We start from the raw sequence: 144,179 nt of genomic DNA on the forward strand, positions 1-144,179 counted from the left end.
CATATTTAGAGATAGAGAGATATAGCAATGTAACAGGACAATTTGACATGTACCTGGGAAAAAAAAAAAATCTAGGCAATAGAAATTGCCCAGTGAGAGTGAATGGGTGTCAGATTTAACAAAGACTTCAAAATAGCCATTATAAATATATACAAAGAACTAAAGAAAACCATGCTCAAAGATATAAAATAATACTTTCTGATGACAATGTTACAACAGTTAAGGAATCTCAATGAAGAGATTGTATTATTTTTAAAATAGAAATCTTGGAGCTGAAAAGTACAATAACTGAAAAGAAAAATCCAATAGAGGGGCTCAGCAGTAGATTTGAACTAGCAGAAGAAAGAATTATTTAACTTGAAGATAGATCAGTATAGATTATGCAATCTGAGAACAGAAAGAAAAAATAATAATAAAGAGTAATAAAGCAATTTTTAAATTTTAATAAAGTAAAACATAATTTTTTCTTACATGAATTGTGCTTTTAGTGTTGCATCCAGAATCCTGTTACTAAATCCAAAGTCATTAAGATTTTCTCCTGTGTTTTATTCTAGAAGTTTTGTCATTTTTAGCTCTTACATTTAGTTCTTTGTTCCATTTTGAGTTCATTTTTCCACATGCCATTAGGAAAGGGTTTAAATTCATCCAGATATATATCATTATCCAATTGTACCAACATTATTTGTTGAAAATATATGCTTCCCTGTTGAACTGCCTTGACATTGCTGTCAGAAACCATTTGATCATATATGTAAAGGTAAATATTTAGACTCTCAGTTCTGTCACATTGGTCTATATTTATATACTTATTCTAGTACCACAGTGTTAGTTATTGTAGCTTTGTAATAAGTTTAGAGGTTAGAAAGTAAAAGTCCTCCAATTTTGTTCATTTTAGCTGAAACATTTTGTTTATTCTAGGACTTTTACACTTTTATATGTGTTTTCGGAATGCCTTGTCAATTTTTACTAGATACTTTCTGGAATGTTTATACGGATAATATTGAATTTATAGATCAGTTTTGAGAAAATTGTAATTTTAATAAATTTGAGCCCTCCAATCCATGAATATTGAACTCCATTCTATTTGATATGTTGGTGCTACTTTGAATTTTTTAAAATGCCACTATTGCTACTATGCAGAAAGACTATTGATTTTTATATATTAACATTGCATCCTGTGACATTCGTGAGCTTATTATTTTTGTCAAAATATTACCTTTGCCAGTGTTCTTCACTTCTTCTTGTGGTTTCCAGTTATTCTCTCGGTATCATAACCTTTTATTCTAAACAATTCTGTAGAATTTGTTATAAGGCTATTTTGTTAGAATTATTTTCTACCTTTGTTGTTTAGAAATTATTTTATTTTATTTTATTTTATTTTATTTATTTTTTGAGCCAGGGTCTTACCCTGTCACCCAGGCAAGCTGGAGTGCAGTGGTGCAATAGTGACTTACCACAGCCTCTGCCTCCTAGACTCAAGTGATCCTTCCACCTCAGCCTCCTAAGCAACTGAGATTACAGGTTTATGCCACGATGCCCAGCTAATTTTTTGGTTTTTTGTAGGGTTGAGGTCTCACTTTGTTGCCTAGGCTGTTTTTGAATTCTTGGGCTAAACAATCCTCCTGCCTTAGCCTCCCAAAGTGTTGGGATTACAGGCATGAGCCACAATGCCCTGCTGGAAATGTTTTTATTTCACCTTAATTTTTGTAATATATTTTCTCTAATAAAAAATTATTGATTGATGGATTAGAAATTTTTTTCAAGCACTTTGAGCACATCACTTCGTTGCCATTTTGCCTACATTTCTCCGATGTAAGCTTAGCTACTAATCCCATACTCCTTTTTTCTCATTAAACACTGTCCTGAGAGACAAAATATTTACTACTGGGTATTTTAGGAAAAAGCTTACTTATTCATTTCCAAATGGTGCTAGGCAGCCTGATTCCTGGAGTGAGGAATACATGGAGTAGAACCCCCAATAACCAAAATGGATATGTAAGGTGAGAAAAAAATTAATGTTTGATGATTTAAGTCATTAAGATTTTTAAGTTATATATGATAAATACACGCAATTTTATCTATAATTTTAAAAGTTTATTAAAAATATTTTAAAATGTGTACTAAAATTTTTAAAAGGAAAAAAGATTTTGGAGTTGTTTTTTTACCATAACGTAACATAGCCTTTGCAGACTAGTGCAGAAATTGATACCTAGAAGGCGAATGCTTCCACTGCAAAAATAATAAGTGTTATTTTATTGGGGCTTTTATAGATTATACTAAAACTGGTACCTAGAAGGAAGGTTCTTTCACAGCAAAAATAATAAAAATAAATGTTATTGTATTGGGAACAGATATTAAGGAAGCTTTTCTGAAAGGCTGGGAAAAAATCAATCCCTATAAACAGTGGTAAACAATTGTAAAAAAAAAAAAGTTATATGAGATAATTTTGAAAGCAGTAATACACCTAAAATGTATAGCTTTAAGGTTACAATTTGAAATTAAAAGTTAGTGTAGTGTTTATTAGGGACCACTGGCTGCATTTGAAAAGGTATTTTAAGAGAGAGATGAATTCATTAAATAGCTCACCAGCTGAAATGAAAGAGAATAGAGTCTAGAAATTTGAAGATTTTCATGGTTAATAAAATGAAAATCTCCTCAACAAATACCCATAAAGAAAAACACTGATAAATATTTTGAGTAAAAAGATGAATTATCTCAGTGTTGCCTGGAGAACCAAAATTACTAGAATGACTGACACACTTATTGTTAAAACTTCCCAATGGTATAATTTATTTCAGAATAAAGATCAAAATAAGGTTGTCGAGACCAGTAAAGCCTTTCAATTAGACAAAATGTTCAAGGAAAGTGAAAATGTGGCCAAGCCTGATTAGGTCAAGATACCCCAAATTAGAACGTCTTCAGTTTGGCTTCTTTCACTTAGTAACATACATTTAAAGTTTCTCCATGTCTTTCAATGGCTTCATAGCTACTTTTTTTTTTAACACTGAATAACATTCCATTGCTTGGATGTAACACAATTTATTAATTCACCTACTGAAGAACATCCCAGTTCACTATCAATTTGGGTGATAATGAGTAAAGTGCCAAAAAGATCCAAGTGAAAGTTTTTGGGTGGACAGAAAGACAATTCCTTTGGGTAAATACCAAGAAGCATGATTACTGGATTGTATACGAAGATGTTCAGTTTTGATAAGAAACTGCCAAACTGTCTTCCAAAATGGCTGTACCATTTTGCCATCCCATCAGTAATAAATGAGAGTTTCTTTTACTCCACATCCTTGCTAGAATTTAGTGTTGCCAGTGTTTTGGATTTTCACCATTTTAATAGGCGTGTAGTGGCAATTCATTGTTGACTTAATTTTTATTTTAAGTTGCAATTCTTTAATGGTATATGATATTGAACACCTTTTTATATGCCTAAATGCCATTTGTATATCTTCTTTGGTGAAGTGTCTTTTCAGGTCTTTTGCCCATATCTCAAATCAAGTTTTCTTTCTGCTGTTACTGAGTTTTAAGGTTTTGTTTTTTCTATAATTTGAATAACAGTCTTTTATTAGCATGTCTTTTGAAATTTTTTTTTTTTTTTTTTTTTTTTTGGTCTGTGGCTAGTCTTCTCATTCTCTTGACATGGTTTTTCACAGAACAGAAATTCCGGATTTAAAAAAAGTCCTTAATTGTTTCTTTTTTGTATCATGCCTAAAATATCACAATATCCAAGGTGATCTAGATTTTCTGCTGTTATCTTCTGAAAGTTTTATAATTTTATATTTTACATTTAGATCTAGGATCCGTTTTGAGGTAATTTTGTAAAGTGTGTCAGGTCTGTGTCTAAAAGTTTTTAATATAGATGTGCAGTTGTTTCAGTACCATTTGTTGATAAGATTATCATTGCACTATTATATTGCCTTTGCTACTTCGTCAAAGATCAATTAATAATATATATGTGGGTGTATTTCTGATCTCTCACTTCTGTTCCTTTAATCTATGTGTCTATTATTTCACCAATGCCACACTTTCTTAATTATTCTAGCTTTATAGTTAAGTCTGGAAGTTACATAGTTGCAGTCCACGCTGACTTTGTTCTTCACCTTCAATATTGAGTTGGTTATTTGGGGTCTTTTGCTTCTCCATATAAACTTTGGACTCAGTTTAACAATATCCACAAAATAACTCCCTGGAATTTTTGTTGGGACTACATTGAAACTACAGATCAGTTGGGAATAACTGAGATCTTGACATTATTTAGGCTTTCTATCCATGAACACAGATTATCTCCTCATTTTTGTTTTGTAAATTTCTTTTTTCAGGGTTTTATGAGATTTTTAAAATATACATCATCCGCATGTATTTTTTAGATTTTTACTTTATTACTAGTAAAATTCATTTTTAAGTACATATTTCATTTTCAGAGCTCATGTAAATGGTATTGTGTTTTTAGTGTTTTTAAAATTAAACTTTTATTTTAGATACAGGGCATACTGTTGTATGGGCATATTTCTTTCAGGTAGTGAGCATAGTACCCAAAAGGTAGTTTTTCAACCCATTCCTCCCTTGCACCCCCCACCTCTCAGTCCACAGTGTCTGTGGTTCCCACATTTATGCCCTTGTGTGCTCAATGTTTAGCTCCTACTTATAAGTGAGAATATGTGGCACTTGGTTTTCCATTTCTGCATTAATTCTCATTATGGCCTCCAGCTTCATTCATGGTGCTGCAAAGAATGTAATTTTATTCTTTTCTGTGGTTATATAGTACTCCATGGTGTATATGTACCACATTTTCTTTATCCAGTGAACTATTGATTGGTTCCCAGGTATATTCCAAATCTTTGCTATTGTGAATAGTGCAGTGATGAACATGCAAGTGTATACATCTTTTTGATAAAATGATCTATTTTCTTTTTGATATATACCCAGTAATGGGATTGCTGCGTCAAATGTAGCTCTGTTTTAAGTTCTTTGAGAACTCTCCAAATTGCTTTACACAGTGGCTGATCTAATTTACATTCTCACCAACAGTGTATAAGCATTCCCTTTTCTCTGCACCCTCACTAGCATTTGTTGTTTTTTGACTTTTTAATAATAGCCATTCTGACTGGGTGTGAGATGGAATCTCGTTATGGTTTTCATTTGCAGTTCTCTGATGCTTAGTGATGATGAGCATTTTTTAAATACATTTGTGGCCACCTGTGTGTCTTATTTTGAGAAATGTATGTTCATGTCCTTAGCCCATATTTATAAAATTGGGTTATTTGTTTTGGGCTTGTTAATTTGTTTAAGTTTCTTATAGATTATGAATGTTAGACCTTTGTTGGATGCGTAGTTTGTGAATATTTTTCTCTTATTCTGTGGGTTGTCTGTTTATGAATAGTTCTCTTTACTATGGAAAGCTCTTTAATTAGCTCTCACTGTTTAATTTTTGTTGTTGTTGAAATTGTTTTGGGGGACTTGGCCAAAAATTCTTTGCTGAGGTTGATGTCAAGAAGGGTGTTTCCTAGTTTTTCATCTAGGTTATTTATAATTTGAGGTCTTACATTTAAATATTTCATCCACCTCGAGTTAATTCTTGTCTATGGTAAATGTAAGGGTTGAGTTTTATTCTTCTGCATATGGCCAGCATCATTTATTTAATAGGGAGTCCTTTCCCTATTACTTGTTTTTGTTGGCCTTGTTGAGGGTCAGATGGTTGTAAGTGTGCAGCTTTATTTCTGAGTTTTCTACTCTGTTCCATTGGTCTGTGTGTTGGCTTTTGTAATAATACTGTGCTGTTTTGGTCCTAATAGTATAGTTTGAAGTTGGGTAGTGTGATGACTCCAGCTTTGTTCCTTTTGCTTAGGACTGGTGTGGCTATCGAGCTCTTTTTGGGTTCCATATGAATTTCAGAATTTTTTTTTCTAATTATGTGAAGAATGACATTGGTAGTTTGATAGGAGTAGCATTGAATCTGGAAAATTGCTTTGGGCAGGATAGCCATTTTAATGATATTTATTCTTCCAATCCATGAGCATGGAGTGTTTTTAGTTTTAAATCCACTTGTTCATTGCTGGTATGTAGTATAGCGACTGACTTTTGTATGCTAACCTTATATCCTGAAATCTTCCTATAATCACTTATTAGTTCCAAGTGGGATTTTTTGTGTGGATTTAAACTTATTCTTAGGTATTCTTTTCGATACCATTTTCTGCTGTTGGATGAAATGTTCTGTAAATGTTATTTGGGTCCATGTTGTTGCTTAAGCCTCCTGCTTCCTGATTGATTTTCTGTCTGGGTCATCCATCCATTATTGAAAGTGGGTTATTGAAGCCTCCAGTTCTCTATTGTATTGCTGTATAGTTCTTCCTTCAGTTCTGTTAGTATTTGCTTCATATATTTTGGTACCCTGATGATGAATGCTTATATATTTACAGTTGCTATATCCTCTTGATAAATTGACCACTTTATTGTTACATAATTACCTCCTTTTTCTCTTTTGATAGTTTTTTTTACTTAAAATCTATTTTGTCTGATATAACTATAGCCATTTCTGCTGCACCTGGTTATCATTTACATGCAATATCTTTGTCCCTTGACTGTCAGCCTATGTGTGTCCTTAAAGCTAAAGTGAGTCTCTTGTATACACCATATAGTTGGATCTTTTTTTTTCTTATCCATTGAGTCACTGGATTTCTTTTTATTGAAGAATTTAATCCATTTACATTTATAGTAATTAATGATAGTAAGGACTTATTACTGCTATTTTGTTAATTGTTTTCTGGCTGTTTGTAGCACCTTCATTCCATTGTTCTTTTCTTGCTGTCTTTCTCTGTAATTTGATGATTTTTTTTTTGTATGGTGTGCTTTGATTTCTTTCTCTTTCTCTTTTGTGTATCTACTACTGTTCTTTTTTTGTGGTTACCATGAGGTTTACATAAAACATCTTAAAATTATCCTGTTTTATGTCAAAGATGTCACAAATTGCATCTTTTATACATTGTATATCATTAATAAATTATTGTAGCTATAGTTACTTCTACTTTTTTGGAAATAACAAATATTATTTCTCATGATTCTATGTGGCAGTTGGCAGTTATTTTTCTCTGGTCAAGTTCTGCTATGGAGACTGAATGGTCCAGGATGCCTTCACTTACTGATAGTGGCCAGGCTGTTGGTCTCAAGTGGCCTCAGCTGGGTAAGCTTGCCTTGCTCCACTATGCATTATCTAATTAGCTCAAATTGTACTGGCTCTGCCATTTTATGTACAGCAAAGACCGCCAGCATCCTCCTAGACTCTTAAACACACACCCAGTTATTTATTTTTTGAGTCTTGGTTGGAGTCTCACATAAGCTCATCACTTGTCATCTGAAGTTCTTCCTCTTCAGTACTCTTGTGGAAATGTGTTTCCCACAAAGCCACCGCAGGTTGGTGTCTACACCCTACCACAGCTGGTGATGTTCCCACTCTGTGAGAATACTGCTGTTTGTGTCAAGGGAATACTCTTCCTAGGTTCCTAATGCTGAAAATCCTCAAGGTATCAATACATCACCTCATTCCCTAGAGTTCTTGAGATACCTACCAAAGCCAGGTCTTTTTTGTTTAAGTTCTGGGGTACATGTGCAGGATGTGCAGGTTTGTTACATAGGTAAATATGTGCCATTGTGGTTTGCTGCACCTATCAATCCATCACCTAAGTATTGAGCCCAGCATGCATTAGCTATTTTTCCTGATGCTCTCCCTCCACCACTTTTAATTTTTTTAACTTTTACACTACAGTTAAAAGTGGCTTACACACTACTATTCAGTATTAGAGTATTTTGTAGTTGATATTTTTACACTTCAGTGACTTTTATACTTTCATTTGTTTTTCTTTTTCTTTACTTTTTTTTTTTTTTTTTTTTTTGAGATAGAGTCTCGCTGTGTCACCAAGGCTGGAGTGCAGTGGCGCAATCTTGGCTCACCACCTCCCGGGTTCATGCCATTCTCCTGCCTCAGCCTCCGGAGTAGCTGGGACTACAGGCGCCCACCACCACGCCAGGCTAACTTTTTGTATTTTTACTAGAGACGGGGTTTCACCATATTAGCCAGGATGGTCTCGATCTCCTGACCTTGTGATCCGCCCGCCTCGGCCTCCCAAAGTGCTGGGATTACAGGCGTGAGCCACCGCGCCCGGCATTTGCTAGTGTTTTTATTTCAACTTGAAGAACTCCCTTTAGCATTTCTTGTAGGGCAAGTCTAGTGATAATGAACTCACATAGCTCTTGTTTGTCGGGGAAAGATTCTGGGTGAGCAGCTTTGCTGCAGAGTCCTCAAAAGGTCCAGCCTAATGCCTGGGTCAGTGGGTGGCAGAGCTGGAGCCTGGACTTCAGTGGCAGGTCTGGATCCTGGGTCTGTTGAGGCCATCCTAGACCTTGGTCTTCAGGGACTAGCCTGGCACTAGATGGGCCTGGACCCTGGGTCTGCTATTATAGGTCTGGTACCAGGTTTCACTGGGATGACCTGGAGCTGGGGTTTGTAGCAAAGTCAGGTGCTCACTTCATTCTCCTTCCCCCACATGGAGGATATCTCTTTCCATGCTGTACTGTGTAGGCTTGGGGCTCTTTAATGTATCTTTTTTTTTATTTTTATTTTTATTTTTATTATACTTTAGGTTTTAGGGTAAATGTGCACAATGTGCAGGTTTGTTACATATGTATCCATGTGCCATGTTGATTTCCTGCACCCATTAACTCGTCATTTAGCATTAGGTATATCTCCTAATGCTGTCCCTCCCCCCTCCCCCAACCCCACAACAGTCCCCGGAGTGTGACGTTCCCCTTCCTGTGTCCATGAGTTCTCATTGTTCAATTCCCACCTATGAGTGAGAACATGCAGTGTTTGGTTTTTTGTCCTTGCAATAGTTTACTGAGAATTATGTTTTCCAGTTTCATCCGTGTCCCTACAAAGGACATGAACTCATCATTTTTTATGGCTGCATAGTATTCCATGGTGTATATGTGCCACATTTTCTTAACCTAAAACCACTAAAATCCTACAAGAAAACCTAGGCAATACCATTCAGGACATAGGCGTGGGTAAGGACTTCATGTCTAAAACACCAAAAGCAATGGCAACACAAGCCAAAATTGACAAATGGGATCTAATTAAACTAAAGAGCTTCTGCACAGCAAAAGAAACTACCATCAGAGTGAACAGGCAACCTACAGAATGGGAGAAAATTTTTGCAACATACTCATCTGACAAAGGGCTAATATCCAGATCTACAATGAACTCAAACAAATTTACCAGAAAAAAACAAACAACCCCATCAAAAAGTGGGCAAAGGACATGAACAGACACTTCTCAAAAGAAGACATTTATGCAGCCAAAAAACACATGAAGAAATGCTCATCATCACTGGCCATCAGAGAAATGCAAATCAAAACCACAGTGAGATACCATCTCACACCAGTTAGAATGGCCATCATTAAAAAATCAGGAAACAACAGGTGCTGGAGAGGATGTGGAGAAATAGGAACACTTTTACACTGTTGGTGGGACTGTAAACTAGTTCAACCATTGTGGAAGTCAGTGTGGCGATTCCTCAGGGATCTAGAACTAGAAATACCATTTGACCCAGCCATCCCATTACTGGGTATATACCCAAAGGACTATAAATCATGCTGCTATAAAGACACATACACACGTATGTTTATTGCAGCACTATTCACAATAGCAAAGAGTTGGAACCAACCCAAATGTCCAACAACGATAGACTGGATCTTTAATTTATCTTTTCTTATTTCTATGCTATCCCCAGGTGCTATAATCTCTTACCTGGATTATTTAGCCCTTGTGAAAATACTGTCATGTGTGGATAGTTGTTCAAATTGATGTTTCTGGAAGGGGACAAGTATCACTCTCTCTGTATTACTTCATAGAGGTAAGTGCACACTTTATTTTGGCCCAAGATGTGGGAATGACTGATTCTACCTTGTAGTGGAGAAAGGGGAGGCAAGAGTCAGAGGAAACTTGCGTGAGTAATATTCAAGTCAGGCATTGAAAGATACATGGGAATTTAACAATAAGTAATGTGTGACAGAGGTAATTGTTTGGGGTTAGGGGAGGCAGAAATTATGGAAATGGACAAATCACAGAGGACTGTGTATGCCACGAAAAGGGGTTTGGACATTTAGTCATAAAGCACGAAAGAGCAATTGAAAGATGTCAAGACCCATGCTCAGATTTGGAAAATGAGCTAGAATGAAAATTCAATGTGCAGAGTGAAGAATGAATCAGTGGCAGAAAGGGGGAGAAAGCAAAAGAATAGAAAAGAGATACTGAAGAATATTCTATCAAATAAATAAACTTTCCTCACATGGCTCACTTCTTTGGAACTTATGGTGGGTCCATAATTATATGATCATTGCTTCTCATATAATAATTACTTCCAGAATTTTTCTGACCAGTGACATCATACTAACTTCTAAAATTTGCAGATCCTCCCTCTTTATATTTTTATTTTCACACACTGGGATCTCTGTTTATACCTAGTCTTTTAGCTCACTCCCCACTAGGGCCAGCATCTATCCAGCTTTCTTATTTCCATCAACCAGTTCTTTTAGCAGCCTTTTTTGTTATGTATTTCACAAGATATTTGAAATATAAATTTTAGAAAATTTGTTTTGTTTTACCAATGTTTGTTCCACTGTTATGATTAAACATTTTTTTCCTCCCCATAAAATCAAACCAAAGAAAGAAGATAAGATAGTAAACAGGATATTAAAGTGGGCCTTAATTTAAGTAAAGCTAAAGTAATACAGTTGTGATACTAAGTATGTTTGAATAATATGTTCGAATAATTGTGTTATTTTTTTGAGAAAAATAGTTTATTGGGGGAAAAAAATCTCATGACAACTTCTTTGCAATCTTGGTGTACTTTCATGGACCATTCAAATGATGTTTCCCAAATTGTATCTATTGAACATAGTAACTGTTTGAACAAGTTTGCATATGAACAATTGTTAAAATAAATCTACCTAAGCCAAAATGATTTTACTGTCTTCATATTCTCAAATTGTCTTTTCGACTCAGGTTTAGGTATCAAGGAGGACTGTATGGCATGTCTAATACCTTGGAAGAAAATTACCCTGTGTACTAAAAGAAAACAAAGATTCAGTTCCTGCTGTATCATAAAAGTCTAAAGATGCATCTTCTGCAGCCCTAGTATGTTTGCCTTTCTTCTCCTTAGTTGGAGTGGTCAAGTAGCTTTCTCAGTATAGGCTAGAAATAACTCCTGTTGGAATATCTTCAGAGAGGGGTGAACATATTGATAAATGCACTTGAGTATAGCTGAAGGTATTTGTGATTGAGGTAGTCTCAAAGGGAAATAAGGGGCCTGGAGACAGGTTCAAGCATATCAACATGTCAATCACAGCCAATGATGCAAAGGATGGTAAATGGGGATTACTCACACAGCAGTGGGATGTCTCAAGTTACCTAAGTGCCATAACTGGATACAGTAATCACACACTTGTCTCGGTGTGACACAATCTTAACAGGAGCATCCACTGTCCACTTAAAAAGGAGACAGTCTGGCAAACCTGATCAGATTATTGCTGTCATTATATCCAGCAAATTAACAGGTTACCACATTGTTCACCTTGCGTGACACCACTGTGGGGTTTGACAGCCTGGGCTCCAAGTGAGAAAATACACCAGGCTGATTTGCAGAGCGCCTACCTGAGATGACTCATCCAGTCCAAGAGGTTTCTACATTGGTGTATTGTAAGCAATGAGAAGTTTCCCTAGAACAGTTTAGCAGTGAAGCCCTCTGTTGCCACTTCTTCCAGAGATCTATGGAATAGTTAAATTCTAGAGCTGATGGCAGGCTGATCATTCAAACTCATTACAGGTATGCTTTGAGTATAGAGGCTGTCTCCCCAAAAGCCCCGGCCTTACAGATAAATCACAGATAGATTTAACAGGAAAAAAGTTTTGAGCGCCATTTGTTAGCATCGTCACAGCTTTAGCAAAGGGGAAAGTTCAGTCACTGAAGGTTGGGAGGGCAAGAACCCTCCTCAATACCCAGTCATTTCCTCCATGTCAAACCACAATTAGCAAAGCTGAACACTATTCTGGTTCCTCATCGACTTTTTACGGTGCTTCTGCTATATATTTAAGGATTTGGGGCATGGGTCTATGTATACACACGCGCCTCTGTGTGTGCAAGGAGCACTCGTGCCATGCTATCTGAAGCCTCCAGTTATTCATAGCATCTGTTTCCTGTCCATCCTTATCTCATAACCTGTTATGTCCCAGCTTAAATGCCATGTCATTCACGGTGCACAAAGGAGGAGTATATGACCCTAACTCCCCAGCCCCTGCTAAGTCTAGCATATTCCACTTTTTCTCCCACATTGTCCATAAGTGCTGAAAAGTTCTGCCTCCTCTTTAATTCCTTCTTTGTCAAAACTCCTGAATTTTTTTAAACCCCTAACACAAACTTTCTTCACCATTTGCTGAGTACTACATGTCAAAGCTGCTGAGTATGACATTTCTAATTCAGAAGCAAAAAAAAAAAAAAAAAATGTTATGCAGAAATTCCAAGGAATCACTCAAAATATTCATCACTTTGGCCTGGGAAACCTTAAATGAAAAACTTATTATTAAACGATTTTGGAGTTTCTCCATGGCCTGAACATTTGTTTGATTGCCTACATTAAATATTTCCATTCCTTGGACATTTGGAAATGGGCAATGTGTTTAAGGGATCACAGGCCTTTGGAGGCCTGTCCCAATGTGTATGGAACCTGTGTAGGCTATTTAATTGCTGTGTGACCATATGTCATCACATTAGCTGAATTGACGCCTGTATTGATACCTGTATTAATCAGGCTTCTAGAGGAAACATATTGTACATTTAGGTGAGGTAATTAGAAAACAGTTTAACGAAAGGACTATTTATGAAGATTTTTTGTGTGATTATTTTATAACTCACCACTTTACTAAATTCTCATTTTTTCATATGGTAGGTTTTCCTTTAATTTTTTTAAATTAAAAAATGACTATATGCTAGTTTTAATAGCATAAATAAAGTAATGTATTAACCAAAATAAAGCTAATATGTAAATGTTAAATAGACTTTAAGGCAAAAGTCGTCACTATTTATACATAGCATCATTAAATAGTGACAAAAGAACCAATTTTCTAGAATGTCGTAAGTAACTTGAGTCTTTGTGCATCCATAAAATTGGCATCAAAAATTATCAAAAATATTGACAAAATTTCAAGAAAAAATGGACAAAGATACAACCACGTTGCAATATTTTTAATACCTTCTTTTCGGAGCTAAAAATTGGGTGGACAGTTGAGAAATAAAATAAGCAAGAGTGGACTTGAAGCCGGACTTAACAAATACAAAAAAAGAAAGCCCTGTTAATAGAAGACTATATTCTGACACTACAATTATGGGGTCAGTCAAGAAATAATTATTAACATTGAAATCTATACAGGACTAAATGCACAATGAAAATTCCACTTATTAAAGTTTGTGTCATGATGCTAAAACTGGTATTTAGAGGAGAATATATAGTCTGAAATGCATATGTTAGAAACTAAGAAAGAATGTGAATTAAGCTAAATGCTTAATTCTTAGGAAAATCATAAAAATTAATAGTAAATAAAGAAACACTAAAAGGAAGGAAATAGAAGACAAAGACAAAATTAATAACATTTTAATAAAATATGCCTTCTAATTTGCTTTTACCAATTGTTATTACTGATATTAATACATCTTGATTTTTAAGTTTTATCTAATATTTTCTCTATATTTTAATGAATTATTTTCTTATTTTCCTTTTCTCCCTTCCTGCCTTCCATCAGATTAATTATTATTTATTACCATTTTTGTCCTTTATTGTTTTGGAAATTTTTCTCTACTTTTGGCTTGGACACAAGAATCAATTCATCAGCTGGGTGCGGTGGCTCACGCCTGTAATCCCAGCACTTTGGGAGGCCGAGGTGGGCAGATCACGAGGTCAGGAGATCGAGACCATCCTGGCTAACACAGTGAAACCCCATCTCTACTAAAAATACAAAAAATTAGCCTGGCGTGGTGGCGGGCACCTGTAGTCCCAGCTACTCCGGAGGCTGAGGCAGGGGAATGGTGTGAACCCGGGAGGAGGAGCTTGCTGTGAGCCGAGATTGCACCACTGCACTCCAGCCTGGGCAACAGAGCAAGACTCCATCTCAAAAAAATAAAAATAATCAATTCATCTATGATTTGATTCTTTGAAAAGAATAAACTCAGCTGGAGTTTTTAATAAATAAGAAAGTATACAAAAATAAAGGCTATTAAAGTGAAGAAGGGGACACATAGCCAAAGCCGCAGGAAAATGACCAGCAAAGCTGTGCCAGGAGCTAACTTAGTCTTTCAAAATGACCTTTGTACATTTGAAAATATGTTACTTCCGTAGTTTGAAATTGGAAACTGGAGGGACTTTGTAAATTACAGGAGACTTTCTGTCTTTCCGTATTGTTGCTTACCATTGCTACTCCTGTAGCTACTACACTTCTGCTGCTCTCAGACATTTATGAGGAACTCAACTGTATCGGGCCTGAGCTTTTTATTCTACATGTGTGCTTTTCAAGTAAAAGAAAATTGCCTTAGTTTTACAAATGCTGGCAAAAGACGTAAGACTTTATGACTTACAACCAAGCAGTCACTATGAAATTCTTGTTTATGTCAGTTTCAGTGGTCTCCCAAAATTCCCTGGTGATAATAGGAACGCAGGGCCAGAAGGATGCTATACACACAGTATTGTGCATCATGGCTGAGGAATTCTGAGTGAGCTTAGGAAATCCTAATAATTTAGAAGAGGGTGCTAAGTAAACCTGCCCAAAGTTTGATCCAGAAGGAGACTTTTTTTTTTTTTTGAGACGGAGTCTTGCTCTGTCGCCAAGGCTAGAGTGCAGGGGCACAATCTCGGCTCACTGCAACCTCCGCCTCTGGGGTTCAAGCGATTCTCCTGCCTCAGCCTTCCGAGTAGCTGGGATTACAGGCGCCTGCCACTGCGCCTGGCTAATTTTTGTATTTTTAGTAGAGACAGCGTTTCACCATCTTGGCCAGGCTGGTCTCAAACTCCTGACCTCATGATCCAACCACCTCAGCCTCCCAATGTGCTGGGATTACAGGCGTGAGCCATGGAGCCCAGCCAGGAAACCTCTTTAAAAAAAAAAATAATAATATTTTAAGTTCCAGGATACATGTGAAGAACATGCAGGTTTTTTACATAGGTATGTGTGTGCCATGGTGGTTTGCTGCAGCTATTGACCTGTACTTTAAGTTCCCTCCTCTCACCCCCAACCTCCCAACAGGTCCTGGTGTGTGATGTTCCCCTCCCTGTGTCCATGTGTTCTCATTGTTCAACTCCCACCTATGAGTGAGAACATGTGGAGTTTGGTTTTCTGTTAGTTTGCTGAGGATGATGGTTTCCAGCTTCATCCATGCCCCTGCAAAGGACATGATCTCATCTTTTTTATGGCAGCATAGTATTCCATAGTGTGTATTTACCACCTTTTCTTTATCCAGTCTACCATTGATTGGCATTTGGGTTGGTTCTATGTCTTTGCTATTGTATGTAGTGCTGCAATAAACATACATGTGCATGTGTCTTTATAGTAGAATAATTTATGTTTGTTTGGGTACATACCCAGTAATGGGATTGCTGGTTTAAATGGTATTTCTGGTTCTAGATCCTTGAGGAATCTCCATACTGTCTTCCACAATGGTTGAACTAATTTACATTCCCACCAACAGTAAAGTGGTCCCATTTCTCCAAAGCCTCGCCAGCAAGTATAGTTTCTTGACTTTTTAATAATTGCCATTCTGACTGGCATGAGATGGTATCTCACTGTGGTTTTGATTTGCATTTCTCTAATGATCAGTGATGTTGAGCTTTTTTTCATGTCTGTTGGTTGCATAAATGTCTTCTTTTGAGAAGTGTCTTTTCATATCCTTTGCCTACTTTTTGGTGTGGTTATTTTTTTCTTGTAAATTTGTTTAAGTTCCTTGTAAATTCTGGATGTTAGACCTTTGTCAGATGGGTAGATTGCAAAAATTTTCTCCTGTTCTGTAGGTTACCTGTTCACTTTCATGACAGTTTCTTTTGCTGTGCAGAGTCTCTTTAGTTTTATTAGATCCCATTTGTCTATTTTGGTTTTTCTTGCCATTGCTTTTGATGTTTTCATCATGCAGTCTTTGCCCATGTCTATGTCCTGAATGTTATAATTTTGGATTTTACATTTAAGTCTTTAATCCATTTTGAGTTAATTATTGTATAAGGTATAAGGAAGGGGTCCAGTTTCAGTTTTCTGCATATGGCTAGCCAGTTTTCCCAGCACCATTTATTGAATAAAAGATCCTTTCCCTATTGCTTATTTTTATCAGGTTTGTTGAAGATCAGGTGGTTGTGGATGTGTGGTGATATTTCTGAGGCCTCTGTTCTGTTCCATTGGTTTATATATCTGTTTTAGTACCAGTACCATGTTGTTTTGGTTACTGTAGCCTTGAAGTATAGTCTGAAGTCAGGTAGTACGATGTCTCCAGCTATGTTCTTTTTGCTTAGGATTGTCTTGTCTATACAGGGTCTTCTTTGATTCCATATGAAATTTAAAGTAGTTTTTTCAAATTTTATGAAGAATGTCAGTGGTAGTTTGACGAGAATAGCATTGAATCTATAAACTACTTTGGGCAGTATGACCATTTTCACAATATTGATTCTTCCTATCCATGAGGATGAAATGTTTTCCCATTTGTTTGTGTCCTCTCATTTCCTTGAGCAGTGGTTTGTAGTTCTCCTTGAAAAGGTCCTTCACATCTCTTGTTTGCTGTATTCCTAGGTATTTTATTCTCTTTGTAGCAATTGTGAATAGGAGTTCATTCATGATTTGGCTCTCCGCTTGTCTATTGTTGGTGTAAAAGAATGCTTGTGATTTTTACACATTATGTATGCTGAGACTTTGCTGAAGTTGCTTATCAACTTAAGGAATTTTGGGGCTGAGAGGATAGGGTTTTCGAAGTATACAATAATGTCATCTTCGAAAGAGATAATTTGACTTCCTCTCTTCTTATTTGAATATGATTTATTTCTTTCCCTTGCCTGATTGACCTGGCCAGAACTTCCAATACTATGTTGAATAGGAGTAGTAAGAGAGAGCACCCTTGTCTTGTGCTGGTTTTCAAAAGGAATGTTCCCAGCTTTTGCCCATTCAATACGATATTGGCTGTGGGTTTGTCATAAATAACTCTTATTATTTTGCGATATGTTCCATCAATGACTAGTTAATTGAGAGTTTTTAACACGAAGGGTTGTTGAATTATATCAAAGGCCTTTTCTGCATCTATTGAGATAATAATGTGGTTTTTGTCTTTGGTTCTGTTTATGTGATGGGTATGTTTACTGATTTGCGTATGTTGAACCAGCCTTGCATCCCAGGGATGAAGCCAGCTTGATCATGGTGGATAAGTTTTTTGATGTGCTGCTGGATTCGGTTTGCCAGTATTTTGTAGAGGATTTTCACATTGATGTTCATTAGGGATATTGGCCTGAAGTTTTCTCTTTTTGCTGTGTCTCTGCCAGGTTTTGGTATCAGGATGATGCTGCCTTCATAAAATGATTTAGGGAGGACTCCGTCCTTTTTACTTGTTTGAAATAGTTTCAGAAGGATTGGTACCAGGATCCTCTTTGTGCCTCCAGTAGAATTCAGCTGTGAATCTATCATCCTGGGCTTTTCTTGGTTGGTAGGCTGTTAATTACTACCTCAATTTCAGAGCTTGTTATTGGTCTATTCAGGGATTCGACTTCCTCCTGCTTTAGTCTTGGGAGAGTGTATGTGTTCAGGAATTTATCCATTTCTTCTAGATTTTCTAGTTTATTTGCATAGAGGTGTTCCTAGTAGTCTCTGATGGTAGTTTGTATTTCTGTAGGGTCAATGGTTGTATCCCCTTTATCATATTGGTCTATTTAATTCTTCTCTCTTTTCATCTTTATTAGTCTAGCTAGTAGTCTATCTATTTTGTTAATTTGAAACCAGCTGCTGGAATCATTGATTTTTTGAAGGGTTTTTTGTGTCTTTATCTCCTTCAATTCTGGTCTTAGTTATTTCTTGTCTTCTGCTAGCTCTTGGATTAGTTTGCTCTTGCTTCTCTAGCTCTTTTAATTGTGATGTTAGGATGTGTATTTGAGATTTTTTTAGCTGTCTGATGTGAGCATTTAGGGCTATAAATTTCCCTCTTACCACTGCTTTACCTGTGTCCCAGAGATTCTGGTACATGTTCTCTTGATTTCTCCCTTAGTTTCATTATTTACCCAAGAGTCATTCGGAAGTATGCTGTTCAATTTCCATATAATCATGTGGTTTTGAGTGAGTTTCTTAATCATGAGTTGTAATTTGATTACACTGAGGTCTAAGAGACTGATTATTATGAATTCAGTTTTTTGCATTTGCTGAGGAGCGTTTTACTTCCAATTATGTGGTTGCTCTTAGAATAAGTGCCATGTAGCACTGAGAAGAATGTATATTCTGTTGATTTGGGGTGGAGAGTTCTGTAGATGTCTATTAGGTCCACTTGATCCAGAGCAGAGTTCAAGTCCTGAATATCCTTGTTAATTTCCTGTCTTATTGATCTGTCTAATATTTAAAGTGGGGTGTTAAAACCTCCCACTATTATTGTGTGGAAGTCTAAGTCTCTGTAGGTTTCTAAGAACTTGTTTGATGAATCTGGGTGCTCCTGTATTAGGTGCATATATATTTAGGATACTTAGCTGTTCTTGTTGAATTGATCCCTTTACCATTTTGTAATGACTTTCTTTGTCTGTTTTCATCTTTGTTGGTTTGAAGCCTGTTTTGTTAGAGACTAGGGTTGCAACATCTGCTCTTTTTTGCTTTCTATTTGCTTGGTACATTTTCCTTCATTCCTTTATTTATTTATTTTATTTTATTTTATTTTTGAGACGGAGTCTTGCTCTGTTCGCCCAGGCTGGAGTGCAGTGGCGCAATCTTGACTCACTACAAGCTCCACCTCCCAGGTTTACACCATTCTCCTGCCTCAGCCTCCCAAGTAGCTGGGACTACAGGCGCCCTCCACCACGCCCGGCTAATTTTTTGTATTTTTTTTTTTTTTTTTAGTAGAGACAGGGTTTCACCATGTTATCCAGGATAGTCTCGATCTCCTGACCTCATGATCCGCCCGCCTTGGCCTCCCAAAGTGCTGGGATTACAGGCGTGAGCCACCCTTTATTTTAAGCCTATGTGTGTCTTTGCATGTGAGATGGGTCTCCTGAATACAGCACACTGATGGGTCTTGACTCTTTATCCAATTTGCCAGTCTGTGTCTTTTAATTGGGGCATTTAGCCCATTTACATTTAAGGTTAGTATTTTTATGTGTGAGTTTGATCTTGTCATCATTACACCATCTGGTTATTTTGCACACTAGTTGATGCAGTTCCTTCATAATGTCGTTAATCTTTATACTTCGGTGTGTTTTTGCAGTGGCTGGTACTGTTTTTCCTTTCCAAATTTAGTGATTCCTTCAGGAGCTGTTGCAAGGCAGGCCTGGTGGTGACAAAATCCCTCAGCATTTCCTTTTTGGGAAAGGATTTTATTCCTACTTTGCTTATGAAGCTTAGTTTGGCTGGATATGAAATTCTGGGTTGAAAATTCTTTTATTTAATAATGTTGAATATTGGCCCCACTCTCTTCTGGTTTGCGGGGTTTCTGCTGAGAGATTCACTGTTAGTCTAATGGGCTTCCCTTTGTAGGTGAACTGGCCTTTCTCTCTATTTGCCCTCAACATTTTTTCCTTCATTTAGACCTTGGTGAATCTGATCATTATTGTCTTGGGGTTGATCTTCTCATGGAGTATCTTAGTGGTGTTCTCTGTATTTCCTCAATTTGCATGCTGGTCTGTCTTGCTAAATTGGGGAATTTCTCCTGGATAATATACTGAAGTGTCTTTTCCAGCTTGTTTCCATTCTCCCATCTCCTTCAGGGACTCCAGTCAATTGTAGGTTTGGTCTTTTTATGTAGTCCCATATTTTCAGAGGCTTTATTCATTCCTTTTCATTCTTTTTTCTCTAATCTTGTCTGCATGCCTTATTGAAGCAATGTTGTCTTCAAACTCTGATATCCTTCCTTCTTGGTCAATTTGATATTGATACTTGTGTATGCTTCATGAGGTTTATGTGCTGTGTTTTTCAGCTCCAGCAGGTCATTTATGTTGAAGGAGACATTTTTATGATGCTGGATAGCAAACAGTTCTTCCCTTTGCTCTCCGGAAGGAGAAACTGTTTCTATCTTCCAAGGCTATTCTCTATACAAATATCTTTGAAAAGATAGTTTGGAACAAAAACTGTCAGTGACTCTACTTGTAAGATATGAAGAAACATGAGAAATACAACAGAAAGTTGTCCTCCGAAACGTATTTCTGCCACTAAAGCTGATATTGATGCTACTATATTGAAGTTAAAATATAATTTCTTTTTAAACTTTCTCTACATTCCTTGTGATACACTTAATATAAGGAATAGCATTTAAAAAACTTATGATTACTCTTCAAATCGTATCTCTTATTTTGAAAAAAAAAGAAAAAGAAAAACAATCTAACAAAAGCTTACTGATCCAAAGAGTTAATCACATGCAATACTGAAAATACAAATTTTCAGTATGTATTTTATCTGAAATCCCCATAATAGTTGAAATCTATACCTTTATTCACAGGCACGTTAAACACGTCAACTTTACCTACATGGCTAACATTTCTGGAGTAGGAAGACAGTCTGGGTATAGTCTCATTTTCACCTTTGCAAATCACCTTATAGCTCAGGAGCTGTGTAATAAAAGACATCAGTATAAACATATGAAGAATGCAAAATATTTGCATTCTTGATCTAAATGAGCTAATTATTGATCAATTAGATCAATAATCATCTATTATTGATCTAAGTGTACTCATACTTAATGGCAGAATTTCTGAAATGTTCCATACCTTTTACAAATGCTAATGTTGAACTTAGTTCTTTCTAGACTTTATAGGTATTCTCTTGAACAAACATTTTCTGCTATAAACTATTCATTTCACAACTCTGTATTTTCTATATATTTCCTGACACATAGAAGTCAAAGTTGGAAATTAAGCATGGGGAAAGATAATAATTGCTGTGACCTTTGCTTCGAGGGAGTATTAGACTCACCCATGTTTCTGAAAGTTTTATACAAAAGAATAAATTTGAGGAGTTAATCATTTCTTGTCTATGAAATCGCTAACCTGATTACATTATGAACTGAATGACCTTATGCTTTTTAAAATTTTCTTTTTACTAAAATTAGCAACCATTTCCTATATTTTAAATATATTGTCCATAGAAATTTTGCTCATATGCCTCACAGTCCCCTGAAGTGTTATCAATTCAAAAGCACTTATCTTTTCAAGAATTTTCTTTGTGATTATTTCAATTTCTGATTATTAAGTTGAGCTTTAGTAAACCAGTATCTAATAATTTGCAGTTTTATTCAAGATACATTTCATGCTAAAACTATTAACAGCCATGGTCATGATCAAGATGGTTGATGAGACTACCAGGTTAGCCAACATTTAAGCTGGTTAATTCTACTTCAAATCTGAATGCCAATGTGCAGTAACTGTTTTATTCATGATATAGATTATCTTCTGTACTTACCAGTGATATATTTTTCCCAATACTAGCTACAGAGTTTGTAATTTATAGGGAACATTCCAGCAAACCTGTCCAAAATTTGCACTAGAAGGAGACATTGTCTTAATTACACTTGATAATTTTAATATCAAAATTCAACCAAATAAAATACAGTAGTATGACAGGCAAGATGCAGTGTTATGGCAAAGCCTTGTAAACCAGGCAAGATAGAACCAACAAGTGGGGAATGAGACACAAAATTTTGTAGAGCACCCAATTCTGTCACTGTTCATGGCGCCACTTTGTAACACTCACGGACCTACGGGGACTGAACAAAGGCGGGTGAATGCGGGAATAAAAGACAAGAGACAAAAGAGTATATATGGAAGAAGGGGTCAGGGGACACCTTGCCTCTAGTGGACAAGGGTCCTGAGCTTTACACAGCCCTCCGTATTTATTAGACAAAAGAGATAGCGAGAAGGGGGATAGAAAAAGAGGTCAGCTGCTCCACCCAGAGTAGGGTTGCAAGACTGCATTCTCTAGATGTCCCAGTAGATAACCTTAAGGAGCTCGGCGCCAGGAAGTGATTGCCCTCAGCAAACCTCCTGGCAGTGGGAGCAGTCATGAGGTTGCCCACATCCTGCATTCATGATAAACAGTTAGCTGTTTGATCATGTAGCCTCCAGTGGAATGCTGAGAGGGTCATGTCCCACGGGCCTTCAGCTCCCCACAAAATTTTAAATGAGATCTTAAAGTCCAAACCCCTGAAATCCTTTCTGGGACCAAAGAATAAAGACTTAACATAAAATAAAGCAAAAATCCAGGAATATGGAAGGTATTGAATCAGTAGAGAAGTTGGGGATGGCAATCAGAGGGTCTTGGGCAGTTACTACAGGTGATGTTGCCATGTGCTTAGTCCACCTAATTGATTACCAGGTATATTGGTCAGGATCCTCTAGAGAAACTGAGTCAATCAGAGATAGATGATAGATAGATAGATTAGATTAGATAGATAGATAGATAGATAGACGTAAATAAGAGGGAATTTTTTAGGGAATTGATTTACACAATTAAGGAGGCTGAGAAGTCCCTTCACAGACCATCTGCAAGCTCAGAAACCAAGGAAGCCAATAGCATGGCTCCATCTAAATCCAAAGGTCTGAGAACCAAGGGAGCCACTGGTGTGACTCTCAGTAGGAAGCCAGAGCCCAATGAGGGGCCACTAGTGCAAGTTCCAGTGTACCAAGGCCAGAGAACCTAGAGTTCTGATGTCCAAGAGCAGGAAAGGAGTGTCACAGATCCAGAGAGAGAGACAGAGAGAGAGAATTCAGCTTTTCTTGACTTTTTTGTTCTATCTAGGCCTTCAGCCAACTAGATGGTGCCCAGTCCCACTGAGTAAGGGCAGATCTTCCTTACTCAGTCCACTGATACAAATGCCAATCTCTTCCAGAAATACCCTCACAGACATGCCCAGATATAATGCATTACTAGATATGTGGGTATCCTCTAATCCATTCAAGCTGACATTTAAAATTAACCCTTACTGCAGGTGTGTCAGATTGGCATAAAAGTATAGGTTGAGACAAATTGTCTTTACCTGTCAGCTACCCTTTTTAAAGGCCTCATCTGTACTTTTGGGTTGTAATGGTGAAAAGCTATTATTGAAAGACTTGAAATATAATCAAAATTGTAAAATGTTAACACAAAAGTAGATTAGTGTGCTAAGGCTGCCATAACAGAATACCAGAGACTGGGTGACTTATACAACACAACTTTATTTTGTCACAGTTCTGGAGGCTGCAAGTCTGAGATCAAGGTGCTGGCAGGGTTGGTTTCTGGTGAGGCCTCTCTCCTTGACTTGCAGATGGCTACCTTCTCCCTGTGTCCTCAGTCTTTTCTCTGTACTTTCACCTTCTTGTTCTCTCTCTCTTCTTACAAGGACACAAATCATATTGGATTGGGGCCCCACTCTTAAAATCTCACTTAACCTTAATTACCTCTTCAAAAGTCCTATCTGCAAGTATAGTCACACAGTGGGATGGCAGGTAGGGCTTCCACATATGAAGATGAGGGGTGTTCAATTCAATCCAAAACATAGAACTAACTTCTGGATTTTCAGAGGAATATCTAGTAAATATACCTGGGGTCTAAGATGAAGGATGATTTCCACCCATCTTCCCTCTACGTATAACCCCCACACAGAGTTGTGGCCCTTCCCACACGCCCATTATCTGAAGGGAAAGACATTGGCCCGCTATTTCACATCATTCTCTACATAGGTGGATTTCAGTTGTTTATTTGAAGAATATTACTGTAGACCAGAATTTTTGTTGCTTCAAACCACCTTTGAAGCAACATAGGTACTTACAATCACCCCCCTCTTCAGCGATAGTTACAACGTCCTCACTAGGACAGGGTCTGGTGCCTCCCACGGTTTATGGGCACATCCACGGCCATCATGCCCTTCACAACCAGGTGCCAGCTCAGTGCTCTGTTGCTGCTTGACGAGGAATACTTATTGCCCTAGTCATTATATTTTATATCCTCAGAAAATGAAGTTTTTTTTCCTGACCTATATACACAACTTTTCTTAGGTGACACGTCAGCCTCCCACTAACAGTAAGTATCCCCCTTGCACAGCATTCCCCCTTACACAGCATTAAAAAACTCAGCTAAATGTTGGGAAAACCTCACAGTGGTGCAAGGTTGCCTCAGAGCTGGCCCTCTCCTGACAGCTTGAGCACATTAAAGTCCCTTAGTAATCCACCCTAGACACCATTTCTGGCATGACAACATGGCCAGAGGCAAAATATTTATGATTTAAAAGAAAATTTTCTCAGGTAAGAAGTGGGAAGAGACGAGCCTGGAAAAACCACTTGAGGGGTAATCTCTGAAGTGTTTAGTAGTTCATCTGTTATTGCTGGTAAAAAGCAGGCAGGCAGGAAGAAATAAACTCCTGGTTGCTTTAAGTTACCACATAATAAATCTCAAATTTCAGAGCTGGACAACCATGCAGTTCCCTCCACTAACCAGTATATTCACATAAAATAAATGACTGCTAAACAACAAATCACAGGAGAGGGGATGTGTGCATTAGGCAAGTTGGAACTTCTGAATGAAGGAGAAAATTCTCAAAGGACTTAGGAGGTCAGTGAAGGACTGAGAAGCAATTCAGTCATTCTGTCAATAGGCACACCCTAACTCTTTGTAGCCTTTGCGTATTCAACAGAATGAACCTGCCCAGAGTCTACCAAAATATTTGACAGCAATAATAACAACCAAGGGAAGAAGATGCTAGTGAATATGTGGAGAAAGATCTTAATCTGGGGAAGGACTAACTAGATTACATACAAACACACATATCTATGTGTGAATATTCAGTCTATGTTTACAATAAAATGTAAGAAAAAGAAAAAGATGAACTCTTTGAGATTAGAGGTAATAATATCAAGAAATATGTGTTCTCATTTGAATGCATGTGTCTCTGCAAAATTCATATGTTGGAACTTAAAGCCCAGGGTGATGGTATTAAGAGGTGGTAGAAAGGCTTTTGGGAATTGATTATGTCATGAAGGCTCTACCCTGATTAATGGGATTATGGAACAGTCTTCAAAGAACTACCTGGAACTTCCATCACTTCTACCATGTGAAGATAAACATGAATCTCTTTTTTGCCTTATATTTCTTCTGCCATGTGAGGACACAGTATTTGTCTTTTCCATCTTTCCAGGATGTGAGGAAACCCCAAGAAGAATTTCCCCTAAAGGCAGGAAACCAGACATGGAATCTTCTGGCACCATGATCTTGGACTTCATAGCCTCCAAAACGGTGAGAAATAAATTTCTATTGTTTATAAATTACTCAGTCTTTGCTATTTTGTCATAGTATTACATACGGGTGAAGACAACGTTAACTTAGATTAAAGGAGCTGGTTGAAGCAGGGTGAGTGAGATAAGGAGGGATGATATGAAATAGAAAATTCTGAAAAGCAGAACCAATGCAGTAGAACACCATGATGTAACTGAATATTTTGAAAACTATCACATGCAAAAAAAAAATGCAAACACTTTATCCATGAAAATCTTTTCTATGCAATTAACAGAAGAAAGTACTTGACTGGTTTAACAATAAGAATAATCTGAAGTAGAGCACTTTCAAGATTATTAAATACAGTTGTTCAACAACATTCTCAAAGACCAAGATCCTTTCCATATGTCATTAGAAGTGTCATCATTATAATGACCTATTATGTAGGCCTATTATATAATGGCCTATATCTGACTTGAAATATTTACTTGTGTATTTTAATATGAAATTTGAATTTAGGGTTATAAGAATAGAGATAATATTACGCACGTTAGTCATGGAGTGCAACCTTAAAGATCTCTACTGGAAATTTTCTTAAATAATAAAATGATTTTTTATTTAAATAATAAAATTAGTATTTTATTGTCTTAATAAAATATGGAGAATAATGAGATCCTATTACAAAATATATTCTTTGTAAAAGTTACCAATGGCATGGCATTAGACACAGATGCTACTAAGAAACTCATTAAAGCAAATAATAATACCAAGAATAATCATTTTGCTTATATTATTTAATGTTCTGTTAATCAGTAGTTATATGCATATGAATTTGTTATGTTCACTTTTTAAGAAAACAATTTATTTTTGAAAATTTTTTGAATAGGACTATTTTATAAATTCATCTGTATATTAAAACCAATTTATGTATTTCTATAAATAAATATTTCAAAAATTACTTTTCATTATTTTAAGGCCCACTTTCACTCTCAAAAGTGTTTCAGTTTAAACGATAATTTGCATATTAGACCCATGATTAAAATTTTTAAATTAGAGTGAGAGAATATATAGTCCATGGTCTCCATAAAGTCTATACTCTATGAAGAATGAGTATAGATAAGAAAAAGTGGAGGTTCAATCAATTAGTCTAAAAAGAATCCAAGCCACAAGAAGTCAGGGAGTTAAGAGACAATCAATGAAGGAGACAGAAGAATTTCCTACTGAAGGTTAAAAACCAAACAAGCAAACAAATAGGTGAGTGTGATGATTTGGATGCCAAATGAAGCAACCATTTTAAGGAAAAGCAGTTGTCTGCCATGTCCAATGTTGCTTTTAGGTCAATTAGGATAAGGACTGAGAATTTTATAGTAGACTTGGCAACTTGGAGGTCACTGGTGACCTCAAAAAGAGCATTTCTGTTAGGTGCAGACTAAGGGGAGGGCAAAGCCATTGGAGTGAATTTCTTAGGAGAGAACAGGATGACTTGGGGAACAGTGAATGTAGACAACTCTTCCAACACAATCTTCTGTAATGGAGAGCAGAACCATGGTTCCTAGCTAGAGGGGAAAATTGATTCCAGAGAGACAGATTGTGAGCCTTTATTATCAATATAATAATTACTATTTTTTTCAAAAATGAAAGACATAACAGCATGTTTGAATCTTAATGAGAATGAATCAGCAGAACTGAAAAAAAAAAAATTGATAGTGCAGAAGGAAGAGGAGAAACCTGGAGCTGTGGGCTTGATTGGTGAGAGGGAATGGAACTTAGTGCCCAAGTGTAGGCACCAGACCATCACCAGGTTCAAGAGATAAAGCACACTATGTGGGCACAGGTGTAGTAAAGCTAATAGAGATTGTATCTGGAAGCTCTGGGTTGCTTCTAATTTTTCAGTAGAAGGACAAAGCCACATATTAAATGTGAGTGAGGGAGGAAATAGAGGTTCCAGGAAAAAGAAGCATGAAAGAGTAGCCTGGGATCTTGCTATTTAACGTATGGTCCATGGAGCAGCAACAGTAGCAGCACTTTGGGGCCCCTTCATAATGCAGAATTTCAGTCCCCTCTCCCGGATATACTGAACCAGGAACTGCATTTCAAGAAGATCCCCAGGTGACCCAATGTGTGCTAAAATTCAAGAAGCACCGGTCTCAGACTGAGAGAATAAATACAGTAAAATAGTTAGCATAAAGTTATATCACACTGACAGCTTGGTTGAAATACGTTTTCCAACTAATAAAATGAGTTGGTTAAATTAAAAGGAATAGTGGCTTAACTAAGGTAGGGGTTTTGCAGGTTAGCAAGCTGAAGCAAGGGAAGACAAGAGCAGTTTAATAATCAAAGAGCGTGATTATAATGATGCCCCCATGGAGCTGAAGGTCAATGGTCTGGGAAGTGAGAGCATGAGGAGATGAAGGAGAGTGAAAAGGAAGTAGGTTAGTTGATTTAATTTTCCAGCGGGGATGGAGGATTGTTGGATTTGGGGCATTAGGGCCAAGCTGGAGAACAAGAAGTGCTGGTCAGAAAGGGGCCTGTTTGAAGTTGAGGTAATGGTTGACGTATTGTATTGATAATGGCTTGACCTAACTTCTGGACATGGGGTGGCTGAAGTGGATTGGAGAGTAAGACTTTCTGGGGGAGAGGAGGTCAAGGGCATGAATAGCCAAGATAAGAATCACCTATGTGGATAATGAAATTATCAAGAACTATGACAATGATGCTGGAGAGAAGGACCATGAGACAGGAGCTAAAATCTCAACCGAAAAACATGGGACTCAGGTCCCATAGATAACTGCAAAAAGAAAGGTACTGGATGATACAGTGTGATGACATGAGACTCATATGAGGTGTGTTAACAGAAGTGGGAGGGAAGGAGTGAGGCAGAGAGAGAAAGACATCTATTCTACCCCCAAACCAAACAGGTGTGTGTGGAAGAGAAGATACCTGTCCCTCAAAAGGGTGAAGATGGAGTCAGAAAAGAAAATTACCACAAGCCAGAATAGTAAATTATCCCTGAGTGAGTCAAGAAAGATAATGATGTGAAGGTGTAGGATGCTTTTAGGGAGCTGCAAAAATAAACCACGTGGGTGCGTTCAGGAGACACCCCTGTCCACGGTGCTATGGAGGCTGAGGGGGAGAAATCTTATGCACACACAAAACTCTAGGGATCTGTTTTAGTTAGCTCAGGCTGCTCTAACAGATTGCCACAGAATGAGTGGCTTGAACAATAAACATTATTTCTCACAGTTCTGGAGGCTAAGAAGTTCAAGATCAAAGTGCCCACAGGCTTGGATCTGGCGAGAGATTCCTTCCTGGTTGGCAGATGGCTGTCTTCTCATTGTATCCTCACATAGGGGAAAGCAGAGAGACAGAGCAAGTTCTTTCATGTCTCTTCTTATAAGGACATTAATCCCATTCATGAAGGCCCCACCCTCATCATTTTTTTTAATTTTAATTTTTTATTTCAATAGGTTTTGGGGGAACAGGTGGTGTTTGGTTACATGAATAAGTTCTTTAGTGGTGATTTCTGAGATTTGGGTGCACCCATTACCAGAGCAGTGTACACTGTATGCACTGTGTAGTCTCTTATCCCTCACCACCCCCTACCCTTTTCCCTGAGCCCCCAAAGTCCAATGTCTTGTTCTTATGCCTTTGTGTCCTCATAGCTTAGCTCCCACATATGAGTGAGAACATATAATGTTTTGTTTTCCATTCCTGAGTTACTTCACTTAATAGTCTCCAGTTCCATCCAGGTTGCTGTGAATGCCATGATTTTATTCCTTTTTTGAAGTTGAGTAGTATTCCATGGTGTATATATATATGTGTCACATTTTCTTTACCCACTCGTTGATTGATGGGCATTTGGGCTGGTTCTATATTTTTGCAATTGCAAATTGTGCTGCTAAAGGCGTGTGATCCAAGTATCTTTTTTGTAAAATGACTTCTTTTCCTCTGGGTAGATACCTAATAGTGGGATTGCTGGACCAAATGGCATATCTGCTTTTAGTTCTTTAAGGAATCTCCACACTGTTTTCCATAGTGGTTGTACTAGTTTACATTCCCACCAACAGTGTAAAAGTGTTCCCTTTTCACCGCATCCATGCCAACATCTATTATTTTTTGATTTTTTGATTATGGCCATTCTTCCAGGAGTGAGGAGGTATCGCACTGTCCTTTTGATTTGTATTTCCCTGATAATTAGTGATACTGAGCATTTTTTCATATGCTTGTCCATTTTGTATATCTTCTTTTGAGAACTGTCAATTCATGTCCTTAGCCCACTTTTTGATGGGATTGTTTTTTTCTTGCTGATTTATTTGAGTTGATTTCTTTGTAGATTCTGGGTATTAGTCCTTTGTCGGATGCATAGATTGTGAAGACTTTTTCCCACCCTATGGGTTGTCTGTTTACTCTGTTGATTATTTCTTTTGCTGTGCAGACTCTTTTTAACTTAATTAAGTCCCATCTATTTATCTTTGTTATTGTTGCATTTGCTTTTGAGTTTTTTTGAATAATAAACTCTTAAAGACCCCACCTCCTAATATCATGACACTGGGGGTTAATGTCTTAACATGTGATTTTGGAGGCGATGCAAACATTTAGTCCATAATAGAATCTTTTTTTCCCTTTTAACTGAAGAATAGAGAACCTACAGACCCACATGTATTGAAGTTTGAAACCACCTGTGTAAACAGCACACAGATCAAGGACCACTTTACCCTGTTTCTCACACCATAGGTGAGTTTTCTGGATTCCCTCTGTACTTCTGTCAATGAAGGCAAGAGGCGAGGTAAATGATGGTCTCGCCATGAGTGGGCAGGTCCATGCAGCTCTCTTTGGACACACTGATTATTAGCACAAAGGCCATGGCAGCTGCAGAATTAGCTATAGAGCTTGGATCCATCTGGAAAATTGATCACTACTTCCCTGCATTGTTACAGTGTTTTGTGTCCACTTCAACAACAGTATGTTTACAACAATACTGTAATTGTTGACACCTTTCTGCTCCAAACACACACATACACACATATGCACACCATACACACACACACCATATACACTCCTGAATTGATATAGCAAGTATTATTACTTTTTAAAATAAATTCCTGTGGCTTTGAATAGTGCCTCTTACATTGTATATGTTTTTTGAAAATGTAATTTATTAAAAATGGAAATCAATATCACTGTCATTGATTCTAAACCAGGTGAAAATCAAACAGTTTCCCAGCAAAACCCTTGATTATGCCAATTCTCGCTTACTCCTTCATAGTAAACATTTTATAAAGCTATCCTTCCATCACCTCAGAGAAGCAATAACAATGAGCTTGTTCTAAATATGTCTCATAGCAAACTGAATTCAGTAAACTGATTTTGTGAAGCACATAATTGTAGGAATGATATTGTACAATGAATTAGAACTACCTTTATTTGATCTTTCACCTGAAATCCTTCAACAGGTGTCATAGAAGTACTAATTAAGGGCCTGCCTCACATAGAGAGCTATCTTACAAGGTTCTGAGAATAAAATGAGAGCTAGAAGACATGATTTCTACTTCAATATTTTATTTGGCAACATCCTAGTGAAAAGACAAGCAAAACCACTATGATTCATAATACTTGCAGATGAAGGCAATATGATACAAGAAAGTTAAACGGCCTCTCATGGCAACGTGAGTTAGATTCAAAAGCCTTTAATTCTAGTCCATGCTTTATACTGGTTATAGCTTTTCAATGCCTGAAACTTTACTATCAGTGATTTGTTCCTTTCAGTAAGTTTCTGTAGTCTGTGAAAATGAAACCATCTTACTTTCAGTAGCAAATAACCTTTAGTTTAAAGGAGCTAGTTTTCATAAAGGAATGAGGGGGACTCGTGCTGGGAACAGCAAAGGAAGAACCCAGGAGACTAGAAGCGTAGGTGTAAAGGGTCCATTGCTCTTACGTCAAAGAAGAGTCAGGCATTCACAGACCTCAACTTAAAGCTGTGGGCAGGTCTTTAATTCTGAAGCAAATGAAATCCAGTTTATAATATTAGAAAACAATACGTAGGTAAGCACTGTTGAGATGAACAATAATTGAACATCTATTTAGTTCATTCAATTGATAATTACTTCAGGCCTATCATAAGGCAGGCACTCATCTATATGTTGGAGACAGAGCAAGAAAGAAAGAGGCCTTGAGAGTCCCAGCTTTCAAGGAGATGGCATTCTAATAAAAAATCACTGTGTTTTAGAAAATACCTAATTTTAGCTACCACCTACAAATGAACAGTTTTGCCTTGTTAGTTGTAAACTATGTGCCAAATATACCTATTGTGATGGTTCATTTTTGTACTGGTCAGGGCTCTCTAAAGGGACAGAAATAATAGGATATAGGTATATATGAATGGCAGTTTATTAGGAGTATTGACTCACATGATCACAAGGTAAAGTCCCACAATGGGCTGTCTGCAGGTTCAGGAGCAAGGAAGCCAATCTGAGTACCAAAACCTCAAAAGTAGGGAAGCTGACAGTGCAGCCTTCAGTCTATGGCCAAGGGCCTGAGAGCCCCTGGCAAAACATTGGTGTAAGTCCAAGAGTCTAAAAGCTAAAGAATTTGGAGTCTGATGTTTGAGGGCAGTAAGCATCCAGCATCAGAGAAAGATGAAGGCCGGGAGACTCAGCAAGTCTGCTCTTTCCAGTTTCTTCTGCCTGTTTTATTCTAGCTATGCTGGCAGCTGATTAGATGGTGCCCATCCAGATTGAGGGTGTGTCTGCCTCTCCCAGTCCACTGACTCAAATGTTAATCTCCTTTAGCAACACCCTCACAGACACACCCGGGAGCAATATTTTGCATCCTTCAATCCAATCAAATTGACACTCAATATTAACGATCACAATCGTATACACCAACTTTCCTTGGTTAAGGGATGTCCCAGATAGCTAGTACAACACTATTTCTAGATGTGTCTGTGAGAATGTTTCCAGAAAAGATTAGAATTTGAATCCCTCATCTAAGTGGGTGGGCATCTTTCAATTTGTTGAGGACCCAAATATGATAAGAAAGTAGAAGAAGGGTGAATTCTCTCTTTTCTGGAGCCAGGACATCCATCCACTTCCGCCCTTGGACATCAGAGCCCCTGGCTCACTGGCTTTTGAACTCTGAACCTCTTACCACTGGTCCTCCCCTTCATATATTTCCTATATTTCCACCTGCCTCAATATGTCCAAAAGCAAGCTCATGGCCTCCTTTTGGACAGCCTGTATTCCCAATTATGGCATCATCTTCCATGCTGTCACTCATATTGAAAACCTAAGAAATATTCTTGATTACTTCCACTGTTCCAACACTCTCAGTGATCAGTCTTAGCAACTTTCCCCCTCCCCCTCCATCTTCATCAGCTGTCATTGTCTCCAGCCTGGACCACTGCCATACCCTTCAGAGAGGGGCCTCGGCTTCCTGCCACTCTGCCTCTTCAATCCAGGATGTTCACTCTTCTTAGAATAATTTTTCAGAACCCCAAAGTCCAGTTATGGAAAACTTCTGAATAGGAACTTTGTATTAGTCCATTCTCACACTGCTATAAAGAACTGCCCAAGATTTGATAATTTATAAAGGAAAGAGGTTTAATTGACTCACAGTTCTGCATGGCTAATAAGAACTCAGAAAACTTACAATCATGGCAGAAGTTCCCTCTTCACAGGGCGGCAGGAGAGAGAAGGAGAGCTGAGCAAAAGAGGAAGCCCCTTATAAAATCATCAAATCTTCTGAGAACTTAGTATCACGAGAATAGCATGGGGTAAAGTGCCCCCATGATTCAGTTACCTCCCACAGGGTCCCTCCCACCACATGTGGGGATTATGGGAACTACAATTCAAGATGAGATTTGGGTAGGGACACAGCCAAACCATGCCAAGCTTTTAAGAAGTTATCTACAAAATACTATGCATGATGACAATAAAGATAACTGAACCATAAAGAATATTCCACATACTTCCTTGTATCTCCAAATAACCTTGTGCACCAGGCAAATATGATTACACACATTTTATAGAGGAGGACAATGGATTGGCAGATTGAGGCTCTTCCCTGAGCTTTATCTCAGCACATCTGCATTGTCTTCTTGAAATAGTCAGTTTGCACCACTGTGTCTCTTTCTCATTTGTAAAACAAGGACATCAGACAAAAATCTAATGACATTAAACCCAGCCCCTTGCCCTTTTTTTAGATAGGAATTATGAATTTCTTTAAAAATCAAGTGAAATCTATGGACTCTCTCCACAGAAAATTCATCACACGCATATAAAAGTGGACCTTCTAGGGATCCATGGCAGCCATGTTAAGAATCCTTGTGCAAGTTCTAAGATAATTCTAGTGTTCATGTAGAACCTATGTTAAGTCCCTTAGCCAGTGTCAATAACAAAACTTGAACTTCTGAAAAGTGTCTTAAACTATGTCATAAAATTGCTCATACCACTCATTTCCTCCTTCTCTAATTGCATAGAATTTCTGGCTCATTGGTGGTTTTGTCATATTACATAAGGACTAATATTGCAGAAGAACTAAGAACTATGGTTTGCTCTTTGAAGTGTTATTAGCAATTATCTGTTCCAGATTGCAAATATCATCCAAATAGGCCAAAGCAAAGATTTCCACTCCCTGAAAGACACCTGGGCTGGAAATGTACACCTGATTGTGGAGCATGTGCTAGCGTCTTGTCAATAAGAATGAATAGAGTGCTGTAATCCCACCACTTTGGGAGGCTGAGGCAGGTGGATCATAAGGGCAGGAGGTCAAGACCATCCTGGCCAACATGGTGAAACCCCGTCTCTACTAAATTACAAAAAAATTAGCCAGGCGTGGTGGTGTGCACCTGTAGTCCCAGCTACTTGGGAGGCTGAGGCAGGGGAATCGCTTGAACCATGGAGGTGGAGATTGCAGTGAGCCGAGATCGTGCCACTGCACTCCAGTCTCGGCAACAGAGTAAGACTCCATCTAAAATAAAATAAAATAAAATAAAATAAATAGAGCTCCTCTCCAGTAAGAGCTGGAAATCTTCATGGGACCTGAAACATGAGCAGGCAATCACAATTTTAAAAGGCATGTGTTCCTAGCTCCAGACTACCCTGGTTTCATTCTGCATTCTGTAACCAATCACGACACTCATGGACTCTGAAAAAGTGAGGCTCCCCAATGATTACACTCCCTGGGAGTAAGTTTGTCATTTGCGGAAGTAGCATTTTCTCATCTAGTACTGAAAGATGCCCTGAAGCATGGACCTATCTCCAAACATAAGCTTACACTGAGAAAGAATTCAGTTCAGAATCTTAGATATGAATACAGCAGAAAATATACAAGGGCTGAGGAATGTTTTTTGACATAGCCAAGAACAGCAGGAAATGTCTACACAGAATATTAAATTGATGTTAACGAGCAGACTTGCTATGTATCCAGTTGTCCCTTCTCTAAATGACATAAGCAAATAATCCCATTGTGTATAGGTTGTAAACTTAAGTCTTTAGTTACACATTTGCAGGAATTTTGGAGGAATGCTCTATCTGCTATGTAGACATTTGCCCATTTCACAGGTATTATTAAGCTTCAGCCATGTATAAATGACTTAGCCTGTGTCAACGAACAAAACCGGCAGAAATACCTGCCTTCTTGGAGCTTACAGCCTGCCTGATGGGGAGAGTTATCTGGGAAGATAGGAAAAGTTGAACATTATAGACATGTAAATCATATAGTGTATTAGAAGGAGAGGAAAACAATGAAGGAAATAGAGCAGGGTATGAAAATCAGGAGTTCCAAACTAGCTATGTGTTCAATTGTAAAGATGCCTGAATAAACATCGTTCTGAATGGCTCACCATGTGCCTGTCCCCTCTGAATACCACTACTGTGGGGTAAGACACTGTCTCTAGAAAGCACCTAGGTTAGTGGAGGGACCAGGCTTGGAGGCAGGCTACCTTGTCTTTGGAGACTTAGTTCCCTCACTGCTGCCAATGCACCACTTCTTTCCCAATAGGTGCCCAGTATCTTTATGTTTATTTCTAGCCTCTTTTCTGAAACCGCTCTGTGAGTGTTCTTTCAGGGTGATGAAGGATTTATACTTTAATCACTTACACTTCCATATCTGCAGAAGATGGAAATGTCCAAGGTGCATGCTGCTAACCTGGACAGAGGAGTCTAGATGAGGTCTCAGGGCAGAAAAGATGATGGTGTTTTTCTAGGTGTTGACAACCATGTTTTACGCAGTAGACAGGACTTGGTGTGTCAGAAGGCGGTGACCAACTCCACATCCAGCAGAGCCTCCTACACCCTGCTGCTTACCTCACTGCACGTGGTGGGTTCCAGGAGGTCCACGCTCATCCACACTCTCACTTAGATCACTGCCTAATACGTAGTACAATTCTGAACAAGACTGGTTTGAGTTTAAACCAATTGGCCTTGAAGTATGTGCTCAGTTCCTTTTACAGTAGAGAGTATGTTTTGGAGTACACATTGAGTTAGTGGCTTTGGGATTATTTAGACAAAAAATTCATTTTCTGGATGGTTACAGTCACAACTACGGAGGATTTTTGTTGGTAACTTTGCCTAGTTCATTTGTTTGTCTGAAATAAACCTTGTTTATTGCAACATCCATATTTGAATAAGTGGGCTTAGAAAGTTAAGAGCTGAAGGATTCCTATTTCAGCTGATTTAAAAATCACAGCTTTCTGACTTGTGAGAGATACAAAACAGCATTCCTCAAAGAACATCATCATATGTACAGTTGCTTGTGATTATTGCTGAAAACATAAATTTGTATGTGGAAAATATAACATGATTGTAATAACACATTGCACTTAAAGAGTCTATGACACTGAAACTAAATGCTAAACGAACCGCAAATAAAAATGAATGAAGGGAAAGCTCTTTTCTATAGTAGAATACTAAGTATTAGGTTGATGCAAAAGTAATTGTGGTTTTTGCCATTAAAAGTAATTGGCAAAAACCGCAATAACTTTTGCACCAACCTAATAATATAGAAGGAATACTAGAATTAGAGCATAACCACTTTGCACACACCATAGTCATAGTTAATGTAGGCAAGAGTCATCAATGGACACTAAAAATATTGGGTGAAACTTTGTTAAAGAATAGCATACTGCCAGGCATGGTGGTTCATACCTGTAATTCCAACAGTTTGGGAGGCTGAAGTGGGAGGATCTCTGGAGTCTAGAAGTTTAGAGACCAGCCTGGGCAACACAGGGATACCTTGTTTCTACAAAAAAAAAAAAAAAAGAGAGAGAGAGAGAGAATTTAAAAAAGAAAAAAATAGTATATTTATGTAGATCTGAATCGAATCATCAGGAAATAATCAACTCAAATTGGGGGACATTTTTATAAAGCATCTGGTCTATACTGTCAATGTCATGAGAGAAAGAATAAAACTAGAACAGTTTCTGTTTAAAGAAAGTATAATGATATATTAACAACTAAATGAAATGTGTGGTTCTATATTGGAGCCTGAGTTGAAAGGAAAAATAAAGATTGAGATATCTAGAGAAGATTGTATTTGACCTATGTGTTACATACTATTATCATAGGTGTATGAAATTTGCTTAGTTTGATAACTGTATTGTAAATGCTGTGTTCTGCCATTAGAATATACTTATTCTTTCAAGAGATACACATGGAAATACTTAGGAGTCTGCAACTTATATGGTTTCACAAAACAATGCCAGAGTCTGCATAATAATGAATTTGTCTGGTCTTTGACCTCAGTTTCTGGGAGGTAGATTCTAAGCCCTTGGAATTTCCTGAGAGATAGGACTGTCTGTCTTTTGTATTCATGATGGGCCCCGTGGACCACATTTAATAGTTGATGCTAATGAAATTATTTAAGATGATATGAGGCCATGCCAAAAGGAAAAAGTATGTGTTCAGAGAGAGGGGGCTTTGAGCCTCTTGATATTTGCTCAAACTTTGGGAAGGGAAGGTGGCTGGATAGTGAGTCATATGGCCAATAATTCAATCAGTTGTGCCTACTCACTGAAGGCCCAGTAAAATCTATAGACACCAAAGCATGGGTGAGTTTCCCTAGTTGACGACAGTCTGTGTCCTTTCCCGCATCAATGGTGCCAAGAAGATATGTCCTCAGAAACTATGGAACTGCAGCATTTTCCCAACATGTCTCTCCCTTTGGGTGGTTCTGATTTGTATCCTTTTTACCTAATAAAACTCTAATCATAAGTATAGCACCCCCTGAATTCTGTGAGTCACTGTAGCAGATTATTGAGCCTCAGCATCTAGTGGGAACCCCCAGATTTGAGGCCAGATGGTCAGAAGTGCGGCTGGTCTGGGGACCCCGCAACTTGCCACTGGTGCCAGGAATGAGGGCTGTCTTGTGAATGACTGTCCCCTTAACCTCTGAAGTCTGGCCTCACTCTAGGTAATTGGTTAGAAGTCATTGCAGATGCATTGTACTATTGTTACAAATTTCTGTAAGCCTATTTCTTTTTTAAGAAAAAATGGTAAAAAGCTTATGGCTCTTTTGTAACTTTAGGAAGTGAAATGACAATCTGAAGATGATGGGTAGACTGCCCAGTATCTCTATGGGCACGTCATATCAAACACCGAGATTTGTGTGATTGGTGAACCATCAGATTGGTAGAATTATTTTTCTCCAGAAGTTAGTTTGAATTGAACCTGTTTTAAGCCAGCTCGACTTTATAAGCTTAAAAATGTCAACAGCTCAACATTAAGTGCTAAATCTGTGCCATTAGTAGCACGGTAATGAATAAATTTTACTTGATCAGTTTGGAAAAAAATTAAAATGAGAATTTTTAAACCACTCTAAAACAGCAATCTTCTTAACACTGAAGGGCAGTCAATCAATACAGAGAGGTAACTATCCAAATGCATTTAAAAATAACAATAAAAATCCACAGCCAGGCATGAAGGCGTGGTGGCACACCCCTGTAGTCCCAGCTACTCTGGAGGCTGAGGCAGGAGGATCCCTTGAGCCAAAGATTTGGAGTTCAGTCTGGGAAACATAGTGAGACCCTATTTAAAAAAAAAAAAAACTGTGCCAGCCACCTAGTGGGTGCTCAATAATTAGTAAAATTGATAAACAGCAGGCAAGAAATGTGAGGTACTTGAAGAAATGCTGGCATCAATAATTCCTTTCTTTGCTATAGCACTGTTCATTTTTAAAACTAAAAGAAGTCTCTGCAGCATATTCTCAGCAAGCTGGTATGAGATCCTGGCTAAACAGGTTTAATTACCATTGTGATCATAAAGCGAAAATATAAATGTAAACAGATTCTTAAGGTCATGAACTGTAAAGTACGGATCAGTTCAGTTTCTTTTTCCACCACATCACACATAAGTGCCCAAATTGGGGAGTCTGATCATTCTTCTAGTCTTCTAGATTGAGGGAGGGAGGGAAGAAGTGAGGGGGAGAGAGAGAGAGAAGAAACAAAGAAACAAAAAAGGAAGGAGGAGGAGGAGGAGGGAGAAGAAGGAGGAGGAGGAGGAAGGAGGAGAAGGAAGGAGGAGGAGGAAGGAGGAAGAGGAAGGAGGAGGAGGAAGAGGGAAGAAGAAGAGGAAGAAAAACAAGAGGGAAGCAGGCAGGCAGGCTTTTGCTTGTTCAGAATGTATTACATTAACAATTAAAAATGGTACTTCAATTTTAATTTCTTTCCTCCTGCTACTCAGTTGTAGTGCCACTGTTTATCAGCAACATGTTTTCTCCTGTATAATGAGTGTTGTCTTCCCCTATGCCTTCATTGTCTACATCTGTATCTCAGACAAATGGCTTTTAAATAAATTTCATAAAATCTTGTCCATGTTACTTGTAACTTCTACTGCAGTAATACAATGTGCTTGAAAATACATATTAATTTATTTGCAATCAACTTACATAAATGCAAGAGGGATAATTTACTTTGTCTCGTTCCCTTCCTCTCCTCTCTATACATTATAAATGTTACATGTATTTTGCAACCTCGCATTGCTATGGGGCTGTCATTCTGAGCTGTTCCAGTGAGTAAAACCAATTCTTTCCCCTCTCCCCTGAAGACAGTCAACTATCTGACAAGCTGGTTTCTTTCCTTACCTATATATAACAGCTTAAAGCATCAGAATATTTCAGCTCGACTTTTTAATTATATAGCTTAGCAAGCCAACATAATCAGGAGCTGTACTTAAATATTCAACCTGAAATGGACTGAGTATTAAATTAAAGTAAGCTACTAACTAAAGTAACTTTACTTGATACATCTGCCATAAGAAGTGACAATTCATCTAATTAGTTTGCAACACAGGAGTCGTTGTGAATTATTTCCCTCTGCTGTGGATTTTTTCATAGTAATGGTGCATGTAGCATCCACTGATACACATGGTTTCTATGAGAGAATAACTTCTACCAGCCAACATTTTAACAAGTATTTTTTTTTCTGTTCCTAATGATATGCATAAAGTATTGTATTGAGTCTGTGGATGACCCAGTACATCAAAATGATATATCTGGGGACATGATGACATACCTCGAATACCTAACACCATGCAGCATTTAGTCATCAGTGACCTCTGAGTTCCATAAGACAGGCTTCAAGAAAGGTGCAATTAAGGTTGTGCAGCCCCACCCTTTCCTATCGTTCTTAAAAATATATCAGCATGCCAGTGAGAGAATAAGATGATTAAGGATAACCTTGAGTCCACCCCAATTATCATTTTAGAAAAGCAAATCATTGGCAAATTTTGGAAGTTCAGCTGTTTTTGGCAGCAAATATTTATATGATCACACTGATTATAATCCAAGCAATTGTACTGCAGTGCTTTGTTGTGACTCATTGGGTTGGACCAGTTTCCAAAGGTTTCCAAAGGGGCTGAGATTGATACCAGACCTTGAAGGGTGAGAGGATTTAGAGGAACAAAGAAAGACTGAGAGTTCTGTGTGTCTGGGGTTAAGACAAGCGAACAATATGGGGAGAGTATCAAGGCTACAGCAGAGTGTAGTGGAATTTAGGACTAAGTGCAGCACATATAGATTATAAGATGAAGTCCTAGGAAGAGTCTTTTTTTCTTTTCTTTTCTTTTCTTTTTTTTTTTTTGAGATGGAGTCTCACTCTGTCGCCCAGGCTGGAGTGCAATGGCACGATCTCGGCTCACTGCAGCCTCCTCCTACCTCTTGGGTTCAAGCAATTCTCCTGCCTCAGGCTCCTGAATGGCTGGGATTATATGCACCCACCACCATGCCCGGCTAATTTTTGTATTTTTAGTAGAGACGGGGTTTCACCATGTTGGCCAGGCTGGTCTCGAACTCCTGATCTCAGGTGATCTGCGTGCCTCTGCCTCCCAAAGTGCTGGGATGACAGGCATGAGTCACCTAAACAGATGTGTTTAAAGCAAACTGAATGCAGACTAAAGTACTTGGCTTTCCTTCTTTAGGCAAAGCAGTGGGTTTTCATCTAAACTTTTCTATTGTTAATGCTGTCATGTAATGACATCTTTTAAAATGCATTTCAGTTGGCTTTATTTGGAAGAGCTGCAGAAAGTAGGAGGAAAAAGGAGGAAAGTCATGTGTGGTGAGGATTCAGACTATATCCGTGAGTTTGCTTAGCAGGCAACTACAACAACAACAAAATAAAAATTGGAAAAATGAGATTGCTGAGCCCTGGTGTTATTTACTGCTTAATGGAATGTTGACTGAAAACAGTAAAATAAATACTTCATTTTACCCAGCATCACTTAAAAAGTAAATAAGGCGCAGAGCCCTTCTAAGACAATTGCTGTGGCAGTATGGGGTAGATATAATGGGCTTCAAGCAGCATAAAGTTTAAGCTAATATGCTTGGGCTTAGGAGTTTATATCTTCCTCTCCCCTGAAACAGTCCCCTATATGATTCCCATAGGTAAAATCATCTCAGTGGGTTTCGCAAACCAGTGCAGGTTCGCCTTAAAGCTCCGGCTACATATTAAAGCCAAATCAACACCCTTTGCTAATAGAGATGTTCAAAAAAGATAAAACACCTCAAAGCCCGCGCGCTGAGTGGGTGCTGCTATTTCATGTCAAGGCAATTACAGTGACGGTATTAGGAAGATCAGGGCGGGAGCGGTGTTGTCATACCGGGGAAAGGAAAGCACGCCTTTAAGCAATCATGTAGAGCATGCAGGACATCTTAAAGCTGGGGAAGGAACAAAGCTTCGCGCTGTAGGAATATTGATCTGCTCCAGAAGGTGCAGGGAGCTGCACTACGGTGATTGCCTTCCCCGCTGGGTTTAGAGAGGTCTGAAAGAATACAGTATTGATCTGGCCCCGTTCCCAAGAAGTAACTTAAAGATAAGCCCTAACTGGAGGCCACCAACCTTGAGAACAAACTGTTGCAAAGAAGCCCCGTTTGCCACACAGTCAACATCAGAGCTAATGCTGTGTGGGTGATGATTAGAATATACTTAAGCTGGGCCCAGGACAAGCTGACCGTGTGCTTTCTCCCCCACCTAAATCACAGGTGTGTCCCAAATCTGAAACAGGTAAAACAATGTCCTGAGTGGAAAGGAGGGCAAGGCACAGTGGGAGTTCCATGTGTGAAGCTGTTTTATGTCAAGGAAGAAAGATGGGAGTTTCTGAAGTTTTGTTTGTTTGTTTGAAACCACTCACAGCCTCATTTACTTCATCTTTTAAATGGGAATAATAATGCCAATTTCACAGATCATGGTCTGGATTCAAGGCGATAAATAAACCTATTCAGAAAACGGCATCTCTGGCCGGGCACAGTGGCTCACACTTGTAATCCCAGCACTTTGGGAGGCCAAGGCGGATGGATCACTTGAGGTCAGGAGTTTGAGACCAGTCTGGGCAACATGACAAAACCACGTCTCTACTAAAATACAAAGAAAAAAAAACAATAACATACACACACACACACACACACACACACAAAAAAAACAAAACAAAACAAAAAACAAAAAAAAAACACCTGGCCTGCCTTAACAATCAGGGTATTGTTTGGAAGGCAATGAGGAATCCTTTATCATCTACTGTCTGCTTCGTCTCAGAAAGACTCTCTTCCAGCTACTAAAATTCTATGAATAAAAAAGAACGTTTTTCAGAGAAAGGCAAACTTTCAACATTTCTGCCTCCAGAGCTGTGTGTAGAACTCATTTGCCAGTGAGTCTGTGTTTATTACCAAACCTCAAGTTCAAACTTGGAAATAAAAATACACTGTCCTGAAAATTCTTCACTGACATGCCACTCAGCTGCTCATGGTTTCCTGGTGGAAATTACTGTAACCACAGGATTTCACATGGATTCAACCTCTAGCCACAAGTTAAAATTAGCCAGATGTTACTGAGAAGTTAGGGAACTAGGCTGTTTATATTTGGATCTGGTTGTACTGAGTGTGTAACCAGATGCAAATATGAAAATTCATTTGCAGTGAGATTTTAGGGTGCAGCAACTTGATTTTCATCATGTTAAGAATATTCCATTTGCTAATCCAAGATCATTACTCCTTTGAGAAACAAAGCCCAATAATTCTGCTGTGGTCCTATAAATCCTCACCCTGTGAAGGACAACACTTTCACTCTGACATATGTTGTGTGTAAAATGGGGTACATCCCTACAACCCCGGTACCAAGGATTTTACAAGTCACATATACAAAAAAGACCTGGTGTCCTGGGTGTTTTGTCTTTCTAAAGCATCAGTTCATCGTAGCTACGATGTAACAGTTTCATCAATTTCTGAATTGAGTGTATTGTGTAAGCGACTACTTCTGCTAGACTGTTTAGACAAAACTGGATTTTGTAATTGTGTTACATTTGCATCAGTTCAAAAATTAAAGGTAGATACGTTACTAGTTCCACCTGTCTGATTACTTTCTCCAGCAGTGAAGGGAACCAGAGCAAAGCCACCTGCATACCTTCGGCAGTTAAAGATCAGAATCATAACAACAATAACATCTCACAATTTTCCAAGTGCTCCTTAGGCACTGTCTTTTTCCTCCCACCCGAGGCCCCCGGGGTGGGTGTAGACATTCATCTCTGCTTCATTTGATCCACCTCTGCTTGGCCACTGCTGGACTTTTTCCCAGGCAAAAGGAGAACCCCCAGGAGAGTGGATAAACTGGACCAAGGAGCTGCAGAGGTAGCTTGATTTCACCACAATCATTTCATGTGTCTTAGCAAAACCCCCTTGGGCTTGCCCTGTAGTACACAAACTTGGCTTTGTTCACGCAGCTCAAATAGAACACTTCTCCTTCAAAATTTAACTCGGCTCTCGGAAATGCTGAAAGGAAATGTGGCCTCTAATTATCCAACGTGAGATGCAAGAGATTGAATCCTTTGTCCAAGGTAAATAATCTTTTAAAGTTTCTAGGATGTATCTTTGAAGCTGCGATAGAATTTGTAAAGCCAAATAAAAATATACAGTAAATATGCATCTGCCATGAGAAAGGAAGTTTATTAAAAGCATTAGCGGGCCGGGCGTGGTGGCTCACGCCTGTAATCGCAGCACTTTGGGAGGCCGAGGCGGACGGATCACTAGGTCAGGAGATCGAGACCATCCTAGCTAACATGGTGAAACCCCGTCTCTACTAAAAATAGAAAAAACTAGCCGGGCATGGTGGCGGGCGCCTGTAGTCCCAGCTACTCGGGAGGCTGAGGCAGGAGAATGGCGTGAACCCAGGAGGCGGAGCTTGCAGTGAGCCGAGATCGTGCCACTGCACTCCAGCCTGGGCGACAGAGCAAGACTCCGTCTAAAAAAAAAAAAAAAAAAAAAAGCATTAGCACTTAGCTCTATTGGAAGCACACCATTAGTCCTACACCTCTTGTATACTACCATGGAAAAGGCATTAAGACAATCGATTTTCTGAAATTTATCCATATTGAAAAGTCGTTCTCATTGTCTTCAGGAGGACACGATTTTCAAAACTCACGTTTCATGACCAAGCTTCACAATCTACAAAGGTAGAAATGCACAGCAACTTACAAACTCCCTACACATAAACAAAAAAAGGGCCAAACACGTTGTAAATAGAAACCCCCTTGAGCAGCAAGCCCGCTGCCTCCCTGACATCCCATGTATGTGAGCACAATAATTACCCATGTGATAAGAGCATCAAGGTCCTTTGTTATATATTTCAGCCCTCCTTTTTTCTTCCTTTCCTAGCTTTGCTGTTCTAAGAGAAGTCAAGGTGAAGGGTTTAATGCCTCTGAAGCTGGGGCAAGAAAACAATCGCCTTCTCCAACGGTCAGTAAAGAATACAAGGGCACAGTTAAAACAGAGCCACTGAAGTGAACAACCTTGATGCGACCAACAGGAGAAACACCCCCTCCAGGTACTCCCCACAGGGTTCCCTTTTGGTTGCAAGGCCAGGAAGGTCAGCCCATCTCTATGGCACTCCCTTTCAAGTGTGCGGGCGGCACGCCAGCAAGCAGGTTCCGCATGACTGCTGGTGCACAGGGAAACTCCTCAGAGAGAGACCCCTGACCCACCAGAGGGGCGAAAACCAAAGCAAGGATCAGGCACTTTATTTCAAGAGTATGTGTGTGCGTATGTGTATGTGTGTGTGTGTGTGTGTGTGTGTGTATGCTACAAAGGCAAAGGAGGCCTTTCAAATCTAGGAACACTACACACATACACACATCAGGCAGACGAAAAATAGGAATCAGAAATGGGAGAAATCACATCTTCACTAGTAAATAACTTATAAGACACTGAGAATATCAGTGACACTGCAGAGTTGGAAATTTCTATTTTAATTGTATCCATTGTTTTGAAGGAACAGAATGAAAATAGCGGGATTTACACTTTTGTATATAATACACAATTTTCCAGATAAGCTCTTCTCTCTAGGCGGATGTCCTTCCATCAGTATTGACACATGAAAAGATGAATACAAAAAATGCTCAAAAATGGCCAGGCGCAGTGGCTCACGCCTGTAATCCCAGCACTTTGTGAGACGGAGGTGGGCGGATCACCTGAGGTCAGGAGTTCGAGACCAGACTGACCAACATGGTGAAACCCCATCTCTACTAAAAATAAAAAATAAGCCGGGCATGGTGGCACATGCCTGTAATCCCAGTTACTCGGGAGGCTGAGGCAGGAGAATTGCTTGAACCCAGGAGGCAGTGGTTGCAGTGAGCTGAGATCGTGCCATTGCACTCCAGCCTGGGCAACAAGAGCAAAACTCCATCTCAAAAAAAAAAAAAAGGCTAGAAAATTCTTGCTATCGGGATCAGGCAGAGGATTCCGTCTGCTATATATGCACAGGGCTGTGGTCGTTTGCTGTATTATGCCTCCTTGGCTGCTTACAGCTTACTTGACAAGCCGAGTCAGCAAAATCATCACAATGAATGGGTGTCCCCAGCAAGTTTGTGACGCTAGAGCCCCTTGGACCTAAACATTTCCTGTTTGCAAAAGAGCAGCAATTATGTTCCCTCACAAGCAGTCTTGCTCATAAGCCAATGATTGATAAGCATCTGACACTATCAAGCAGCTCTTGGAATGCCTTGGAAGATGTTTCAGATGCTAGGTGTGTTGCTGAGCACTGTGGTTACATTTCATTTCTGCATCTACTGAGAGGCTCTGAGTTGGAAGAAATTAGGGTCTTGCTGTGATGAAAGTGTTGGGGGTGACTGAGCTTAGACTGGAGAATCGTTGTGATGGGAATACCGTAAAGCAGGTTCAAGCATCATGCCTTCGTTCAGCAAATATTTACTGAGCTCTGACTTTATTTCAGTCCCTGGATATACTTAAATATGATGGACACAGCTGAGCCCTCATGGAGCTCACATCCTAGGAAGGATGGTGACATGAGAAAGGTCATTCTCCCTGTGTTGAGCCACATGAAGGAAAAAATGATGGACACCAATGGAGCATATAAGAAAACCAAACCTAGGCTGAGGAATAGGGAATGCTTTCTGGAGAACAGGATGTTTACACAGTAAAGGAAGAAAATTAATGTGCATTTGACTTATAAACCTCATTTGACTGCTTCTCAATTATGACTATCAAATATATCTATATAATAATTTCCACACTCCTTTTCTCCTTTCCAATCCTGCACTGACTTCTTTTGTTAGCTATCGCAACGCACTAGTTAGATTTGAAATCTCTCTTTCAATTAAATTTGGAAATCCCAGCAGGGAAACATTCTCACTAGTCTGTCTGATTAAGAATAGAAAAAGAATTGTATTTTGACATCTATAATCAAACCTCACAAAATAGCCCCAATTGATGTTAAAATTCACACTTCAACCATATATTATATTCCTGTTTTCAATAGCACTAACTCTGTAACACTTTACATCTTATTATCATTTTCTAATTTATTGCCCTTACAAAATTCTGTATGATTATGAAATTGACAAGATGAGTTTTAAGTAGAAATGAGCTTCCTTTTTTCACAAAATTTGGGACATTAAATTCTCGCTTTATTGAACTAACAAAAAAAGATATCCAATTTTGTGTAGATATGGCTTAAGGTGGTTGCAGGTATAGTCTTTTTGGAGGAGGGAAATAAGACTTTTAAAATGTGGAATTTGAAGATAAACTATGAAACGTTGACTTGCCAACTTGCAGCATATCAAAATGTCAGCTCAGCACCTTAAAGAGTCTAAAGGGATTATTCAGCCCAATTTTCTCTGTGCTTAATGCCATATCCTGGCTTAGAGTCAGGTTCCTTTGGAAGAATATTTAACTCTTTCTGCACATCATTATTCCATTTTAAGCAATAAAGTTGTGATTTCCTAAATGACATTCTAATAATCTGAAATATTTCCCCCAGCTTTGAAAGGATCCGTGCTTTGAGGATATAGCTTACATACTGCGATAACCTCAATCATTCCGTAGCAAGAATAGTATACCAAAATTACACTTACACGTCAATTAGTAAGTCCTAGCACAAATGATAATAAGAATATTCTTAGCATTATCCCAGGAAGAGACAGTGACTTGAATCGTATGACAACTGTCTTTAAGCCTGTGGGCAGTGCTCAATGGCTTTCATGAAACAACGTACAGCGTTAACCACGGTATTCAACCTCTGAAGGAACAGGTACGTTACATAACATTTGGAAGGGGCCTCGGAGGTGCTCAAGTCTACTTTCCGTGTGATTAATGAATCCCCCATATTGCTCTCCTGATAGAGGGGCTCAAGGACTCTGAGACCTTTGTTATCAAAGAGCTCCCCAGCTCAGGAAGCAGCCCATGACCTTGTGTGATAGCTCTAATATGAAATTCTTCCTTGTAGCCTGCCCTAATTACCCTTCCAAAACTTTAGCTACCTGAGCAATTTCTATACTAACGGGTTGCATAGAGTAGATCCAATTATTTTCTCACAGGACAGCCCTACTACTATTATGATTAAATCATTCTTTAATTAATTCAGCCATCTATTGGGCATCCACTATGAGTTAGACACCCGTCTAGTCACTGGGGATATAACAGCAAACAAAGTTACTTCCCTCCTAGAACTCACATTCTGGAGAGAGTACAGAGGAAGAAAATAAGCCAACAATTATAAGTAAACATGTAATATGTCAGTGGAGAAAACTCAGGAACGGGGGATTGCTACAGTGTGTGGGATGAGGAGGGGAGCTGTGAGGTTATCTCGAGTGGTCATGGAAGCACTCCCTGCAAAGTACAGGTATGCAGAGACCTCAAGAATTGAGACGAAGTGGGGAGACAGAAGTGTGAGTGCAAAGCTCCTGATTCCTCCCAGTCTGGAGAGGCAAGCAGATTTAGCCCCTTCCGTTGATTCTGTTTGGTTGGTAGTGCTGTCCAGATCTCCACATTGAAGGCTGAAATATCAGTCCTGTCCTGGCTGGTGTAAAAGAGTGCTTGATTTGATTAGTAATATCTGCCATGGATGCCCAACAGAGTGGCAATTGCTATACCGCACAAGCATATTGTAGGTGTGCACTGTATTTCATGCAACTCACACACAGTCTTCTCTTCTCCCACTAGCAGTAACTTCATTCTTTTAAGCAAATCTCTTATTTTAAGGTATTTTTTTCCAGTCTTTACCATATTTGCCTTTCTCAGGGGTAAAGTCTAGTTGGGTAGTAATCTCACTTAAAGGGTGGAAGTCAAGGCTGTGCATAATAATTTAGGTATCTTCTAGGCATAAAGAAAACCTAAAATCCCAGTAGCTTGTTCTGGAGTCCGTAATGAGACATTTTCAGACTAGGGCTATATTAATTTGGGTAGAGAAGGACTCCTCATCGTGTCCGTGTGTTTAGTGCTAAGTGGCTACTGATATGACAGGCTCATGACAGGTACTTTTCTCTCTCCTTCCCCTCCTTGGTTCAAAACTTAACATGAAATTTAAAGAAAGCTGTGTATGTGTGAGGAGTATCATTTGTGAAAGCAGACCCCAATCACTTCAGTCTGCACGTTCTAGCACACAGCGTAAAACCACAGCTCAACGTTGCCCCATTCTTAACGAAAGGTTAATGCTTTAAGCTTTTAAAAAAAATTTGGATCTGTTGTTCGGTAATTGGAATAAACATTCAAATTTGAGTATCAAATTTCTCATTAGTTTCACATCAATACCTGTGCTGCAACTATGGATCAGTGAACTGGGCTCCTCGCTGCCCAAGTGAGTTCATTAATCATTCTCCCCTAAGATGGCTGTGTAAGTAGACAGCTGTTCTAAGCAGCTGTCTTCGGGCGCAGCTCCTCTCAGACAGTGGGAAACTTTTTGCATGAGTCTGCTGTTGTTTTAGATGGAAGTCCTACTTGTATCTACAGGTCCAGAAGCAACTGGATCTCAGGTGAGTTAACGCATTTCAATTTGTAAATGGTCAGTTTATGGTCACAGAAAGAAAGGTTTAAAACCATTCAGGCTAAGTTTCCATGTCTTATCTGACTTATCACCAGGAAAAAGAAATACGAAGCTATGCATTTCAAGCTCACACTGCATTTGGTGAAAAGCCACAAACCTAAACTGAACTCTTGTAACCCTTTTTTCCTGCCCCAAATGATATGCCCTGGCTTGTTAGCTCTTCTGATCTTCCAACTATAGATAGTTAACTTTATTTTTATATTTTTGGATACACTTGGCTGCTTAGAGAGATCAGAATCCACACACAGCTCCGATTCTCCATTATATTGAAGCAAGTACTCCAGTAATTGGAGCTTATCCTGTTTTAATATATGCAATCAGGAAATTTGAAACGGCCTTGATGGCCCCTATAATATTTCCCTTAGATGCTCTCTGATATGTCAGTGTCTACAAGTTCATCCACACAGCAATGACCTCATGTGGCAACCTTTTTCCATCTACTAGAACACTTAGTAGTAACATGAGAACCTGATTATCTTCTCTTAGAAAAAAAAAAAGAGGAAAGACAAAGAAAAACAACACACATACACACAAACTTAAGAGGTATCTCTCTCTTGGAAGCAAAACCACCAAGACAAGTAGACACACATTGGAGAAAATAAAAATCACAGAATCCAAACAATTGTTTCCTGGGGAGAAGGTGGGTGGAGGGTTGTTGGGAATCAAAGGAGAGCCAGGCATACCTATTTCCTGGAGATGTATTTACCTTTCACATTAAGGAAAAGTGAACATGCCAAAAGTTCAACTCAAGAAGATTTTTATTTCTCTCATTAAATGCAATCAAAAATAAACACAGGGAGCTGGTAGGGAAAAGAATGAATGTATTGCTTCAGCACTTCTTAGATAAATAATTTAAAATGGGACTTTCCTAGTGTGTGCTATAAAAAGTTCTGAAGTAGGCAATGCCATCCCCAAGTGAGAGATGAGGCAACAAAAGGTGATTCATTCACTCACTCATTTAGTATTCCTGTTAACAAACAGTTACTGAGAGTCTACTGGGTACCAGGCAGTATTCTAGGCATTGGGACTTGGGGTACACAAGGCAGAGAAGGGTCTTGCTTTCATAATGTTTAGATTTCAGTGGGGAAAAGTTAGAAAATAAACAAATTAGAATAGCAGCTAGTGGCCAGGCTCAGTGGCTCACACCTGTAATCCCAGCACTTTGGGAGGCCAAGGCAGGCAGATCACCAGAGGTAAGGAGTTGGAGACCAGCCTGACCAACATGGCAAAACCCCATCTCTACTAAAAATACAGAAAGTATCTGGGTGTGGCGGCGCTTGCCTGTAATCCCAGCTACTCCGGAGACTGAGGCAGGAGAATTGCTTGAACCCGGAAGGCGGAGGTTGCAGTGAGCCGAGATGGCGCCACTGCCCTCCATCCTGGATGACAGGGTGAGCACCCTGGCATGAAAAAAAAAAAAAGCAGCTAGTAATAACTGTCAAAGATAAAAATAAAATAGAATGATATCATGAAGAGAGATTAGCAGTTTTTTAAGGTTGGGTGATATTGGAGGTTTCAAGGAGGTTGGAGAATTTAAATTGAGATCTGTAAAACAAGAAGAACCAGGGCTGGAGGAGCTGACAGAAGTCACTCTCCTAATCCTATAGCTGCTACAAAATGGGATTACTTAAGCCCACATCTGTATGACTGCAAAGTTTCAGTCTTTCTCCCAATCTCCACTTTACTGGAGCATCATGAAATGTACAGCCAGTATTGTCAACTATTAAATCGAGAGGATAACTGGCAATTATGTGTAAAATGGGAGTTGTGTAAATAGCATAATAGGATAAAGTATAAATTGTCTGCTTCTGCTTGGGCCTGTCCAAACTGGTTATCAACTCAGCCTCATTTCTGTAGATAGTTGTCCACATTAAACTTCTTTTGGACATAGCTTTATCTTGAGAGCATTATTTCCAGATGTGTCCTCATCCTTAAAATTAATGTATTTTGCCATTATAGAAGCGTTGTGTATTTGTCTTCATTGATTTTGGATTCTTACTCTCTTCAGATCCAACTTACTCTAGTGTAGCTTAAAAGTGCATGAGCTGTAGCATGGAGTATGTTGTGACTGGAGCTTTGATTGCATTCCAGTCAATGTGGGGATGCAGCGAGAAATAGAATAAACACTTATAAAACATTTTAAAATAGTACATGAAAAGACAGACTCAGAAAGCTTTGCAGAGTTGACCCATCTATGCTCAGTGGAGAATATTAATGGAAATTGTTTAATGAGTGTCTTTCATAGTAATTATGTATTAAAACGCTAAACACTTGAATGGAAACTTTGGTCTCTGAGATTCTTGGAACATTCTCTGGATTCCACTCCAGGGATGATTTCACCCCCTACTGCATCGCTCGCCTTCTGAGGCTGATTGTTTCATCTCCTTCAATGTACTTGGCAATGGTTTGTTCTTTTATAAATCTAGTTGACTAAAGAAGAACCCAAAAGTCAAACCAAAGTCGATAACCTTTAACTTCTGAGATTTTTCAAAGCCTGTTGAAGTAAAATCTGCTATTTATACATTCTTCTTTTCTTTTCTTTTACTTTTATGTCCTTATCAACTTATTTATATAATTGGTACTTGGATCTCATCAGACAAAACCATCAGTGTTTTATGGTGTATATGGAGGAAATTATTAGGTAATAAATATTATATAAAGAGTATTGATAAAACTCAGATTTTGAAATATGTTTTATAATATTACAACCATAAATATGGGTTACATTATATCCCTGGAATGTTCCTCCTTGTTCCTGTTTTTGCTGAAATTACAAATATGGATTCAATTTCTCCTTTAAATTTCAGTTATATTTCATTCCTTGGGCTTCTGACCTCAAGGGTCAAACTAAAGAAAACTGTATATATTTTATTCTATTGAAAGCTAACAACAATCCAGAGTGATTTGTATAAATGAACCTGGCGAGAAAATAAGAACCCATGCATAAATTATTTTGTATGCAATTTTTATAACTATAAATTTTGTAAAATATGTTATTTATAACGTTATCATTTCTGACAGTTGAATCATGGGTGTGAGAACATTCAACTACAAAAAAAGTCACAGATGCACGAAAATCAGAGCTTAAAGAATTGTAAAAACACATCTGGTTTAATCCCCTCTCTTTAAAGATGGAGAAATCAAGATACAGAAAGGCAGTGGACCTTGTTTCTGGTGGCTCAGCCACGTAAGGGTAAAGCCCTGGCATACTGACGGTGTGTGGAAGCAACAGAAGAACTTTCTTCAGGCTATTGGTGTAAAGTTTCTATGGCCTAACTATGCAATCTTATGTGATACTCAGTGAAATGTCTTTGAAATTTTTATGTAAAGAATATTTTATGAATACAAACTTCCACTAACTAGAAAACCCTATGTTATGGATCGAATGTTTGTGTCTCCCCAAGATTTATATATTGAAACCCTAACCGCCAATGTATCAATATTTGGAGATCGGGCCTTTAAGGAAGTAAGGTTAAATGAGGTCATAAGAGTGGGGCCCTGATCCAATAGAATTAGTGCCCTTATTAGAAGACGCACCAGAGGGTTCCATAGAGCACACTCCCTTTCTCTCTTTCTCCCTCTCCCCCAATCCAGCATGTATAAAAACATCATTTGAGCATACAGAAAGATAGCGGCCACCTACAAGTCCAGAGAAGAGACATCAGAATGAAACCTACCTTGCCAGTTCAGATTTAGCAATATGTTTTGTAATATTACACCCATAAATATGAGTTACATTATATCCATGGAATGTTATATCATGGGCTTTCCATCCCCCAGGACCATGAGAAATACATTTGTTATTAAACCACCCAATTTGTAGTATTTCGTTACGGCAGACTGAGCGGTCTAATACACTATAATAATTCATGTGAGATTTACCTAAATTTGCCACTTTTTAATTTTATATGAAGAACTGTTTTTTTGTTTGTTTGTTTTTTTAGCAAACACATAGTATTAAGTAAAAGAAAAAGAAACCTTTTAGGGCAATGATTTCCTAATATGGGTAGGGATATAATAATTAGTTTGGAAGTGCATATTCTCACATTATTACTATTGCAATGAATATTCCTGTAGGTGAAGTTCTGCATGTATCCTTGATTATTTTCTCAGAAAAATTATTGGAATGGTACTTGCTGGACCGAAGTATGCACTTTTTAAGGCTTTGAAGTAGTAAGATTTCACAGAAATATTGACTGCATATTATACTACTCTCCAGAAATTAGCTTTGCAAGATGGGTATGTCGATGGATAAGAGGCAGGAAAGAGGGCTACTATATGTACTCATAGGTAACTGCCTCTCACATTTGGAGAACTCAGCTTAGGTTGTGATTCCAAAAGTGCACTTGTGAATCCAAGACAGAATGAGGTAAAGGGCAGAGAAAGAACCTGTTCTCACATTTGTTTACTAAAGACAAATTGCCAAAGTACTACAATTAGAAGATACCCTGCTCCCTAAAAATTATTACCCCCCAAAATCTCTACAACCTAATTAAAATGTAAGGTTTGTTTTTTGTTTTTTGTGTTTTTTGAGACAGAGTCCCACTCTATTGCCCAGGCTGGAGTGCAATGGCGCAATCTCAGCTCACTACAACCTCTGCTTCCTGGGTTCACGTAATTCTCCTGCCTCAGCCTCCCAAGTAACTAGGATTATAGGCATGAACCACCGTGCCTGGCTAATTTTTGTATTTTTAGTAGAGATGGGGTTTCACCATATTGGTCAGGCTGGTCTTGAACTCCTGACCTCAGGTGATCCATCTGCCTCAGTCTCCCAAAGTGCTGGGATTACAGGTTTAAGCCATTGTGCCTGGCCTCAAATGAAAGTTATTATTGGTCAATTAAAAATAAAATAAACTTTAAAAATGATAAGCAGAATTCATGTGTGAATCTGACCTGAAATGGGGCTTCCTGAACAGGGGCTTCCTGAACTGGGGCATTGATTCAAACTATTTTCTCTTTCCTTTCTTATTCTTTTTTTTTTCTTCTTCTTTCTTTTTAAATTTAGGAACCTAAGACCAGTTTTCTACAATAGTACAATTGGTATTCCCCTCAGTCACCCTCACAAGGGACACTTACAAAGCATACTCCAATCTCAGCCATTACTGACAAGATAAGAATTTTATATTTTACATCGCTTCATATCAAGAAATTCTTCAAAATGATAACTGATGCAGTTAAGCTTCCCAGAAAATGAACAGTTTGGAGGATTAGGCTAGAAAACCTGGTCACCTTTTGAAAATCTCCAGCTAGTAGCCACAAGGGGAATTTTTGAACTGCAGAGGTGAGCTTTGCAGGCCTGCACCTTGACCCCTGTCTCAGCCTGGGGCTCAGGAATTGAAGGCTGTATGATTTTATTTGAAATGTCTACCTGGCGTGGAGCAACGACAACAAAAAAAATTGAAAGTGTAAAAAAAGAAAAGCTATTATATCTTACAGGAGTATCTGCTGTAGTAATGAACTTTAAAACCAGTATGTTTAAACGCTTCCACACATAGGCACGCCCTCCCATCCACTTTGCACTACTCATACCTTCACATACGAAGAAAAGTTACATTTTAAAAGGAGAGAAAGTATATCATAGAGATATACTAATCCTCTAATTCCTTAGAGGAGCGAATAACCTTTTCTCTTGATATAGGAACCAAGCATTGATCTGTCACACTGTTTGTTCTAGCAGAGCTCCCAGAGGCACATTCAGTTTGAAACGTTAAGGCTAGTTCATTAGGCGTCCCTGGCTCCTTTCTCCGAGAGAATCAAGATAACACTGTGGTTAGTTAATGGCTTTCTCTTGTTTCCCCCAGAGCCTGCCTGTCTGAAGCCTGCAGGCCCGAGAAGCTTCTTTCTCCCTTCTCTTGGCTATTAGTCACAGCTGGTAAGGCTCGCAGGAGCCGAGACTGTTTGAAAACAGTCGGATCACGAAAACGTTTGAGTCTTTCTGCTGCAAGCAACAAACTTGGCCCAGCCTGCCACAAGGAGATGGAGCGGGAGTGGGGGTGGCGATGGGATGCACCAGGAATGAAGGAAGAAAGGGAAATTGCTAACCACCTCACTTCAAAATCTTCTCTGAGGGAGCCCGTGGTAGGCACCCTTGCTGGGAAGGTGGACGGACTAACTTTTAAAATGAAGTGATGTTGCCTCTTGGGGCTAATGTCTCCTGCCCAGCACCCGTTGTCCTCACCTGGAACCCCGTATTCTGGAAATGGGGCAGTGGGGGCAGAAGCTAATGATGAGATCCTAGAATGTAGTGAGCTACCTTCGGCTGCTGCAATTCTCCAAGACCTCTCCACCCCTTTTTCTTCTATACTTACTTTGTACAGAACCAGTGGGAGAGGAAAGAAAAAAAACGAAGTTAGGTATTAGGTATTATAGATAAATTCAGAATCCAAAACCCAACCCATAGACCTCTCCAACGTCCAGGGGTAGAACTGCTGAATGAGAAACATGATGCCCCACAAGTATGACCTGACTTTTAATAGCCCTATTATCTGGTTGTTCAAGGCACTACCTCACAAAAGCAGCTCCGGGAAAACCAAATCATTTTAGCTTCTGCCTCTCACAGGACCTTGGCAAACTATTAACAGGGCCCATGTCTCTACCTGTTCCCTGGAGTGGCTGGTGTGCTCCCCTGCAAAGGAGATGCTAGAGACAGTCCATGATGCTGTCGGTGATGACAATGATGTCATCACCAGTAACAAATCACCCTTTGTCACTGCCCTGATCTTGAGTCATGAATACTATGGTTGCATTGGGTTTATGAGACCAATAAACATATATGCTTTGGGGTCAAGTTTAAATGCAAGCTGGAAGAGTTTCATTTCCCTTTCAGGGTGCCTACAGGATTCATATTGTACTGAGAAATCACAGAGGAAAGTTTTATGAGGGATCAGGTCAAGCCCATGAAAGTAATGGGGCTCTTCACATCACCTTTTTCAGGGCAATCTGAAGCTGCTTCAATATCTGGCTTGGATTTTTCAGATAGTAACCCTGCCTCTTCTTAAATGGTTTGAGAAAACGTAGGTTCTTCCTCTGAATTTGGAACATGCCAATGACTTACTAGACATGACAAATACAGGAGGGTATACAGACTTCTAGATTCTAACTTGATGAAAGATAAAGCAAAAAGCCACTCAAACACACTTTTATTCTTTTTCCAAAAATGGAAATATGTGTGTCACATTTCTAATTTACAAGGTCTAGTTGCAATTATGTTTCAGGCTATTATCCTGGTTCAAAGGTCACAGATAGAAGATAATAAAAACAAGAAGAAATAGAATTCAAGATCCATTAGAACACTTCTGGATTGTCCATTACAGCTTGTATTACACAAAAGAAAAATAATCACTAATAGATGACAAGCTATTTAATTTTATGTTTACTTTTGGAAGGATGCAGGTACTATGCAGGGTTTCTACAACACACCAGCATTGCTTACACCAGTATTTCAAATATAAGTTATTTAATCACCCAAGTTAAATGAAAATGACCAAATAATTAAATAAAATCAACTTATACTTCATGTGAAGACTTTACTTCGGCTTACAATTTGGGAGACTTTGCCTAATGTTGAATGTTCCACATTAATGTATTGCATAATATTGGCCAGGCACAGTGGCTCACGCCTGTGATCCCAGCACTTTGGGAGGCTGAGGCGGGAGGATCACAATGTCAGGAGTTCAAGACCATCCTGCCTAACATGGTGAAACCCCGTCTCTACTAAAAATACAAAAAAATTAGTCAGGCGTGGTGGCCGGCGCCTGTAGTCCCAGCTACTCAGGAGGCTGAGGCAGGAGAATGGTGTGAACCCGGGAGGCGGAGCTTGCAGTGAGCCGAGATCACACCACTGCACTCCAGCCTGGGCGACAGAGCGAGACTCCATCTAAATATTTATACACACACATATATAGACACATATATATACATATATTGCATAATGTTATCTGGCAACTTATTCTGTGGGGGAATGTTTCTATGAGTATGCATGAAGTTACATTAGTGTTGTTCATTTATTCATCAGGCACCAATTACAACTGAATTTTTTTTTTTTTTTTTTTGAGAAGGAGTCTCGCTCTTTCACCCAGGCTGGAGTACAGTGGCGCGATCTCGGCTCACTGCAGGCTCCGCCCCACTGGGTTCACGCCATTCTCCTGCCTCAGCCTCCCGTGTAGCTGGGACTACAGGTGCCCGCCACCACGCCCGGCTAATTTTTTGTATTTTTAGTAGAGACGGGGTTTCGCCGTGTTAGCCAGGATGGTCTCGATCTCCTGACCTCGTGATCCGCCCGCCTCGGCCTCCCAAAGTGCTGGGATTACAGGCGTGAGCCACTGCGTCCCGCCCAACTGCATTATTTAATGCAACTCACTCTCAGCACTTTTGGTCCTGATAACTTTATCCTTATTCTCTTCTTTCTGCACGAGTCCTTCTTCAGTGTGTATTCTTCCTCATTCTCTGCACAGTAATTGTCCATGGTCTCAGTGTTTGGTTCTATTGATCTGTATTTTCCTCCTCAGAGACAAAAAGGACTGTGTCCATTCACAAAGGCTGCATCAGATTCTGTTCCACTTTGCCTTCATTGAACACTTACTATATTCATAGCATGTCTTTTTCTGGTCATTGCAGGAAATATAAAGATAAATAAGTCTCAATGCCTGCTGTCTTGGCAGATGAAATGATAATAATGATATAATAACTAAAAACACTTATTTAGCACTAATTACATGCCATTCTAAGTGCTCCATACACACGAACTCATTTAATCTTTAAGGAATCCTTTGATAGAGTCGCTATCATTATCCTCATGGTACAGAGAAGGAAGCGAAGACATAGAGAGGTTGGGTTATTGCTCAGTGTCATACAAGGATACAAAGAACCATGGTGCAAAGGGAAATTGAAAAGCTGTATGCAGAAGGCACAAACAAAAAAATCATGGAGGATCAACTGATGGGGCAGGGTGGGGAAGGGGACCACAGGCCACATTTCCTAAAAAGAGAACCTATGAACCAAAATTTTAAAGTAAAATTTAAAGACTTGTTATCTTCTTAGAACTTACAATGAATATTTTGTTTCACATAATTCCAACCAAATCCCCATTTCACCAATGAGCAATTAGAAACTTAGAAAATGGGTTTGCTAGCCAGGCACGGTGGCTCATGCCTGTAATCCCAGCAGTTTGGGATGCTGAGGCGGGCAGATCATCTAAAGTTAGGAGCTTGAGACCAGCCTGGCCAACATGGCGAAACCCTGTCTCTACTAAAAATACAAAAAATTGGCTAGGCGTGGTGGTGGTCGCCTGTAATCCCAGCTACTCGGAAGGCTGAGGCAAGAGTAGCGCTTGAACCTGGGAGCTGGAGGTTGCAGTGAGTCAAGATTGCAGCATTGCACTCCAGCCTGGGTGACAGAACAGGACACTGTCTCAAAAAAATAAAAATAAAAATAAAAGAAAGAAAGAAAAAGAAAATAGATTTGCTAATGTTATTAAATATTAAAATGCAATACCAGAGCTTAAACCTAGGGCAGTCTTAACCCAACATTCATGTTCTCAGCCACTCTACTAAACTGCTTGTATCTCCAAGGTAGATGGTGAAGGACGAGTTAAATTTTGAAAGCCAGAATTAGGAGGAGAGGATAATGTAAGTGAAGAAGTATGAGTATAAAATCAACGAGGAAGTTTGCCAGAAATAGAGAAAGGGTGAGTTTACCTATTCATGCTGCAGCAACAATGCATGACACATACATGACAGATAGGAGGCGCACAGATGGACTTTTACAGTCTCTGGGGAGATATGATAATCCATGAGACACTGACACCTGGTGTGATGTGGCGAGAGTGAGCCTGAGATGCTTGTGTAGAGAAATAGGGAAACAGATAAGAAAAGAAAGATGTGCTGGGCGTGGTGGTTCACTCCTGTAATCCCAGAACTTTGGAAGGCCAAGGTGGGCAGATCACCTGAGGTCAGGAGTTCGAGACCAGCCTGGACAACATGGTGAAAGCCTGTCTCTACTAAAAACACAAAAATTAGCCGGGCAAGGTAGCATGCAGCTATAATCCCAGTTACTTGGGAAGCTGAGGCATAAGAATAACTTGAACCTGGGAGGTAGAGGTTGCAGTGAGCTGAGATCTCGCCATTGTACTCCAGCCTGGGCAACAGAGCGAGACAAAGAAAAGAAAAGAAAAGAGAAAAGGGGAGAAAAGGGAAGGGAAGGGAAAAAGAAAAGAAAAGAAGGAAGGAAGGAAGGAAGGAAGGAAGGAAGGAAGGAAGGAAGGGAGGGAGGGAGGGAGGGAGGGAGGGAGGGAGGGAGGAAGGAAGGGAAAGAAAGAAAGAAAAGGGAGAGAAAGAAGAAAGAAAAAGAAAGAAGAAAGAAAAAGAAAGAAGAAAGAAAAAGAAAGATAAAGAAAGAGAAAGAAAGTAAGAAAGAAAAGAAAAAGAAAGAGAAAGAAAGAAAGAAAGAAAAGAAAAGAAGAGAGAAAGAGAAAGAGAAATAGAGAAGGATATATCACAACGGGCCTTAAATGCCAAGCTGAGACATTTTAACTTACTATGTCATGCAGTGAGCAGCTACTTTCTATTATGTGGAAGAATACATGGTAGGAATTATGGTTTATAGCACTAATTAGACAATGAGATATATTGGGAGAAGTAACAGAAGGAGCATTTTTGAAGTCCTTAAAAATAACTTTAAAACATCTATGGGTATTTGAATAACAATGGAGACTGTGATAATCAAAAAGAGGGGATAAATCCAAAAGTGACAATTGAAATAGAATACATATTTCTGATGTTGATGGGCTGAAAGGAAGGAATGAACAATGATTGCCAAGTTGCCACACTGATTGACTCGTAAAACAATGGTGTGGTGCCTACAACAAAGGTCAAGAAAGCATGACGTCGCCGGGCGTGGTAGCTCACGCCTGTAATCCCAGCACTTTAGGAGGCTGAGGTGGGCAGATCACCTGAGGTCAGGAGTTCGAGACCATCCTACCTAACAACCCCGTCTCTACTAAAAATACAAAAAATTAGCTGGGTGTTGTGGCATGCGCCTGTAGTCCCAGCTACTCGGGAGGCTGAGGCAGGATAATCGCTTGAACCCGGGACGTGGAGGTTACAGTGAGCCGAGATCGCTCCACTGCACTCCAGCCTGGGCGACAGAGTGAGACTCCGTCAAAAAAAAAAAGAAGGGAGGGAGGGAGGGAGGGAGGGAGGGAGGAAGGCAGGAAGGAAGGAAGGAAGGAAGGAAGGAAGGAAGGAAGGAAGGAAGGAAGGAAGGAAGGAAGGAAGGAATCATGATGCCTACCTGATGTTATGCTCAAAAAGATGAGTTTGAAATTTGAAGTACTTGATTTGAGACACCCACCCAGCATTCCATTGGAGCAATCCAGCAGGCACTTAAAATGTGGGTCTGTGCTCATGGAAGAAGTTGGAATGGGAAACTTAAATTTTAAAATAAACTTTTAAAAATTGTTTTAGATTTGCAGAAACTTGTGAAGATACTATGAAAGGTTTCCATATACCCTGCACCCAGTTCTATTATTAACATCTTGCATAACTATGGTACATTTTTTTAAATTGATGAGCCAATAATTACATGTTCTTATTCACCAAAGTCCATAGTTTATTCAAATTTCCTCAGTTCTTACTTAATGTCCTTTTTCTGTTCCAGGATCTCATGCAGGATACTGCATTACGATCAGTTGTCATGTACCCTTAGGCTCATTTTGACTGTTAGAGATTCTCAGACTTTCACTGTTTTTTATGACATTGACTAATTAAGGATGACTGGTTAGGAATTTTGTAGAAAGTCAGTCTTTTGGAATTTGTCTGAAGTTTTTCTCATGGTTAGACTGGGATTATGTGTCTTTGGAAAGAAGACCACAGAGGTAAAATGCCATTCTCATCACATCATATCAAGGGTATATATTATCAATATGACCGATCATACTGATGTTAATGTTGCCCTGGCTGAGGTTGTGTTTGTAAGGTTTCTCCACTGTAAAGTTATGCTCCCCCAACCCCCTTCCATACTGTATTCTTTGGAAGGAAGTCACTATGTGCAGCCCACACCAATGAAGGGAGGAGCTGTGATTCCCCTCCTTCAGAATAAAGCATCTACATAAATTGTCTGGAATCTTTTTACACAGAATATTTGTCTCTTTTCCTCAAATATTTACTTATTAACTTATTTATTTGTGTCAGCATTAACATATAGATTTATTATACTTTGAATTACAACCATTATAAACAATGCTACTTTACTGTTTTGCTCAAATTATTCCAGCTTGGGCTATGGAAACTCTTTCCACTGGTTTCTATGTCCTTTTGGCATACCTTCATCATTGTGTGTAGAGCTGGTTTGTTTCTTTAGTTGCTTAGTTTTGTTTCTTAGCACTTTTTTACCTTCTGCCACTGCAAGATGCTTCAGGATCATCTTGCATATTTCTTGCCCTGGGCTTAGAATCAGTCATTTCTCTGAGGATCCCTGGTTCCTTTTTATCATTGCCACTGGAATGGCCTTGCTTCTAAGTCCTCCTAGATAACACAGCAAGGAAATATGTGTGTGTGTACTAACCCAAGTACACATATAGATGTGTAAATATTTTATATGTAATCATCTGTGTCTATATTAAGTAAACATGACTTTATACTGATGTGTCCAATTCTAATTCATGATCACATGGGTCATCCTAGCTTCCTTTCCTTGCTTATCTGTAAAGTCCCACTCTAACAGGAGAAATCTGGCTCTCACCGTTGCTATTTGTTTACTTAATTGCCCAATTCCAGCAGACATTATTCGTGGTATTAGAATTGTTAGTTCACACCTCAGTGAAACAACCTTCTCACTGAAGCACAGGGCTTATGTACACTTTCTTTTCACTTTAGTTTCACGGACTCTGCTCATTTCCAAAGTACATAGGTCAGCCTTTCCTCCCCATCCCCAACCAGAATATATTTTGAGAAGCATAATTTGCACAAAAATGGTGGAAAATAACAAGAATTTAGATGAGTTTGATGAAGGAGTACAGGACCAAAGACACCTTTTGAGGAAACACTGTAGTTTTTTGGAAGGGTAGGAGAAGATGGAACAAGTGACAAATGATAGTTTAAAAAATAAAGAAAGAAAGAAATAGGAGGAGAATGAAGAGGGGACAGTGGTACAGCAGAAACTGGCAGGAAGTTTTACAGAAGAAAGCCTGGTTAGTTGGATCATCAGGAGCATAAAGTTGGACACAGGTTCTCACATCTATGGCCAGACATGAGCTTCCTATGTGGGACCATTTCCTTTTTACAAATGTCCACGAAAGACACTCCCTATTTTGGGTTCCTGTTGTACATTCTCAAGTAACGTCTTCATTTCACCCCCAAATAAACTTCTCCCCCCATTCTCTTCCTCCTCCTCGTCTGTCTCCACTTATTTTCTTCTTCCTCTCCTCTTTCTTCCAGTCATCATGTTTTTCTAGCATCACCCAGTCTAGTTTACCTAGATTTTCAAGACTAGATCTTCCATTCATTATTCTTCAAATAAAACGATCAAATAGAATTTCCTTCCAAGATCCTCTTGATCCTGTATTCTCCAGAAGTAGTGAGATGTTCCCTGTGGAAACTCCCAACATATTTTACTTCCCCTGCTACACCAGTGCTGTTTGTTAACTTCTCTATCTTTTGCAAGCCTGTCAACTGCATAAGAAGACCATGTTTACTTCAGTCACCATTGAATGTGCCAGTAGAGTATGCGACATATGGTAAGCACTTGATAAATAGTTGGTACATAAACACATCCGCAACAAGAACCCTTTGCCCTTGCCATGTCAGTCTGACCCACAAATGATATATCTGTTGTCATCTTTGAGACCTATTTATTTAATTATCCTTTTTTCTCATCATCATCAACCAGAACCTACCCATCCTTCAGCTTTTCAATGATCCCTTTCACTTCCCAATTTGTAAAATATCCATGGTTACTCGGTTACTCATTTTGCTTTACCATGATTTAATTTTTCATGAGTCCTTGTTTATGACATCAGCAAAGGATAAAATCTATATTTAACAGTAGAAAGCACTTATTGAACACCAATACTATATATGTAGGAAGACTTGGCCTTTATCGTGTAGAGACTTATTATGTGGCTATGTTAACAGGGATATGGAATGATGAGGGAGTACTTGAAAAGTAACATAGGGGAAAGTATGTGACTTAGTAAAGACTAGCTTAGTAATTGCAAATGGAAAATAAAGCCCAACTTTGGGTAAAAATTGTCAGGAAAGGTAAGAGAAAGTTTGTGAGTCACGGAAACTTTTTGGTGGTGGAGCAAATACAGCATCCCTTGGAGATGTTGCAGGTTTGGTTCTCCAATAAAGCTAATATCATGATAAAGCAAGTCACATGACTGTTGGTTTCCCAGTGCATATAAAAGTTATATTTAAACTTCTTTAACACTGTAGGTCTATTAAGTATGTGATAGCATTATGTCTATAAAAAAGTACATACCTTAATTGAAAATACTTTATTGCTAAAACATACTAATGATCATGTGAGCCTTTGGCAAATTATAATCTTTTCGCTAGAAGATGGTTTCCCTTGATGCTGATAGCTATCGATTATCAGGGTAGTGGTTGCTGAAGGTTAACATGGCTGTGGTAATTCCTTAAGACAACAATTACAATTGCCCCACTGATCGACTCTTCTGTTCATGAGAGATTTCTCTGCAGTATGTGATGCTGTTTAATAGCATTTTACCCACAGTAGAACTTCTTTCAAAACCAGAGCCAACCTCTCAAAGCCTGCCACTGCCATATCAACTAAATTTGTATAATATTCTAAATCACTGGTTGTCATTTCAACAACGTTCACAACATCCTCACTAGGAGAACATTCCATCTCCAGAAACCACTTTCTTTGCTCACTCATAAGAAGCAACTCCTCATCCATTCAAGTTTTAGAATGAGATTGCAGCAAATCTATCACATCTTCAGGCTTCACATCTAATTCCCACTCTCTTGCTGTTTCCACCACATCTTCAGTTACTTCCTCCACTAAAGTCTTTAACCCTTCAAAGTCATCCATGAGTGTTGAAATCAACTTCTTCCAAACTCCTGTTAATGTTGACATTTTGACTTCCTCTCATGAATAACAAATGTTCTTCTTGGCATCTACAATGGTGAATCCTTTTCCAGAAGCTTTTCCATTTACTTTGCCCAGATCCATCAAATGAATCACTATCTATGGCAGCTATAGGCTTACAGAATGTATTTTTTAAATAATATGAATTGAAAGTTGAAATTACTGCTCAATCCATGGGATGCAGAATGAATGTTGCACTAGCAGGCATGACAACAACACTAATCTCCAGGTATATCTTCATCAACACTCTTAGGTGACCAGGTACATTGTGAATGAGCAGGAATATTTTGAAAGTGAGAGGTGACAACAAGCCAGCAGCCCTCGCTCACTCTCGGCGCCTCCTCAGCCTCAGCGTCCACTCTGGCCATGCTTGAGGAGCCCTTCAGCCTGCTGCTGCACTGTGTGAGCCCCTCTCTGGGCTGGCCAAGGCCGTAGCCTGCTCCCTCTGCTTGCAGGGAGGTGTGGAGGGAGAGGCCCCAGCGGGAACCGGTGCTGCTCAGCGCTCACGGGCCAGCACAAGTTCCAGGTAGGCACAGGCTCGGCGGGCCCCACACTCAGAGTGGCAGGTGGTGCCGCCAGCCCCGGGCAGTGAGGGGCTTAGCACCCCACGCCAGCAGCTGCAGAGGGTGCGCGGGGTCCCCCAGCACTGCCGGCCCACCCATGCCGTGCTCGAATTCTTACCAGGCCTCTGCTGCCTCCCTGCGGGGCAGGGCTGGGGACCTGCAGCCCACCATGCCGGAGCCACCCCACCTCACCATGGGCTCCCACGCAGCCCAAGCCCCCCAGTCCCATCCACCGCCTGAGGGCTGAGGAGTGCGGGTGTGCGGCATGGGACTGGCGGGCAGCTCTGCCCGCGATCCTGGCACAGGATCCACTAGGCAAAGCCAGCTGGGCTCCTGAGTTGGGTAGGGACTTAGAGAACTAGCTGGAGGATTGTAAATGCACCAATCAGTACTCTGTGTCTAGCTCAGGGATTGTAAACTCACCAATCAACACTCTGTCAAAACAGACCAATCAGCTCTCTGTAAAACAGACCAATCAGCTCTCTGTAAAACAGACCAATCAGCAGGATGCGGGTGGGGCCAGATAAGGGAATTAAAGCAGGCTGCCTGAGCCAGCTGCGGCAACCTGCTGGGGTCCCCCTTCCATACTGTGGAAGCTTTGTTTCTTTGCTCTTTGCAATAAATCTTGTTGCTCACTCTTTGGGTCCATGCCACCTTTATGAGCTGTAACATTCACCACGAAGGTCTGCAGCTTCACTCCTGAAGCCCGCGAGACCACAAACCCACCAGTTCCAGACACAAAAGGAATCTTTTTTTTTTTTTCCTGAAGACTAGGTCTTAAAGGTAGACTTAAAATATTCAGTAAACCATGCTATAAACAGATTTACTGTCACCCAGTCCTTGTTTTTTCATTTAGAGGGTACAGGCAGAGTAATCTTAACATAATTATTTGTGGCTGTAGCATTTTCTGCATGGTAAATGAGCATTGGTTTCAACTTAAAGTCACTAGCTGCATTCACTCCTCACATGAGAATCAGCCTGTCCTTCAAAGCTTTGAAGCCAGGCATTGACTTCTCCTCTTTAGCTATGAAAGTCACAGATCAGTTACCTTAGCTAGATCTTCTAGATAACTTACTGAAGTGTCTACATCAGCACTTGCTGCTTCACCTTGCACTTTTATGTTATGGAGATGGTTTGTTTCCTTAAACCTCATGAACCAAGCTCTGCTATCTGCAAACTTTTCTTCTACAGCCTTCTTACCTTTCTCCAGCCTTCATAAAATTAAAGAGAGTTAGAGTCTTGCTCTGAATTAGGCTTTGGGTTAAGGGAATGTTCTGACTAGTTTAATCTTCTATCTATGCCACTGAAACTTTCTCCATATCAGCAATAAGTCTTTTTCAATTGTTTTCATTTTTGTGTTCACCAGAGTAGCACTTTTAATTTTCTTCAGGACTGTTTTCTTCGCATTCACAACGTGGCTAACTGGCACAAAAGGCCCAGCTTTCAGCCTATTTTGGCTTTCAACATGACTTCTTCACTAATCTTATTCATTTCTAGTGTTTTATTTAAAAGGTCTGTGACTCTTCTTTGCACTTGAACACTTAAGAGCCATTGTAGGGTTATTAATTTTCCTCATTTCTGTCTTGTTGTGTCTGAGAGAACGGAGAGACCCAAGGAGAGGGAGACAGGCAGGAAAACAGTCTATTGCTGGAACAGTCAGAACACACACATTTATTAAGTTTGCTGCCTTCTACGGGTGCAGTTGGTGGTGCTGCAAAACAGCTGCAACAGTAGCAGTAAAACTCACTAATTGCAGATCATCATAACATATATAATAATAAAGAAAAACTTTAAATATTATAATTACCAAAATCTGACACAGAGACATTAAGCGAGCACATGATATTGGAAAAATGGTGTCAATAGACTTGTTCCATGCACACTTGCCACAAACTTTCAATATGTAAAACATGCAATATCTATGAAGTACAATAAAACAAAGTGCAATAAAACAAAATATGCCCATACAGGAAACTGACTGCTCTTCTTATCTGCTTTGCTGGTTTCCTTCAGAGTGGTTAAAAAACAAAACAAAACAAAACAAACAAACAACAAAAGGTTGTCAGAAGGTCTGACTTCAAGTGAGCCTTGGGTCATGGTTGACTAGTTGTATAACCCTGGGCAAGTCACAGAACTCCACCGAGCATCAGTTACTCCTCACTCAGATGGTGTCTTAATGTTAGCCTACTTCTCAGGGACTGTATTAAAGTGCAGATGCCAGTGAATGGTTTTCAAGGGGAGTGGGTAACGGTGAAAGAAGAATCAACATAGATTCCTAGATTTCTAGGCCTCAACCTACATGCAAAGAGTACTGCCACTGACTGAGATGAGAAAACCAGAAGAGGAGGAGGTTTAGGTGTGGAGGGAGGAGAAAGTTGGGGAGCCAGTGAATCACGAGTGCCCTTCTCAGCATGCGCCATTTGTGATACCCATTAGATAGCAGGCTTCCCCCTGCTTAATTCAGATCTCTGCTTCCTGACACATTAACCCAAATGCCATGCTCAGTCACTTTCTCTTTCTAGTTTCACTTCAATTTTTTCTTAGAATATATCCCTTTTTGAAATTACGTTAGATTTCTATTTGTTTGTTTGTTGTTTATGTCCCCCATTAGAATGTAAGTGCTACAAGGACAAGTATTTTGTGTTGTTCACTATAAAGCCTCTAATGCCCGGTACAGTGGATGGCACATTATGGATATTTAACAATGAGTGAAAAAAATGAATGAATGAGTCTAAGGAGAGTTGTAGATAGAACTTTTGGATATAGGAGTTTGGGGATCATGGGTCAGATCAAAACTTAAAACTTACTGGTTTCCTGCAATCAAATACGATATAAAGTCATGAGAATATGGATGGATAAGAGGAGAAAATGCCAGTTAAGGAAGTTTGAGAGACTTGCCGACACCAAAGAACATATGTGGAGGAGACAGGTTTAGTTCCTTGTTGCCTTTTGAGCTGAGGCTTTGAAGCACTGCTCTGTCCTGCCTCCTCCAATGGGGGAGTGATCCTTGCTCAGACCCCACCTCTCCTCCCTCCAAGAAAATCACCCTCACCCATGCCCTCCACCAGACCTTCAACAAGATCTGAGGCAGCTTCATGTTGACACACTATGAGTGACAGTAGCTTGTTGAATTTAAAAGATGTTTGTATTTGTGTAGGGAAAGAAATTTGTAATTCAAAAGAACCTATTTTTAACAGCAGAATTTAAGTTTCAGCCTCAGAGCACTCTCAGAGATTGTTAAAGCAGAAAGCTTTAGGTGTCTGTTTAGTCACTGTGGATAGCTGCTTGTCAACAGTTGAATATGAAAACTCTTATTCCCAGAAGATCAGTGACAAGGGAACTCTGTGATCTCATCCTAGTTTTTCTACTCAGGAATTCCCCAGGGTCTTTCTACAAGTAGAGTGATAGCCCAAAATAATGCCAAAATACTGTCTTTTGCTATTGCTTTTGCTACTCAACTAAAGAAACAGAAAGAGAGGGATGGGCTCCATGTTCCCTGCCAGGTACTTAAGTGGAAAACCATCTGCACTATTTCAGTGTAAGTGTAATGTCCCTGGTTAAGATCTTGCAGCCCACTCCACTTGAAAGGCCCAGCAATTCATGAATACAGACTGATTTTTGTTAAGCTGGGTACACTGAGTTAGTTCTTGAGCTTGGAATGCTTGCAAAAAGAAACAAACACACTGTCAGGAATTCAGGGCTCCTTTAAGGATGAAAAAAAAAATAGAACATCTTCTCATTTGCTTCAGGGGACAAGCAACCTAACATGCCATTTTCCCTACAGAGTCTGTGATCAAGAGTTTTAGGAGATCTGAATTCATGACAAAATTAAAAAAGCAAAAAGTTCAGAACATTCAGTCTGCTCAGCAATTCACTTTGTGATGTTCTTCTGTGGTTTAATCAATGCTGAAACTTGACTCACAATACCAAGAAGGGCATGGGTTATGTCTTCATTACAGGAATCAGGCCTTTTTGTCGAATCCTCATTTATAACTTATTCTCCTATTATAACATTTTATTAAAGAAATTAGCATTCACAGAAAACATCACTTTCATAAGATCTTTACAGTAATAATAACAACAAAGTAACAGCTTTGCAAACCAGAGCGTCTGAGTCTCCCTACCCTTTAGCAAGACAATTTTTTATTTTGCTTGTAAGGTGCAAATTCATGTCAGCATTAATTCATGTAAGCATTTGTATTTCAAAAGCTGTGGTTGGATCACATCATTGTGTCATAATTTGGAGAATAGGAAAAATGAATATTTTTTAAAGTAATTTGATTAAATATAGTGCAACCAAGCTTGAGCCACACGACAGTAATTTCAACAGAGTAGTTCTAGAACGGTGAACTGAAGAGGATTAAGCTTGACAAATCCTTTCATTTGAAGGCTTTATATGCATGTGTCCTTCTTAGACGTTGGGTAAAGCAAGATGGCAACAGCCAATTTGAAACAACAATGAACAATTGTCACCTTAGACACCCATGAAGGCTTAATTTTGCTTCCTGAAGAATCTCCTACAAAGCATTGAAATCCATCTTTACTCCTTCCAGTTAATGCTGTAGTCTATTAAACACACAGTTTAGCACCAAGGTTACTTGAAGACACCATTAAAGTCAGTCTTGAATAATGTATTTATATTTGCTTTTGGGGATGAGGATGGTAGTGGGCTGTATGCAAACTTGTAAAATAAAACTTAGAGTGTCTGAAAGAACTTCATTTCACATATGACCTTTTACAGTAATTGGATCTGAATTATAATCAGTCACCTGAATCCTGAAATAGATAAAATAGTTTTTTAATGTTAAAAAGTTTTAGCCCTTCGTTGATTATCTATCAGTGCTTACAGTCCTGTGAAAATAAGATAAATGAGAAATTTGGTCTCTAATTAGACTTCACTAGATTTACAGCTTTTAATTTATACGCCAATGCAGCTCAGGCCGGCACTAACGCAGATAGAGACGGAGCCACAGTTTTCAATTGATTTAACAATTTAATTGCAGCATTAACATCCATTAACATTTAACTAACCTTTTAAACTAACCTCAGGCACAACCTTAAAGACTAAATGAAGTAAAATTGCATATAAAAAGGTACTAACATACAGCTGTAAGAAGCCAAAGTGAATCTTGAGGGAGATTTAGCACTGCTTCCTCACATCAGCAGAAGGGAGTCTGTTTTCCTTCTTGCGAAATTCAGTAGGAAAGCATGCTCTAATTTATAGGAAAAGGAAATAGGCACATTTGACGATTATTAACTCTCATTTGTATCTTCTTGTCTATAGTGATATCTAAAAGATGTAATGTCTCTTCAACGGTGAAGCACTGATGGTCAAACACTAAAGAATATAAAGGATGGGGTCTGGAAAAGGGGACCACATAATGACTGAATGCAAATTGGATAGGAAGCTGAACTATATTTCAAGTTTGCTATTGCACTCATGAAACATGGAGAATACATACATTACACCCAGTTAGCAGAACCAGCCCTGTACTTTTGCTTGTTTTAATTTGAGGTTGGGTTACTTGGATCAGTACTTCTTTTACATTTTTTTTTATCTTTTTTATGCCTTTTGTCAATTGAATGGAAAGATTATTAATTGAATAATTGATTATAGTTTAAATTTGCAGGGAAACTCTGGTTGTAATTGTAAGATCAGTTTTAAGATACGAAAAGTGAAGTAAACTTTTTTTTTTTTTTTTTTTTTGAGACAGAGTCTAGCTCTGTCACCCAGGCTGGAGTACAGTGGCGCAATCTCGGCTCACTGCAAGCTCTGCCTCCCGGGTTCACGCCATTCTCCTGCCTCAGCCTCCCTAGTAGCTGGGACCATAGGTGCCGAGTGAAGTAAACTTTAAGATATCCTCTGGCTTCAAAAATGCATATTAGGCCAGGCACAGTGGCTCACGCCTGTAATCCCAACACTTTGGGAGGCCAAGGCAGGTGGATCACCTGAGGTCAGGAGTTCAAGAGTAGCCTGACCAACATGGAGAAACCCCATCTCTATTAAAAATACAAAATTAGCCAGGTGTGGTGGTGCATGCCTGTAATCCCAGCTACTCGGTAGGCTGATGCAGGAGAATCACTTGAACCCAGGAGGTGGAGGTTGCGATTAGCTGAGATCATGCCATTGCACTCCAGCCTAGGCAACAAGAGTGAAACTCTGTCTCAAAAAAAGGTATATAATATATTACTCATAATATACATATTATATAATATATATAATACAATTATACAATATATATTATATTATGTATAATATGTATATTATATATTATATATAACGCAATTATATAATATATAATATGCATATATATTATATAATTGCATTATATATCTATATATATATATAATTGGAAACATCTAGTTTTATAACATCTGGGCACCTCTCTAAACAGAGTCACTCCAGATGGCTCTGTTTTTAAAGTAAATGTAGAATTTCCTAAAAATTGGTTTTATAATGTTACTATAATGTAATACTTGGAATAACTCAACAGAGTGGCACAGAAGTCCTGCCTCATGATGATCAGCACTCTGTCCTGTAAGATCGGTGGGCTCCAACTGCTGTGGGCTGTCTCCCTGGGACTATTCCCGTCAGCGTCATGGACTGAGGTATCTGGGGATGCAGTAAGGCCTTCCAGCCCGCAGAGCCACACCACTCACAGGCTTGATACATCATCCATGTAGCAGTTCAATGATCCAGATATTAAAAGCCCATAACTGTAAGCACTGGCACAGTATATTTTCACTCTTTGCTATTTTTCATGCTTCCTGGCACTTCAGTTTCAATTTATGTTGCAGAGTTCTGAGAAGATATTATATCAACACTGTGTTCACGTAGGAAGGGTGGAGTATTTTAGACATGCCTGCCTTAGAAATTTTCCTGTAGCACCCCCTCAATAAAGGGCTATAATTAACCTTAGTAAACAACAAGAAAAAGTTATCTGAAAAACCACTAGAGTGACAAGGTTATGATCTGCCTTTTCTGTTTACCTTTGGTTTTGTAATGTTTTGTTTACAAATATCACTGAATTGTATAACTTATCTTATTATAGATAGGTATTATAGTAATGCCTATCTATTATACAATTCAGTGATATTTGTAAATAAAACATTACAAATACCAGTGATATTTGTAAATAAAACATTGCAAATACCTATTATAATAATAAGTATTATAATAATACCTATCTATAATATAATGTGTATTATAATAATATATCTAATAATAAGGTATATTATAATATAGATAGGTGTTATTAATAGATATAGTAATACACATTAATAAGTATTAATTATTAATGTTATTAGTAATACCCAACAATACCTATCTATAATAAGGTATATTATAATAACACATGATAATAAGGTAGATTATAATATAGATAGGTATTATTAACAATAGATATTAATATCTATAATAATAATAGGATTATTATAATATACCTATCTATAATAAGATACCTATAATATGTTATTATATACTCCAGTTCAGGACAGGAGAGGGGAGCTGTGAAATCAGACTGAGTCTGTATCCTGCCTTCCTATTTGCTAGTTTCATGTTCAAAGCAAGTTCTTAAAACTCTGTCTCCATTTCTCTTCCTTAAAAAAATTGGAAGTAATTAAAATAGCTTATTTTCCACAGGCTGGTTGTGGATATTAACACGGCATGCATTCACTACAGTGATTAGCAGAGGGTTTTTATTAAATAAGTGTTGGAAAAAGAGAAAGAGAGAGACAGAGTAAGAGACAGAGAGAGGGACAGAAATGAGATTCCAAGAAACCTGCAAATGTGGGAATTATATGTCAAACACTATCCATATAGCTACTGGTGTATGGTACTAAATGAATCAAAAAGTTAAGAAAACTACTAAAGTTTTGAGTGAGTTACACTAAGAACAAACGATCTACCACTTTGAATTAAAAGATACTTTAGTAAAATATAAAACCATAATGTTTTTAAGATAATACATAGGAGAAAAATAAATCTTCAGGTTAAGTTCTTAGATTTGGTGCTAAAACATGAACCATAAGCAGGAAAAATTGATAAAATGGACCCCATCAAAATTTAAAACTTTAACTCCATGAAAGTCTCTACAGTAAAAGGATAAAAAGACAAGCTAGAGACTGGGAGAAAATATTTATAAATCACATATTCAACAAAAGATTAGTACTTAGAATACATAAAGGAATCTCAGAAGTGAACAATCTGAAACTAAACAATCAAATTAGAAAATGGGCAAAAGACAAAGATATTTCGCTGAAGAGGATATGCAGATGGCAAATAAGCGCATAAAAAGGTATTTAATGTCACTACTCAGTAGGAAAATGCAAATTAAAACCACAATAAGATATCACCACACACCTTACAGAGTGGCTAAAATAAAAAAAAATAGTGAAAGACCAAATGCCGGTGAGGTTGCAGAGAAACTGGATTATTCATACACTGCTGGTGGCAATGCAAAATACTATAACCAAAGATTGTTAGTTTCTTTTTCTTTTCTATTTTGTTTTTCGAGATGGAGTCTCACACTGCTGCCTGGGCTGCAGTGCAGTGGCATGATCTCAACTCACTGCAACTTCTGCCTCCCAAGTTCAAGCGATTCTCCTCCCTCAGCCTCCTGAGTAGCTGGGATTACAGGCACCCACCATCATGGCTGGCTAATTTTTTGTATTTTTAGTAGAGACGGGGTTTTACTATGTTGGCCAGACTGGTCTCGAACTCCTGACCTCATGATCTGCCCTCCTTGGCCTCCCAAAGTGCTGGGATTACAGTCATGAGCCACAGCACCCAGCTGGTAGTTTCTTTCAAAACTAAATATTTAATTAGCATACGGCCCAGCAATTGCACTCTTGGCTATTTATCCTAGGTAATGAATATGTAGCTTCATATAAAAAATATGAGTGTTCACAACTGCTGTATAATAACCCCTAACTGAAAACATAGGGAAATGGTTAAAAACTATAGCTCATCCAGACTATGGAATACAACTTAGCAATAAAAAAGAACACATAACTGATGCATGAAGCAACTTGGATGAATCCCAAGACAATTACGGTAAGTGAAAAATGTCAATCCCGAAGGGTTGCATACTATATAACTTACTTTACATAATATTCTCAAAATGATAAAATTATACAAATGGAACACAGATTAGTCATTCTCAGAGGTTAGGGACTGGGGATGCAGTTACAAAACGGCAGCATGAAGGATCCGGGAAATGTTGGATCCTGTCTTAATCTTGACTGTAGTGGTGTTATACAGAAATACTCCCATGATAAAATCACCCAGAACTGAATATAAAACACACAAACACACAGGCACCTACATAGGAGTACATGTAAAAGTGGTGAAATCCAAATTAGATTAATGATTATACAAATGTCCAATTCTTCATTATTGTATTATAGCATAATATTCTATTAGAACTGCAATCTGTTACCATCAGAGAAAACTGGGTGGAGAAGTGTACACGGGATCTCTCCATATTGTTTCTTGCAATTGTGTGTGAATCTACAACTATTTCAAAATAAAATGTTTAATTTTTAAAAGGAGATCAGATTGTAAATATTTGATACCTAAAAAGAAGCTTAAACCTTGGGCATTTATGGGTCAGAAATGGGCTAAGAAGGCTGCCCAGCCTCCAGGGAGAGCAAGAACCTCAACATCTATTTCAAATGTGGTCAACAAGAATAAAGAAAAGAAAAGGAATCCCAGAGGGGGATGCCAAGGTCCACAGAGCACCACAGAAAAGAGAAACAGCATCAAGGAGTGATATTAGCACCCAACGAAGGCACTCAAAGATACTTTCCCAGAAGAATTTCAATTTTGGTTGTGTCACCATCCTTACCCTTTTCTAATCTAGTGATTTATTGTGGTTGTACTGTACTTTTAGGACATTGGATGTTGGTGCCAGGGAAAGAGATGTCTTTTTAGTTCACGTCTGGATGGAGAAAAAACACATTTCAGCTTACAAGACTACCACGGGTCCCCCTCCTCCCCCATGAAAAGGCTGTGACAAGCCAACAAGAGATCCTGGACCATGGATAGCGTTTTGGATTGTCTTCCTTGAGAGTGGAAGGAATAGATTACCTACCATGTAGCTAAATTTTGGTGACCAGAAAGACAGACAGGGTAGTCCCTAGAGCCCCATCCTTTCTACAATAGGGTTGCATTTGTCTGTCTTTTTGAAATTGGTAACAACCATTGGCACTGTTTCATTTCCTGACATAAAATGAGAGGAAAAGTGACACTTGTGGAAGCATTTAAAGGGCAGCATCCAACACACCATACTTTCTTTTGTTTTGCTATTTCAACCTACACTGTTCCAAATGCTACAGGCTACACCAAGCCTCCATTTAGGAGTGAGAATGTTATGACATATGCACATGGCCAACCTTCAGTGGATTTGTATAATGAGTGATAAATAAGCATTTCTTGTTTAAAATGCTAAGATTTGGGAGTGATTGTTACTACGGCACCAACTAGCCCATTCTGACTGATGTCATTTTCTTGAGTTACACATGGTACCTCAGTTTACAAAAAATATTCTAATAGATAGCTATTGTGATGGTTCATATTGAGTGTCAACTTGATTGGACTGAAGAACGCAAAGTATTGTATCTGGGTGTGTCTGTGAGGATGTTGCCATAGGACATTAACATTTGAGTCAGTGGACTGGGAGAGGCAGATCCACCCTCAATCTGGGTGGGCACCATCTAATCAGCTGCCAGCACAGCTAGAATAAAGCAGGGAGAAGAAAGTGGAAGGCCTTGACTTGCTGAGTCTTCTGGGCTTCATCTTTCTCCTGTGCTGGATGCTTCATGCCCTCAAATATCAGACTTCAAATTCTTCAGCTTTTTGACTCTTGGACTTAGACCAGTGGTTTTCCAGGAGATCTTGGGCCTTTGGCCACAGACTGAAGACTGCACTGTCAACTTCCCCAGGTTTGGGGACTGGACTGATCTACCACTGGCTTCGTTGCTCCTCAACTTGCAGACAGCCTATCATGGGGACTTTACCTTGTGATCATGTGAGTCAATCCTCCTTAATAAACTCCCTTTCATATATACATATATCCTATTAATTCTGTTCCTCTAGAGAATCTTGACTAATACAGCTATCTTTTTTTTTTCTGCCAAGAGTATTTCTATCATTTCTTTATTTAGGAAATCCCCATTGCAAGATCTGCATAAGAGAGCATACCTCTCTCTAAAAGAACCTGAAAAGGCTAAATGCTTACTTTACCAACTTTTCTCTCAGAGCCTAGACTTGACCAGTGAAATGGATCTGCCCAATACTCTGGATCCAGAGCTAGTAATCCAGGGACTGGGGAGAACCTACTGTGGTGGTAGTGATTATGGTGATGGCAAAATCCAGTTTTCTGGGTGGGACCAACATTTGTAATGAGGCTGCAATGTGGGGTTGCCATGTCCTCCTCCACTCAGCGGAGACAGCATCAGCGTCCTTACCACCCTAATGTCAAGGCTTGACAGAAGCTGTGCTCCTCACTGTTGTCCAGCCTCTCTTTTTCTCAGTTTCCTAAGCTGCATTCTACAGCCTTCTCAGAAATTCTGTGAATTACTCAACATTCTGTCAAGGAATCCCTCCAATATTTAAAACAGCCACTGATGGTATCTATTGCTGGCAATTAAGAGCTCTGACTGACACAGACTAATGCAGGCCTCATTTCCTGACATTAATAACACTGAGACAGTATGAATGATGCAAAACCCTCTTTAAATTCTGCATATTTCATTCCAAGCTGAACTACTCAAATGTAATTGTTTGACAAGAGAAAATTAAAAATCATCTCAAGAGAACACCAAATGGCCATATGTCACAAACGTTCAAAACTCTCTTTTTTTTCAACTGGAGAAATTGCTTAAGGATAACTTTTCATGTGGCTTTAGGTAGGCTTGCCCAGTCTTGTAAACATACCCTAAGGGCCAGCTGAAAGGTAGCGTTTATGTTTTCAAAGCCACTACTATCTAACACTTGGAGAAAACATTCTTCCTATCTCTTTTTTTTTTTTTTTTTTTTTTTGAGACCAGGAATACCTGAGAGGGAAGGGTTTGGACCACCCTAATCCATGTCTCTATGTTTTAGCATGAGGGGGCCAGCTTCAGTTGCTGATTCCAGTAGTATAAAAGCCAAGAATGTTTTTTCCATAAGCCCTTCTAGATGTAAATCACGATAGTTACTGTGACACACACTATGTCCCCTAGATGGTCACAGCAATATCTCCTATCCCACAAGTACTTCTAGAAGTTTGTCTCTCCCCAGTTGAGAAGTAGAATCTGTGGCCTCTTTTCTTGTTGTTTTTGTCGTTGTTTGTTTGAGACAGGGTTTTGCTCTGTCTCCCAGGCTGGAGTACAATGATGCTATCATGGCTCACTGTAGCCTTCGTTTTCCAAGCTTAAGTGATCCTTCCATCTCAGTCTCTCAAGTAGCTGTGACCACAGGCTCACACTACCTTTGGCCTCCCAAACTTCTGCGATTATAGGCCTGAGCCACCGTACTTGCTGATGTCCCCTTCTCTTAAACCTCTTACTGCATTCACTAGTTGAGTGACACTATGTGACTTCTGGGTTTGGGTCATAATGACCGAGCACTCTGACTTGCTTTTTTAGGGCTTGCTCTCTTAGGCCACAGCTGCCATGTTGTGAGGAATCCCAAGCCCCCCATGGAGAAGCCCACCTGGAAAAGAATCACAGCACTGAGTTGACAGGACACAATTCTGTGAGCTGAAAAGCATCTTGAGTGTGTGAGGACTGACCTGCCAGCCGGATGAGGGGCTGTGCTCAAGAGCCAAGCCATTGAAAGTGAAGCCCTGAGCAACTCTGAGATGCTCTCAAATTGTCTGCAAAGACCCAGCTCTTCTCAACTGTCAGCCTGACCATCTATTGTGTTCCTCAGGCATGAACCCTATTTTATCTGACCCTTTATTCACAAAGAAGCAAACTTACCTTAACATACCCAGCATGGCCATAGGGAGCATGTCACGCTTACTGTCACATGATCAGAACCTTGAGTTGCTGGGTCCCTGTCTCCTACTGTCCCCCAAGTTACATGGCTTTGAGTAAAAACACATAGGGTTGTCCTCTTAGACAACTCAAGAGGAAAAATGAAAGAATTCTATTAACTTAAAACCATAGATATATACACATATATATGTGTGTATACTATATATGTATAAAACTTTTGAAGTTCAAAATAAAATCTTTTATTTTCAATTCCAAAAGAAAATACATTTGTAAAGATAGCAAGAGGAAGAAAATAAAATTAAGTAGCATGCTTTCCTTTAGAAACTTTACATTTTCTCTGATAGGGGTTTTTCTGAGGGAGAGGGGTTGTATAGTATTGAAGTTTAACAGGAGAAGCCATAAAACCACTCACTAAAGAAAAGATAAAGATGATGACCAAGAGAAGAACTTGGAATAATAGTAATACTGAATTGTACCATCTTTTAATCTCTTGCTGTCATTTATGTATTAATTCCACCAATATTTAGTAAGTGTTTGCTATGTGCCAGGCACCTTACTGGGTAAAATTTCTGTTTCGGTGATAGGAGATCTTAGATATAATAGATATCTGTTAACTCCTACTGCTCTGTGTTAAATTTGCTGTGAATGTAGATATTAAACCTCGGTCTTTTGTCTCACAGCTTTAGAGTTTATTTAGCCACAATGTCTTTACTTTAAAAGCCTACTGTTAAAATCAGTAGTTCCAATGCAACTTATCCATTGAGCAAATCATGTATATTCTTTCTTAAAACTTGGAAACAAAAATCTGGTGATCTACCCACCTAGTTACCTTCTCATGGAACATAAGACTATAAGACTCATGAAGAAGACTCTTGCTAAGAAGAAAGTCAAAATTGAAGTAATATGAATCAATTTCTGCTCAGAATGTAGGTTGTGACTGAGCAGCAGACGGGCAAAGTATTCCCAGGCTGCATCTGGGAATGGGGCCAGCTGGCTGAGATTAGAGTTCCAGTGGGCTTGGGGTCCAAAATAAATCAGAGGTCTGGATCCAGGAGGCAAGCAAGATGAGAAGAGGTTCTGTGGCCTTATACCAGAGGGAGAGATCAATGTTAAGGTCAAGGAGTTTAAGGCCAGGAAATGTCTGCCTCTTCCCTAGAATATTTATTCTCTCTGTTGGTTGTGGAAGACCCTGGATCTTCAAAAGCAGATACAGTCTGTTACAGCTAAGAGACAACCAGAAATCCACAAATGGCCCAGTCCAGCTTAAAGCTAAGGTCAATCACTACTTAATATACTTAAAATAATTACAGAAAATAAGCAAAGGATTGTTGAATCTGGCATTTTCATTAAGTATTTTTAAAATAAAGTATTTATTAATCTTCAATGTAACCCTATGAAGTAGGCATTAATATTCCTGTTTTCCTTAGGAGAATTGAAGGTTTGGGGAGGCCAACCAGCTTACTGAAGATTACAAAACTAGTTCCCAGTGAGTGCCACAATTCCAGCCAATCCCCGCCATGTTCTAAAATCCTTTCTCTTAACTACAGAGCTGTATTAATATTTAGGAAATAATAGATTTGTAATAAAACCAGCATTGTGCTAAACTAGGTATCCAAATAATCAATGCTCAAAGACTTTCTTCTTTTTCTCCCCTATGGCTAATCTGGAATTTCCTTTTCTTTTTCAAACTCTCAACCAAGAGTTCAGTCTATTTATACTATTGTTACTTAATAGAAAATAAAGAAGACCTGATGGAAATCTTATTGACAAAATAGTGCTGTCAGAAAGCACTCAGAAAGCCAGTGTCAATCAGGCTAGAAGTCCAGAACATGTTGAATATGAATCTACAGTACCTGCTATCCGGTGTCCTATCTTTTCAGGCTAGGTCAGAACATTTTAGCCATCCATGCATACTTCAGTAGTTTAGACCTAGAGATACAGAGACCCAGGAAATAGATGATCTACCAAGAAGGCAAGTGGCTTTGGTGGGCATTGGTCATGTTAATGAAAATTTGGTACATATTAAACATTTATTTTAAAGTACACATGCTGAAAATTCACTGTAATAGTCTGTTTTCATGCTACTGATAAAGACATATGCAACTGGGAAGAAAAAAAGGTTTAATGGACTCACAGTTCCACGTGGCTGGGAGTCCTCATAATCATGGTGGAAGGTGAAAGGCACTTCTTACACGGCAGCAGCAAGAGAGAATGAGAGAGAAGCAAAAGTGGAAACCCCTTATAAACCCATCAGATCTCAAGACAATTATATACTACTATGAGAACAGTATGGGGGAAACTCCCTCCATGATTCAATTATCTCCTACCTGGTCCCTCCCACAACACATGGGAATTATGGGAGCTGCAATTCAAGATGAGGTTTGGGTGGGGACACAGAGCCAAACCATATCATTCACTTTTATGAGATGCTCCCAAAGGGTTTTCATGAACTTCAGATTATTTTTCTACTGAATAATTACATCTAATACAAAAAGAAGAATCTTGGGTGTTAAGAAGAGAGAACATTCAAAAAAAGATTAGTTTTTAAAACCATTTTGGGCCGGTTACGGTGGCTCACACCTGTAATCCCAGCACTCTGGGAGGCCGAGGCAGGCAGATCACAAGGTCAGGAGTTTCAAGACCAGCCTGACCAATATGGTGAAACCCCGTCTCTACTAAAAATACAAAAATTAGCCAGGCGTGGTGGTGTACATCTGTAGTCCCAGCTACTCAGGAGGCTGAGACAGGAGAATCGCTTGAACCCAGGAGGTGGAGGTTGCAGTGAGCCGAGGTTGCACCACTGCACTCCAGCCTGGCCGACACAGCAAGACTTTGTCTCAAACAAACAAACAGAAAACCATTTTGACCATCCTATGACTGTTACGACTGCTAATGAACAAAGAAGAGTCAAGACCAAAGGTTTCTTTATCCTTATATCCTTAGAGCCAAGCACAGTGTATATGGTACATAGTAGGCGTTTGACTGATGGCTATTAAATGAACCAGTAATTCTATGGGGCCCAAATGGTTCCAGTTCTTCCCTTTAATTCTGGACACCTTTATGAAAGTACCTCATCTAAGCAACTTAGTTAGCTGTTTCTATTTTAACTATCTAAACTGGACATATGCTTTTACAGAAATAAATAGAAAAATAGTTAATTCTGACACAGCCCTGATGTTCTTGGGAGACTGTTCTTCTGAACACTAGTTATTGTTTCTGCTACCATTGGGTTCCCAGACAGGGTAAATGTGCTGGAATCTAAATGACCACAGTGTGGAAAGGCATTCCCACTTAGCATGGTTCACCACGTCCCTGCCTTTCCCTGCCAGCTGAGCTGGTGATGAGACGCCTCCTGACAAGCTCAGATGAAGAGAAGAAACTCACTTTGGGAGGCAGCAAGGTAGTTCTTCCCCTCTGGAGAGTTTCCCTCCCTACCTTTTCCCTCACTCTTAATCAGTGCCACATGGGCAAAATACAACTTTTATTTCCCTTCCCTACCAAGGACACCAAGGGAAAGTAGTACAATTACATGACAGCATAAAAATTTTAACTTTATTTGCTCTTGACAGGTTGATAAACTTAAGACCTGCAACCCAAAGGCATACTGCAGGATCTGAAGCTTATAGTTTGGGTTTGAAAGTGCTGTTTTGCTGTTTTGCCTCTTTGTCTCAACAGACAGGACACTTATTTGTCTTCCTCTATCATTTATTTGGCCATTTAACTCTTTTTGCTTCCCATTTGTTGAAGGCAAGGACTCTTAACACATTTTCAAAATATACTACTAAGACTTACCCTTCTGCTTGATCTTAATAAAGATGCAAATGAACAATGCCTTTGAAAAATAATAAAAACCTAAAGGCAAAAGGAATCTGGCAAATAAATATTTGAGTATACTGTGACAATACCTCTGATATATAAAATTTGTCAGAAAAAAGAAACACTAAGATTTCATTAAGACTTAGGAGGCAAACTATTTTATAAATAGCTAATTAAATGGGTTTGTTCAGCCTTACCAGTTAATTTTTTTTTTTTTTTTTTTTTTGAAACGGAGTCTCGCTCTGTCACTCAGGCTGGAGTGCAGTGGTTCAATCTCGGCTCACTGCAAGCTTCGCCTCCCAGGCTCATGCCATTCTCCTGCCTCAGCCTCCGGAGTAGCTGGGTCTACAGGCGCCTGCCACCATGCCCGGCTAATTTGTTGTATTTTTAGTAGAGATGGGGTTTCACCATGTTAGCCAGGATGGTCTCGATCTCTTGACCTTGTGATCCGCCCACCTCTGCCTCCCAAAGTGCTGGGGTTACAGGCATGAGCCATGGTGCCCGGCCCTTACTAGTTAATTTTAAACATTAAAAAATAACTAGCAAAATATTTTTAAAAGCTGAAGGTATCCTCTGCTGGTGAGCATCTGAAAAAGGGACTCTTGTAGGAATATAAATTGATACAAGGTTTTTTTTCTTTTTTTTTTGAGACAGAGTCTTACTCTGTCGCCCAGGTTGGAGTGCAGGGACGCAATCTCGGCTCACTGCAAACTCGGCCTCCTGGGTTCAAGTGATTCTTCTGCCTCAGCCTCCCAAGTAGCTAGGACTACAGGTGCACACCACCACGCTCAGCTGATTTTTGTATTTTCAGTAGAGACTAGGTTTCACTATGTTAGCCAGGATGGTCTCCATCTCTTGACCCTGTGATCCCCCCACCTTGGTCCCCCAAAGTGCTGGGATTACAGGCATGAGCCACCATACCCAGCCGATACAAGACTTGTGAAAAGCCATTTGTCAATATCAATAATATTTCCTGAAAATGTTCATACCAACTTAGTTCACTTATTAGGATCTTGACTAAGGGAATAATACTAAATGCAGAAAAAAGGTGTTATGAGAAAAATGCTGATTTCTGTGCTATAAAAAAATTGTGAACATTGAGAACATAGGCAATCTGAAATCAGAGGGCTAAGTACATGATGGCACAGGAACGACATGATTTATAATAACATGATAAAAGCTTTTGATGTGTTTTGAGTTAAATAAACTGTAACAGATTGTACAAACCACATACGAGACTGAGAGAATAAGAGACAGAGAGGGAGGGAGGGGCATCCTGTGACAATATGTTTGTGTTCATAGTGGTTGGTGTCTAGTTCCTTACTTTTACTTTTTTGCTTTCACCAAGAAACATTTTATATATATATACATCAGCACAGATAGGTAGAATTTCTCTAGAGCTATTAAAGCTATCAGAGTAGAAGGAGGAAAGTAATGGTCTTCAGAACATAATTCATCATCCAGAATATTGTCTTTCTATAGAACACAAATCATAGGACAAGATGTACATCACAGTTCTTTCTGTGAATGTTTAAGTTGAAATAAGAAAACAAACAACAGAAACCAAAACAAACAACAACAACAACAACGAAACCAAACCCACTCCCTGACTTCTCTTCTGCCCTAGCTTTGGATTTCATCAAGGGTCTACTTCATTTTTCAAGGAGAGTGCTGTAATCAGGGCTAAGGGGTGGAGTGTATGAAATTGTTGGTTATTTACCAGAAGTGAACACTGAAAACACATCTGTGCCCTGAGACATTATGGGGCCTTTCGGACAGCCTCTGAGGCAGCTATCTATAAATCTCTGCTTCTGTCATGTTTAACTAAAGCCCAATGCCCACTCAACAAGAAATCCATCAGTGTTATAAAGGAAACAATGACAAAGCACTCTCCTTTGTGTCAGGAAAAACCAATACTTCCACACATCACAAAATCATTCTCGAATTCTTCCTACTTCTCTCTTTCTTTCGTCTTCTTTCTTTGTTCTTCCTGTTCTTCTCTCTCTCTCTCTCTCTCTCTCTGGCAAGCTTCCAGGAGGGCACAAAGAAGCAGTAAGAAAAATGTGAGAAAGCAACTTATCTTACCAACTTACAACTCCAGCCCATGATAATGCATGAGGCACCCCAAGACCCCAAGTTTGTATTCATTCTGACATTTTATGTGGAGAACGGAGTCCCATGGCTAAAGTCCTTTGCCTTCCAGCTGCACATTGCTATTATAGCTGGAGTGGCATTTCACTCAAAGTCATAACCATCTGTTACTCCTCTATGATCTTGCTCAGTCTTCCTTTTAATTCTCTTTCTTACATCTTTGGAAAAAAATAGCTAGCAACTGGGGAGAGCCATGGTGATGATACAAGCCCATGTAACTTTGTCCTCTTTTGTGTCTTAAAATTTATAGCCTTATATTCATTCCTAAAAAGTGGATATTCAGACAAGTATTTTTTAATAGTTCTTGAATAATTTTTTTTGCTTTTAATTAAAGTGACGTAAATTCATGTCCTGATTCCATACTATTGATCATATCTTCAACATAGTATTAAAAACTAAATTACATGATATAAATAAGCCTAACTAATAGTGTATTCAAATTTTTTTTTGTTTGTTTTTGAGATGGGACCTCACTCTGTCACCCAGGCTGGAGTGTAATAGCTTACTACAGCCTCTGCCTCCTGGGCTAAAAGGACCCTCCCACCTCAGCTTCCCATGTAGCTGGGACTAGAGGCATGTGCCTCCATGCCTGGCTAATTTTGTATTTTTTTTTTTAATAGCGATGGAGTTTTGCCAGGTTATGAAGGCTGGTCTCAAATTCCTGGGCTCAAGTGATCCCACCCTCCTCAGCCTCCCTAAATGCTGGGATTACAGGCATGGACCACTGTGTCAAGCCTTAAAAGATTTTAATTGTAATTCCTCTCTCCATTATTATTAATGTTATTGTTGTTATTTTATAAATATTATACAGGGTTAAAACTTTAGAGATATATGTATTTCACAGATATATTCCCATTTTAGTGTTTCAAGAATTTTATTTAAAAATAAATATGACATCATTCCCATTATATTGATTAAAACATTTGGGAGGCTGCAGCAGGAGGATACCATGCACCCAGGAGTTCAAGGTTACAGTCATCTATGATCATGTCAGGTGCACTCCTTCCTGAGTGACAGAATAAGGCCTTATCTCTAAAAAGAAGTAAAAATTAAAATTTGAAAAACAAAAAATAACAAAAATTAACCCCCTAAATATGCATTTCAAAAAGCTTTACAACTAGTAACTGGCTATGTTAGAATTGCCATAAAATGCTTGTTGCTTGTTATATCTAGAAATCAAGTGAGCATGTAATCCTCATAATGTCTAATTCTTACATTACTCTTACTTGGGTTCAGGGGCTGTATTATCTTTCCCATTACATTTACTAATTCATTGACAGATCATCTACTTGCTCTACTCTCCTTGGTCAGCAAGTAGAGTTCCAAACCAATCAATATAACAGTGAATTTATAAATTGTGGGAACCCACATATGCATGGAAATGTTAACTATTGATAAATATAATTTAAACTCATTTTAATAATCAGAGATACAATTAGAAAGTTTCCTTGTTATAGAAGTGGTGTTTTGCATTAAACTCCTCTAATGAGTCAGTAATGATGCTAAGACAATGGCATTGTGGACTTGATTTCCAGTTGTACCCATCTTCATCAACAGTTTCCTCCGTGTTCTCAGCTGTAACATCCATGCCGAACTGCATTGGGTTCACATACACACAGACCAGGCACATATTCTGCATATTTACTGTATAATAGTTTTCTGCCATTTCTTTAAAGCATCAGCACTAATATATATGAAACCCAACAGCTCTCGATTTTCCTTATAATTTAAATTTACAACATATTTTGGTGTACATCGAGTTTCCACTGCTGCCCAGGCTAACTGGGTATTGAGTTCTCTCAATAGAAAACAAACATTCTGCCAACTGCTTTTCATTTAGGCAAGAGGAAAGCCAGAGATGACAAGAGAAGGCCTTACCCATTATGCCTAGCTGGCAAGGACAGGGAAACATGTGACCTTCCACCAGGGAGCAAATTACAGCTAAGCAAGTCCATTTGAGGAGGTCGTGTCCTTAGACAAATAGCCTGACACTCCACAGATGAAAATAAACCTGGGAACCTTGATTGGGTTTTCTGAGAGGCATCTGAAGCTTCATTGAAGGGCAGGATCTGACAGCTGCAGGGGCAGGTATGTAATATATAATTTGTTTTTATGCTTCTGTAGTGTTTGCTTTGAGTCATTAGCATGTGTCTTTTATTTAGTCACCTAGCAAAAAGGTATTTTTGGATACTTCTAGGCTACAATGTTGAGGCCTAGTTAAGTAATCTTAGGGAATGTTGAATCCCTCAGTAAGTCAGGGTAGGTATTTTTCATTGACATGTGTGCAGTATAAATCTCACAAAGCCCTTTCTATATAGTGACTGCCCAGAAAGGCAAAGATAAATTTCCCTCCTCATCTTAGCAATAACTGTCACAACAACAACAAAAACTATTTTGAATATAGAAGTAAAGATTAATCAGTAATGGTTCTTAGTTGAATGAATAAATCTCCCCTTAAATTCTGAGGAAATATGAAACTTTTTAATTATAATTATTTTAAGAAAAACCAAAAGAAAATATATCAAGATACATTACCACATTATTTAAGAAAGGAAACTAAAGGAAAAGGAAAGAATGAAGGGAGGGGGCAAAGATAGAAGCAGGAAGAAAAAAGTGAGAGAAAGTGAGAGAGGAATGAAGGGACGGAGGTAGTAAGAGGGAGGAAAACAGAAAGTCCTCCAACTATTCAAAGAGAATACTAATAAAAAGTAAGTATTCTGCCCCAAACAGGCTTTGATCTTCTGGAAAAAGTTTCGTTATCTGACTATTAATATTGTGGTCAAAATTGTCGATATATGGTCAACATTCTTAAGCTACAAATATACCCTTTCAGGTTTAGTTATTTATTTTGAGAAAATTTTGCTTAGCTGAGCAGTACTATGAAATTGATTAATAAATTACCACCAACTATCATTGTTTTAAAATTCCCTACTAGTGATATTTGACGCAGAGTTGACGGTAATTAAAGAATAATTTCACCACCAATAGCAATTGAATATATCCAACTGAGTGGATCACTATGTGACACATTAAAAATCCTATTCTTATAGTATTACATTGATTGATGGGTAGATGAAAAAGACAATTTTCTTTTAAAGAATCTGTAGATTAAGATGGTCTTTCCTATTGTAAAAAAAATATTAAAACATAACCTTTATTTTACGAATGGAAAACTGCTGTCAGTTGACTCAAATCTGACTCATTTGAAGCTAATAGTAACAATCACTCCCAATCTTAAATGGTGTTCATCTGGAAAACTGGCAGTATTTGGAAGAGATGCAGCAAAATAAATAGAAACTTCATCAAAAGGTAGACTTGCATTTTTTCACATTTGAATGCATCCTACAACTGAGGGCATGTCTTAACTTAATTGAGAGCATTGTTCTTTTTTAATTTGTATGGAAAGTAGCTATACATCTTACGACTATAGATGTCTTCTTAGATTTCATAACATTTGTTGGGTTTTATTTCATTTCTAATTTCAAAAAGTCACTTTAAATGTTTGCCCTGGATTGGCTATCATAATATTTAGATAAATTCTAATAACTTACAATTTTAATAATTTATGAGAATAAAAATAGTCTTTTAACACATTTTCTAACTTCAACATTGTAACATACTCAGAATTGGAAAACTAATAAAGCAGAAGGGCAATTTCTCAACTAGATGAAGTAGCCATGTTACTTGCAAATATGTAGCTGATGAGGTAATGAATGAACATAATTCTTAGAAAGTGGTAAAAGAAGCCATCCCATAGGTACCTAGATTTTTTCTATACAAGTATATCCATATTGGGATCTTCGGTGAGATATATACATTCTTTCCCTTAAATTATATATGAGTTATATATGCAGTTTATTTCCTTTAAACTATAAATGATTTAAAATATATTATAAAAGCATAATAAAATTATATATAATATAATGTAATGTAATATAATATTATATTATATTTAGTTTAAAGGAAAGATAATAGTGTCTCTGATTTGCATGGCTGTTAACAATTTAGAATCATTTATATAGAGATCCAAGACTTTTAGTTTTTATGTCTTGACCCAGGAACTACCAAGAGTCTGACAGACTGAAGTTTCTAAAAAAAAAATCTAAGTTCTCTCAGAAATATGATAATAAATTTTATTTTTTCATGTGATAAGGTATTTTAAATTGTTATACAATTTATGTACTATAAAGTTCATTGATTTTAAGTGTAAAATTCATTAAATTTCAGTACATTTATACCACTGGGTAACCGCTATTACAAATGAGTTTTAGAACCTTCATATCACCCGGAAAAGTTCCTTGGGTCCTGTTTGCAGTCAAACCCTGCTCCACTTCCAGCCACAAAAGATCACTGATTTTCCTTCTGTCTCCACACATTTTCCTTTTCTGGAAATTTCATATGACTGGAATGATACAACTTGCCTTTCACATCTGGTTTCTTTTACCTAGCATCATGTATTTGAGGTTTGCTATTTGTGGGGGGCATATATCAGTATTCCATTCCATTTTATTACTGAACTCCATGTAGCATATTTTGTTTACTTATTATTCACAAGTTGATGTACATTTAGATTATTTTCTGGTTAGGGCTCATATAAATAATCCTGCTATGAACATTCATTTACTAATCTTTGGGTGGATACATGGTTTTATATTTTTCTTAAGAAGAAATCTGAGTGGAATTGTTGGTTTAAGTTTACGTTTAATTTTGTAATAAACTGTCAAACTATTTTCAACATATTGGCACCATTTTACATTCCCAGCAGTGATGTTTGAGAGTTCCAGTTTCTCCATATTCTCACCAACACCTAGTACTATTGGTCTACTTAATTATAGTCATTCTGATAAAGGTATAGTAGTATGACATGGTAATTTTAACTTTTATTTATCCAATGACATGACATTGGGTAGCTTTTCAGATAAATGATTTGCAAATACTTTTTTTTTCTACTTTGTAGCTTGTTTTTGTCTATTTGTTTACTTTCATTTTCCTAATGGTGTTTTTGAAGACCAAATGTTTTTTATTCCCTAATGTTTATCATATTTTTCTTATACAGATTATGCTTTTGATGTCAATCTCTAGAAAATGTTTGCCTAATCTAAGGTCAAAATCCTTCATTCTCAAAGTAGTACAGCTTGAAACTTTATATTTGAATCTGTAATCTATTTTGAGTTACATTTTGCATGTTATATGAGGTATCAACCAAAGTTTAGTTTCTGTTTGGGATTTGGTCATTGTTGTTGTTTTGGTATTTGTATAGTCAGCTATCCCAGAACCAATAGTTGAAAAGACTATCCTTTTTCCCAAAGAATAGTCTTAGCAATGATGTCAAAAATAAGTTGAATATTCCAGAATTTATGTCTGTGATCTCATTTTGTTCCTTTGATCTGTATGTCTAACTCTTACCAGTATAATGCCATTTTGATTACCATGGCTTAAGTTTGAAATAGGTTAGTGGAAACCTACAGTTTTATTCTTCTCTTGGAAAATGACTTTGCTTATTCTAGGTTCTTTGAGTTTCCATAAAGTTTTAGGTTCATCATGTTGATTTCTCCAAAAAAAAAAAAAAAGCCAGCTAGATTTTGCTAGGATTGCATTGAATCTGTAGAAAATTTTGGGGAAAATCACCATATTTAAAATATTTTTGAAAAAGATTTGAGATATCATTCACATACCAGATGACATGCCAATGTCAAGTGTACAATTAAATTATTTTTAATACATCCCTTAAATGACACTAGGTTGAACTGTCCAGGTCTACTTATAAGTGGATTTTTTTCAATAAATACAGTCAGCCCTTTATACCCATGGGTTTCATATCTACAACCAAATGTGCAGATGGAAAATGTAGTATTTTAGAAATAAAAAACCTGTGGTTATGGAGGGCTGAATTTTTGTATACTTGGGTTCCACAGGGCCAACTGCAGGACTTGAGTATGAACAGATGTTGCTATTTGAGGTGGTTGCTGGAACCAGTCCCCCATGGATACCAAGGGACCACTGTATATTCACAGAGGTGTGCAATCCTCACCACAATCTAATTGTAGAACTATTTCATCACCCCAAAGGCAACCCTTTGACTAACAGCAGTGTATTGGTTCATTTTCACACTGCTAATCAAGACATACCTGAGACTGGGCAATTTACAAAAGAAAGAGGTTCAACAGGACTCACAGTTCCATGTGGCTGGGGAAGCCTCACAATCATGGCAGAAGGTAAGGAGGAGCCAGTCACATCTTACGTGGATGGCAAGAGAGAAGAGAGCTTGTGCAGGGACACTCCCATTTTATAAAGCCATCAGATGTCATGAGACTCATTCACTATCATGAGAACAGCACAAGAAAGACATGCCTTCATAATTCAATCACCTCCCACCGGGTTCCTGACATAACACGTGGAAATTGTGGGAGTTACAATTCAAGATGAGATTGGATGGGGACACAGTCAAACCATATCAAGCAGTCACTCCCATTGTTCTCACCTTCCCCAACCTCAGCTGTACATAATCACTAATTGTCTTTCCAGCACTATGAATTTGCCTATTCAGGTCATTTCATATATATGGAATCACAAGATACAATCTCTCTCTTAGAATAATGTTTTCAAGGTTCATCAATATTATAAAATTTATCAGTACTTCATTTTATTGCCAAATAACATTTCATTGTACAAATCACCACATTTTATCCATATTTCACCAGTTGATAGAAACTTGGGTTGCTTAAAGTTTTGAGCCATTGTGAATAATATTTCTGTAAACATTCATGTACAATTTTGTGCATGGACATATCATTTCTTTTCTTAAGCATATACCTAAAAGTGAAATTTATGAGGCATAATGTAATACTATATTTACTGTTTTGAGGAGCTGCAACACTGTTTTAAAAGGGACTATATCAATTTCTGTCCCCACCATCAATGTATGCTGTGTCCACTATCTCCAGAACTTTGCCAACACTTGTTATAGTCTGTCTTTTTGTTTACAGTCATCTTATTGGGTATGAAGAAGCATCCCAGTGTGGTTTTTATTTGCATTTCCCAAATGACTAATGGTTTTGAGCATCTTTTTGTGTACTTATTAGCTTTTTGTGTAAATTTGTTGTAGAAATATTTATTCAGATCCTTTGTCTGTTTTTAATGGAGTTATCTTTTTATTATTAGTTATATGAGTTCTTCATATACCCAAGAAACAAGTCCCTCATCAGATACATTATTTGCAAATATTTTATATCCTCTGTAGGTTGTCTTTTTACTTTTTTGATTGTATCACTTTCAGCAGAAAAGTTTTTAATTTTGATGATGTGCATTGGTAAGCTAAATAATGGCCTTTCAAAGATGAGCAAGTTCCCGTCCATGAAATTTTTGACTATGTTAACTTACAAAGGACTTTGCAGATTTGATTAAGCTAAGGATCTTTAGATAGGAAACTTTTCCAGCATTATCTTAGGGGGTCCAGTGTAATCATAAGTTTCTTTAAGAGGGAGGCAGGAGAATCAGAGATAGAAAAGAAGATGTGACCAAGAGAAGCAGATACATGAAAGGAGAAAATATGCTGTGTGCTTAGTTTTGAAGATCGAGGAAAGGGCCAAGCACTAAGAAACGTAAGGTCTTGAGAAGCTGGGAAAGTGAGGAATTATTTTTCCTCTGCAGCATAGAGAAGCCATACAGCCCTGACGACGCTGATTTTAAACCAGTGAGACTTCTGACCTACGATATGGTAAAATAATAAAATTGCATTGTCTTATGCCACAAAGTTTTTGAAAGCTTGTTATTGGAGCAATAGGAAGCATATTTTTGTACCACAGGTGGGGTGCTGCTTTGGAATTGGCAATGGGAATATGCTAGAAAAATATTTAGGATCATAGTACCATACGTTGCTTTGAACAGACTCTTAGAAAGATGATAATTCTGCTAGTAAGAAATCAAATGAAACAGGGATATAGTAGAGAAAGCTTAGTATCATCTTGTAAATGCCTAAATTGCTATAAACAGACCATTGGTAGAAATGAAGACATTAAATACACTGCTGGTGAGGAATCAGAAGAAAATGAAGAGCATGTCATTTGAAACTGAAGGAAAAGTGGTCCTTGTCATATGGTAGCAGACAACTTAGGTGAATTTATTGCTAACTTATGTGGAAAGCGGAATTTATAAGTGATGAACTTGGATACTTAGTTGAGGAGATTTCCAAAATGTTGAAGGAAACTAACATAGTTCAATTGCTTTTTCTTTTTTCCCTTGTGCTTTTAGTTTTGCAGCAAAGAAACCATTGTTTAACCTAAGTTCACAGAGATTTACTCCCATATTTTAAGAGTTTTACAGTTTTAACAATTATATTTATGTCTATGAACAATTTTGAATTAGTTTTTGTGTATGATGTGAAGAAAGTATCCAGCTTTTTTCCTTTGCAAGAGGATATACAGTAATCCTATCCTCATTTTTTGAAATAACACTTCTTTATTTTGTTGTCTCAGCACTTTTGTCAAAAAGCAATTAGCTACAAAAGTAGGAGTGTATTTCTGGAGTGTCAACTTTGTTTTATTTACCAATATATCTGTCCTTATTTGCTAGAACAATTCTTTATTGATTGCTCTAGATTTGTGATGTTTTAAAATTAGAAATTGTGATTCCTCCTACTTGTTTTTATTTCTTCAAGATTGTTTTGGCTACACTGTGTCCCCTGAACTTGCACTGAACTTTAATATCCACCTGTTAGTTTCTGGAGGAAAATGTATCTAAGATTTTGATAAGTATTGCATTAAATTTGTAGATCAATCTGAGGAGTATTGCCATCTCATCAAAGTGTCTAATCCATGAACATGTAAGCCTTCTATTTATTTAATTATTCTTAATTACTTTTAACAAAATTTTACTGTTTAAATTGCATATAAGTTTTGTACATCTTCTGGTGCCTATTTTAGTTTTCTTGATGCTATTTTAAATGGGATTGGTCCATTACAATTTTGAATTTTCATTGCTAGTGTATAGAAATAAAATTGAATTTTGAATATTGATCTTGCACCTTACAACCTTGCTGAACTAATTTATTAACTCTACTCTTTTTTTGTTAATTCTTAGTATTCTCTACATACATGATTATGTCATCTGCAAGTGAAGATAATTTACTTCTTACTTTCATATTTGGATACCTTAAATTTATTTTTTCTTGCCTCATTGCCGTAGCAAGGTCCTCCTTTATAAATTTGAAAGTAAGAGGCTCGAGTGAGCATATTTGTCTTTTTCATGATATTAAGTGTAAAGTTCTTAATCTGTCAACAAAATGTGGTATTGACTGTGGGTTTTTCACAGATGCCTGCCTCAAATTGAGGAATATTTCTTCAATTCTTTCTTTCTTTGGTGTTTTGTCATTAAGTTTTGGCTTTTGTTAAATGTTTTCTTCTGCATCTATTTAAATGATCATGCTGCTTTTGTCTTTTATTAATATAGTGATTATATAATGATTATATTATATATTATATAATGATTAATTTTAGATATTAAACCTTCCTTGCATTATTGTGATAAATCCTTCTTTCTCATGGCTAACATCTCTTTTTAGATGCTGCTATATTTTGTTCACTAGTATTTTGTTGAGGATTTCGGTGTTTATATTCGTAAGAAATATTGGTCTATAATTTTCTTTTTGTATGTGATAAAGTCATCTGGTTTGGGTACCAAAGTAAAACTGTTCCCAGAGAATGAGATGGGAAATAGTTCCTCCTCTCTTACTTTTTAGAAGAGTTTGTGAAGAATTGGTATTAATTCTTCAATGTTTTGTAGAATTCATCAGTAAAGCCATCTATGTATGGCCTTCTTTTTGTGAGAAACTTAAATAATTCATTCTATCTTTTAATTTACAGTTAAATATCTATTTATGTTATGTGTTGAGTAATTGAAGTTACTTTGTGCCTTAATAGAAATTTATCTATTAATCTAGTTTATCTTATTTGTTGACATTCAATTTTCATAGTATTATATTTCTAGTCATTTCTTTCAGACTAGTGAATATGTCACCTCTTTCATTACTGATTTTTCTATTTTGAATCTTCTTTCCTTTTTTTATAAGTCTAGCTGAGGTTAATGTTGTTTTTTTAAAAAAGGATGTTTTGATTTTATTTATTTCCCTTTTAAATTAAGTTTCATTCTAACTCTTCTTATTCCCTTCCTCTGCCTGCTTTGGGCATATTCTTCTAGTCTTAAAATGTTAAGTTTACTGATTAGTGTTTTCATTTTCTATTGCTGTTGTAAGAAATTAATACAAATTTATCGACTTAATACAAATTTTTTATCTTACAGTTCTGTTGTTTCAAGTCAAGCATATGTCTAAGCTCAAATGAAGATGCCAGTGGGGCTGGGTTCTTTTCTAGAGACTCTGGAGGAGAATCTATTTCCTTGTCTTTTCCAGTTGCTAGAGGCTTCCTGCATTCCCTGGTGCATAAGCCCTTCCCTTGACCTTTAAAACCAAGAATGTAGCATCTTCAATTCTCACTCTGATTCTCCAGTTGTCTCTTCTGATTCTCTCTTCCACGTTTAGAGATCTGTGTGATTCCACTGGATCTATCTGAATAATCCATAATAATCCTCCCACTTTAAGGTCAGCTCATTAGTAAATCTAATTCCATATGCACACTTAATTCCCTTTTGTCATGTAAGAGGTAATACACAGGTTCCAGAGATTAGAGATCTTTGGGGAGAAGCCATATTTGCCCACTATTCTTTGAAACATTTCTTCTTTTAAAATAAAGGTGTTTACAGCTATATATTTTTCTATAAGCACTGCTTCAGCTACATCCTGTAAGTTTCGGTATGCTGTGTTCTTCTTTTCCTTCATCTTCAAATAGTTTCTGATTTCTCGTCTTTGAACCCACTGGTATTTTAAGGGCTTGAATTTCCACATATCTGTAAATTTCTCAAACTTCCTTTGTAACTGATTTCTAATATTATTCTATTGTGGTTAAAAACATGCTTAATATGAATTTAATCCTTCCTTTTTTTTAGACTAATCTTATGACCCAGGTTCTGGTGATAGTGAATGTTTCATGCACACTAGCTATGTACTCTGCTATTGTGGGATGCAATGTCTTAGAGGTGTACGTTATTTCTATGCATTTCTAGTGTTGTTCAACTTCTTTATTGCCACGTTAGTCTCCTTTTTGGTTATTCCTTCCATGGTTAATAGTGGAGTATTAAAGTCTACAACCATTATTTCTGAGTTCCCTATCTTCTTGTCAATTTTGAGAGTTTTACATTACATATTTGGGAATTCAGTTATTAATTTATAATTTTTATATATTTCTGATACCTAAAACTTTTCTTCTTTATCTCTAATGATATTTTCTGTCTTCTTCTTCATATCAAGTTCATTTTTGTCCAATATCAGCATAGCCATTCCAGCTTGTTTATAGTTACTGTTTTCATGATAATATATTTCTGCATCCTTTATATCCAACATATTTGTATCTTTCAATAGAATTTGGAACTCTTGAAGAAAGTACATACTTGGGTATTTTTATTTGTTTTAAATAAATTTTAGCAATCGCTACCTTTTGATTTGTTTGTATAAATCATTCATTTTAATGCCATTCTTAATATGGTGTGATTTGTCTGTTATTTTGCTTTTCTAGGTCTATATGCCTCATTTTTTATTCTTGTTCATTTATCTCTGCTTTTTGCCTTGTTTTTTCTTAAATGAGTACTTTCTAATATGTCATTTTAATTCACATAAAGCTTTTCGTTTCAAAATTTTTAAGATTTCCTTAGTGATTTCTCTAGAACTTACAATATACATACCAGAATCTATTCCAAATACTAATTTTCAGTGAGATACAGAAATTTTATTCGTATATATCTATATTCTCACTTACCCTTTTGTCATTATTTTGTACGTTTGTTTCTATATATGTAATTAATCCAACAATTACATTGTTCTAGTTATTACTTTTGATAAGTTATATCTTTTAAAGATGTTGAGAGAAGAAAGGAGAATGTATATTTAGGTTTGTCATATGATAATGTCATTTTTTTCTTTCAGGTTCTTATCCTTTCTTCCTGTGAATTTGACTTATTATCTGATGTCATTGTGTTTCTCCGATACAGGTTTATTCCCACTCAACTTCTTTGTGCCATTATTGTAAAATATATTTATGTATGTTATGAGATCAAAAATACTATATATAGTATATGTATTGGTCAGAGTTCTCTAGAGAGACAGACATAGTAGGATATGTGTATATATGAAGGGAGTTTATTAAGGAGAATTGACTCACACAATCACAAGGTAAAGTCCTATGATAGGTTGTCTGCAAGTTGACGAGCAAAGAAGCCAGTGTTGGCTCAGTCTGAGTCCCAAAACCTCAAAAATATGGAAGCTGACAGTGTAGTCTGTGGCCAAAGGCCTGAGAGCACATGGTAAACCACCGGTATAAGTCCAAGAGTTCAAAAGCTGAAGAATTTGGAGTCTGATGTTTGAGGGCAGGAAGCGTCCAGCACGGGAGAAAGATAAAGGCCGGAAGACTCAGAAATCTGCTCTTTCCAAGTTTTCTGCTTGCTTTATTCTAGCCCTACTGGCAGCTGATTAGATGGTGCTCACCCAGATTGAGGGTGGGTCGGCTTCTCCCAGCCTACTGACACAAATGTTAGTCTCCTTTTGCAACACCCTCACAGACACACCCAGGAGCAATACTTGGCATTCTTCAATCCAATCGAGTTGGCACTCAATATTAACAATCACAGTGTACTCTCTCTCTCTCTGCGTGTGTGTGTATAGTTCGATGGCTTTTAAATCAGCTAATCAGTTATGAGGATAAAATAGAATAAATGTGTAGTTAACATGTCTTTATAAAATACCCACATATCTTTGCTGGCTCTCTTTTGTCTAAAATATGTATTCAGATTGCTGTCTAGTGTCACTTGCTTTCAGTGTGATTGACCTAGTATATCTTGTCAGTTGGGTCTGCTATCAATTCTCTCAGTTTTTGCTTATCTGTGGCTATTGTTTTTCAATAGTGTTTTTGAAAGATGACTTGCTAGGTAGAAGATTTTTCTATTAAGTTTCGTTTTTCTTTCTGCTCTTTGAACATGTCATCCCACTACCTTCTAACCTTCGTTATTCTTGATGGGAAGTCATTCTTTAACCTTCTGGGACCTCTTTGTATGTGATGAGTCATGTCTCTTGCTGCTTTATACATTTCCTCTTGTCTTTTTCATTTTACTTCCTGACTATGATGTGTCTGGGATCTCTTACATTTATTCTACTTGGAGTTTGTGGAGCTTGGATATGTAGATTTATATTTTAGATACTAACTCAAGAAAAGAAAATGGCACCACGTATCCACAAAAAGATTTGTACAACAATATTAGTGGCAGCTTTATTTATAATAGCTCCAAAATAGAAACTGCTTAAATGTTTATCAGTAGAATTGATTAAATCATTATATTCTTATGATAAAATACTATTAAGCTGTATACTAAATAACTAATGGATGAATCTTGAAAGCATGATGCTGATCAAAAAATCCAGATAAAAAAGAATACAAACTGTATGGTTTTATTACATATAGGCATAGCTACTTATCTCTATGACACCAGTACTTATATCTGACAAATATAATAGCTTATATCCATATGATATATAGAACTTCTACAACTTGATAACTAAAACACAGCTAACCTGATTTTTACAAATAACGCTTTATACACTCCATAAAGGAAATAGCGTCATAGTGAAAGAAATAAGAGATAAATGACTGTGTTTTGAGGAAGGCATGAGGAAGCTATCTGGAGTGATGTAAGTGTGTGCTACAGGGCTGTGGGTTATATTGGAGTGAACATTTGTCAAAAATGATCCTCTACACACTTCAGAGCTGTTCATTCCACTCTATTTAACTGATACCTCAATTTAAAATTAAACACATCGGTACCATTATTATGCCCTGTTGTCAAAAAAAAAAAAAAAAAAATCTAGCCACAGCCTAGACTTAGAAAAACCAAGATAGTAAAATATTATTTTTTATATGCCTATTCAATTAATAGAAAATCCATCATAATGATGGACTGATCCCAATGCACTGTTGGAGCTTCCCACTTTTGCTTTATAAAGCCACAAGTACTTCTCGATGACAAAAAAAACTTATAATGTGTAACATTATCCTATAAATTCAAAATCTTTTTACTGTTTTCCATCTCCATTAATGTCAAATTGGACTGAAACTCTTCAAGAAATATATACTATGAGTGTAGGAACACTGAAGGAATTAATTATGATTGATTTCATTAATTATCTGTGTCTAATGCCTTTACAGTAATGGGATGCTTAAAACACTGAGTCAGGAGTAAATGGCACACCTAGTGATTACATGAATTCATTCCACAATGCATTGTTCCTCCTTCAAGTACAAAATGAGTTTGTAATGCCATTCATGTTTTAATTAAACATTTGTTTTGAGATTATGATAGGTTCACATATAGTTGTAAAAGATATAACAGGGACATCCTGTGTGCCCTTTAACCAGTTTCCCCCAGTGGTAACATCTTGCAAAAATATATGATATGGTTTGGCTGTGTCCCCACTGTAGTTCCCATAATCCCCAAATGTCATGGGAGGGACCTGGTGGGAGGTAATGGAATCCTGGGGGCAGTTGCCCCCATGTTGCTGTGCTTATGATAGTGAGTGAGTTCTCACAAGATCTGATGGTTCATAAGGGGCTTTCCCCTCCGTACGCTTTGCTCTTCTCCTTGCTGCCACCATGTGAAGAGGAACGTGTTTGCTTCCCCTTCCATCATAATTGTAAGTTTCCTGAGGCCTCCCAAGCCCTGCAGAACGGTGAGTCAATTAAACCTCTTTCCTTTATAAATTACCTAGTATCAGATATGTCTTTATTAGCAGTGTGAGAATGGACTAATGCACTGTATTATACTATCACAACCAGACACTGATACAGTAAAGGTACAGAACATTTCATCACCACACAGGTCCCTAAGGTTCCCTTTGATAGCCATACCCCTTTTCGTCCTGCTCTCACCCTCTCCTTAACCTCAAATTAAAACTACTCTGCTATATTTTTGTATAATTTTGTCATTCCAAGAATGTTACATAAATCGAATGATACAGTGTGTAATGTTTGGTACTGGCTTTTTTTCACTTAGCCTGAGGATTCATTCAGATTATTATTATTATCCATACTTCATTTCTTTTTATTTCTGACTGATATTCCCTGGTATGAATGTACCACATTTTTTTATCATTCACTCTTTAAATAAATCTGAACTATTTCCAGTTTGGGGCTATTATAAATAAAGCTGCACTATACATACAGGTACAGTTAGAGTAAACATGTTTCATTTCTCTGGTATAAATACCCAAAAGTGAAATTACTGTGGTTGTATGGCAGTTGCATCTTGATAAGCAACTGCCAAACAATTTTACAGAGTTGCTCTACAATTTTACTTTTCCACCAGCAATGTATGAATGATCCAGTTTCAACACAGCCTTGCTAACTTTTGATGCTGTCACTATTTTTTATTTTAGTCATTCTGATAAATCTGTAGTGATATTTCACTGATATTTTAATTTACATTTCCCTAATGGCAAGTGGTGTTAAACATCTTTTGTGTGCTTATCTGCTATCTGAATATACTCTTCAGTGAAATATCTGTTTCTATTGCCCGTTTTCTAGTCAAATTGGGTAATTTTGTTTTGTTTTGCTTTGTTTCGTTTTCTACCGTAGAATTTAGACAGTTCTTTATATTTTCTAAATACTAGTTCTTTATCAGACATATGGTTTGAACACATTGTTTTCCAGTCTTTAAATTATCTTTTCACATTCACAGCAGGGTTTTTCACAGAGCAAAGTGTTTTTAATTTTGACGTTGTGCAATTTATTAATTTTTCCTGTTATGGATTGTACTTTTGGTAGGATGTGTACAAACTCTTAGCCCTAGAACTCAAAAATTTCTCCTATTTTTTCCTAATGCTTTTATAGTTTATCATTTTACATTAAAATCTATGATTCATTTTGAATTTAATTTTTGTATAAGATTTAAGTCTTGGGTTGAGGCTCACTTTTTGGCCTATGTATGTCCTATGCATCTGGCACTATTTGTTGGAATGGCTGCCTTTTTTTCATTGAATTTCTTTTCTGTACATTTGTCAGAATCAGTCAGGCTTATTTTTGTGGGTCTGTTTCTGGGTTGTCTATTGTGTTCTGTTTATCCATGTCTATCCTATCATCACAATCTTGATTACCGTAGCTGTATAATGTGATATCATGTAAACTGATTTCTCCCAATTTTTCTCCTTTTTCAGAACAGTTTTAACTATTCTAGTTCTGTTGACTTACCTTAAAATTGCTTAATGGTCTTTATCTATAGTCATAAAAAATCTTTCTGAGATTTTGGTAGGAATTTCATAAAACTTTATCAATTTGTGAATAATTGACATCTATACTATGACGAGTTTTCAAAAGAGGGAACATAGTACGCCTCTCCATTCATTTTCATCTTTGATTTTTCTCATCAGTGTTGGGTAGTCTTCAGCAGTTCTGTACACAGAACATACAAAATAAATGTTGATCGACTGTTTATCAGTAAGGCCTCTGGTCAACAACAGTCTATTAGTAGTTAAGTTTTGGGGAGTCAAAAGTTATACATGCATTTTTGACCGTGTAGGGGGTGAGCACCTCTGACTCCTGCATTGTTTAAGGGCTAACTGTAAATACTATTTACAATTTTAAAATTCACAGTTGTAAACATATCAATTACTCTGGCATAAATATATTAAACTGTGTACAGAACTTAACTGCTGAAAACTACACAACAAAGTGAAATGTACAGAGCTTGCTATATGCTGTATTATTACAATAAAGTAAGCTAGAGAAAATTAAATGTTATTGAGAATTTGTATTTAATATTCATTAAGTGGAAGTGAATCATTCTAAAGGTCTTCATCCTTGTCACCATCATGTTGAGTAGGCTGAGGAGGAGGAGGAGGAAGGGGAAGAGTTGGTCTTGCTGTCTAAGGCGTAGCAGAGGTAGAAGAAAATCCATATATAAGTTGACACATGTAGCTCAAACCAGTGTTGTTCAAGGGTCCACTGTATTTTTTTCATTTTGATGTTCATGTATTCATTGCTAACATGTAGAAATAAAATTGCTTTCTATGTTTTTTTTCTTTTATTTTTCAACTTTACTGAACTTGTTAGTTTTAGGACCTTATGTGGGAGACTACTTGAGATTTTCTATGTAGACAGTTGTGTGCAAGCTGTGTCCATTTCACTTTGTTTCCTTTCTTTATTGTACTACCAGAACTACCATCAATGTATTAAATAAGAGTGGTAAGAGCAGACATTTTGCCTTTATTTCTGATATTAGTAGAAAAGCATTCAGTTTTTTATCATTAAGTATTACGTAGCATGTAGATTTATTGTAGATCCTTTTTATCGAGTTGATGAAGGTCTTATGTCTTCCTATTTTTCTTTTTTTAACTTTTAAGTTCAGAAGTATATGTGCAGGTTTGTTATATAGGTAAATTTGTGTCCTGGGGGTTTGTTGCAAAGCCTATTTCATCACCCAGGTATTAAGCCTAGTACCCATTAGTTATATTTCCTGATCCTCTCCTTCCTCCTACCATCCACCTTCCAGAAGTCCCCAGTGTGTTGTTCCCATCTATGTGTCTGTGTTCTTAACAGAACTAGAGAAAACTATTTTAAAACTCAAATGGAACAACAACAACAAAAAAAGCTGAAATAGCCAAGGCAGTCCTAAGCAAAAAGAACAAAGCTGGAGGCATCACACTACCTGACTTCAAACTATACAACAGGGCTACTGCAACCAAAACATCATAATCTGGTCTTCCTGTTTTTCTGAGAGTTTTATCCTGAATGAGTATTGAATGTTGTCAAATGCCTTTTCTGTGTTAATTACTACGGTCATGTGATTTTTTCTTTAGTGAGTTAATATGGTTAATTACATCTATTGATTTTCAAATATTATACCAGCTTGCATCCCAAGAATAAACCCCACTTGGTCATGGTATACAATTCTTTTGATATATTGTTAAGTTCTATTTGCGATATTTTCTTAAGAATTTTTGTCTATATTTATGAAGTCTGGAGTTTTCTTCTTTTGTACTGTTTTGTCTGATTTTGATATTAGTGCAATACAAACTTCATAAAATGAATTGGACAGTGTACTCTCCTCTTTTATTTTTTGGAAGAGATTGTGAAGAATTCATTTTAATTCATTTAGAGTTTGTTAGATTTCTCCAGTGAACACATGTGGACCTAAAAACAGGAAGGGAGATTTTAAATTATGAGTTTAATTTTCTTAATAGCTATAGGACTATTCAAATAATCTGCACCATATTACATTCTGTGGTATTTTTTGCTTTTTGAATAATTGGTTCATTTCACCTAAATTGTCAAATTATGCATAGAATTGTTTGTGGTATTCCTGTATTGTCCTTTTGATGTCTGTGGGATCTGTGTTGATAGCCCTTGCTTCATTCCTGATATTGATAACTTGTGTCTTTTTTCTTTTTTTTTTTTTCTGTCAGTGTTGCTAGAGTTTTGTCAATTTTATCCATGCTTTAGAGGAACATATTTTTGATTTATTGATATTTTCTATTGTTTTAAATTCTGTTTATTTCTGTTCTCATCTTTACTATTTTTTTCTTTGAGTTTATTTTTTCTTCTTTTACTAAGTTCTTAAGATGGGAGGTCAGGTTAGTGATTTAAACTTTTTTCTTTCTTAATTTATAAATTTAGTGCTATAAATTTTCCTTTCAGCACTGCTTTACCTGTACCTGCCAAATTGTAGTATGTTGTATTTTTATTTTAACAAAATTTAATGCATTTTTCATTTCCCTTAAGAAATCTTCTTTGACCCATGGAATATTTAGAGGTATGTTTGTTTAGTCTCAATGTATTTGGAGAATTTCCTGTTATTTTTCTATTATTAATTTCTATTTCATTGTGTGTGGTTGAAGATCACAATCTGTAATGGCAATTCTTGAGATTTGTTTTTTTGTCCAGGATATGATATGTCTTAGTATATGACTTTAAAGGAGATTATCCTTGATAATCTGAGTGAGCCTGATCCATTCATTTAAAAGGATTTAAGAGCAGAACTGACGTTCCCTTAAAAAGAATAAATTCCACCTGTAGACGGCAGCATCAGCCCTGGTTTGGAAGTTTCCAGCCTGCTTTTCTTGATGGCTGGCCCTTCAGACTTTGAATTTCAGTCTCTGAACCTGTCTATGGTCATTTCCCCAGTTCCAGGATGCATAACTGTAATCGGTATGTTCCACTGACAGAATCATTACATTCTCACATTGGTTGCCTGACCTGTGGAGTGACAGCTATTATTCTGGGAATGGCCAAGTGGAAGACATTAAAACTGCTTCCACCAAGAAAGATACTAAACTAATATCAATACCTTATTCTGGAGGGATTGCAGAGATTAGTGTCACCTTTAAGGGCTTAAAAATATAGGGAGGTAATTCTCACCACATTCTCATTCAACTCATCTATTTGGCTTGTGCAGGAAACAGATGGATTTTGGAGAATAACCATGGATTATTGTAAATTTAAACCAGGTAGTGACTCCAATTATAGCTGCTATTTCAGATGTGGTTTTTTTGCTTGAGAAAATTGGTATGTCTCCTGGTATATAGCTATTAAGGTATTAAACCCGACATTCAGGTACTAATCTGGCAAATGCTTTTTTTTTTCTCAATATCTGTTACAAAATGCCAATAGGAGCAGTTTGCTTTCAGCTGGCAAGGCCAGCAATCATCTTTCTGTCTTATTCCAGGATGTAGCAAGTCTTCAGGTTTATAATTTAGTCTGTAGGGACCATGGTCACCTTTCCCTTCCACAAAATATCACACTAATCCATTATACTGATGACATTACGCAGATTGGCCATTGTCAGAAAGAAGCTGCGGCTACTCTAAAGATATTGGTAAGATAAGAATGTGTCAGAGGATAGGAAATAAATATAAAAAAATCAGGGGCCTTTTACCTCATTGGAATCTCTAGACGTCCAGTCGCCTGGACTCTGTCAAAATATCCTTTCCAAGGTAAAATACACATTGCTGCAAGTGGTCCTTCCTGCAACCAAAATAGAAGCACAATACCTAATGCCCCTCTTGGGAGTTTGGAGACAACATTTTTCTCATTCAGGTGTGCTACTCCAGCTCATTTACCAAGTGATCCCCAAAGCTAGTAACCTTGTGTGGGACCCAGAACAAGGGAAGGCTCTGCAACAGGTCCAGGCTGCTATGCGTGCTGCTCTGACACTTGGGCCATATGATCCAGCAGATCCAAAGTGTCAGTGACAGATAGGGATGCTGTTTGGGACCTTTGATCAGCCCACATAGGTGAATCACAGTGCAGATCCTTAAATCTGGAGGAAAACCCTGCCATCCTCACAGAAAATTATTCTGCCTTTGAGGAATAGCTTTTGGTTATGGCTGGTCATTAGCAGTGATTTCACATTTAACCACAGGCCACCAAGTTATCATAAAATTTGAGCTGCTCATCATGAACAGGCTGTTGTCTGACCCTCCATGTCATAAAATTGGGCTTGCACAGCAGCACTCTATTATGAAATGAAAGTAGTATGTACAAGATCAGATTCAAGCAGGCCCTAAAGGCAGAAGAAAGTTACACAGGAAAGTGGCCCAAATGCTTGTAGAGCCTACTTCTACTATATTACTGAGAGGTGAAGCCAGCTGGACTTCTGGGTAGGGTGGTGACTTGGAGAACTTTTCTTTCTTACCAGAGGATTGTAAAATGCACCAATCAGCACTCTGTAGCTGGGATTGTAAAATGTACCAATCAGTGCTCTGTGGTTGGCTGGAGGTTTGTAAAATGCACCAATCAGCACTCTGTAGCTAGGATTGTAAAATGTACCAATCAGTGCTCTGTGGTTGGCTGGAGGTTTGTAAAATGCACCAATCAGCACTCTGTAGCTGGGATTGTAAAATGTACCAATCAGTGCTCTGTGGTTGGCTGGAGGTTTGTAAAATACACCAATTGGCCCTCTGTAAAAATGCAACAATCAGCTCGATGTGGCTAGCTAGAGGTTTGTAAAATGGATCAATCAGTGCTCTGGAAAATGGACCGATCAGCACTCTGTAAAATGGACCAATCAGCAGGACATGGGCAGGGACAAATAAGGCAATAAAAGCTAGCCACCCCAGTCAGCAGCGGCAACCCGCTCTGGTCCCCTTCAGTGCTGTGGAAGCTTTGTTCTTTCACTCTTCACAATAAATCTTGCTGCTGCTCATGGGTTCATGCCACCTTTGAGAGCTGTAACACTCACCACGAAGGTCTGCAGCTTCATTATTGAAGTCAGCAAGACCACGAACCCACCGGAAGGAACAAACTCTGGACACATTACCTTCTCTCTTCCAGACCACACTTATAGCTTCATGGGAAAGCCTTTTTGAGCAGTTGACTAAGGAAGAAAAATCTTGACCTGGTTTACAGATGGCTCTGCACAGTATGCAGTCACCACCTCAAAGTGGACAACTGTAGCACTAGAGCCCTTCCTGAGACATCTCCGACAGTAGGGAAGGTGAACTTCCTGGTAGGCAAAACTTTGGTAAGTGTGCCTGGTTGTTCATTTTGCCTGGAAAAATAGTCATAGGTATGATTCTATATTCACGGACTGTGGACAGTTGTTTGGCTGGATGTCAGAAACTTGAAAGGAACATGATAGAAAAATGTTGATGAGGTGCATGGATGTCTCTGAGGGGTCAAAGATCATTAAGATATTTGGATACCTTGCAAATGTTAGCCAAAAAGTGACATCAGCATCAATGTGAGCTGGAAATATCCATTGATTTTGACATCCCCTTGCTGAAGAGGATATGTTCTTTGTATCTTACCCAATTCTGATTGTATATTCACATTTTTAAGCCTATCCCAGGAGGAAGATTTTAACTGTCAAATAAATAGATTGAACCACTCTGTGTATACCAGTAAGCCTCTTTTCATAGCCACATCTCTAATTGTGAACAAAATGGCTATGATGGCAAGAATGGGAATTATGCATGAGTCTAGCAAAATGGGCTCCATCAAGTTTCAATAACTCTACCAGGCAAAGAACTGGAGCTATAATTCCCACTTGTTCAACCTAGCTACAGTTAGTGCTGAGAGCCCAATCTGCCGGCAGCAGAGACAAATACTGCATTCCTGATATGGCTTCATTCCTTTAATCATCCAACTACCTAGTGGCAGGTTGATTACATTGTAAAGAGTAATACTTTGTTCCCCTCTGATAAACAGTTACTCTGGGTATGAATTTGATTTCCCTACAAGCAATGCTCTTGCCATAACTACCATGTGCAGACCTATAAGATCCCTTACCCATTGTCATGGTATTCCACACAGCATCCTTGATTTAAATACTGTGCAGCAATAGACCTGATGCCACTGAATTCACCGGCTTTGCCATATTCCCCCATCGGCCTGAAGCAGCTGGCTTGATAAAATTCTGGAATGTTGTTTTGACAACTACATTACTATCTGGGTAGCAACAATTTGCAGGTCTGGGGCAATGTCTTCCAGAAGACTATATACACTATACATCATCATCCAATATATAGGATGCTGCTTCTCTCAGAGCAAGGGTTTATGGGTCCAGGAACTAAGAGGTAGAAATGGGAATGACATCACTCACTGTCACCCATAGCTGATCCACTAGCAGAATGTTTGTTTTCTGTTCATGCGGCCTTACATCCTGCTGGCCTAGAAGCCTTCGTTCCACAGGAAGAATTATTCTTATCTGGAGACACAACAATGATTTCACTGAATTGGAATTTATGACTGTCACCTAGCCACTTTGGGCTCCTCATGCCTCTGAATCAACAGGCTTCAAGGGGAGTTACTGTACTGGCTAGAATGATTGATCCCAATTAACAAGAGAAGTTGAGCTGCTACTGTGCAATGGAGGTAAAGAAGGGTCTGTATAGAATATAGGAGATTCCTTAGGGTATCTCTTAGTATTACTATGTCCTGTGACTAAAACTAATGAAAAGTTATATCACTTCAATTCAGGCAGAAATTCTAATTACCCAAACTCTTCAGGAACGGTTTCAATAAGTCCATTAGGCAAAGAACCATAGCCCAGAGGTGATTGCTGAGGGCAATGGAAATATAGAACGGTTAGTGGAAGAAGGTAGCTATAAATACCAACTACAATCACGTGACCAGTTGCAGAAATGAGGACTGTAATCATTGTGTGTGTTTTTTTGCTTATTTTGTTATGAATATATTTGTATATGTATGGGTATACCAAATATTTTTTCTTTCCTCTTTTATCTCATTGCCATCTAACATACAATGTTTTAATAATAGTTAACCTTATATCTCAGTATTTAAGTTGTAGGATATCAAGGTGGAGAGTGCACATCACCCAAGGACTTTGCATCTTTTGCTGAGAAAGGGGTTAGTGCATTTCCAGCTGTACACAACATAGTTTTGTCATGTTAGATGGAAATATGACTTTGTTGTTGCCTTTATTTAAAGATTAAGTATAATTTTAAGAGATATGTATTGGTGTCAAGGTGACAAATTATGGTCTGTGGTGGTCAATTTTGTGTGTCACCTTGACTAAGCTATTGTCCCCGGTTATTCAAACACCAGGTGTTATTGCGAAGGTAAATTTGTAGATAGGATTAATACCTACAATCAGTTGATGAATAAAATATTGATAGACTTAAAACATGAGTGAATCTTGAAAACTTTATAGTAGGTAAAAAGCCAGTCACAAAAGGCCACATAATATATGAAATGTCCAGAATATGCAAATCCATTTAAAAAATAATAGATTAGTGGTTGCCAGGAAGAAGAGATTTGCTGAAATGAGGAGTGACTACTCAAAAGCTCAGGACTTCTCTTTGTGGTGATTTAAAATGATCTGAAATTAGGTAGTGGTGATAATTGCACAAATCTGTGAATACTCTAAAAACCACTTTTAAAGGATGAATGTTATGCTGTGTGAATTATATCTCAACAAAGCTATTAGAAAAAGAGAAGTTGAATGAATCCCTAACAAGATAAATTCAAATAAATCCATAAAAACATCTATTAAGATTAAACTTCTGAAAACTAAAGACAAGGAAGAAAACTCAAATAAAAGAATAGGGAAACAAACCCTTATATATACTGGAAAAATAGTCCAGATACTACTAAATTTTTTATCAGAAACCATAGACACCAGTAGAAAATGGCATATTTTTTAGGGGCTTCAAAAAAATAACTGTCAACTCATAATCTCACTCCTAGAAAAGATACCTTCAGTAATGAAAGGAAACTCAAGAATTTCTCAGATGTAAGAAAACTGAGAGAATTTGTTGCCAGCAGACCTACTCTAAAAGAATAGCTAAAGGGAGTTCTCTAATCAGAAAGGACATAAAAAATAAAACAAGGAATCTTGTAACATCAGTGCGTCATTCAGCATACCACCAGAAAAATAGATATTAATAGGACATATATTAAGAGACTTATTGAAACGAATTGGCTTACACTATTGTGAGGGTTGGCTATGCTAGTCCAAAATCCACAGGGCAGGCCTTTAGGAAAAGCAACCTGGAAACTCGCAGGCAGAAGTTGCCACTCTTGTCCACAGGCACAATCTTTCTTTTCTTTTTGTCAGCTTTTATTAAGATATAATTCACATATCATGCAATTCACCCATTTAAATTGTACAACCCAATGGTTTTCAGTATGTTCTCAGGGTTGTGCAACTATCACCACAATCAATTTTAGAGCATTTTTATCACCCAAGAAAGAAACATCATAACCATTAGCAATCATTCTCAACTTCTCCACCTCCCTCAATTTTTTTCTTCTTCAGAAATAGTTCTACTCTTAAGACCTTGCAACTAATTAAATAAGGCCCCCACAAAATATTAGGGGTAATCTCCTTTACTTTAAGTTAATTGATTATAGCTCTTTCCTTAATATGCTTGAATATTTCATGTATGAATATAGCACATATTGTTTATCCATTCATCCGCTTATGAACATTTGAGTTGTTTCCACTTTTTGGCTGTTATGCATAATGCGACTATAAACATTCATTTAGAAGTTTTTGCACAAGCATATGTTTCTAATTCTCTTTTATATACCCTAAGAGTAGATGGTTGGATCATATGGTAACTTAGTGTTTAATACTTTGAAGAACTATCAAACTGTTTTCAAGAGTGGCTACAAAATTTTACTATCTTACCAGCAATGTATGAGAGTTCCAACTTCTTCACATCCATACCAAGACTTGCTGTTTTCTCTCCTTTTATTATAGCCATCCTATTCGGTATGAAGTAGTATCTCATTGTGGTTTTGATTTATATTTCCCTAATAACTATTGATGTTGAGCATCTTTACCTGCACTCATGCACTTAACAATTTGTATAACTCCTTTGGAGAAATTCCTACTCAATCTTTTGCCCATCTTCAAATTTTCTTGTTTTTGTTCATTGTTGAATTGTGAAAGTGATTTATATTTTTTGTATTTTGATTAATATAGCTTTGTAGTAAGCTTACAAATTGGGAAGTATGAGCGGCCCAATTTTGTCTTGCTCTTTTAAGATTGTTTTGGCAAAAATGGGTCTTTTTAGTTTTAACATCAACATGTCAATTTCTGCAAAAAGTGCAGCTGGGATTATAATAGGGATTAACAGGGATTACAGTGAATTTGTAGGTAAGTTTGTGGAGTATAGCTATTTTCACAAAACGAAATATTCTGATTCATAAATATGGAATTTTTTATTGATTTTGGTTTTTTCTTCTTTCAACAGTGTTTTGTAGTATTCAGTATATACATGTTACTTTTTTATTAAATTGATTTCTAATTATTATTTTTGATGCTAATATAAATGGATTGTCTTCACAAATTCCTATTTGTATTGCTCACTGCTAAAGTATAGGTAAATAACTGATTTTTGTATACTGACCTGTACTATACAGATTTTCTGAATTCATATATTAGTTCCAACTGAATTTTTGTGGATGACTCAGAATTTTCTGTGTACCAGGCCACTTCATCTCTAAATAGAGACAGTTTCACTTCCTCCTTTGCAATCTGGATGTCATGTATTTTTTTCCCTTGCCTTATTACCCTGGCTAGGACCTCCAGGACGATCTTCAATAGAAGCAGCAACAACAGACATTTTTGACCTCTGCATGAACTTGGGTGAAAGTTTTCAGTCTTTCATTCTTTACAATGTTAGCTAGATTGTACTTGAGTTCTTTGAACTTCTTGCATGTGTGTGTAAATATTTTTTATTAGATTTTGAAAGTTGTTAGCCACAACTTCTTCAAATATTTTCTCTGATTATTTTTCACTCTCTTTCTTTCTGGGATTTCCATTATGCTGATGCTGGTATGATGAATGGTTTCTTACATTTATCTGACGCACTGCTCATTCTTTGTCCATTCTTTTGTTTCTCTGTCATTTGGATTGCTCAATCTCTGTTGAGCTACACTTAAGGTTGCCAATTTCTCCTTCTTCCTGTTCAGATGTATTCTTGAGTCCTTGAATTTTTTATTTCAATTATTATTCTTTTCCATCACAGAATTTCTATTTGGTCATCCTTATAGCTTCTCTCTATAGATATGCTGTACTTGGTGAGACATTGTTCTCATACTTTAATTATTTACATAAAGTTTCCTTTAGTTTTTAAAGTACATTTATAATTGTTGATTTAATTTCTACTTCTAACGTAAGTCTAACATCTGGGCTTCCTCAGAGACAGTTTACATTGACTGCTTATTTCTTGTTTATGGGTCATACTTTCTTCATGTTTTTGTGTGGCTCTTCATTAGTTAAATTCATACCTTTTTTTTTGAGACAGAGTCTCTCTCTGTCACCCAGGCTGGAGTGCAGTGGCACAATTTCAGCTCACTGCAACCCCCGCCTCCAGGGTTCAAGCAATTCTCCTGCCTCAGCCTCCTGAGTAGCTGGGATTACAGGCCTCTGCCACAATGCCCCGCTAATTTTTGTATTTTTTTAGTAGAGACCAACGTGGGGTTTTCACCATGTTGTCCAGGCTGGTCTCGAACTCCTGACCTCAAGTGATCCTCCCACCTCGACCTCCCAAAGTGGTGGGATTACAGACATGAGCCACTCTGCCCCGCCAAAAACCACACAATTTAAGTGATTTTGTATTGCATTCTGGAAATAAACTTCCCATTGCATGATGTGTTGTTGATTTGGTTCCTTTGTTCCTGTTTAGTGACTTGTCTGAATCAGATTGCCTGCTTCTCTAGAACCCAGTTTGACAAACATGAAGCAAAAAGAAAATCCAGGCAATTCGCTGCCATGCTATTCTGTGTCCTAGGACTCCCAATTACTCTCTCTTTTCTCTCTGCTTTTCAGAGTTGTCTTATGTTTGTTTTATAAGTAATGTGTAGAGATTCTTTTGTTTTACTTAGGAGGAAAAATAGAAAAATGTTTATCTACTCCATGTTCCCAGAAGTGGAAATCATAATGTCATTCACTTTTAAAATCTATTTTAAATATGGAGAATTTACTGATAATTCAGTGATGGTTTTAACAGGGAAGACAAGGTTACAACAATCATTTGCTTGAACAGAAGAAAGGACTTCTCTTCTCTTCTCTTTAGAGATCTTTGAAATACCTATTCATAAATCCCTTTCCTGAGCAAACCTTACCTCTAATACGCTGGTGATTCTAGCACTTTATCAACTCCTGAATAATCGAACTTTCTGTTGTGTCTCAAAAGTTAGAAAAAAGTAAAAGTATTTTTATTATATTTTAAGTAAATTCACAATTTTCTTTGTAGTACTTTGCCCAGGCTGCTGCAATAAAATACCAGAGAAATTTATTTATCATAGTTCTGGAGTCTAGAAGTCCAAGTCCAAGGCGCTGGCTAGTTGAGTGTCAGGTAAAGGCTCTCTTCCTGGCTTGCAGACAGCCACCTTCTCCCTAGATCCTCACATGGCCTTCCCTCTGTGCATGTTCAGTGAAAGAGAGAGACAGAGGGAGAGATTTCTAGATTTCTCTTCCTATAAGACCACCATTCCTATGAGTTTAGGGCCTCACCCTTATGATCACATTTAACTTAAATTACCTCCTCAAGATCCTATATCAAAATATAGTCACTTTGGGGGTTAGGGCTTAACATGTGAATCTGGGGAGAAAAAATTCAATTCCTAGCATTTTTTAATTTCTTCCCAGTACCAAACAGGTCCAGCACACAATATTCACAATAAAATGATAAAATGGGCTTGTTTGGTGAGTGTGTGAATATACAGACGAATGCATGAGGAAATAAATGGAGGCAATCATGAATGCATCAATGACTAAAAGTGCTATATCTAATCTTTTCCTAAGTACCTTCCCAGGGTCTCTAAATAATAATCCTTTGTGCTTGGAACTGTGCTAATTGGTTTCACACTGGGTCTTACTAACCCTCACAACACCTCCACCAGGAAGGCATGTGGGACTCTAATTTTACTGGTCAGAGGACTAAGGCTTAAAGAGCTCATGTGAGCTACTCAAGATCACACAGCTGTTAAGTGTAGAACACCATGGATTAAATACAAATTTAACTGAGTCCAAGTGCACATAACGATTACTACGTGTCGTTGTGCTATGTCAAATCCCATGAGCATTATAGTCGTGTACCTTGTAACACATAAACTAAATCATGCATATAGAGTACAGATAACTGTAATTCTAGCATTATTAAGTCAATTCGGAATTCGGTTCCTTTTACATAAATCTGCAGAGCATTTAATAATTTCAAACTGACATTTGTTTAGTTTGATTGAGAAGCTAACATTAAATTCCAGCAAACCAGGATTTGAAGCTCTAGTGGATGATAATGCTTGTTTCCTGGAGAAGCCTCAGAGGAATCCTGGGAGCACGAAGGAAGGAAAGCAGAAAGTTAGGTCAAGAGTGAAGGCACTGGGGGAGATGCCTAAGGGAATAGGTAGGATATTGACTGCTTCTCCTCCGAATTTTTTAAAAGCACTCAGGGATAGAAACAGAAGCACTGACTTGGGCTTTATGCACAATTTCCCAGCCTCTAAAAGAACATTTCTGGCCGATCAACTTTACTCAATCTACGAGTGTCAGAGACAAGACTCATGGTAAACAAGTGATAATCTGGGATTTAAGCACATGCTAGTCCATTGGTAATGAGTTTTTTGTGGCTACTATATGATGTTTCAAATGCACGATGGCTACTTCTTGTCCTGCAGATTGAATTTTCTAACTAAGAATTTTATAAAGTAAACTCAGATCAGCATACGTTCCAATGAAAAGTAAGGTGAGATGACACTCAAGTGCTAGTGGAAGAAGTGATAAGAACTCAGGTGTTCTTTACACAGAAGTGGAATAGTCCCACCTAGGTATGCATGCTGTCTGGTGGTAAAATAATTTCTAGGAGATACAGGTCTGAGGTGGAGTTCCCAACAGTACTTTAGAAGGAATGCATTTCCAGGCCTTACTGGAACTAGGGCTTTTCAACACCCATCCCACAGCAGGCACCCATTACCTATTACATGATACCCATTACCTGACAGGCAAGATAATAGTCACTCATTATGTGAAGCACCTGGGGAGAGATGACACAGGCATCCAAAAGTGAAGAATGACTTTTCTGGTCCCGAGCAGACCGCAAACTTAGTCACCCTTGGTCATTTTTTGAAAACTGAGTGATCCCACTTCCATTTATCTCTCCCCCAGAAAGGGGCACAGAAGGCTACAAATTGTACAAGGCAGGTCAAATTATGCCAAATGAAAATAAAGTTTTCGATAACAGCAACGGTCTCTACATGTGGAGTAGCTGCACATCCTAGCAATGATGTGTTTGTGATTTCAACACCTCTTCTCTCTAGAATTCCACAGGAATGAACTTGCCTTTCTTTGGCAGAGCTACTAGCTTTATACCCAGGGATAACAAGTTTACTTATTAAAGCTCATGCAGCTTGTTGCATTTTCTCTATGTCCCACTACCCTATTACCCTATAAGAGATGAGGCTATGCCTTCTTCCTTCCATACTAAGGGGAAAGGCGAACGAACAGCACATATATGAAAGATTAGACCTCCCCTGTAAAGGAGGTAGCTGGGCGTACAGATTGTTTGATGTGAACCTGACCATAAGGAAAGGCAAGAGAGAAATAACAAAGTTCCTTGTTATTTTGTTGACAATATTTTTTTTCTGAAACCACCTTTTCTAAACCTTAGTCTCAACAGTTATTCTCAATCTCTGCCTTTGTCTTGTTTATCTAAAACCAATACTGAGCCCTGGTCACATCAATCAATGCTGCTCTCAGAATGATGACAAAGGACTCCCAATTCTCTTGTTTAACAGGTTATTCAACACCTATTGCCTTCAGAGACCTTTTAAGAGCTACACTTCCAGACTTCGTGGCTACCAATCTTCTAAAGTGAAAACAGACAGTTTAGATGAAAAATAGAGCTAGATTTGCCCACTTCTAGAATGGTAGGAGTAATGGGTATGAAAAAAAAGTTACATTCATCAAGGAGATTTGGGAGACATCGAAACAATTCAAGGTTTACAGTCTCCAACTATTGGACTAATGAGAGGAGTTTAACAAAATCTAAGTAGTTTGTACCTTACTAATTTAGAATTTATAATAAATAAAACTAAGGCTGGACTGAAACAAATCTATACATAAAATAATTCGCTAGACAAATTATCAATGCACACAAAATGGTGGTCAGGAATATTTACTTAAGGCAAAAAAAAGTTCAAACACTGGAGAGGCATGTATTTGCATATAATAATAGAATTATTTGTATATGCAAACTGAAAATCATAAAGGCTGTCCTTCTTTTCAGAATCTCTTTACTGTAAGTCACTATGTTTGCCAGAAAATAGCAGACACTGCCTCGGATTTAAACAAAATATTGTAGTTATTAAATCAGATAGGTGTTTTCCCTAATCTGAATTAGTGTCATTTCATAATATTTTACCTTAATTATTTTATTTTATAAAAGCTAATAGCCTACGTTCTCACATAAGAAGAAAGTCACACTACTCTTTTAGACCCAAGTGCTCCAACTGTAACTTTTTGTTAATGTCATCAATAAAGTCATCATTTAAATAATGTGCCACATTGAAAAAAGAATCATGTGCCATCAAATAAGGGAAGATAATACCAACATAGGGTCAAATATTGATGTCCTTGAGACTTCCTAGTGGCCCAAAAACTTACTCAATCTCAACATATGTTTACGGATTTTTAAACAAATTACCTAATTACAGAAGCATACTTGTGTTGTGTATGCAGTATAAACAACAGAGGAATAGTAAGCAAAAATGTATGAGACACAGGATATATTTTGTTTATTAACAGTCTAAACAACTTTTTGCATTCACTAAAATTATTATTAATAGAATTTCTTTCTAGAACAGAATTATTCTTCATTTCTCCAAGTCTATAGAAATTTAAAGGTCTGATTCTAAGTTCAGTTCGTTTCAATTACTCTGTTACTATGGTTGTCACGCTAAAAAAGATTTCACAAAAATTTGGCATGTTCTGTAAATATCCTCCACCAATATAAACAGGTGTTACTGAAATTCAACACATTTTTATCCCATTTTTATTCAATTGGTTTATTGTACAAAATGATCAAAAGGTGTTGCATTTATATACGCTCAATAAACGGGTTCAAAATCTACTAAAATTGTAATTTGAATGTTGTTTTAGAGGTTAGAAAATTTATGTTTTGAAGGTTTTGTGTCTGTGTGTGTAGATATGTGCATATGTACATGTGTATGTTGTGTATGTGTGTGTCCATCCATGTGGATATGCTGGGATTTCTATGTATACATATATCATTTGATAATGACTCAGAATATACTAAAAAGCTACTGTAACCAAAACAGCATGGTACTGGCATAAAGACAGATACATAGACCAATGGAACAGAACAGAGGGCCCAGGAATAAATCTACATAACTATAGCCAACTAATTTTTGACAAAGGTGCCAAGGACACACATTGGGGAAAAGATACTCTCTTTAACAAATGGTGCTGGGAGAATCAGATACCACATGCAAAAGAATGAGACTAGACTCCTACTTCTTACCATATATAAAAACCAACTAGAAATGGATTAAAACCTTAAACGTAAATTCAAAACCATGAAGGAACTAGAAGAAATCATGGGAAAATGCTTTAGGACATTGGGCTGACAATGAACTTTTAAATAAGACCTTAAAAACACAGGCAACAAAAGCAAAAGTAGACAAGTGGGATTATATCAAACTAAAAAGTTTTCTTTCAAAGCAAACAAAACAACAGTGAAGAGACAACCTACAGAAAAAGAAAAAATATTCACAAACTATATATCTCATAGGGGTTAATATCCAGAACATATAAGGAACTTGAGCAACTCAATAGAAAAATAAAGCAAATAACCTGATTGAAAAATGGGCAAAATACTTTAACAGACATTTCTCAAAAGAAGACGTACAAATATCCAACAGGTACATGAAAAAATGCTCAACATCACAAATTATCAGGGAAGTGTAAATGCAAGCCACAATGAGATACCACTTCACTCCAGTTAAAATGGCTATTATCAAAAAGACAAAAGAAAAGTGTGGTGAGGATGTGCAGAAAATACTGCACATTCTGTGATACTGTAAATGAATGCAGCTATTATGGAAAACAGTTTGGAGTCTCCTCAAAAAATTAAAAATAGAACTAGCATATGATCCAGCAATCCCAGTGCTGGGTACACATCCAGAGGACGTGAAATCAGAATGTCAAGGAGGTATGCACACTCCCATGTTTATTGAAGCACTATTCATAATAGCCAAGACATCAAATCAACCTAGGTGTCCAATGACAGATTAATGCCTAAATAAAATGTGGTGCAGATACATAATGGAATATTATTCAGCCACAAAAAAGAGTAAAATATTGTCTTTTGTGCCAACATGGATGAACCTGGAGGACCTCAAATTAAGTGAAATAAACCAGACACAGAAAGATAAATAACACATGATCTCATTCATATACAGAGTCTTAAAAACAAAAAAGTTGATATGATAGAAACAAGTAGAACCGTGGTTACCAGAAACTGTGGAAGGGAGTGGGGAAGAGAGAATGGGAAGAGGTTCATCAATGGATACCAAGTTAAAATTATGAACACTGAGTCAGTTCTGGCATTCTATTGTTAAGTAGAATAATGATGGTTGACAGAGAGATATTATTGTATATTACAAAATTACTAGAAGAGAGGCTTTGTAATGTTCTCACCAGAAAAATGATTAATATATGAGTAATGGATATGCCAAATATTCTGATTTGATTATTATACTATATATAGTATTGAAACATCAAATTGTATCTTATAAATGTGTGCAATTATGTGCCAATTAAAATAAGTTTTAAAATAATTTTTAATGTGCAAAATATGTCATTTTCATTTTACCTCAATGTATTGCTATTGAGTTCTATCTTTTTGTTCACATACACATTTTGAATCAATGTTAGATTTTTCAGGGTTTTTTAATAGTCCATGTGCATTTTAAGTTAATTTATATATATATATATCCCGGGTGCAGTGGCTCACACCTGTAATCCCAATACTTTAGAAGGCTGAAGCAGATGGGTTGCTTGAGCCCAAGAGTTCAAGACCAGCCTGGGCTACATGACGGGACTCCCTCGCTACAAAAAAATACAAAAATTAGCAGGGCATGGTGGCACACACCTGTAGTCCCACCTACTCAGGAGGCTGAGGTGAGAGGATCACGTGGACCTGGAAGGTAAAGGATGCAGTGAGCTGTGATTGTGCCAGTGTACTCTAGGGCTTGGGTGACAGGGTGAGACCCTCTCTCAATAAAATAAAATGAGGCTTATGTATATTACACATGCACTTAACCAGGTAGGACCATGTAAATTGCAGTTATCTCACACTATGCTTAAAGTGAATGCTAAGTCAGAGTTTCTCCATGAGACGATCTCACCTGATGAGTATCAGATATATTGATAAATGAGGCCCCCTAGGGCTAATCCACATATTATATATGAATAATGCTTAATTTTCTTATTTTATTGGATGGAAATATTCATACCTCTTAATGCATTTTTCCTACACTCTAGGAGATCTCCCTGGTGTTTCTGAGGTACTTGCTCTCCTCTTGGAAGAACGCTGATTTAAATAATAAAACCTTATCATCTTGCATAGGAAAATCTGCTTTTCCTGTCCGAACTTCTTGTGGACAATACCTCAACATAGGTAAATACTTAGGTGCAGATTTTTTAATGTAGAAATGTGAAGAATTAAAAATGATTTATGGCAGTAGTTAGCCAAAATATGGTTTTCTTACATCTCGAATTGCATTTGTATGCTGGCATTTTTCTGGACTTTGACAAATATCAAACATAAAAACAATTGGGACATTTGAAACTGAAATAACTGATCACTATAATTTTTCTTTCAATGTTAATCTAGCATCGTTTAGCATGGAGAAACCATCTATCCTGTTTACTTTGACACTGGCCAAAGTTAGAGCCAGGACACATATAATTGTGGCTTTTTTTCTCTTCAAAAAATATGTATTCCTTCTGTTAGTCTCCGAAAATGAATAGAAAACTAATTCTTAGAGAACAACTTGTTAATTCTAAACAATTAATTTTTCACCTTACTGGTAATATTTTCAAATGTTCATAAAATAAAAATGGAATCAAGAATGTGTACAATGTGCCCTTCCTAATCACAGATAAATTTTTAAATAATGAATCAAATCATGCAGATTCTCAAAATAGTTTTAGCTGGGTAATACACCATCCATTCTCTCAATCATTGACTGTCACTATCAGGGAAACTGTGTGGCAATACAAATAGCCTAATCCTCTCACTTCCATTTCAGTGTGATATTCTACCAACTATCAGAAATAAAAGGATGCAATCCTTCACCATAAATTTGTCAGTTGTATGATTATTATAATACTAGAAAAGATCAGAGCTTTGGTCAAATGCTAACCAAAATGTATTTGCAAGTGAACGTATGGGTAGTGGGTAAATTCTTACTGTGATAGAATTTTGAAGCAGTGTAATTTCATCTCCACTGGAGTTCCCAGCATGTGTAACAAAAGTGAAACAGAAAAAATCTGTTCTCCATCAACATAAGGTTAATTTTTTTTCTAATTGGTAAGGAAAAACAAATCTCATTTGACTGCCCTGTATTTCTTTCCAAATTAAAGCATAGCAATCCAGCTCCAGCTCCACCACTTTTGGCAGGCTATTTTTAATGGACATGAAATAAACGGTATCTCTCTTTATAGTTATGCTTTCTTTACCTTCTCAAATCAACCATAAATACAATTATACAGATGAAGAAATAATATTACAGGATTGGTTTCATTCATGAATGAACTGGATTTTAAAAGCTATTGTGTGATCCATTGTGTAACCTCACTTGTTGAACATATGTGTTGATGTAAGTCTCTAGGATAGCAGGGAAATATGTATTTAATATATAACGTACTCAAAGTGTGAGTCACATGAAATATACACCACATGGGTCCATGTTTACATTTAGAGTGATTGGTGACCAAGTGCATATAAAGGAACATATGTGCAGGAGTCTGATAGCATAGAAAGTGTGTGCTTATTTGGAATCAAATAGTATGTGCTTGATTTCTTGTACCTGTTTGTAAATACCTGGAAGAGCACAGTAATGATTACATTTCTTTCATTGGATTGTTGTATGGATTCTGCATGCAAAAGGCTACACTTCACCCATTCATTTAATAACTTTTAAGGAGCACCTCTGCTATAGTCTGAATGATTATATATCCCCAAATCCATATATTGAAACTAGTCACAATGTGATGGTACTAAGAGTGGGGCCTTTGAGAGGTCATTAGGCCATGAGGCTGCAGACCTCATGAATTAGATTAGTGCCTTATAAAAGAGTCCACAGAGAGCTACTTTGGCCCTTTGCCATGCTAGGACACAGAGAGACAGTATCATTTATGAATCAGAAAGCCCTTGCCAAACCCCAGATATGTTGGTGCCTTAATCTTGGACGTCTCAGCATCCAGAACTGTGAGCAATAAATTTGTGTTGTTTATAAGCCGCTCACTTGTGGTATTTTGTTATAGCAGGCCAAACAGACAAGACAACCTCCTATGCCTAAATTTTCTGCTAGGTGCAAGGAAACATATAAATATGATATGATCCCCTCCATTAAGAGACTGGTCCTTTGTTTTTATCCCTGGGAGTTGTAAATGCAGTTGTAGTAGCAGTAGCTACAGTAAAACAAGTAACAGATGATAATGATTGACTTCAGCAAAGGCAGTATAAGAAGTATGTATTTATTCATTCGTCAGCAAACACTGATGACCAAATGATAAACATGTTGTAATCGCTGACCTCAAAGAAAGGAAGACTATCAGATAAGATAGTTATAATATTCTTAAATAATGGCTGAAGAGGTAGCAGGAATGTTTTATGGAGCATCAAAGGACAACACACAAGTCTTGTCTGAGGAGATGATACTAGAACAGTCCTCTTAGGAGATGCCTTGCAGGCAGCTTGAGAAGCCTGGGCACGCATGGTATGCTGCAGTTTCTTCAGGGAGCATGAAGTAAATACAGCACAAGTGGTGGATGGAGGTGCAGACAGAGGTAAGAATTCAAAGGCCAGGAGAGTCAAGATTGTGAAAGGCCTTTAGTACCAAATTTGGAGGTAACTGACACATATTAAATAAAGGATTTTAAAGAGAAACACATTTGCTTTCTGTACCAGATAATCAAGGCGATGGGAATTAACTCTGTCTCATGTGGGATACGGCTGATCATTCCTGAGGCCAGTCTCCAACAGCCTGGACATAAAGGAAAGAAAGAAATGAGACTGACAAGCACTAACAGTAGTAGCAAGGGCCCTGTGGGGTCTGGGGTAGCAGCCTTGAGAACCTGACCTTTTGGGAAAGTGGGGGACTCAGAAGACCCTGGGGACACAGCTCTATTCTCTAAAAAGCTCTGTGTTTTCCATTTCTTTTTACTTTCCCATCATGTAAAATGGCCACAGAGACTCCATCTGAGTGCTCTAAAATGCAGAAAGAGGAAGGGGAAGGTTTTCACAGTGATTTTACAAGGGCAGGCTGTAGACCTCGGGTTCATGAGCATTTAAATTAAGTCATCCAATGAGCACTTACTGAACACTTCCCACAAGCCAGGATCTATATATAAAGCTAGAGAAGTGCTTCTCTGACTTTGGCATGCATGGGAATCTCCTGGGATCTTGTGAAAATAGAGACTCTAATTGAGTTGGTTTGAGGTAGGGAACCAAGATTCTGCATTTCTAACAGGGAGCGACACTGATGCTTCTGTTCCAGGGACCACACTTGGAAACACAAGGAGTTACAAAACAGAAAGGGCCCTGGTCTCTGCTGCAGTAGAGATGATAATCTAAATGGCGATACAATTTATAAACCTCTGCAATGTAGTGTGGTAAGCACTATCATGCAGAGGCATAGGCACTGTGCAAACAAATATCAGTAAGTGTAAACATGCAGCTGTCATGAGACATTCCTGTTTACAGGCCTTTTTTAAAACAACTAGTGAAGGACATGTGTGTGTTTCAAGGATTGAAAGTAGAAAGAGTATGCTCCTTCAGTTGAATGCTTTTAAGAATCTAAAAACAGTTTGCAACATCAAATTTGATTAGAAGAAACAAGTTATGGTCTTAGAGTAAAGATGGAACAAAGAGAAGTGACTGTTGACTCTGAGAGTCAGAGCTTGAAAATGACAGTATGTTGTTATTTCCTCCTGTGTGCATTTTTCCTCCCCACTATTCACATTGATTTCTTCTGTAGGCAGATTTGGCTAACAACCTTTGAACCAAGATCTATGGTCACTACTCATAAGTCTTATTAGCAAAAAGAAAACTTGAATGCTCCAGTCTCTTTCTCGCAGACTAACCTATTTGGGAAAGCGGTAGGGTCCGTGATAAGAAAAACTTCCACAGCATTATGAAAGAGAGGATTTCTAATTGGTAGCTACATTTTCCGTTTAGAATATGTTTGAGGCAGCTGTTCTATATTCCTTCAGGGTGGAATCACAAAGGTAACTTTCCACTTTTCACATTTTACATGAACTGAGATGAGAAAGACGAGGCAATAATATGAAGTGAGTAAAGTATGAAATGAAGAGCTCCATGTTCCATGGGAAGCGCTACAGCGTGCATGCTTATTATATGTTAAAATCCTAACCCCCAAGGTGATGGGTACTGGGAGGCAGGCCTTTGAAGAGGTGATCAGGTCATGAGTATAGAGCCCTACACTCTTCAATGGGATTAGGGCCCTTATAAAAAAGGCTCAAAAGAGCTAATTCCTCCCTTCCACCATGAGGACACAATGGGAATAAAGCCATCTATGAACCAGGAAGGGAGCCCTCACCAGACAGTGAATCTGCCTGCACATTTATCTTGGATTTCCCAGCCTCCAGAACTGTGAGAAATAAATTCTTGTTGTTTATAAGCCACCCAGGTTATGGTATTTTGCTCTGGCAGCCCAAACGGACTGAGTGAGTTTGGAAAGTATAATTTGATAGAATGTTGAAGGAAGCTGAACTGAAATAGATGGAAGATAGAAAGCAACATGAGAATGATTCTTTAAGATCACATAAACAAGAAATGTGCCTTTGTCATAAAGCTAGTGTAGTGCATGCAGAACATGAATGTTAAGATATTTACAAATTTAGATAAATACATATTCAGTTATACATAATATTTTTGTGAAACAAACACTAATGGTATTAATGCTTATGTATTATATAGCAAATGTTTATTTAATTCCTACTATGATCGAACTGAGATATTTTGAGTTACAAGATTCATTCTCTATCTGCTCAAAGGCTGAGTTGGTGAACGTTTTCATAATTTACTTTCTTAGTCTTTGGTCTCTACTCCAGACTATGGTAAGTAACTAGGTGACTTTAGGCACCAATCAAAGGATTTTGATAGGTAGTATGTTAGAATAAATAATTATGTATGAAGAACTTGGACAAAATCAAAGTGAATTTACACTCACTAATTCAACAAAAATTTAGTGAACACATTTCCTCATACAGGAAGCTTCAAGTGGCAAGGGTGGTACAAAGAACAATTTCTTGAGCACTCTGCAGTCTGAAAGCTTGTAGAAAACTTGTAGGTAGATAAGAGACAAACAACAACAACAGTGCAAGACAATATTTAATAAATGACATGGGGTGAGAACATGCGAAAATATGATAAGAATTTAGGGGAAGAAAAAATTATGTCAAATGCTGATTAAATTTGGGATTGGCATGAGCTGGGGACAGAGCTAATGGATTGATGACAATCAGTATTTAAAAGAGAGCAATGAGGTAAGCTTATGTGAATGTATCAAGATAAAACAATGTCGTTTGGATAACAAAATGAAACAAAACTAAAAATATTATAACTTGAAGCCATATTAATAGCTAATATTTATTGAAAAATTTCCATGTAGTTTGCAGTATTCAAATGCTTATGCATATTAACTTGACTCTAAAGCATCCTAATAAATGAATATCATAATTATTTTCATCTCAACCATCGAGGAAATCTCCATGTGTGACAATAAATGGAAAAGCCAAGATTAGAACCCAGATATTCTGGCCTGAAAGTTTACATGTGTCAGACACTACAGTGTACTACCATTATTTATATATTATTTATTTAAAAACTGGAACATTCAAAACCAAAACTGCAATAGTCCTACTATACTTAACATTAATCCAACCACTTCTAGAGAGTTGTGCTCAAATTAATTCATGCATTAATTTAATATACCATGTCTCATCTCAAAAAATGTTGAGAGGGGATTTTTTTTAATATTTGAAATTCAAGATTTAAAAAATGGGTAGTTGAATTTAAACATCCTAGGTTCTATACAGAGAAATGAGACCCAGTTAGCTTTGATTATAATACATCATTATGTACACTTGCAAGCAAAGATAATACTTGGTGTCGAGAGAAAACTTCAGTCATGCAGTACCGAATAACTTTAGAAAAATGAAGACAGCAAGTACTATTTCAGTAAACTCCTAGACCCCAGATGAGAGAGTCTTGTTTGATTTAGTATTTAAGTGATCACTAGTGTTCTTAACTCTTAACAGAGTAGAGAGAACAAATGATGGAATTTTTTTTTTTTTTTTTTCAGAGAGAGGGGATTGAAGAGTGAATGGAGGCTTGGATGCAGGCACTCATGGAGAATTCCCAGAGTGAAAAGAAAGCAACCAGGTAAGGAATCATGGAAGGAGGAAGACCACTTCCTGGAAGTTTCAGGAATATGCACCTGATGCTTTCACTCCACAAACCTTCATGTCTGGCTCCCAATGAGCCATGCCTCATCTCACCAGCTGGACTCATTATGTGCGTTTTAAATGGCTGAATCATCGCCTTTTCTCCCTCTCACATTACTTCACAAACACTAAAAGGCAGAATTGTCTTCTTTCCCATGCTCTAGTCTCATGTCTCACAGCAAAGTAATACCCATTGAACTAAAATAGCTGTCAACTTGCTAATAAATAAGAAGTATTAAACTAAACTCACACTAATGGAGCTGTGTAGGGGTGACAAGGTATTCAGAGCCAGTCAAGCGTCCCAGCAGCTCACTCCTGAGGGCGCCACTTCATAAACAGAGGCATTGATGGGCATCCCTGAGCGCCGGGGGCTTCCCAATTCCCACATGTCATGAACAAGTGAGGATAGATATTAATGGGAATGGCACTTGATATCACCATCAGAGTTAAACAAACTTGCCATTACAATACGGGAGAGCCTTCATAACATTTGGGTCTGAAAAACCTCTGTTTTCACTGTGTGTGTGTGTGTGTGTGTGTGTGTGTGTTGTGTAATGCTAGATGGACCGTTTATTTTGCTTATTTTAAAAAACCAGCTAACACGCATAAGCAGAATGTTTCTGACAAAATAATGAGAAAAAGTGTTTGGAATAAATAAAATTGTTCACTTACAGTCCTCCCACCCCCACCCAAACTCTACAAATATTTCCTTCTTATGTATCTGAAGTATGGAAACCCAGAATGTCCATAGCCCCTAGAGCTATTGATAAACAGCTGTTGATAAACAGAGCATAGTTCTGAACAACGTGACTCAAACCACTCCAGAAGACAGGTGGTGTGGCTGTGGACCATTGAACTTTCTACTGCTATGCCAGAAGAGCAGGGAAATAGGAAGGCAGGAGGGACTTTATAATTTTCAGTACCCAGGGCTAAATAAAATGGTAGAGCTTCTTGTTCAACAAAGGGTTAAATATTTCCAGACTGCGAGTCAGAATACTAGAGCAACCTTGGTGCCTTCCATGAGACTGCACAGATCCTGTGGAAAGGATTCACGGACTGGCATGCCTCTAGAACAGCCACATACATTTTTTACTATTTTGTTCAACTTAGAACAGCTGCACTCATTATTTTGCATTTCCACAGTGCTCCAGTTTTTAAAAAATTATCCTTTCTTTTCAAGATCATGTCTTTGTTTAAATCATGGGTGGCTTAGAATTATTTCCCTTAAAGGCCATATGAGTCAACTCCCCCACTGCCCACTCCTGTCCCTCTATTTCCTATCCTTCTACAAGTCCCTTGTCATCTGAGAAGAGCATAATTCCGGAAAGTCCCTCATGCTTCCATTCTTTACTAAATCGATGTGTTCTCCTGTTTCGGTTATCTTCCCAGTGAAAGAAGAAAAGTGAATCCTGGCCAGGCGCAGTGGCTCATGCCTGTAATCCCAGCACTTTGGGAGGCCAAGGCAGGCAGATCACGAGGTCAGAAATTTGAGACCAGCCTGGCCAACATGGTGAATCCCTGTCTGTACTAAAAATACAAAAATTAGCAGTGTGTGGTGGTGGGTGCCTTTAATCCCAGTTACTCAGGAGGCTGAGGCAGGAGAATCACTTGAACCCGGGAGGCAGAGGTTGTGGTGAGCCAAGACCCGCGCCATTGCACTCCAGCCTGGGTGACCGAGGGAGACTCCGTCTCAAAAAAGAGAGAGAGAAAAAAAAAATGAATCCTGTTTCTGCTCTTTTTACCACCCTCTGCCTTGGGGAATGAGAAACGCTTAGAAAAATTCTCAATCCATGACTGAAACTACCTGGTTGCTCACCGTGATGTGGGGAAGTTTTACTGCCCGGATTTCCTAAGCTGACCCTCATTAATATCCAAGGCTCATCCCCTAGATTTCTAAAAAGTTCACTGTAGATGCTGCTGCTGTTACTGTTAGAACAAATCTTCTATACCCATATTGGGAAAAATACCTGCCCCCCCAAAATATGAGGAACTGCTCAAAGGTAGTCACACAGAAAAAGAGGAGGAAAAATGTGTTTCTGACATTTCTGTCTAAAGATGAAGTATAGCTCTTCTTTTCTTCTTTTTTTTTTCTTTTGCAACCTCCGCCTCTCAGGTTCAGAGATTCTCCTTCCTGCCTCAGCCTCGAAAGTAGCTGGGACTACAGGCGCACACCACCATGCCCAGCTAGTTTTTGTATTTTTAGTAGAGATGGGGTTTCACCATGTTGGCCAGGATGGTCTCAATCTCTTGACCTTGTGATCCGTCTGCCTTGGCCTCCCAAAGTGCTGGGATCACAGGCATGAGTCACCACGCCCAGCCAGTATGTCCCTTCTGAAGCAAGATCGTAAGTGTTTCAAAGAAAACACAAGTTTTGTATTCATGTCTGTTAGACAAAAAACAGAGAGATAACAAGAAACCCTAGCGATAAGACATGTAGACAAATGAGTCTACTTGGCTTTAAATGTTTGAGATGAACAAGTCTTCTCTACAGCTACCTCTCACGTCACAAACTGAGTTGAGCTACAAGTTGTAATTAAATCTTCATTTTCTCACTAACTTATTTTCCCCATTTACAGTAAGTAGAGAGAGACAAATGTGAAAGCATCTATAAGGAAAAAATATATACGTAATATATAACAGAAAGGCATGGCAGTTGTGGCTCGTGCCTGTAATCCCAGCACTTTGGGAGGCTGAGGCGAGTGGATCATGAGGTCAAGAGATTGAGACCATCCTGGCCAACATGGTGAAACGCCATCTCTACTAAAAATATATAAATTAGCTGGGCGTGGTGGCACACACCTATAGGCCCAGCTACTCAGGAGGCCGAGGCAGGAGAATCACTTGAACCCAGGAGGCAGAGGTTGCAGTGAGCCAAGATCGTGCCCCTACACTCCAGCCTGGCGACAGAGCAAGACTCCATTTAAAAAAAAAAAAAAAAAGGAAAGAAAAAGGAAGAAAGACATATTTTAATTATGGCCTAATTCACTTTTTCTCCTAACCCAAGTAGAAAGACTATCATCTACATAGGGCCTTTTCTTGCTTTGATGGTAGAGTTGGATGGTTTTTCAGTCGTTTATTTTAAAAACTGATTATTGCCCAGCACAGAAATTTAGTTATGTGGGCATGCCTGGCAAGAGCTGAATGATTAATCATATCATTCAGATATCTGTAATTAAAAAACAAACAAGAAAAACCCATTACCTAAAACTGTCTATTTAAAAATAGACTTGGTTTCTGACCAAGAAATCAGGGGGAAAGTGTTTCTCTCTCCAAGCAGCAAGGAACACAGATGCATCTAGAGGGTTAAGGCAGTTAAATAGAAAGATATATGTTTTAACAGAGTTGTGCTTTAAAATTACTTCTAATTTATCCACTTACCAGACATGTATTGAGGTAAAATGATCAGCAGTAATGTGCAGCAGAAAGATATATACTTTTTTAATTGTAGCCAAGAGGAAAAAAGCAGCATGGAATAACTTAATCGTTGCTAATTATAATATCACTGAGGTAATTACAATAGATTTTGATTGTCTCATTTTCACACCAGAGGAGGGCACAATGCTAGCATTTCTCTTAATACATATTTGTTTTTAGAGAAGAGCTGACAATTATACTAATTGTAGTCACAGCATGAAACTTTGTTTTTAAAGAAAAATTTGTCTACATGTCACATGGAATAAATGCACCCTTTCTGTTTGGTTAGGTGCAAATTAAAGACACATTAATTGCTTTGTTTATTGTGGTAAGAGATCTCTGCAATGTTGCAAGCAGTATCAATTTTCCAAGAGCCTAATCCACTGCAGAGTCCTCAACATCCAAGAAACTGTCCGACTGCTTAAACGGGTCACTTTTTGAAAGCTTTCGAAGGCTCTTCCTTCACATTGTCTGAAAACCACTTGTTCAGATTCCCAACTTCCATTCAGGAAGATGAGAGAAAATACTGATGGAAAATGCCAAGAAAGCTGAGTTGTGAGATGCATCTTATGCTCCTTCTGCAAGAACCCACTGGGGTCTCAGGCATATCAATGTGTACAGAATGTACCTATGAGGAACAAAGTCTCATAGCCATGGGCTGTGGAAAACTTGACCCAAGCAGAGTGGAGGAGAGAAAATTGCGGATTTCAGATTTGTAAGTGTAATCAGAACGGTGTTGGGCTGATTGGTTCCTCTTCTTGCCCATAGTGGCCTGCAGTCCAGCAGAAGTGGCAGCCTTTGTCCTTGGTAGTAAGAAAGCAGCCTCAGATCTGTGCATCTCCCTCTATTTTATAAGATGTCTAAGCCTGCTCTTCTGTTATGACTTCTCCAATGAGATATATTAGAAAGATAGCCATGTCTCCTCTCATTTACAATCATCATGCCAGAACTTATGCAGGAGGAAGGCCTCCTAGCCAGCTGGAATGCAAGTGGAGAAAAAGAATGGCCAGCCATTAGGATTCCTAGAATTCAGTTGGTATCATCGAGTTTGATGACATTTATTGTATCAAAAGCTATTTATAGTAATCCACATCCAACCTCTTTTGAGTAACCTACACAGAGAGGCAAACTAACTATTCAAGATCAAATCATCTTCTCCTGCACTGGAGCATACCAAGCAGTTCCCTTAGCACTGGTCACCTAAAGCACCACAGCAGCACAGATACTATGCAATTAGAGTAAAACCACCCATCAGAGAAAGAAACATTTACTAATTTATGGTACAGTGAATAAAGGGGGTAAAACGCTGTTTTAATGTTTGGGGTTTTAAATTTGTTTCACTTGCTAAAGAATCATTACATGTGAATGTTAGAGAAAACTAGACATTAAATACATCTACTAAGCCAGGCAAGGTGGACATTTAGACCCTGGTAGACAGTCGACACAATAGAGCTCAGGCCAGGGACCTTTCTGCACACATCTCAATGTGGGTATTGGAATTTTCAAGAACCTCAAGCATTCCCCCAAGCCACTAGGCCACTTTTACTGCTTTATGACACCCCAGAGTGAAGCCTTCTACTTCCTTTACTGACCTCTTGTACCCAATTTTCCTCTCCCCTTTCCTGTGATCCTTATTGTGATCTCAAGCCTCTGGATCTCTCCATCAACTCTGCAATGAACCCTAACTTGCCTCTTTGCTTTCCATTACACCAAAACCAATCCACTATAATATCATAGGCAGGTAATCCACATCCATGACAGTGCCCTGCTCAGGAACTTTTAATGCATGCCCATTGCCTACCAAATAAAACTTCCACTACTGAGCCTGGCTGACAAAGCCCTTTGTTACTCTGCCCCCAACATAGATTCTCAGTGAGACCCTTTCCAGACATCCTGTGCTTGCTCCAGCTAAGCCAGATGACTTCAGCAAGCATTACGTAGCACTCAAGAGCAAGAGACTTTGGCATTAGGAAGGTTTAGGTTTGTATCCCAGATTTCTTATTTACTGCAATGTTTGCTTTCTAATATTTGGCTTTATTATAAATAAATACATGATGGAAAAAAATAGTACCTACCAAGAACACATGAGGCCAGAATGAGAAACAGGTATCTACTTATCCCCATTTCTTAGGCACATGGCAGTGTGTTAGGTAAATAAGAGCAGCTTCCATCAGCACCATCATTATTTTTAAACATTTCTCTTATTTTTCCATCTCTAAGTGTTTGCGCCCTCAACCTAAAATGTCATTTCCTTAGCTCAGTAAGACGCTAACCCAGTTAAAACACCACCACTTTCATGAAGTTGGTGCCCCTTCTCTGTGCTTCACCATTACCTGCGTTTTTCTGACATGTTCACCAAATGTTGCCTTTTATTGCACTGCTCAGAGCAGCAGGCCCTGAGTCCCACACTGGGGAATCCAAGACTAGTGAGCCCAAGCCCTTCATGCTGTGGAAAACCAGAGCTCTAGCTGAACTTGAGCCAGAAGCTGTCTCTCTTACATCCCAGATCCAGCTCTTACTGGGTCTTTCTCTCTATGCTCTTCACTCCACTCTCACTCCTCTTCTACCCTGAGGCCATCATCTCAGCTCAGGCCCTTCACCAATAGAACAAGAAGATGTGGCTGAAGTCAAAGAATAACAAGAAACCTTGAAAATGCAAAATATGTTCCCCTCAAAATTCGCTGAACAGGTTGTATTATAAAAACAGACTTCATTAAGATTAGCTTGGGGATCTGGAAGATAGTAATACATAAATAAATTTTCTATTACCAAGAGCAAAAAGAAAGAAAATAGCATTTGTGAAAATATGAAATAAAGGTTCTACTCATCTGCTCCCCTCACTATGTTATAGGAGTTACAGAACAAAAGATAGACAGTGAAATAACGATAGAATAAAAATAGCTCAGAGCTATTTTATACCAGCAGACATATTCGTCTTTAGATTTGCAAGAGTCACCATTTTCCCCACCCCAGGGAGAGCTAGCTGAAATAAAATAACAGAGACACACTTCTAGACACATTCTGATGAAATTTCTGATCTCCAGAAATTGAGAGATATAGAAGAACTGAGAGATGGTGAAAATACTCCAGCTCCCTAAGATTTCACAACAAACCAAAATGCACTGGTGGACCTGCATTATTTAAAATGTAGATCCCTATTACAGAAACGGAACAGTGGCTATTTCTGGGGAGTGAACTGGAAAGAAAGAGCTAGAAGAAAACTTTTATGTCACATGTGATTCTCTTCTATATGTTTGCATTTTTTTTGTTTTTACTATGGGAATACAGTACTTTTATGATGAAATAATTTTCTATTTGTTTTGTAGGTTTGTTTTTTTTTTTTTTTGAGACAGAGTCTGCAGCCTTGACCTCCTGGGCTCAAATGATCCTCCCCCACCAGCCTCCTGAGTATCTGGGACTACAGGCATGCACCACCATGCCTGGCTAATTTAAAAAACATAATTTTTATAGAGATAGGATCTTGCTGTGTTGCCTAGGCTGCTTTCAAACTGCTGGGCTCAAACAATCCTACTGCCTTGGCCTACCAAAGTGTTGGGATCACAGGCATGAGCTGCAACACCTGGCCTCTGCGTATTTTTAAAATTTTAACATGGCATCATATTACAAGCATTTGCACATACTTAAATTTTCTTCAAACACATTAATTTAATTATTTTACAAAATTATAATTTATAAATATGTCATATATTATACAATGACCTATATCCTCTGGGATATTTCTTGATTTTCGCTACTATAAATTCATGAGAAAAATCTTCATATATTCATTTTTCTGAGAATCTCTGATACCCTATAGAATTAATTTTGAGAAGTAAAATTATATCTTGAAGGCTTTGGTGTTTATTACCAGTTGTTCTACCAGGAGATTGTAAGAATTTAAAGCTCACCCAAAGAAAGATAAAATGCCCGTATTGCCACACTCACAACAATGAATGCTGGTTGTGAATATGTTTTTAAAATTAGTAGTCAATGAATCATAATTATTGAATTCATCCAATTCTCAAGGTCCGAAGCTAGGATGTAATGACCTTACATAGGAAACAAATGAGATAATACCTACTCCTTGACCGATGATCTACTTGAGGATATGGGTAAAATACGTGGACAGTGTAACAAACTAAGGAAGCTTTTCATGAGTGCCAAAAGCAAACAATGCAAGTTTTTTAATGCAGATGACAAAGACCTTTCTAAGTATGTTATAAATATCAGAAAGCACAAAAGAAAAGAGCTGACATATTTCAGCTACATCAACTTAAAATAAAGCAAACTTCTCCACGGTGCTGCGGGGCAGGGGAAGACAGTAAAACAAGCAACAGAATTTCAACTATATGTGTAATAAATAACAATAAAGGGCTTCAATGAAGAGGTTTATAAGGAAGGAGAAGAGAAAGAAGGTAGAAGAGATTCGAGAGGAAGATGGGTAAAGATCATGAACAGACAATTCATGAATGAAGAAATACAAATGGCAAGGACATGTGCACTAGTGTTCAATTTCACAGATAATCAAATAGTACAGTATTATTTTTGTTAATAAGACAAAATTTAAAACTTTATAAAAAACTCAGTGTTTAATGAGTGTGTGCAGAAACATGTGCTTTCACTTGGGGTGTAAATCATATGAACAGGATGATCTTTCTAGAGGAGAGTTTGATCACATGTATCAATTATTATGTGCATATATCCCTTGGCCTTGCTAACCCACCTTGAAGATTTCAAACAAGAGATAATCAGACACACTGGAAAAGATGATTGTACAAGTTATTCATTACAGCATTGCTCATAAAAGTAAAAAGATGCTCTTCCATAGAGTACTTAGTCAAAATGATGCATGTACACTATGAAGTACCTACAGACAATGAAATTCAGCCATAGTTGTCTACCTGGAAAGTGGTCCATTAAATGCTGTGAAAAAGACAAATTGCATAAATTCAGAGAAGCATAGTGTAATCCCACTTATGTAATGCACATGTGTATATGTGCTTAGAGAAATGTTTGGAAGAATTTTCATCAAAGGCTAATGATTACTTTTGATTATTTAAATTTCATGAGTATCCCTTTTGTCAAAAACGGTAGTCATTAAAAAAAACCCTCATATTCAATTTTTATTTATTTATTTTTTTATTGAGATAGAGTCTTTCTGTCGCCTAAGCTGGAGTGCAGTGGCGAGATCTTGGCTCACTGCAACCTCCACCTCCCAGGTTCAAGCAATTCTCCTGCCTCAGCCTCCTGAGTAGCTGGGACTACAGGTGCACGCCACCATGCCTGGCTAATTTCTGTATTTTTAGTAGAGACGGGGATTCACCATGTTAGCCAGGCTGGTGTCAAACTCCTGACCTTGTGATACACCCACCTTGGCCTCCCAAAGCCAAAGTGGTGGGATTACAGGCGTGAGTCACTGCACCCGGCCTCATATTTCTGATATTGGTTCAGAGATGAAACAGGTTTCCTGGAGGAACTGGGGCTTGTTCTTGGCTGTGAGAAACTGTAAGTTCCTGTCTCTTAAGTTTTATTGGCTGAAACAAACACTGAAGAAAGTGTTGGTCATAAAATGATATAATCACCACCATCATCACCACTGTGTATTTAGTCCTTCAAATTGAATGTCAGTGTCAAAACAACTGGAAAACCAGGAGTGAAGAAATGGCCACTTACTAGAGAGAGATCAGAGGGAGCCCGTGTGCACTCTGGAGGTCAAGCTGGAAGCAACTAGTGCGGAAGGAGTTTGACTTCTTCCTAACAAGTGTTCGTGGTCTGACTGTGAAGGAGAGACAAGTTCTAGGAAGGAGAGTAATAGCCATATCCTCCCAGTTGAAGGAAAACAGGAGCAGAGAGGACAGCCTTAAATAAATGGCCTTTGTCTCCCAGATTAGGCAGAAACTAATTTACTTGAGAAACGAATGGGACTGATTAACAAATAGAGGTCCTGGACCCCTCAGGGGTTTTAGAGTTAGCAGGAGGAGGTTAAGGACCTTCATGGGTTTAATATAGAACTTGCAGAATCCAGAAACACAGCCAAAACCATACTCAGCACTAAGAATCAGTTCTGGTCCTTCACCTGCAAAACCTGATAATGCTAAGTTCTTTAGTATTCATAAATGAAAATCAGAGATGAGTTTAATTACAATATATTATCAATGTAGAACAAGGTTCTATACGGGTATGGGTTCTATTATTTAGAGACACTGTGTTGAAAACAATTCCACAATTGCTTTGAATAATAATGCATGAAAAACTAAGCATTTTAAATTTTCAGTATGGTGTCTAAAGAAAAACGTGTTTTAAATCCTTAAATATACCAATTCACCACATTAAATACATTTATTGTCCATTTGCTGTTCACCTCCTGTTGAGTGCCTTGAAGTGGAAGACCGCTGAGTCACACTGAGGTTTTAGGATTCAAACATTTGAATACATTGAAGCTATAATATTGATTATGTTCTTTCCCACGTCACTTCATTCATTCCCTGAATGCTTGCTGGTTACAAAGCTATATTCAGTTCGTAAAATTTTGGCCATTTGTATAATTAGAATATGAAAATTTTTCATATTTATACTGTATTTCCATTTTAAATGTCAATCTGAGTTACTTGGGAACATAAAAGAGAAATAATATATGATTTTCTGAAATCATAGATATAATCCTCAAATTTCACAAAATGTCAAGTCAATATAAATATCCCCACATTTTCGAAACCAAAAAATGCTCAAAACATGCATTGTTCTAAACCTCTAAAAAAAGTTTACAAAAGCTCTGTGCTCTCCAACAAGTCAATAGCCTTCTTTATATGCCTTGGAGATCCTAGATCACATCTTAGATAATGTAACAAAAAATTAACTACAAAAAATGTTGTCAAATTATTTTCATGTTTCAGGGAAAAGTTGTTATTTTTTGTTATTTTTATCACAAGAAAAAAAGGGTTATCTTACTTATCCAGTGCATTTATTTTCATTCTTAAAATAATTGTGTTAGATCGAACATATGAAAAAAATAAGGTTTTTCAATCTTGCATAATCCCTAAGTACCTTATTAATTATATTTCTACTTCTTAAAGTTATTAGTTCACAGATATGAGGACAGGGAAAAGCAAACATTTTTCAAACCATTAAGATATTCCCACTGAAAATCAGGTGTATATTTACTTTTGTTTGGTGATTATCCTCTGAGCTGCTTTAGCTTCTCACATTTGTTACTTTTTCATTTTTCAATCCATCATATTGATTTTTCTCTTCATCCAGGTCTGTGCAGTTTGGAAATTATACCTCTTTATGAAGATCTGTGAAATCTTTTATGGGAAAAAATAATCGAGTTCTGTCAATTGAATCACTGCTGTCAGTTACTGAAAGACACACAGAATAAATTATGGCTGGCCAAATGTGACCTTTTAAAAACCACAGTGGCTCTTTAAGGTATAAGCTTTATCCCACCTCCTGCCAAAAGGAATGATTATGAGAAAAGCTCAGACCCTATCGTCAGTGTTGTATGTAATATTTATGCAGGGTAATCCCCTTGGCATGTAAATAATTCAGGATTTAAAAGTACTAAGTGAACAAACAAATACTAAAAATTCAAAATATTGCCACACTCCCTAAGTGGTGAATTATCCAATCTTGGTTATATTCCATGACTGAGGGAAAGCAAATCAATCAAAAATGAAAAATAACCTGTGTGTAGTAATATACATCCTGGAGAACTGGCTGTGTGCAAACGAGGTATTACTTGACACAGTGCAATATGTTACTAAAAGTGGATCGGAAATACTATGTTTGTTTAACTGGTGTAATACACACACACACACACACACACGCACACGGGACTTGAGTAGGGTCCGAAAGAGGTTTAAGAAGGAAAGGAAATGGAAATTCATCTGGACTGGGGAGATTGGTAATGAAGGCAGAGACAGAAAAGGGAAGGTAAATGTGAAATTAGCTTGATTGGAGCAAATTCTTGGGAACGGAATGGGGTTGCAACTAGACTGAAAGAGGCTCTCAATGATATGTAAAGCAGAGGCATATTTTTATGTGTTCCAGAGGCAACAGAGATACATTAAAGGGCACAGAAAGAAAATGGTAAAGGTTGTTTTATGAAAATATTGTGAGAGCGTGAGCTTTTCTAAATCTTCATGAATTTCCGTGTTGTCTTAGTTTGGGAGCATATAATTGGTAAGAATCTCAGGAGGCTGCCTAGTCTCTCCTCCACTTCAAGCAAGACCAAGCAATTCCTGACAGACAGTCATTGTATTTTTAAATGATTAGCGGAGATGGCACCGTGACCTTGAAAGGTGATCAGCTTCATTTTATATAGCACCTGCACAGTTATGGAATTCAACCGGGGTTTAGCTCACGTCCATTCTTCAATCAACGCCATATCTTTTCATTGAAATCGGGATAAGTGATGGGAAGAGTCTTTGCCACAACATCGGACTCCTACAATTCCAGCTCCCTAAAAATAGGTCGGTGCTGTACATCAAGGCACTTCTTCATCTAAATGACTAACGTAATGAAGAATACTTTAATTTTCTATGTGATTTTAGAGCACATGAGACCCTATAACATTTTTGCATATCCAGGCTTCCATTTGCTTTTTCATCTTCCTGGAAACACTTCCCTTCTTATTTTTCTGACAAAATCCAACTCAACTTTCAAGAGGCAATTCGGATGTTAACTATATATATATATTTTTTTATTATTATTATACTTTTAAGTTTTAGGGTACATGTGTACAATGTGCAGGTTTGTTACATATGTATACATGTGCCATGTTTGTGTGCTGCACCCATTAACTCGTCATTTAGCATTAGGTATATCTCCTAATGCTGTCCCTCCCCACTCCCCCCACCCCACAACAGTCCCCGGAGTGTGATGTTCCCCTTCCCATGTCCATGTGTTCTCATTGTTCAATTCCCACCTATGAGTGAGAACATGCGGTGTTTGGTTTTTTGTCCTTGCGATAGTTTGCTGAGAATGATGGTTTCCAGTTTCATCCATGTCCTTACAAAGGACATGAACTCTTCATTTTTTATGGCTGCATAGTATTCCATGGTGTATATGTGCCACATTTTCTTAATCAAAAGAAGACATTTATGCAGCCAAAAAACACATGAAAAAATGCTCATCATCACTGACCGTCAGAGAAATGCAAGTCAAAACCACAGTGAGATACCATCTCACACCAGTTAGAATGGCGATCATTCAAAAGTCAGGAAACAACAGGTGCTGGAGAGGATGTGGAGAAATAGGAACACTTTTACACTGTTGGTGGGACTGTAAACCAGTTCAACCATTGTGGAAGTCAGTGTGGCGATTCCTCAGGGATCTAGAACTAGAAATACCATTTGACCCAGCCATCCCATTACTGGGTATATACCCAAAGGATTATAAATCATTATAAATCATGCTGCTATAAAGACACATGCACACATACGTTTACTGCAGCACTATTCACAATAGCAAAGACTTGGAACCAACCCAAATGTCCAACAACGATAGACTGGATTAAGTTAACTATATTTTAATGAAGCCTTTTCTAAAGGCTTTATTATATATGTGTATATATGTATACACACACACATATATATACATATATATATGTATATACATATACCACACACAATCACTATGTGGATGAGTGAGTTTAATTAATTCTCATTTTACAAATGAGAAAACTGAGACTTTGTTAAAGATTACAAAAGTTTTTTGAGTTCTTGGTCCTTTCAGCTGGTTCGCACCACCTCCCTAAATAGGGTTTGCCGAAACAAATAAACAAACAAAAACTTAAATATAAAGAAAACAACTATAATCTGCAAATATAGTGGGTTTATGCATGAAACTAGTTAATTTGCATAAGGTAGACAGTACAGAGTAGCACATCTATGTCTCATTGAATCAGAGTGCCTTAATTTGTCATGAAAGAAACTAGTATAAGTGGGTTTGTTTGCTGTAGATTATTAGGGAGTCCACTTCATTCTTTTATGATACAGAATAGGGATGTATCCAATTGAATACATAAACTATAATAAAAATTTTTTCCAAAATCATAATATTCCAAAGTACAATTATGGAATTCCAGAATTAAATTATCTATACCATTTTGGCTCTCAACATTTATTTGACTTAGTTTTGCCCTTGATTTTATAGAATAAAGGTCAATGATTTTCTGCTTGCTAACTTTGTTACTAATAAAGTTTTGGTGGTGTATTTGTTGAGTATTTTGATCAGCATTTTTCAACTGATTAGAACAAAATGTAACCAAAGCTTCTCCAAAAATGTAACTATCTTTGTCAGTCACTTACGGTTATTTATACATACATTTCTCTAAATTTCTAACATTTTAAAATTCAAGTGAGGGGGCAGCAAAGAGAAAACACATACTGCTCTCTCAAATTTTTTAAAATTATTTTTACTTCAACATCAGCTTTGTCACACACACAAAAATTGTCGTTAAGTTATTTGGGGTATATATGTATATGTACATATAAATTTCATCAATTCTAACACTAACTAATTCTATTTTTTGATACATTATAGTAGTGTGTAGGAATGACTTAGGAACTATGTATGCACCACAACCAATTTAATAAGAATATTTCTATACCATTTATTTATTAAATTGATAAAACATTATTTTAGCTCAATATAGTATTGCCCAAAATTCATGTCGGATTAGCCCAAAAGCAAACAAATGAAGTTTATGTCCTATGTTGAAACTCTTGACTGAATGGACTATAGCAGGGGTCCCCAATCCCCAGTACTGGTCCCTGGTCTCTTAGGAACACCAGCGTGTAGTAAAAAGTGAGCAAGTCAACTTTCATCTGTATTTATGGCCACTCCCCATCACTGGCATTACTGCCTGAGCTCTGCCTCCTGTCAGATCAGAGGCAGCATTAGATTCTCATAGCAGTGTGAACCCTATTGTGAACTGCACGTGGGAGGTCCAAGTTGCACACTTCTTCTGAGAATCTAATGCCTGATGATCTATCACTGTCTCCCATCATCCCCAGATGGGACCACCTAGCCCAGGACTCTCACTGATTCTACATTATGGTGAGTTGTACAATAGTTTAAGTATATACTACAATGTAATAATAATAGAAATAAAGTGCACAATAAATGTAATGAGCTTGAATCATTCCAAAACCGTCTCGACCCCACCCCAGTCCATAGAAAAATTGTCTTCCATGAAACAGGTCCCTGGTGCCAAAAAGGCGGGGGACCACTAAACTATAGCATTTACAATAATATCAGATACAATAATGTCAGATGTTTCATCTTTGACAAAATATACCTCAAAAGGTTTATTTTGACTCTATAAATTGGATGAAAAATTAAGCCACTATTGGTATTAACTGATTTTCTACCAATACATTTGATGACACTCACATAAAACTGGTGTCTTTTCACCATTTGCAACACAAAAGGAAGTACACAGGATGTGAGCAGCTGTCTCTTCAGTTTTTGTATGTGCATGAGAATTTTGGTAACACTACTTGGAGCAAATTCAATTGAGAGCAGTTATTTGATTCAAATAAAAGTCCTGTGCCACAGATCTATAATAAACCTATCTTTTGTAGCTACATGTATTAAATTGTTATCTTTAGGCACAGTCTTTTAACATAACTATGAACTGTTGAGGTTAGATGTTCATACTTCATTGGCAGATTTTTATCTTCTGGTTTACATGTGGTCAGTAATATCCTCATGGTCTCCCTGGTGAGTGACATATGTTGACATTTTGTCAAATTAATCATTTATCAATTTATCATCAGGTTTCCAACAGAAATTCACAACTTGAACCTGATTTCTTTTACCCAAATGAACTTTCTGCTTTTTATGTCATTGGTGCTGAAAGGTATGGTGCCCAAAATAGGGGTAATATCAATAATATATAATAAATGCATAGTTGTAAATCTACACAAGGTAATAAATAATGAAACCGCAGGTGCAAGAGTATTCAAACTCCTCTCTGTATACTCTTTACCATAGGATTGTTTAGCCTCTCCTTCTCACACATATTTCATATGTAATTGACCTGTAATTTCCCAAATTTCCTATAAAGCCCATCCGCTAGTAGTCTTGAGGCTTTGTACATTGGCAAGGGCCAGCAGTGCCAGTGGGACCAGCAATGTCAGATGCTTCCCCTTCCATAGCCCCATACTGCAAGGCTTACTCAGCTGCTCACATCCTGTGTACTTCCTTTTATTAGGGAGTTTCCTGCATGCTGTCCCTGAAATTGATGTCTTAGTTATGTTGTGTCAGGAGAGGGTTATCACTGGTTGCTAAAAGCCAGATTTGACCAAGCATTAGAGCAAGAACTTCCTTCACTGCACATACATCTCACATAGCCCTGGATACAATAGTAGAAATGGTGGGTCTTACCAATCCATCTCACCTTCTTTCACACACAACTAATGATAATACTTAGAAAATGAAACGTTTGGTAGGAGACTTCCAGTTTTTAGATCTGCATTTAGAGAGTTGAGAAGTTGCCACTTCATCCTAACAACAAGTAAAATGCTTAAAAGACTGAAAAATCAACAATCCAATCTTCTTAAATCTAGTAGAGAGAAAATGACACAGGGTAAACTGCTGCCCTTAAGATGAGGGAGACAGGCAGGCAAATACAGAGTCACAGCTTTCCAGAGTAAAGAGTAGAGACCCAAGAGTAGAACCCACCAAGGGAATCAGTGCTGAGGTGGGAAAAAGTGGGTTCTAATTAATAAATTGCTAAAAGCTCAGTGTGGACAACTGTGAGAGTTAGAGACTTCAGGGAAAGTCCACCTGAAGTCTCCACCCTGCTTTTGTGAGTTTTAGTTCAGGGAGCTTGGTGAGTTTTTTTATAGTAAATATCTGAGAAAAATTCTCCTGCGCTGTCAGCAAGGGGAGGGAAAGAGGAATCATTTTGAAAAACACCAGAGCACTCTGTTCTTTTTAACAAGGCCTGCCCTCAGGGGAAACTAATTAAATAGGACCTAACCTGCTGGGGTATTAACAGAAACTGACTTGGGGGAAGAAATATACCCAATTCTAGCCCAGTATAATCATCCTATTCCACCTAAAACGGGAGGGAAAGAAAACTCTGAGAAACACGTATGAACCCACGGGTCAGAAGGATAGGCTTACTGAAAGACTGAGCCTTAATCATACAACTATGAAACAGTTCCTCTCCCACCACAACTTAACAGCAGATTATTAAATGCCTATTTACAGCAGTTCATTTTATCCAGCACATCATGTCCAGCTATCAAGAAAAAATTACAAGGCATGCCAGAAGCTCCCCCCACCCAAAAAATGACACACAATTTGAATAGATAGAGCAAGCATCAGAACCACACAGGGCAGGGATGTTGGGATTATCAGACCAATAATTCAGAACCACTATGATTAATATGCTAAGGGTTTTTATGGATAAAGTTAATAACATGCAGGAATAGGAGGTCAATGAATGTAAGCGAAGAGATGGACATCCTGAGGAAGACCAAAAAAAATGCTAGAGATAAAGAACACTGTAATAAAAATGAAGAATGCCTTTGATGGGAGTATTAGTTAACTGGACATAGATGAGGAAATAATTGCTGAATTTAAGGATGTATCAAAATATCCTCTAAAATTGGAAATCAAAGAGAACAAAGCCCCCCACCGCCCCCGTCAAAAAAAATTAAGCATATTCAAGGACTGTGGGACTACTGCAAAGGTGTAGCATGTGCAAAATAAAATACCTGATGGAGAAGAGAGAAAGAAACAGAAGAAACAGTTGTAACAATAACAACTGAAGATTATCTGCAAAAAAAATGTCAGACACCAAACCACAGATCCAGAAGTTCAGAGAACACCAAGCAGGATTAATGCAAAAACTCCCAATATCTAGGCAAATTATTTCAAGATGCAAAAATAAAAAATAAAAATAAAAGAAAAAACAATGAAAGAAGCAAGAAAAAAAGAAAAAAACACCTTTTATATAGAGGAGTAAAGGTAGGCCTTACATCCAACTTCTCATAAATCATGGAAGCAAGAAGAAAGTGAAGTGAAATATTTGAAGTATTGAGAGGAAAATCTGCCAACCTAGAATTCTGTATCCAGTGAAATTATCTTTAAAAGTAAAGGAGAAATATTTTCTCAAAAAAGTCATTTTTTGTCTGTATATTGCCTTGCAATAGATGTTACAAAGAAGTTCTTTAGAAAGAAGAAATATAATGTAGTTCAGAAACTCAGATCTATATAAAAAGAAAGAGCACTGAAAGTAAGTATTGAAGTTAAATGGAAACATTTATTTTTCTTATTTCTAAGTGATTTAGTAGGTAACAGTTTGTCCAATATAATAATAGCAAAAATATATTTTATTATCTATGTTTATGTGTGTGTGTGTGTGTGTGTGTGTGTGTGTGTATACTTAGTTATGCTTATATGTAATTGAAATGAACGACAACAATGATACAAGAGACTGGAGGGAGAAATTAGAATTATTTTATTATAAAGTACTCACTATGCAAGAGTGGTATAGTGTTATTTGAAAGGTGACTTGGATTCATTATAAATGCATATTGCAAACTCTAGGGCAACCAATAAAGAAAGTTGTAAAAAAGTATAACTGATATGTTAACAAAAGAATCATAGAAAATGTTCAATTAAAACCACAAAAGGAAGAAAAAGAGAAGATAAAAATAGAAAAAAAAGAACAAAGGTAACAAATAGACAACAGTAACAAATATGGTAGACATTGATCCAACTATATTAATAATCTCTGTGAAAATAAATGGCCTGAATGCACCAATTAAAAGACAGAGGTTGTCAGAATGGAAAAAAAAAAAACAAGATTCAACTATGTGTTATTTTAAAAAGCCACTTTACATGTAAAGACACCTATAGATTAAAAGTAAATAAAGAAAGAAAATATATCATGCTAACACTAACCAAAAGAAAACATGGTAGCTACATTAATTTCTGATGGAACAGACTTTAAAGCAAGAAAAGTTATTAGTGCTAAAGGAGGGCATTACATAATGATACAGGGGTCTATTCTCCAAGAAGACATAATAATCCTTAACATGTGTGCACCTAACAACAACAGAACACCAAACTACATGAGGCAGACATTGATAGAACTGCAAAGAGAAATAGATGAATCTACTATTATCATGGCAGACTTAAACAGCCCTCTATCAGAAATGGGCAGAAAATCAGTAGGACATAGTCGAACTCAACAGCAACATCAATCAACTGGATATAATTGACATGCATAGATTACTTCATCCAACCACAGCAGAATACACATTCTTCTCAAGCTCACATGGAACATTCAAGAAGATGGGCCATATTCTGAGACATTATAACAGCTTAACAACTTTTTAGAAAATATAGATCATTCAATGCCTATTCTCAAAACATATTGTAAATAAACTAGAAATCAATAACAGAAAGATTACTAGAAAATTCTAAAATAAATGGAGGTTAAATGGCACTCTCTAAATAACATATAAGTCAAAGAAAAAATCTTAATAAACACTTAAAATGTCTTGAACTAAATGAAAATGAAAATACGACTTATCAAAATCTGTTGGATGCAGTGAAAACAGTGCTTAAAGGGAAATTTATAGCACTGAATGCATATATTAGAAAAAAGAAAGATCTAAAATCAGTAATCGAAGTTTCCACCACAAAAAGAAGAGATAAAAAGAATTAGAGTAGAAATCATTGAAAGTAGGAAATCAATAATCAACAGAACTAAAAACAGTTTCTTTGAAGATTAATAAAATTGATAAGTCTTTAGCCAGGATATCTAAAACAATATAAAGGATGCACATTCTAATATCAGAAATGAAATAGAGGATATCATTATCAATCCCACAGACATTGAAAGGATAATAAAAGAATACTATGAACAACTCTGTGTTCACACATTTGATAACCTAGATACAATGGACCAATTCTTTGAAACACAAAATCTTCCAAGACACATACAAGAAGAAATAGACAATCTGAATTGGTCTATATCTATTAAAGAAACTGAATAAAAAATTAGTTACCTTTCAGAACAGAGAGCACAAGGCCCAAATGAGTGTACTAGTGAATTCTAGCTACCATTTAAGAAAGAATTTTTATCAATAATCCAATTATACAAAGAAATTGTACAATGTCTTTCAAAGATAGAAGCAGAGGGAATACTTCTTAACTTATTCTATGAGCCCATTACTCTAATACGCAAACTGAAGACATTATAATGAAAAAAGGTACAGTCCAATATCTCTAATGAACATAGATGCAGAAATTCTCAACAAATATTATCAAATTGAATTTAACAATGTATAAAATTAATTATACAACACGGCCAAGTGGGATTGTTCCCCAGTATGTGAGGCTGGTTCAACATTCAAAAATTAATTAATGTAGATCACCTCTTCAAGAGGCTAAAAGAGAAAAATCACAAAATCATATAATTAGATGCCAAAAAAATCATTTGACAAAATCCAACACTTATTAATTACAAAAA

General features: G+C 37.7%; 1 long non-coding RNA gene across 2 annotated transcripts; it reads left to right on the top strand.

The window, feature by feature from the left end:
* Nucleotides 1-7,123: 7,123 nt before the first annotated feature.
* On the top strand, nt 7,124-52,524 carry LOC129481737 (uncharacterized). 2 transcript variants are annotated; one of them, XR_008657496.2, is made up of 5 exons: nt 7,124-7,416; nt 9,792-9,914; nt 30,131-30,229; nt 44,624-44,792; nt 52,326-52,524. It is a non-coding gene; the product is annotated as an uncharacterized lncRNA (long non-coding RNA). The 2 variants fall into 2 exon arrangements; XR_008657495.2 differs by lacking the exon at nt 30,131-30,229.
* The last annotated feature ends 91,655 nt before the right edge of the window (nt 52,525-144,179 follow it).

Source organism: Symphalangus syndactylus, chromosome 5, assembly GCF_028878055.3.
Source record: "Symphalangus syndactylus isolate Jambi chromosome 5, NHGRI_mSymSyn1-v2.1_pri, whole genome shotgun sequence".
Taxonomy (NCBI): Eukaryota; Metazoa; Chordata; class Mammalia; order Primates; family Hylobatidae; genus Symphalangus; species Symphalangus syndactylus.